This window comes from Scomber japonicus, chromosome 19 (genome assembly GCF_027409825.1).
Source record: "Scomber japonicus isolate fScoJap1 chromosome 19, fScoJap1.pri, whole genome shotgun sequence".
NCBI classification, from domain to species: domain Eukaryota; kingdom Metazoa; phylum Chordata; class Actinopteri; order Scombriformes; family Scombridae; genus Scomber; species Scomber japonicus.
In genome coordinates this window covers 25,808,814-25,951,140 of record NC_070596.1, presented here as the reverse complement: position 1 = coordinate 25,951,140, position 142,327 = coordinate 25,808,814, and the positions used below count along the sequence as shown (strand labels likewise).

At 40.2% G+C, this 142,327-nt stretch overlaps 6 protein-coding genes across 20 annotated transcripts; 4 read left to right on the top strand and 2 right to left on the bottom strand.

The window, feature by feature from the left end:
• The first annotated feature begins 2,076 nt into the window (after positions 1–2,076).
• On the top strand, positions 2,077–32,318 carry sec31a (SEC31 homolog A, COPII coat complex component). Of its 3 annotated transcripts, XM_053340030.1 has the most exons (32): positions 2,077–2,261; positions 4,027–4,106; positions 6,300–6,423; positions 6,770–6,965; positions 7,058–7,153; positions 7,904–8,044; positions 8,137–8,279; positions 9,537–9,636; positions 10,679–10,840; positions 11,544–11,561; positions 13,933–14,085; positions 14,167–14,397; positions 14,943–15,017; positions 15,577–15,621; positions 15,799–15,840; positions 16,484–16,525; positions 16,957–16,998; positions 18,127–18,492; positions 18,698–18,875; positions 18,978–19,156; positions 19,787–19,913; positions 20,028–20,173; positions 21,323–21,496; positions 22,401–22,661; positions 23,785–23,889; positions 24,842–24,950; positions 26,812–27,237; positions 28,970–29,025; positions 29,519–29,806; positions 30,413–30,532; positions 30,619–30,690; positions 31,244–32,318. In XM_053340030.1, exons 2-32 carry the CDS (start codon positions 4,028–4,030, stop codon positions 31,421–31,423), a joined length of 4,476 nt encoding a protein of 1,491 aa, XP_053196005.1. In that variant the 5' UTR covers positions 2,077–2,261; position 4,027; the 3' UTR covers positions 31,424–32,318. The 3 variants fall into 3 exon arrangements, with proteins under 3 accessions (XP_053196005.1, XP_053196008.1, XP_053196006.1); XM_053340033.1 differs by lacking the exon at positions 11,544–11,561 and having other exon boundaries at positions 26,812–27,192; XM_053340031.1 differs by lacking the exon at positions 11,544–11,561.
• A 4,024-nt stretch (positions 32,319–36,342) lies between these two features.
• Positions 36,343–46,421, bottom strand: enoph1 (enolase-phosphatase 1). Its single transcript, XM_053340067.1, has 6 exons — positions 46,127–46,421; positions 44,524–44,625; positions 41,299–41,501; positions 39,637–39,769; positions 38,908–39,031; positions 36,343–37,407 (listed from the first exon to the last, which is right to left on the bottom strand). The coding sequence occupies exons 1-6, from the start codon at positions 46,208–46,210 to the stop codon at positions 37,268–37,270; spliced, it is 786 nt and encodes a 261-aa protein (XP_053196042.1). The 5' UTR covers positions 46,211–46,421; the 3' UTR covers positions 36,343–37,267.
• Positions 46,422–47,419: 998 nt separating this feature from the next.
• LOC128380295 (heterogeneous nuclear ribonucleoprotein D0-like) lies at positions 47,420–54,881 on the top strand. 10 transcript variants are annotated; one of them, XR_008323483.1, is made up of 9 exons: positions 47,420–47,900; positions 49,089–49,257; positions 49,537–49,698; positions 50,401–50,532; positions 50,614–50,713; positions 52,874–53,020; positions 53,142–53,241; positions 53,594–53,695; positions 54,506–54,880. XR_008323483.1 is itself a non-coding variant. In XM_053340065.1 (8 exons), exons 1-7 carry the CDS (start codon positions 47,734–47,736, stop codon positions 53,213–53,215), a joined length of 945 nt encoding a protein of 314 aa, XP_053196040.1. In that variant the 5' UTR covers positions 47,420–47,733; the 3' UTR covers positions 53,216–53,237; positions 53,594–54,881. The 10 variants fall into 10 exon arrangements, 9 of the variants coding, with proteins under 9 accessions (XP_053196040.1, XP_053196037.1, XP_053196036.1 ...); XM_053340065.1 differs by having other exon boundaries at positions 53,148–53,237; positions 53,594–54,881; XM_053340062.1 differs by having other exon boundaries at positions 53,145–53,237; positions 53,594–54,881.
• An 83-nt stretch (positions 54,882–54,964) lies between these two features.
• Positions 54,965–60,331, bottom strand: si:ch73-234b20.5 (uncharacterized protein LOC449923 homolog). Of its 2 annotated transcripts, none has more exons than XM_053340070.1 (3): positions 59,829–59,963; positions 59,271–59,438; positions 54,965–55,883 (listed from the first exon to the last, which is right to left on the bottom strand). In XM_053340070.1, exons 1-3 carry the CDS (start codon positions 59,829–59,831, stop codon positions 55,746–55,748), a joined length of 309 nt encoding a protein of 102 aa, XP_053196045.1. In that variant the 5' UTR covers positions 59,832–59,963; the 3' UTR covers positions 54,965–55,745. The 2 variants fall into 2 exon arrangements, with proteins under 2 accessions (XP_053196045.1, XP_053196044.1); XM_053340069.1 differs by lacking the exon at positions 59,829–59,963 and adding an exon at positions 60,253–60,331 and having other exon boundaries at positions 55,529–55,883.
• Positions 60,332–81,172: 20,841 nt separating this feature from the next.
• On the top strand, positions 81,173–89,764 carry mat2al (methionine adenosyltransferase II, alpha-like). 3 transcript variants are annotated; one of them, XM_053340629.1, is made up of 9 exons: positions 81,173–81,329; positions 82,609–82,686; positions 83,481–83,603; positions 83,713–83,825; positions 84,292–84,435; positions 84,969–85,187; positions 85,858–86,040; positions 88,343–88,476; positions 89,385–89,764. In XM_053340629.1, the coding sequence occupies exons 1-9, from the start codon at positions 81,257–81,259 to the stop codon at positions 89,485–89,487; spliced, it is 1,170 nt and encodes a 389-aa protein (XP_053196604.1). In that variant the 5' UTR covers positions 81,173–81,256; the 3' UTR covers positions 89,488–89,764. The 3 variants fall into 3 exon arrangements, with proteins under 3 accessions (XP_053196604.1, XP_053196603.1, XP_053196605.1); XM_053340628.1 differs by having other exon boundaries at positions 81,177–81,329; positions 88,343–88,480; positions 89,389–89,760; XM_053340630.1 differs by lacking the exons at positions 81,173–81,329; positions 82,609–82,686 and adding an exon at positions 83,156–83,270 and having other exon boundaries at positions 88,343–88,480; positions 89,389–89,758.
• A 1,501-nt stretch (positions 89,765–91,265) lies between these two features.
• On the top strand, positions 91,266–130,839 carry LOC128380732 (aryl hydrocarbon receptor-like). Its single transcript, XM_053340612.1, is given in 12 exon segments — positions 91,266–91,623; positions 101,748–101,895; positions 101,898–101,928; positions 119,270–119,385; positions 120,227–120,316; positions 120,411–120,531; positions 121,074–121,213; positions 121,553–121,755; positions 121,863–121,972; positions 122,056–122,197; positions 122,944–124,432; positions 130,147–130,839. Coding segments are annotated over 12 exon segments (2,745 nt in total). The 5' UTR covers positions 91,266–91,564; the 3' UTR covers positions 130,243–130,839.
• The last annotated feature ends 11,488 nt before the right edge of the window (positions 130,840–142,327 follow it).

Here is a 142,327-nt window from a genome sequence, read left to right as displayed (position 1 = left end):
TTCCTTCCTTGACTTGAGGACAACAGGAGGGTTAAATGCTGATCCGCTGTAACTTTCACACGTAGCTTCATGTAGAGTTTAGTCAGATTGGTGTGAAAAACATCCAGCGAGCTTCACTTCTGCAGACGGAAACGAGAGAGGTCAGAGGAGGAGAGGCTAGTTTAAGCTGACAGAGAAGCTTCAGTAACTCAGATAAAGATTAAATGTCGACGTGAGCCTGAATCTCAAAGGAAGGCGTCAGAGAATCGAGGCGGTTTCGTGACACCAGAGAGAGACCCTCCATCAGTATTAGTTCCTCTTAGAGAGCTCGGTGAGTCTCATTTAATGTATTTCTGTCATTTAAAGGAGTGAAGAAGTGAATGTCTGTCCCAATGATTATACCAATCACTACCCATCTGACCCATTCATATGTCTGGGGAAGATTATACATGATATAAATGAGGGTTTTGACATTCATTATCTAACTAAAGAGCTTTACTTGAGTTTTTATATTCAGCTTATTTAATATCTTTATTTTTCTTACAGGGTCGTCTTACTGAAATGAACACAGAGCTCGAGTTGTTGATGTAAGTATAAGCACCGGACTGGTTTGTGTGTTAATTTAATGTATTTTTTATATATGAATAAAATTGTGAAAAAAAAACTTGTGTGTTGTGTGATGTTTATTGGTATTATCTGTGTATAAATGAGGTTTATCAGAGACTTTAAAGAAACTGTCCTGAGTGTCACTTTGTCCTACAGAGAATTAAAGATGCATTAACTTGATAAAACCACTCATGAAATATAATTGGGCATAAAGGAATCTCACATTTATAGTTAAAATATAATCTTTTAGAAGCACAGCCATTTAGATGATGAACAGAAAATTGATCAGCAACTATTTTAATGATCATTTTCCAGTCACTGTTACAATAGTCTTAGTACTAGTTAATTTATATCATGTCTTGCTTTACTGTAAATTTAATATTTGGGGTTTTGGACTATTGGTTGGACAAAATAAGACATTGAGGGTCTCCAGGATGTTGTGATGGCAGTTTCTGACCATTTTCTGCTGTTTCATCAACAAAATGACTTCATCGACAAAATAATCTTTACTTGCAGCCCTACTTCCTTTTCAGTTCATCAGTATAATCAGAATTTGCTGAAAGTAACCAAATACATTCAAATACAACATTGAGGTACTTGTGCTTCTGTATAACTAACATAAATACTGCATGTAGTAAAGCTCCCTGCAAGTCAGGACTGTAACTTAAAGCTACATGTAATATTAAACCAGTGACCCCTGACCTTTGTGACAAAGACAGCGTCTAGTTGAGTCTCCTTTAAAGAAAATACAGGGTTTGATTTAAGTAATATAAGTTCAAAGGGGAAACTTTAAGGACAGCCATTGTAAAAGTAAATATAATTGAATGCACATATTTGTTTTTTAGATTTTAGAGTTCAAATCATGAATATAAAAATAAATATATAATAATATATTGGCCATTTAAAAAAATGAAATTTGTGACCAAAAACAAACAACCCCATTTTAATAAAAACAAATTTAAATTACATTAAAATGTATATAAATATTTAAACAATGTTTACAAAGCACTTTACATACATTAAAATAATAGAAAAAAGTAGACAGTGAAGTAAAGATTACCACAATTAAATAAATAATAGAGCTGAATAACAAAAAAACAATAATATGAATAATAAAATAGTAAAATCATTTCTAAAAAGTCATACAAGTGACAAACATCTAAAAACAAGCAATAAAAAAGTGAAACTTCAATTCACATTTTAATGAAGTAGTAAAATAAATAAATGAACGAAAGAGTTAAATAAATAAATAAAATAGTAAAATAATAAAAAAAAAAACATATCTTTATATCAACACCATTACCAAAACGTTTATAATTATATATTTATAATAATAATAATAGAAAAAGACAACGTTAGCATAGTTAGCACGGTTAGCATGCTAAGCTAGCTCAGGACGTCCCCCGGAAGCTGTTGTGTTTCTTCTTCGTGGGCGGAGGCTGTGTGTGTGTTGCTGAGTGCCACGTTGATGGAGCTCAGTGGGGACGTGGAGATCCGACCGGAGTCTGCAGCCGGAGACCGGTCACCTCCTTTTCTGCTCCTTCAGACACTAATCCTGCAAAACACAGGGAGCTGAGGACTACTGCCACACATTACTATTTTATTATTTTATTGTTTTTATGTGTGTGTTCATGTGAGAATCAGCTGCAGCAGTAGTAGAAGAAGAAGAAAGGAAGGTAAGTGAACTGTCTTTCTACTCTGGTGTGTGTGTTTTTTTCATGCACAAGCTGCTAACAGGCTACAAAACGCAGCTGCAGCTTTTAGGACACAAAGTACAATATCTTTAAAAGCACATTAAATAAACTGACATTGAAATAACAGCGTTTTCTACCATTACCACACTTAAATTCACCTGCTGTTATTCTATTTTAATTCATCAATCAGCTGTTAGCTCACAATTAGCTTCTGCTTTACTTAAGATTGAAATAACCCCATGGCTGCAGTTCTACTAAAAGCACCCAGACTGGTTTCCTTCTTGTTCCTTGAGGGGCTTTTATAGCATTTGTGGATAATTTCTGCTTCATTGCATAGCTCAGGTGATCATTCCTGTCAGTCAGAGTAGGCCTTTGTCTGCAATAAGGGATTTATTTCTGTAGAAAAGCAATTAAAGATACAATCCCAGGAGGCAAGAATGGAGAAAACACAGTATTTGCATATAATAAAGGTATCGACTTGTTTATTAAGCTGTCATATACAGATAACACTATTAACATGTCTTGGCTAGTTAGTATTTAGCTTGTTTTTGGCTTTAAAGTGTATTAATAAAGTGATAGAGGCAGAACTCAGTCAATGCATTCATAAGGACAGATCTTAAATTAACAGTCAGGAGCTCAAATGAACATTAAAGCTGTTTTTCTTTGCTGTAATCATTCCTCCTGTTCATACTGACTATTAGAAGATCCTTTCATAATGTTCTTATAATATAAATGATGGAGGACATAATCCTCAGTCCTCCTTCTGTGCAACAAAAAAGTATTTAAAAGTTGATCTGAAGCTATTATGAAGCTTCAATGCATAGTGCAGGTGATCATTACTGTCAGTCAGAGTAGGCCTTTGTGTGCATAAGGCTGCTGTGATGTTATTTATTGCAATAGAAAGGTAATTAAAGATACAGTCCCAGGAGGCAAGAATGGAGAAAATGCTGTTTTTGCATATAATAAAGGTATTGACTTGTTTATTAAGCTGTCACATACAGATAACACTATGAAGATGTGCTTTGATGACTTTGATTTAGCTTGTTTTGGCTTTAAAGTGTATTATTAAGGTGATAGAGGCAGAACTCAGTCAATGCATTCATAAGGACAGGTCTTAAGTAATCAGTCAGGAGCTCAAATGAACATTAAAGCTGTTTTTCCTTGCTGTAATCATTCCTCCTGTTCATACTGACTATTTAAAGATCTCCTTCAAATGTGCTTTGATGCAGGACAAAATCCACAGTGTGTCATTTAAAAGTAGATGTGAAGCTCATATCCAGCTTCAGCAGTCTGATTTGTCATATGAAGTGGATATCTGACACATTTACAGTCTTTTTAGCATCAGATTCCCTCTTAGTGTTTCCTGTTGAGCTGTGGTGGAAGCATAGTAACAAAAACAGTGTAACATTGAAACATAGAAGATGAAGATTTGACTCATTTGGATGCTGAAGCTTCATATTAGCTTTAAATTAAACTTTTAAATACATTTTATTTGCACAGAAGGATGATCAGTCTTTCATTTTGGCTCCTGGCTGTTGTTTTTAAGACAAGACAGAATTATAAGCTCTTTCATATTCATACTGTAGGAGCTAAAATCAAACATTATAGAGTCTGTTATTTGTGGTGATTCCCTCAGAAGCTAAATGAAGAGAAAAGAAAACATTACATTACAGTAAGAAATGGCATGTTTCCTTCAAATGGTGCACTTAATTATTTATTTATTTCTTTTTTTCTTTCTTTTCTCCAGGATGAAACTTAAAGAGATCAAACGCTCGTCCATCCAGAGCTGGAGTCCTGCACAGCAACATCCCATCTACCTTGCAACAGGTAAGAGCATGCAGCATGCAGCGAGCTCCTGCACAGACCTGCTGCTGCTACTGCGGCTGCTGCTGCTTCATGTTTTCATAAGATGTTATATCATCATGTCAGCTGTCTTAAACTAATCAGAGTGACAGAGTGAGTGGCATGCATATAATTTGTTTGTCTTTTTGCTCCATTGGAGAACGGCAGCAGCAGGATAATGTGGCTGCACAGCATAGCAAAGATAATGGATTTAAATGAGCTGGTGTGTCTGTCTTGATGTTGTTCTGCAGGCATTGTCTCCTCAGCTTTCTTTTCTATCTGCTACTGGAAAGAAATAACACAGTCTCTGTATGGAAGTGGAGTTTTTATTTAAGTTTATTTGACACTATGAGAGCTTTAAACTACAAGAAATGTTGAGAGAAGACTGATCTCCATATTGGTCTTTGATGTGAAGATAGTAAAGATGCAGGAGGAGCAACATTTAGCATTATTGTGACACAACATGAAACAAACTAAGCTGAAAATAAGAATAAGCAGCAATAAACCTGCAGATTTTACAAGTTAACTGAATAATTTAAACTTTAGAAAACAACAAAAAATACATCTAGAGCAGAGGTGTCAAACTCATTTTCATTGAAGGGCCACATACAGCTAAATTTGATCTCATGTGGGCCGGACCAATAAAGAGATGGAAGGGAGGAAGGAAACAAGGATGGAAAGAAGGGAAAAGTGATAGGAAGGAAAGAAAGGAGGGAAAGGAAAGACAAAAGGAAGGAAAAGGGATTAGGAAGGAAGGGAAGAAAGGAAAAGAAGACAAGAAAGGAAGGAAGGAAGGAAGGAAAGGAGGAAAGGAAGGAAAGGAGGAAAGGAAGAAAGGAAAAGAAGATGAAGGAAAGGTGGAAGGAAGGAAGGAAGGACCGAGGGAGGGAAGGAAGGAAGGAAGGAAAAGGGATTAGGAAGCAAGGAAGAAAGGAAAAGAAGATGAAGGAAGGAAGGACAGAGGGAAGGAAACAAAGAAGGAAAGAAGACAAGGAAGGAAGGATGGAGGGAAGGAAACAAAGAAGGAAAGAATTAAGAAAGGGAGGAAGGAAAGAAGGTCAGATGACAGGAGGGTGGGAAGGAAAAGAAGACAGGAAGGAAAGTGGGCCGGATTGGACGCCTTGGCGGGCCGGATCTGGCCCACGGGCCGCATGTTTGACACCCCTGATCTAGAGTGATGCTTTGTTTGTCAGATTAACAGTTTAATACCCCAGAGATACTCAGTTTACTTTAACAGTGGAAAATCATTAATTAAAGCATCACTTTTAAAAGATGCTTTTCATAAATAAGCAAATTTGGGAAAAGAAGACAGGAAAAGCACAAGTGTTAAATGTATAAAACAAATGCAGTGAAAGAGAATAAAAGGAAAAGCATGATACAGGATTATTTAAAGGTGTTGGACTAAGACCTGAGGATTAATTAAAAAGTGATTTTAGAGTCTGGGGAGGTTTTACAGGTTAAAGGCAGCGATGGTGACGACTCAGGAGGAAAGCAGCATTATTTAAAACTCAGCAACCTTCAAATAATTAAATTTAGTTTTGTTTCTTTTGCTCTTAAAGTATTTGATGGATGAAAAGCTCTAAAAAAAAAAGTGAGTTATGAGTCAGGAGAGTTTTCACTGGTTGAGGGTAGCCATGGCGATGACTCAGGGGAAAAACAGCATCATTATGACTCAGGAACCTTCAAGTAATTCATGTTTCCTTCTTATCCTTTGCACTTAAAGCAGGGGTTCCTTCCTTCCTTCTTCCCTTCCTTCTTCCCTTCCTTCCTTCCTTCCTTCCTTCCTGCCTTCCTTCCTTCCTTCCTACCTTTTGTCTGTCCTTCTTTCCTTCCCTTCTTTTGCTTCCTTACTTTTTTTTGTCCTTCTTCCATCTTTCTGTCCTGTCTCCTTCCTTCTTCTCTTCTCTTCTCTTCTCTTCTCTTCTCTTCTCTTCTCTTCTTTCTTTCCTTCCTTCCTTCCTTCCTTCCCTCCTACCTTTTGTCTGTCCTTCTTTCCTTCCCTTCTTATTCCCTTCCTTCTTTTGCTTCCTTACTTTCTTCTGTCCTTCTTCCCATTCTTCCATCTTTCCTTCCTGTCTCTGAAGCTGAGCTTTAGTGGAGAGAAGCAGCATCATTTTAGATTCAGGAACCATCCAGTAATTGTCATATTTTTTTCATTTCCTCTTCGTCTTCCTCCAGGAACATCAGCCCAGCAGCTGGATGCCTCCTTCAGCACCAATGCCTCGCTGGAGTTCTTTGAGCTGGATCTGGCCGAGCCGTCACTGGACATGAAGTCATGTGGCAGCTTGTCCACACCGCACAGGTAGAAGAAGAAGAAGAAGAAGAAGCTCCTCGCTGCTCTCATGATGACTTTATTTAACTTTTTCATGCTTCATGCTTTTCCTTCTTTACCTTCCTTCCTTCCTTCCTTCCTTCCTTCCTCCCTTTCATCTTTCCTTCCTGTCTTCTTTTCCAACCTTTCCTTTCTTTTATTTCTTCCTTCCTCACTTTTATTCTTTCCTTCCCACCTTCCTTCCATTTGTCCTTCCTCCCTTTCTGCCTTCCTTCTTTTCCTTCCTCCCTTGCTTTTGTCCTTCCACCCTTGCTTTTGTCCTTCCTTCCTTCCTTCCTTCCTTCCTTTCATGACTTATTCTCCTTTCTCCTCACAGATACCACAAACTGATGTGGGATCCCTATGGCATGGATCAAAGCCACCCAGCCGGCATCCTCATCGCGGGAGGCGAGAACGGCAACGTCATCCTGTACGACCCCGCCAAAATAATGGCGGGAGAGACGGACGTGATCATCGCCGAGAGCGACCGGCACACGGGCCCAGTGAGAGCGCTCGACGTCAACCCGTTCCAGGTTCGCTCCGTCTGTACATTTCAACCTGTGTGTTTTAAAAGTGGGAGGAAATGCAGTGAGTCATCGTTGTGTCTCGTCTTCTTTCGCTGCAGGTGAACCTGGTCGCATCAGGCGGGAACGAGTCTGAGATCTATATCTGGGATATGAATAGCTTCGGCTCTCCGATGACGCCAGGACCTAAAACTCAGGTACATTTATTAAAAAACGCCTACAGCCTATATTTGATTCTACTCAGATGTTCAATTATATATAAAACTAGCTGAACTCTCACTGTTAGATGTGATATGATAAAGATGATTGTATCGTGACTATATAACCCTCCTGTTGTCCTTGAGTCAAGGAAGGATGGGAGGGAGGAAGAAGGGAGGAAGAAGGGAGGAAGAAGGGAGGAAGAAGGAAGGAAGGAAAGGAGGAAGAAGGAAGGGAGGAAGAAGGACTGAAAGGAGGGAAGGAGGAAGGATGGACAGAAGCAAGGAATAAAAGGGGGATGGAGGAAGGAAAGAAAGAGAGAAGGAGGGAGGGAGGAAGAAGGAAGGGAAGGAAAGGAGGGATGAAAGAAGGAAGGGAAGGAAAGGAGGGATGAAAGAAGTAAGGGAGGAAAAAGGAAGGAAGGGAGGAAGAAAGACAGAAAGGAGGGAGGGAGGAAGGAAGGAGAGTAGGGAGGAAGGAAGGGAGGAAAGGAAAGAAGGAAGGACAGAAGCAAGGAAGAAAGGGGGATGGAGGACGGAAAGAAGGAAGGGAGGAAAGAGAGAGGAAGGAAAGAAAGAGAGATGGAGGGAGGGAGAGAGGACAGACAGAAGGAAGGAAGGGAGGAAGGAAGGAACAGTCAAAACAGACGGGGTCAATTTGACCCGGGAGGACGACTGGAAGGTTAAAATCGAGTAATGTGCTCTGATCTCTTTGTTCTGGTTCAAACTATAATGTTTTGTGTCTCGAAGCCTCTGGAGGACATCAGCTGCGTAGCGTGGAACAGACAGGTCCAACACATCCTGGCGTCTGCTAGTCCGAGCGGCCGAGCCTCGGTGTGGGACCTCCGCAAGAACGACCTCATCATCAAAGTCAGCGACCATAGCAACAGAGTAAGTCATGCACCTCATCTTTCCTCACAGTATCTCCTCAGCTTAAACAGTTTACTTTAAATCTTTATGATGTTTATGTTTCTGGCTTTTAGATGCATTGCTCCGGACTGGCGTGGAACCCAGAAGTGGCGACGCAGCTGGTCTTATCCTCCGAGGACGATCGGATGCCGGTCATCCAGATGTGGGATTTACGTTTCGCTACCTCTCCTCTCAAGATTTTTGAGAATCACACACGGTAAACGCAAATCAGTTTTAACCATTTCTTTGCTATATTAAACGGATAAAGCTTTGTTTTATTTTTAACTGGACCTGAATGAACTGATACTACCAACACTGTTTTATCTGTGAGGCCAAAGCTGAACATATCTTAGACCTTAATACTTATATTTTAAACCATTAAAATAGCTTAATTGAGCCTCGCTGCTGCACTGGGTGACATGTTCCTTTATAACAATGAACAAGGACTCTCTAGTTTATTTTAATTCAATCCTAAAAAAACACAATCCTGCTGCTGTAAACACTCTAAAACACAAAATATGTATCCATCCGCCACTTAAAATAGTCCCAAACTAATGCATTATTTACTTCTGCATGAGTAACAAGTGCCCAGCTGATTCTGGAAACAATATAGCCTTTATTTAAAAATGAAACTTATATATTTGTGATATTTTTAATTAAGATTCAAGCCACATTTATTTATATATATTCCCATGTAGATGTGTAGTAGTTGTGTTTATATTGTTTTTATGGAGTTTGCTTGGAGGAAGCTTTACACATTGATCTGCATCTACAATAATTTACAGTGTTGGAGATCAGATTAGACCTTCCTTCCTTCCTTCCTTCCTTCCTCCCTTTCCTTCCTTCCTGCCTTCCTTCCTTCCTTCCTTCTCCTCCTTCTTTTCCTTTCTCTCGTCCTTCCTTCCTTCCTGCCTCCCTTCCTTCCTTCCTTCCTTCCTTCCTTCTTTCCTTCCTTCCTTCTCCTTCTTTTCCTTTCTCTCGTCCTTCCTTCCTTCCTTCCTTCCTTCCTTCCTTCCTTCTTTCCCTCCTTCCTTCTTCCCTTCCCTCCTTCCTTCCCTCCTTCCTTCCTTCCTTCCTTCCTTCCTTTGTTCTCCTCCTTCCTTCTCCTCCTTCTTTTGCTTTCTCTCTTCCTTCCTTCCTTCCTTCCTTCCTCCTTTCCCTCCTTCCTTCTTCCCTTCCTTCCTTCCTTCCTTCCTTCCTTCCTTCCTTCCTTCCTTCTCCTCCTTCCTTCTCCTCCTTCTTTTCCTTTCTCTCTTCCCTCCTTCCTTCCCTCCTTCCTTCCCTCCTTCCTTCCCTCCTTCCTTCCCTCCTTCCTTCCTTTCATCCTTAAGAGACAGATGAGTGTAATGTTGGTTTTGTTAGTTTCATATTTAAGGGATTTGATGACAGTAATAAACACATATAAAGAATCTCTTCCCTCTTTTTAAACCTGTTCATCTCTTTAAGACGTTACCGTACTCTTGTGTGTGTGCAGGGGCGTTCTGGCCATCGCCTGGAGTCTGGCTGATCCTGAGCTGCTTCTGAGCTGCGGGAAAGACAACAGGATCCTGTGCTGGAACCCCAACACAGCAGAGGTAAAAGATCCATCTCACCGTTCACATCAGCTGTTTGACCTTCTGCTGTCAGGAAGGAGCTACAGACCAATCACACACACACAGACTCATGAATAGTTTCCATCTTAAAGCTTCTTTATACTGAACTGAATCTAAAGCTTCATAGACAATCCTCTGCTATAAAAGTGCAATATTATTTATTTATTCTACTGTGCGATATACCGACCTTTAACCCTTTACATACTGTTCATATTCTGACTACATGTTTGATTAATCTTGTGGAAAAAAAGACATTCACAATCACAGTTTTATGGTCGAGGTGAACATTTTATAGAATATAAATGCTTGAATATGCGTGAATGAATATTACGCTTTTTTTCAAATGTATACATTTGAATATATAAATATGTGTATCAGCTGCTCAACAATAAAAAAAATATGCTTTTTATTTCCATTTTTGTTCACTGTCGGCCCACCGAGGGGTCTGGTCCACTTTCCTTCCTGTCTTCTTTTCTTTCCTTCCTTCCATCTGCCTTTCTACCCTTTCATCTTTCCTTCCTGTCTTCTCTTCCTTCCTTCCTTCCTTCCTTCCTTCCTTCATTCTTTTCTTCCTTCTTCCCTTCCTTTCTCCCTTCCTTCCTTCCTTCCTTTCCATCCTTCTGTCCTTCCTTCCTTCCTATCATCTTTCTTTCCTTGTCTTCTCTTCCTTCCTTCCTTCCTTCCTTCCTTCCATCTGCCTTTCTACCCTTTCAACTCTCCTTCCTTTCTTCTCTTCCTTCCTTCCTTCCTTCCTTCCTGCCTTCCTGCCTTCCTGCCGTTCTTCCTTCTCCCCTTTCTCCCTTCCCTCCTTCCTTCCCTCCTTCCTTCCTTCCGTCCTTCTCCTTCTTTTCCTTTCTCTCCTTCCTTCCCTCCTTCCTTCCTTCCTTCCTTCCTTCCTTCCTTCCTTCCTTCCCTCCTTCCCTCCTTCCCTCCTTCCTTCCTTCCATCCCTGACTCAGATTATCATCCATCACACTGATTTCAGTCGTCTGTCTGTAACTAACTCACCGTCTCTTCCTCCTCAGGTTCTGTACGAGCTTCCCACCAGCAGTCAGTGGTGCTTTGACATCCAGTGGTGTCCGAGGAACCCGGCGGTTCTGTCGGCCGCCAGCTTCGACGGACACATCGACATCTACTCCATCATGGGAGGAAGCAACCAGGCGCAGAGCCAGAGACACGCCGACCAGGTGAGAATAAAACCTCCCGGAGACTAAACATCATCCGTCCCTCCTTTCCTTCCTTCTTTCCTTCCATCTTTCCTTTGCGTCTTCGCTTCCTTCTCCTTCGTCCTTCTCCTTCCTTCTTCCCTTCTTTTCCTTTCTCTTGTCCTTCCTTCCTTCCTTCCTTCCTTCCTTCCTTCCTTCTTTCCCTCCTTCCTCCCTTCCTTCCTTCCTTCCTTCCTTCCTTCCTCCCTCCCTCCCTCCCTCCTTCCTTCCTTTTTTCCTTCCTTCCTTCATCCCTCCCTCCTTCCTTCCTTCCTCCCTTCCTTCCTTCTGCCCTTCCTTTCCCTCCTTCCTCCCTTCCTTCCTTCTGCCCTTCCTTTCCCTCCCTTCCTTCCTTCCTTCCTCTCTCCCTCCCTCCCTCCCTCCCTCCCTCCCTCCCTCCCTCCCTCCTTCCTTCCTTCCTTTTTTCCTTCCTTCCTTCATCCCTCCCTCCTTCCTTCCTTCCTTCCTTCCTCCCTTCCTCCCTTCCTTCCTTCTTTCCTTCCTTCCTTTCATCCTTATGAGTGCAAAGTTGGTTTTAAAATAAACCTCCTGAAGACTAAACATGTGTGTGAATAAAAGATAGAAGCTTAACCTCATTATAATAATGAAATATAAAATAAAATATTATAAAGTGTTTAAATTTAATTACTGTGTGGAAATAAACTGTGTGACGTTTGATTGACAGCCTGTTGGAGGACCTGCGGTAGGTGATTATTTTATAGTTAACCTGGAAAATCAGCAGATTATAACTCCAACTAATGATTATTTTAACTACTGATTTAATCTATTAATTGATTTTTGTATTAATTAATAAGTTTGATCTATAAAATGTCCAAAATTAACCTTTTTTTTAAATCACAATCAACACCAAGAACTAAACATATTCAGTTTATTTTAATAGAAGGCTAAATAAATAAACTAATTGATTATTTGGCCGTCTATTTATTAAATGAACTGAATATTAAAAATAAACTGTAAAGACTCAAACACATCACAGTGATCTTGGTATGTTAAAAGCAACTATTCGTCTTTTTTTATATTTTTCTTTTCTTGTTTCTTTTCTTTTTATCGACGCCTTCTCAGATCCTCCGAGATGATTTGATGCTTTGGGGCATTTTTTTTTTCTTTCTGCTGTTGAACTCAAACAACCTCCACACATACATTTCTTTTTCTTTTATTGTTGCATACATCTGATCTGAACTGAGTCGTCATCTCGTCTGACATGAATACTGACGATCATGAGAGAAGAGTGGTGAAATCTTTACTTGTCTTACATCTCGTCCACTGACGGCTGATCTGAAGATTCAAAATTATGACAGAAATTGAAGATAAAATTAACACACTCTGGTGATGATGATGATGATGATGATGATTATAATAACACTACTAATACTAATAATAATAATCATAATAATAGCTTTATATTATATAGTAATAAGTATAGTGATAATAGCTTTGTAGTATATAGTACCTTTTTAAAACACACAGTTTACAAAGTGCTTTGACAGACAAAGTAAAGATCATATATCAATTAAAGGAGTACATTTGTGGAATATACTTGAAAATAATTTAAAATACATATAACATACAACATAGATTTAAAAAAAATATATATATATTTAAAGATAAGATGATTAATTAATATAAAACTGAGGCATAAATATTAACATATATATGATTCTTGTAATGGATTTAATTATTTATGTATATGAACCTTGGTACTTTTGGGGATATATAACCATGCATATACATATATAAGGGATATATGTATATTTCATTGTATTATTATATGTGCATTATGTACATATATTATATTATTATCATTTACTGAACATTCAGACAGTGTTGTGACTGGTTTTGGGGGTTTTAGGGTGAATGAACATGAATAAGGAGGCTGAATTAGATGAAACAAAAGCCAGTTTATTAATTAACTAAAAATATAAAACACACAAAGAGAGAAAACAAAGAGGAGTGGAGGCTCAGAGAAAGAGGAGGAGGAGGAGGAGGAGGAGGAGGAGGAGGAGGAGGAAGCTGCCACTGATAAACTGTAGTCTGAGACAGAAGGTGATTTAAGATAAGATATTTCTTTATTAGTCCCACAATGGAGAAACGTACAGTGTTACAGCAGCATAGTGAGTAAATATAGAAAGATGCTCAGTAACAGTAACATAATGTCAGAACGATGATAACATAACAACAACATGTAAAAGCAATATTAAGATGAAGTTAAAAACATTTGTAATCAATTAAAATAAGAAATAAGGCTTTTTAACAGCTGTAGTGGTTGTAAAGAATCTAATTTAAAGGGCTTTTTCAGATTATTCAACTTATTCTGTGAGCGAATACCAATAACATTTGACTTCAGGGTTAAAAGAGATTACATATATAGGGAGGTAGTAACTGTAATAAAGCTTTTATACTGTAAATATGAATAAAAACCAGCTAATTTATAAAAGATTAAAGATAAAAAATAGTGATTCAACAATTTTCTGTGGAGAATAGAGAAGCAATTTTTTTATTCCCACAGAGAAAACTTAAGTATTGTTCTCAATTTACCAATAAGTGTGTTTTACTGTGATGTTTAAAATTGAGTAATAATTTAACCCTTTCATGCATGAATTAGGATTACCGCAGTCAGGATTTTTGTGTTTGTAAGTGTTTGCATCAGATAACATTACTTATTCACTGGAGGTCTTAATAACTTTATAACAAAAAGCCAGTTACAAGTTGCTAAAAAATAGTCCTGTGAGTAAAACATGATAAATGCTGGAATAAAGTTTGGGTAGGAGTACATGTAAGACACTTTAAAGAGGCCAAAAATAATTAAAACAACAGAATAAAGCCAATTATTTGAACAGTTTCATTCAATCATGATAACCGAGGCAGGATCTTTTTCCCCAAATGTTCTTATTTCTCTTTAAAAATAACTTTTCTTATTCATCCAATTACATTACATGACAATAACATCATGCATATATAAGAAAACAGCTGTTTGAATAGCTCCACTGTAGTGATGACTGTGCGTGAAAGGGTTAACGATCATTTAATACGATATCTGTGTGTTTATATTCCAGATCAGTAACTCTTTCGGGAACATGGATCCTTTCGGGACGGGACAAACGTTGCCTCCGCTGCAGCTTCCTCAGACTGCCGCCCCCCCGGCTACGATCAACCCTCTGAAGAAGCCTCCGAAGTGGATCCGCAGACCCGTCGGAGCCTCGTTCGCTGTGAGTTTCTTCACTTCTCAAACCGACCGACTCTATTCTCTCTCATCAGATCCACTCACACTCTTTTATTCCCTTCCTCAGTTCGGCGGGAAGCTCGTCTCTCTGGAGAACACAAAGCCGAACCCTCAGCAGCCGCAGCAGCCCACCTCACACGTCGTGCACGTCAGTCAGGTTGTCACGGAGACGGACTTCCTGAAGCGCTCCGATCAGCTGCAGGCGACGCTGAGCGCGGGAAGCTTCGTGGAGTTCTGCCAGGAGAAGGTCGACGCCGCCGGGAACGAGTTCGAAAAGACTGTTTGGTCTTTCCTCAAGGTACCAAATCTGTTTATTAGTTTATTTAAATTAATGTGAATATAACAGGACATGTCCTCGAGTCAAGGAAGGAAGGAAGGAAGGAAGGGAGGGAGGGAGGGAGGAAGGGAGGAAGAAAGAAGCAAAGGAGGGAAGGAGGGAAGGAGGGAAGGGAGGAAGGGAGGAAGAAAGAAGCAAAGGAGGGAAGGAAGGAAGGGAGGAAGAAAGGAGGGAAGGAAGGAAGGGAGGAAGAAAGAAGCAAAGGAGGGAAAGAAGGAAGGGAGGAAGAAAGAAGCAAAGGAGGGAAGGAAGGAAGGGAGGAAGAAAGAAGGAAAGAAGGAAGGGAGGAGGGAGGGAGGAAGGGGGATGGAAGGAAGGGAAGAAGGAAGGATGGAAGGGAGGGAGGGAGAAAGAGGAAGGGAAGGAAAGGAAGGAAGGAAGGAAGGAAGGAAGGAAGGAAGGAAGGAACAGTCAGAACAGACAGGGTCAGTTTGACCCGGGAGGACGACACGAAGGTTAAAATTAATAATGAAGTCGATGTTTAAATGACCTTTTTGTGTTTTCAGGCTAATTTTGAAAGTGACCTCCGCAGCAAGTTCCTGGAGCTTCTGGGATACAACAAAGAGGAGTTAGCATTGAAGGTGAGACACAGGCGGAATGTATTCAAGCCTACTGTGTGTATTAATATATATTTATATACTTTATTAAAGCTACCCTTACCTTTGTTACATTTTTACACATTTTTTTTGTTTAGGTTAAAATGCTATTAATAAGATAATGGCACTCTAAAATGTTGAAGAGATCCACCAGGCATAGAAACTTATCATTATTCCATTCTTATAATATTCTTTGAAAACTCCGGCCTGCCTGTTTTCCCCTTCAGTGTTACGTAATCGCGTGCATCCCCGACCGGAAGACAGTCTGTTGTGGATCCACGGCATTATAATACATCCATGATCCACAGAGATAGCCGTGAACAGACAGTAACGACTGACAGTGGCCGACAAAAGTGGGACACGGGGAAAAAAAAAAGTATATCAGAACATTTTATTGTAGTGCGGGGGGTGGACATAGGAGGGAGGAGGGATTGTTGCTGTTCAAGTTTATATAAAGTGCTGTGTGAAATGCAAGAAAGGTAAGAGTAGCTTTAAAGTGTCTGTCCTTATATCTCATGATAATTGTGTCCTTTTCTTTTATCAGATTTCAGCAGCACTTGAGGAAAAGCCTGCTGAGCCTCAGATGGAGGTTTGTTTCCACTATAATAACTTATATATATCCATAGGGGGAAATTATGATAGTCTTTGCTGAGATATTTAGTAAGTTAAAATGACACACACATTCAATAAATATGATATGGTACTATTTACTCAAAAATATATTGAGTGTCTTATCTCATGATTATTGTCTCCTTTTCATCAACAGATTCCAGCAGCAGTAGAGGAAACACCTGCTGAGCCTCCGATGGTGCGTTTAAACCCTTAAAGTGCATCTTAACCTTAGAGAGCAGTTAATCTCTGTGTAATTACAGTATACTTTCTATTATAACTACATATATAAATGTAAATGTAAATGTACTTTATTTATACAACCCTTTTACAACAGTCCTTTCGGTGTACCAAAGTGCTTTACAGCAGGTAATAAATAAAGAGAGGAATAAGTAAAAACAATTAGAAACAATAGAATAACAGTGAAAGCAATAAAATACAACAAAATCAAATAAGATAAGATAAGATAAAAGTGTCATACTACTGGGTATTAAAAGCCATCCTAAAAAAGTAGGTTTTTAGCCTGGACTTGAAGAGACCCAGGTCAGAAATAGTACGCATCTCGGTGGGGAGCTTATTCCAGATCCTGGGGGCAGCGACAGAAAAGGTTCGGTCACCCCAGTGTTTGTACTTTGACCTGGGCCGTTCCAGCAAGAGTTGATTTGTTGACCTCAGAGCTCTACCAGGATTACGAACAGTTAAAAGCTCAGATAAATACAATGGGGCGAGGCCGTTAAGAGTTTTAAAAATAAACATTAAAAGTTTAAAATCAGTTCTATAATTCATATTCGTAGTATGTATGTATTTGCTCAAAGTATATTCTGCATCCTTTTTGTTAACAGATTCCAGCAGCAGTAGAGGAAACGCCTGCTGAGCCTCCGATGGTGAGTTTTTCTCCGTCTAATTACAGTATCATTTCCATGACAACTACTATAATTAACATTATAACTATGTAAAGGGAGAAATGATGATACTGTGTGACCTGTAACTTTTGTTTTAGGTCTGGTTACTAAATTAATATTATGATATTTTATAGATAGGTCTTAAATTTTGGATATCGTAATATGGTGATATGGAATAAGTATCTTCTCCTGCTTTTAAAAGCTGCATTACAGTAAAAATGTCATTATCTGAGCTTAACAGACTGTTCTATTACCTGCCTTTATCCACTGAGTCATTATATTCACATTACTGATGGTTATTTATCAAAAAATATCAATATCGAGGTATTTGGTAAAACATATTGTGATATTTGATTCTGCCCGTATCACCCAGCCCTACTTGATTTAAATAATTGTCTCCTTTTTGTCAACAGATTTCAGCAGCTGTGGAGGAAACACCTGCTGAGCCTCCGATGGTGCGTTAAAATGCGTTTTACATTAACCTTCATGTCGTCCTCCCGGGTCAAATTGACCCTGTCTGTTTTGACTGTTTCTTCCTTTTCCTTTCTCCCTCCCTCCTTCCTTTCCTCCTTCCTTCCTTCCCTTTCTCCCTCCCTCCTCCTTTCTTTCTTTCCTTCCCTCTACCTTCTTCCTCCCTTCCTTCCCCCTTTCCTCCTTCCTTCTTCCTACCTTCCTTCCTTCCTTCCTTCCTTCCCTTTCTCCCTCCCTCCTCCTCTCTTTCTTTCCTTCCCTCTACCTTTTTCCTCCCTTCCCCCTTTCCTTCCTTCTCTCCTTCCTCCCTCCCTTTCCTCCTTCCTTCCCTCCTGCCTTCTTCCTCCCTTCCCCCTTTTCCTTCCTTCCTTCCTTCTCCCCTCCTTCCTCCCTCCCTTTCTTCCTTCCTTCCTCCTTCCTTCCTTTCCCTCCCTCCTTCTTTCCTTCCTTTGTCCCTTCCCTCCTTCCTCCCTTTCCTTGTAGTTATTTAATATATAATCCTGTTGTAATGACGTTATCATTCTTTACAAACACAAATCATTTTTAAAACACTTCAAATAGTCTTTTAAAAATGCACATGGTGACATTTTTTTCCCAAGCTGGGCCCCAATAGTGAATGCTTTGCTTTCATAATGACTTGAGAAGCTTCCAAATATCTGTTTAACACACTCGGCTGCTCAGCGTTTGTTTCTGCTCGCTGTGCCGTTCTCATCCTTTCACTGACGATGCAGAAACACTCTCAGCACTGTTTCACTTCTTTACTGAAATGTGACAAACTGAACCGTGAACTGTCTCCGGTCTCGCAATAAGGAAGTGTTGCAAGTGTTTGTAAAGATGAGGCTCGATCTCTGCTGCTGCTGCTAAAACTACTACTACTTAGAGGAAGTTGGAGATTAATTCATTCAGCTTCAGGTTTGATCTCTTTTTCTTGATGCTGCTCCCTCTTCTGGTCTTATTGTATCGTGCATGATCATATTTCTGTTTCTCAAACCATGAATCTAAACTTAATGCTGCACTTACTTGTATATCATCATATTCTGACTTTATCCTGAGTCCCAGTTCTCCATGTATAGTCCCAGACTTTGACTCCATATCCCTCTTTTGGCATCTAGGTGGAAGTTCCTGCTCCTGCCGTCGTTCCGCCTGTCATGGATCTCAGCTTCTTGCCACCCGCCGATAATCCCGAGGCGGCGTTCGACATGATCGCCGCCGCTAACCTCTTTCAGCCCGCCGCCACGCTCGATCTGGACTCTACTCCGGCCCCCGATACCGAAGAGCCGGCCACCGCAGATCCAGAGGAGGACGCTCTCACCGGAGAACTAGAGGCCAGCGTGGATCAGGTTCTATCAGAGGAGAAGGCTGAGGAGGAGGGAGAGGAGGAAGAGGAGATCCCATTGGAGGAGGATCAAAAGGAGGAGGAGGAGATCGCCTTGGAGGAGGAAGCTAAGGGAGAGGAAGAGGAGATTCCCTTAGAGGAGGTACATCGTCATCACTGCGTATGAATTGTTTTTAATGTAATCAGCAGGAAGAAGCATTAGATGTTAATATTTTGCTTATGCTGCTCATATATCAGCATAATATAGAGTGTAGTTCTTCTTCTATTGGCTTTTTTAAACTAACAACACATGAGGGAAGGAGAAGAGTAAACATGAGACATCACAGGAAGTTTCTTTGGTGTTTCAGACGGCAGCAGCACCAGTGGAGGAAGAGCTCAGTCCTGCAGAGACGGCGGCTCCAGTCGAGGAGCCTGCTGAGGTTCCAGCTGCAGCTCCAGTCGCGGCCGCCCCTGCCGTGGCCGCTCCAGCCGTAGCCGCTCCAGCCGTGGCCGATCCAGCAGGAGTCAGTCTGAGCATCAGTCAAGGTAATCTCACTCCTTCAAGACTTTATAACATCTACAGAGTATCACCTTCAGGCAGAGAGAGTTTGAAAAATATTCACCCTTTTCTGTTTGTTTGCTTGTTAGATGTGGACGGGCTGATCACGCAAGCTCTGCTGACCGGAGACTTCGAGGGAGCCGTGGAGCTCTGTCTCCATGACAACCGCATGGCAGACAGCATCATCCTGGCCATCGCCGGCGGGGCCGATCTCTTGGAGAAAACCCAGAAGAAGTATTTCACAAAGACACACAGCAAGATCACCAAGGTAACGACCAGGAGGACGATTTTTTTTTTTTCAATGCTACTTAACCCTCCTGTTGTCCACGTGTCAAGGAAGGAAGGGAGGAAGAAGGGAGGAAGGGAGGAAGGAAGGAAAGAAAGAAAGGAGGATGGAAGGGAGGAAGAAGGAAGGAAGGAAAGAAAGGAGGATGGAAGGGAGGAAGAAGGAAGAAAAGGAGGATGGAAAGGAGGAAGGAAGGAAAGAAAGGAAGGGAGGAAGAAGGAAGGAAGGAAGGAAAGAAAGATGGAAGGGAGGAAGAAGGAAGGAAAGGAGGGAGGGAGGAAGGGAGGACGAAGGAAGGAAGGAAGGGAGGACGAAGGAAGGAAGGAAGGAAGAAGGAAGGAAAGGAGAGAGGAAGGGAGGAAGAAGGAAGAAAAGGAGGGAGGGAGGAAGAAGGAAGGAAAGAAAGGAGGATGAAAGGGAGGAAGAAGGAAGGGAGGGAGGACAAACGAAGGAAGGAAGAAGGAAGGAAAGGAAGGAAGGGACAGTCAAAACAGACAGGGTTGACCCGGGAGGACGACAGGAAGGTTAATGTTTTCTGTGTATTATTATTATTATTATTATTATTATTATTATTATTACTAATCGATGACATCACTGTTTTTGTTGCTGCAGCTGATCAGCGCCGTGGTGATGAAAGACTGGCACGACATCCTGAAGACGTGCGAGCTGCAGAACTGGAAGGAAGCTCTGGCTGCCGTCATGACGTACGCTCAGCCGGAGGAGTTCTCATCCCTCTGTGGTCAGTTTAAGATCATTCATTCCTGTCCTCCACCTTAATCAGTGTGTTCTCTGCCTTCTTTTATTACATTTAAATAAGTCTGTGCTCTCTTATTGACTGTTTTCTGTCCGTTAGACCTCCTCGGGGGCCGTCTGGAGGCAGCAGAGGAGGCTCAGCTTCAAGCTCAGGCCTGTCTGTGTTACATCTGTGCCGGCAACGTGGAGAGACTCGTGTCCTGTTGGACCAGAGCTCAGGACGGACACTGTCCTCTGTCTCTGCAGGTGTGTAGGAAGCAGGGACTCAGCAGCTGCATTGAACGCTGCATGTAAAAGATGAAAAGATGTATAATACAAGAATAAAATGCAGAATTTTTGTGAGATTAGGGCAAGCAAACAATAACCAAAACAAGAGAAATGTGCAGAAGGAGCCAATAAAGTAAAGTTATACAGACAAATGCATACAAAAGCTACACAAAAATATGAAAAACTAAGTTGTTACAAGTGTAAGGAGAAAGGAAACAATTTACTGATGCATGGAATATATAAAAAAATGTAATGTTTAAGGTGGAACTCGATGTGAGAAATCTGTAGAAAATGATCACCTAACTGCAGTTTCCATCAGCATGGAGAGCTTAGAGCAGCTACAGAGACAGATATCTTCCTCAGGAGTTGATGTGAGACCAAAACAGAGCTAAAATTAGCATAAATATTGAACTTATATACATGTGTGGTGACCAGGCGGGGAGTTCCGGTCCTCTGAAATGAGGCCAACGCAGAAGTAACTTAGAGCTGCATTCTAGCAAAAGGCCACCAGGGGGCGACCGTCTCTATACAAGTCAATGGAGAATTCACCAACTTCTCACTTGATTTCTAACCTCAGTAAACGTTTTCAAAATGTGTTTATGGTCTCAATCGCTAGTTTAAAGCCTTCTTCAATGCAGTATGATGTTCATTTGGGACATTTTGGCCTCCCTGATTTTATATGTGACGATAAAGCAGGGTATGCATTAGGGCGTGGCTACGTCCTGATTGACAGGTTGATTGACCAATGTCCTCGAGATCCAGCCCTCGCAACCATAGCAACCTCCCCGCTCTGCCCATGACTCCGCCTCATGCCCATATAAGTAGAGTCCATGTTTTTATTTTTCCCAGCATGCACCTGAAATTTTCAAGATGACGCTGCCTAGATTCGAAACTATTGGCAGCAGTCCACAAACCAATGGGTGACATCACGGATGTTACGTCCATTTCTTTTATACAGTCTATGGTGGTGACTGTAAATGAATGCTGGATCAGTAAAAACAGTTAAAACAACCATAAAAACCTATAAAATGACTAATTTTGGGTTTCCCCCAAATGACCTAAAAAATGTTCCTGCAGCTTTAATGTTCATCTTTAATCATGTTAATATAAAATGTTTCCTCCTCTCAGGACCTGGTGGAGAAGGTGGTGGTGATGCGGCGTGCGGTCGAGCAGACTCAGCACTCGGGTCCCGCTGCTATCGGCATCCTGCTGGCTGAGAAGATGAGTCAGTACGCCGGCTTACTGGCCTCACAGGGCAGCTTGTCCACCGCCATCACATACCTGCCTGACAACACCAACCAGGTACATATACGTAACACAGTTCAAATGGAGGTTAGTTTGGAGACAGTGTGGAAAGGATTCTGTAATTTAGTTAAAAAGAGGAGTTAAGATATAGTAAATCATTCCTTATTAACACACATCATGGTGGAACAGTTAAAATATGGACACACCTTTACATTTATGATGACCCCTATAGTTTAATGCTGCATTTACTTGAAATGGGAATTCAGATGTTTGACTTCAGCAGAATATTTGTGTTTGAGGTTTTTTTCTATTTCTGTATTTAAAAAAAATCTTCCTACAAGTTCAAAAGAAATGACCAATGATTCAATTCACTTCAATTCAATTTTATTTTTATAGAGCAGGTCTAGACAGTACTCTTTAATTTGATTTAATTTAAAGAGATCCAACATTCCCACATGAGCAGCACTTAGTGACAGCAGCAAGGAAAAACTCTGCTTTATAACAATATAAGAGAAACCTGAAGCAGAGCTGAACGTAGAGTTAATGATGAAATTAAATACTAGAAAACTTCCTCCCTTCCTTCCTTCCTTCCTTCCTTCCTCCCTCCTTTCCTCCCTTCCTCCCTCCCTTCTTCCTTTCCTCCCTTCCTTCCTCCCTCCTTTTCTTCTTCCTCCCTTCCTTTCCTCACTTCCTTCCTCCCTCCTTTCCTTCTTTCCTTCCTCCCTCCTTTCCTCCCTCCTTTCCTTCTTTCCTTCCTTCCTTCCTTCCTTCCTTCCTTCCTCCCTCCCTCCCCCCTTCCTTCCTCCCTCCTTTCCTCCCTTCTTCCTTTTCTCCCTTCCTCCCTCCCTTCCTTCCTCCCTCCTTTCCCGAGTATAGTATCAGCCTCATGCTTCATTGTGCTTAGAAATGCAAACACACACACACACATTAATCAAAGTCTTCTCTCCTCTCTCCTCTCTAGATCGCCGTGCAGCAGCTCCGTGATCGTCTCAGCCGAGCTCTCGGTCAGCAGCAGGCGGCGGCCGTCGCTCCCGCAGCTCCGGTTCAAACCCCGAGACCTCAGCTGGCGGCTCCTCGAGCTCCTCAGCAGCACGGCTCGTCTCTGCCCCGACACCCCTTCACTCCGGTCCAACCCGCCATGATGCCTCAGCCCACCCCTGCAGCTCCTGCACCCATGCCTACACCCGCCTCCGCCCCTCCACAGCAGCAGTATTATCAACCAGTATGTTCCTCTGACTTCACTTTACAACGATTCAACTTTATTTTTTTTTTTACTTTAATCTTAATCTGTGTGAAAGCTGCTGTTTAGATTTAAAACATCAGGACTCACACAGATTAAGGGGATTATTAAAAAATGAGGGCAGACTGGTCTTCTTCCTGTTTTCTCCTCTTAACTCTCCTGTCGTCCTCCCGGGTCAAATTGACCCCGTCTGTTTTGACTGTTCCTTCCTTCCTTCCTTTCTTCCTTCCTTCCTTCCTTCCTTCCTTCCTCCCTCCCTCCCTCCCTCCCTGCCTCCCTCCCTCCTTTTCTCTCTCTCCTTCCTCCCTCCTTCTTTCCTTCCTTTCTTCCTTCTTTCCTCCCTCCCTCCTTCTCTCTTTCTTTCCTCCCCCTTCCTTCCTCCCTTCCTTCTTTCCTCTGTCCTTCTTTGCCTCCTTCCTTGTTTCCTTCTTTCCTTTCCTCCCTTCCTTCCTTCCTCCCTCTTTTCACCTCCTTCCTTCCTCCCTTCCTTCTTTCCCTCTTTCCTCCCTCCCTCCTACCTTTCTTCCTTCCTCATTTCCTCCATCCTTCCTTTCCTTCCTCCCTTCCTTCTTTCCCTCTTTCCTCCCTTCCTCTTTTCCTTTCTCCCTCCTCCTTCCTTCTTCCCTCCCTCCTTCCTTTCTTCCTTCCTTATTTCCTCCTCCCCTCCTTTCCTCCCTCCCTCCCTCCTTTCCTTCCTTCCTTCCTTCCTTCCTTCCTTCCTTCCTCTCTCCTTCTTCCCTTCATTCCTTAACTCGAGGATAACAGGAGGGTTAAAAAACATCTCCAGGTTTCATACTAACTAATCATCTGAAGTGTGCTCATTGCTGTTGTGTTGTAATCATGTCATTAATTTAATTATTTCCATTCTAGCCGGGGTTTAAATCACATTCCTGATTCCTTAAAAGCTAGAAAATAATGCAGATTATTTAACATACAATCGTTTTAATGTTCCTGTAATTTGAACCCTGGCTCTGTCTACTAGTCCAGTGCTTTTGTTGTGGTGTTTTTTTGGTGTGTGTCCCCTCTTCCTCCTCCTCCTCCTCCTCCTCCTTTCCATGGTGCAGCCATCATTGGTATGTGCTGTGTGTGTCTTTGTGTGCTTCAGGTGAGGGCTGCCTCCACTGTCACCTCCTGGAGTAACCAAACTCCCACAGCCCTCCCCAATGTTCCTCCTCCTCCTCTGCAAGTAGGAAACGCCCCAGAGCAGCAGGTACACTGACCCGCCCCACCGACCCCGACACACACCACCACGACTGATGTTTACTGATGCTTACTGATGTTTTTACACTAATTGTGGACTTCTTTTAATTATTCAATTTACAGAACTGTGTTTTTTTTATTGTTTTGACTAATGCCTGAAACCCCAGACTTCTTTTTTGGTTGCTGTGGTAACGCCCAGACTTCTTTTTTGGTTGCTGTGGTAACGCCCAGATTTTTTTTTTGGTTGCTGTGGTAACGCCCAGACTTCTGTTTTGGTTGCTGTGGTAACGCCCAGACTTCTGTTTTGGTTGCTGTGGTAACGCCCAGACTTCTGTTTTGGTTGCTGTGGTAACGCCCAGACTTCTTTTTTGGTTGCTGTGGTAACGCCCAGAATTCTTTTTTGGTTGCTGTGGCAACGCCCAGAATTCTGTTTTGGTTGCTGTGGTAACGCCTAGAATTCTGTTTTGGTTGCTGTGATAACCCCAGCTTCTGTTTTGGATGCTGTGGTACTGCCCAGACTTCTTTTTTTGGTTGTTGTGGTAACACCCCCCCCCCCCCCCTCCCTCACTACCATCACTACTACCTGACCTCCTGCTGCTCCTCTGACACTCTGAGACACGACTCGTTACTCCTCTCATTTGCTTCTTAACTCCATTTGGAAATCATTTTTAACACTCTTAACATCTGTGTGCCTCTGCTGCTCCTCACAATCAAACATAACATCACTTAAATACTGTAGTTGCATGCTGCCGTTTTATATTATTTAATTTAATTTTCACGCCCACAGAAGAGGTTAATTTAACTCAGGACTATTCTGCCCTCACTCAACACCTGACTTTATTCTTATAAAGAGGAAAACAACACAGCTCCATCCTCTTTTTATAGAACTCAGTGGTCACTTATTCTATCTTTTATCTTAAAATCCAGTTTCATATTTTTCTTTTTTCTTTCTGTGTCCGCAGGTCGAACCTCCAAACCCGATGTACGGGATGCCAGCACCCGGCACAGCTGCTGCTGCTCCACCTCCATCCTCCACCACTCCTGCCTACATGTACTCCCATCAGTACCAGCGTAAGTGTTTTACAAACTCCTTTACTACAACGATATTTGACTTTAGAGGAAAGAAAAAAGGAATCTTTCATCAAGCATCTCCGTCTCTTAAAGATGTTTTATAAACAACTGTGGCAAACATTTCATTTTAGAAATGTTTGGCTCCTATAAAAATATCTGCTCTATTCTCTAATATTAATATTATTCACTAACACTGTGGTATGAATATTATTTTTAGTGTGTTTTTTTCTTTGCCTGTTTTGAGTCTTGAGCTAAACTTAAAGCACGTTAGCATGCACTGTTTGATATCTAGTCTTTATATTTCTACAGTCTGTCCTGTTGCATGATACAGTTAAAGGATAAAGCTGCAGGTTTTCTAGATTTTTCTCATTGTTAACAAATCTCATGTGCAGAGTCAAACCAAATATGAACTGATCTACTTAAAAGTATTTGCATCTAAAGCCTCATATATATTATTCCTCTGTGCCACAGACCTCCATTATTGTTCAAAAGCTATTTATAAACATAGACTGTATAAAAGAAATGGACGTAACATCCATGACGGTTTGTGGACTGCTGCTCGTAAGCCAATAGTTTCTAATCTAGGCAGCGCCATCTTGAAAATTTCAGGTGCATGCTGGGAAAAATAAAAACACAGATTCTACTTATATGGGCATGAGGCGGGGGCCATGGGCGGAGCGGGGAGGTTGCTATGGTTGCGAGGGCTGGATCTCGAGGACATTGGTCAATCAACCTGTCAATCAGGACGTAGCCACGCCCTAATGCATACCCTGCTTTATCGTCACATATAAAATCAGAGAGGCCAAAATGTCCCAAATGAACATCATACTGCATTGAAGAAGGCTTTAAACTAGCGATTGAGACCATAAACACATTTTGAAAACGTTTACTGAGGTTAGAAATCAAGTGAGAAGTTGGTGAATTCTCCATTGACTTGTATAGAGACGGCCGCCCCCTGGTGGCCTTTTGCTAGAATGCAGTTCTAAGTTACTTCCTGGTTGGCCTCATTTCAGAGGACCAGAACTCCCCGCCTGTTTATAACCCATCAGTTCGTCCCACCGCTGCACTATGTGACACATTCCTGCAGCACCATGAACATTACAGTCACGTTAGCTTGTTTAGAAACGGCTCCAAAGACTAAAAGGTCAGTTTCTGGTCAGTCAGAGTTCTTATGACGCTTTTTCCAACAACATCAGACATAAAAATGTGTTTATAGTTGTTTCAATCGGCTTCTCTCAAAGGCAGAGTGAAAACTGACCGTCACAGAGAGGAGGGAGGCGTGAAATGGTTTAAATATGGAGATAATCGTGCATATTTTCAGACAGCATCTCCTGAAAAAAGGCAGTCACAGTGTTGCACTCGTTTGAGATAGAAAATAGTTGCATTCAGAGTGAAAAAGAAGAGCTGGAGAGAGAAAACAGTTAAGATAGAATAAACAGTGTGTGGTCAGTTGTGCAAAAATAAAGAATATAAGAGGTGAAAGCGCCCCTCTTTCTGATGGACATGTGACTGTTTCTGTATCAGCCATGGGGGGGGAGGGGGGGTAGTGGTGGAGCAGGTCTGTGAGGTAGGGGCCAGGTTGTTAAGTGATTTGTGGGTGAGCAGGAGGATTTTGAATTGTATACGGTGTGAGATGGGGAGCCAGTGCAGTTTTTAGAGGACAAGGGTGGTGTGTGTAAAATATATAAGATATATCAGGGTTCAGACTCACATATAAAACTCCTAAGTAGATCAGTTCTTTGTTAGTTTGACTCCAGTCATGAGATGAGTTAATAATAAGAAGAGAAACACAGAGAATCTCATCCTTTAACCTATAAGAGTTTATTTCTCTAACATCTGTTGTATCCCGTGTGACTCCCAGCTTACCCCCAGGTCAACCATTACCCCCCTGGAGCTGGGGGGACACCTATCTATCAGCCTCTTCAGTACTCCTCTGCTGCTGCGCCTCCTGCCGAACCCCCCGGCTTTCTCTCTCAGTACACGCAGCAGCCCGTCCCCTCTCAGCCTGCGCCTCCTTTCTACTCCGTACATCCTCCCATCAGCCAGTGTTTGTCCTCTTCTCCTCCTTCACATCCTCCTTTCTTTCCAAACGCCGCCTCCTCCTCCTCCTCTGCTGCTGCCTCTTCTTCTTCTGCCTCCTCCTATGCTGCTCCTCCTTCCTCCGGAGGGTCTTTCCAGCATGGCGGTCCAGGATCTCCTGTGTCCTACATGCCTCCTCCTCCTCCAGCGAGCGGAGTCTCAGGTACACAGCTCGACCCTGAGCTGGTCCCCGCCTCTCAGAGAACAGGTCTGCACGGCTCTGATCATCCTCTCTGACTCTGTCTGCTCATCTCTGGGCACCGTTTCCTCTGTTTCAGTCCAAAAACTTACTAATTATAGTTAGTCCAAAAGTTCATTAACTGTATTAATCCATCAGTTTATTAATTATATTTAGTTTAACAGTTTATTAATTAGATTTAGTTCAATAATTTATTAATTAGATTTCTTCCAAAAGTTCACTAATTATATCTAGTTCAAGAGTTTAATTATATTTATTCTAAAAGTGTATTACTTATAGCTAGTTCATGAGTTTATTAATTATATTTCTCTATAGAAGGCTTTATAATACTTTCATATGTGCAGAAGTATTCTAGTCCTCTATAAGTGGAGGACTAGAGTACTATATATGAATATTATAATGAGATGTCATTATTAATGAGATATCTGCTGCTTAAATATTTACAGTTTCTACTTCATAAACAATTTAACTTTAAAGAAGCCTCATTACATTTTAACAGTTGCATTTTAAACTTAATTATTTCATCATTTTAAAGTCAATACAAAATTTTGAATTATTCATTCAAATTAAATATTTTTCCATATATTTTAACTTTTAATTATATTAATGCATCATTAAATATAAACTTACTGAATTTACGTTGATAGTTATTTTAAAGTTATAGTTATTATTAATTCATATTAATTAGACAGCATAAAAGTCTGTTATCGGTCATTATATTCACTGCAGACATCAAACAGCAGTAAAGACAGACAGACTGTGCTTTATAGAATAAAACACCAACAAGTCTGATTTTAACTTTCTCTAAAATAAAAATGTTTATTTATTATTTTCTACCGTCTAAATCAGGGGCGTCCAAACTATTCCATAAAGGTTCGTGTAGCTGCAGGTTTTCATTCCAACCAAGCAGGAGCACACCAGACTGGATTCATTTAATCAGCTGATCTCAGTCTTCAAACAGCTGATTGATCAAATGGTTTGCTCTTGACTGGTTGGAACTAAAACCTGCAGCTACATGAAGCTTTATAGAATAGTTTGGACATGCCTGGTCTTAATCATCTTCAGGAGATAAAATCAGGTCAGTGCGGACAGAGAAAGTTAAAATTAGTGATGTTAGAACTTAATGTCTGTCTTTTTCAGCAAAACTCAACAGTGACAGTCATGAGTTCATCATCATCATCATCATCATCATCATCATCATCAGGCTCCCCCATCCAAACTTAACAGCTTTATAAATATAAACTAGATTTTAATTCATGGCGCTTCAGTAGAAACAGTTTGTTGTTAGATGGATGAAAGCAGTTAAGTTTGAATAATAAAAATAAAAGAGGTCACCTGGATGAAGACAACAGGGAGGATCATGATTATAAATTATCAGCTTTCTGGAATCAAACATCTAAAAATAAAGACGACTTGTTTCCTGTCGGCATTTTGCATGAACTGATTTACTGAAAACATGAATTTTACCATCAATGAAAATGACTTAAATCATTAAATAATTACAAACGTATCATTTTAATCTAAATACAATAGTTTTATTATTATTAAAGTTGCAACACAATCAATCAATCAATCACTCAATGCACCATCGTAGATTTAAAGTTGGAATCATCTGTCAAGCCTTTCAATCAAATCTATCAATACAAAAACTGATCAAACATATTTAAAAAGATTAAATAAATATGTGTAACAGAGAGAGAGAGAAAGAGAGAGAGAATGATTGAGATGTTTGTTCTTTCAGGGCCTCAGAACGGCTGGAACGATCCTCCAGCTCTGAGCAGATCATCTAAGAAGAAGGTAAACATAAAAACCCTTCCTCCCTCCTTCCTTCCTTCTTCCTTTCCTTCCTTCTTCTCTCCTTTCCTTCCTTCTTCCTTCCTTTCCTTCCTTCTCCCTTTCCTTCCTTCTCTACCTCCTTCCTCCCTCCTTTCCTTCATCCCTCCCTCCTTTCTTCCTACCTCCTTTCCTTCCTTCTTCCCTTCCTTCTTCCTTCCCTCCTTCCATTCCTTCCTTCCTCCCTCCTTCCTTCTTCCTTTCCTTTCCTTCCTTCTTCCTTCTTTCCTCCCTCCTTCCTTCTTCCTTTCCTTTCCTTCCTTCTTCCTTCCTTCCTCCCTGCTTCCTCCCTCCTTTTCCTTCCTTCTTCCTTCCTTCCTTCCTTCCTCCTTCCTTTCCTTCCTTCTACCTTCCCTCCTCCCTCCCTCCTTCCTCCTGACTCCTGTTCATCGCCGTCTGTATTCAGACACAAATAAACACACATTTTAAAATAAATCCAACATGTCTCGTTATCCAGCCGATGATCCCAGGGAACTACACCCCTCCTACCCCCATCACCGCTCCCATCATGGCTCCGCTGGGCGGCGACCCTCAGGCCCAGCCGGTGTCAGCCCCTCAGCAGATGGGTCAGGGGCCGAACGCGGGCCAGGGGCCGAACGCGGGCCAGGGGCCGAACGCGGGCCCGTTCTCAGGCATGCAGCAGCAGCAGCAGCAGCAGCAGTTCTCTCCTCCACCTATGAACCCCGCAATGCCCAAAACCAGCATGGAGGGAGCACCAGGAGCCCCGACAGGAGACATCATACAGGTAGAGCTGCAACATACACTCATCTTTATTTATTCTGGATTCATTAAAAAGTAGTAGTTTGGTCCTTTAAATGTGAGAAAATGGTGAAATCTCTATTCCTAAAGGCCAAAGTTCCCAAAATCAACTGTTTATTATCATAGGAAAGAAAAAAAAGAAAAAACAGAAAATAATCAAATGTGAGAAGCTGGAATCACAGACTGTGTGGATACATTTTCTTATAAGATGACTTAAAATGATTAAAAAATAGTAAATGAATAATCTTTATTTATTCTGGATTAATTAAAGAGTTGTTATTTGGTCCTTTTAAATATGAGACATTGAGACATTGTCTATATTCCTAAAGGTCAAAGGTGACGTCTTAAAAAAAAGTGAAATTATCCTTTAATTTTGAGATTTAATGTCCTCATTTATTCAGTTTTAAATCTACTGTATTAAACTGTGAACATGATTCTACCGATGACATCATCACCTTCTAGACATTTTAATTACATCATTCGACCGATGACATCATCACCTTCTAGACATTTTAATTACATCATTCGACCGATGACATCATCACCTTCTAGACATTTTAATGACGTCATTGGACCTTGTTTGACCTTCCAGCCCATGCAGTCGATCCCCGCTGAGAAGATCATGAAGAAGCCGATTCCTGACGAGCATCTGATCCTCAAGACCACGTTCGAGGGTTTGATCCAGAAGTGTTTGGCTGTAGCTACCGATCCCGTGAGTTAACGCTGAAGAACATCTTCATCATCATCATCATCTTCATCTTCATCAGTTTGTCTAACTCGCTCTTTTTATTCTAACAGCAAACTAAGAGGAAGCTCGATGATGCCAACAAACGTTTGGAGGCTCTTTACGACAAACTGAGAGAGCAGACGGTGAGTTTATAGACCCTCATCTGACCCCGTCTGTTTTCACTCTTCCTTCTTTCCTCCCTTCCTCCTTCCTTCCTCCTTCCTTCCTCCTTCCTTCCTTCTTTCCTTCCTTCTTCCTCCCTCCTTTCCTTCCTTCTTCCTTCCCTCCTTTCCTTCCCTCCTTCTTTCTTTCCTTCCTCCCTCCTTTCCTTCCTTCCTCCCTCCTTTCCTTCTTCCTTCCTTCCTCCCTCCTTCCTTTCCTTCCTTTCCTTCCTTCCTTCCTCCTTTCCTTTCTTATTCCTTCCCTCCTTCCTCCCTCCTTTCCTTCCTTCCTCACTCCCTCCTTTCCTTCCTTCCTCCCTCCCTCCTTCCTCATTTCCTTCTTCCTTCTTCCCTCCTTCCTTCCTTCCTCCCTCCTTTCCTTCTCCTCCCTCCCTCCTTCCTTCCTTCCCTCCTCCCTCCTTTCCTTCCTTCCTTCCTTCTTCCCTCATTTCCTTCCTTCTTCCTTCCTCCCTCCTTTCCTTCCTCCTTCCCTTCCTTCCTTGACTCGAGGGTTAATGTCATCTCTTCTCCGCAGCTCTCTCCCGCCATCGTCGGAGGACTTCACAACATCGCCCGGACTATCGAGTCTCGATCCTACGCCGAGGGTTTGAACATCCACACTCACATCGTCAGTAGCAGCAACTTCAGCGAGACGTCGGCCTTCATGCCCGTCCTCAAGGTCGTGCTGACACAAGCCAACAAACTCGGGGTCTGAGCTGAAGTTTAAAAAAAAACAAAAACACACAAAAATATCCCCCAACCACTCCTCTGAGTCTCGGACGAGCGGACAAGCGTCGACGGGTCCGATGGTTCGAGCTGGATATTTACAGCGGTTAAAATATTAACGATGAAGAATCCAGAGATGTATGAAATTACTGTTCAATTCTTCTTTGTGCCATTTTGTTTCTTTATTTTTTATTTTTTTAAAGGTGCAGTACGTAGAGTTTAGCAGCATCTAGCGGGACGGACCTGGCAGAGAGGATTCAGTCGGCTGCTGCTGCAATCTGCAACTTCACCACTAGATGGCGCTAAATATTACGGATTGCTCCTTTTTTTTAATTTTTATTTTTTTTAAATGTTTTCAACTCAAACACAAGCCATGCTATCAGTCGCACTCAGTGGTGAAAGTAAACTCTGAGATCCAGATGTTGTAAAAATACGGCTGCGACTAATTAACGTTGTTTTGTTTTTTCTTCGTTATGGATTTAATCTGTTAGTGACTTTATTTTCTCGTCTTTAAAATGTTAGAAAACTGTGATGAATGTTCCTAAAAGCCCCAAAAATTTAACCTCAAATGTTTTTGTTTATAGATGCAAGTAAAATTATTTTCATTGTCGATTAATCTGACGAATATTTACTTTTAGATTTTTGAGTGACGTTTTGAAATGTCTCGTTTTGTCCAAAATCCAAAATATTCAGTTGAAAATTGACAAATAATAAATAATCACATTTTCTGCTTTAAACATTGATTAAAGCAACGACTTGATTATCAAAATAGCCGCAAATTAATATTTAGTTGATGGATTAATTGACTAATTGTTGCAGCTCTAATTTAGTTTTGTTCACAACTCAACAATATGAATTAATTATACATTTAAGAAGCTGGAACCAGAAACATTTTAGCATTTTTTCTAAAGAAAAATTATTCAAAATAAAAAAAAATGATTAAAAGATGTCTCGTTTTGTTCTGCCAACAGTCCAAAACCCAAAATAATCAGTTTATTATCAGACTGTTTGCTTTAAAAGTGACTAAAGCAACGATTTTATTATCAAAATTAATCATTTATCGATCGATTAATTGACACATAACTTTAATTTTCTTTGTTTACGACCCAAAAAATATTCAGTTTGCTCTCAGAGGACAAAAATAAAATAGAAAATATTTACATTTCAGCATTTTTTCTTATGAAAATTCCTCAAAATGAAGAATTGAATATTTAAAATAGTTGCTGATGGATTTTGTATTGATTGATTTTTGCAGCTCGACTGCAGAAAGCAACAAATAAATAAAAGGGCTAAAGACTAATTAATTTTAAAAAACACATTAACCTACAAATAAGCTACTCTAAACATTAAATCTCCTCAAACTGATACATTTATTTCATGATTTTGAGGCATTATGAATTAAATTAAAACAAATAAAGTAGGAACATTAAAGGGAGACTCAGAGATTTTTAAGGGCATTTCTATCTACATTTGAGATATTAAAAATAATCAATTTAGAGAATCGAGCTAATCTAGATTAAATTAGATTATTAGCAGACTAGCATGCTTTAAGATAACAACTGCGTCGTCATGCAATCATTAAAATAAAAAAAAGAGCTTTATTCGTCTTTATAGTGTTTTTTTCAGTTTCTCGTGCACTACATGAAAGCTCAGATATCTTATAATGCTATAAAGACGACAATTTATTACTAAAAGTACAAAAAATCATGCTTTCTTTCTACAGTTAAATGCATTAATGAGCTTGCATGCAGCAAATAAAACTGTTTAAAAGTCCGAATAAGAAGCAGAAAAATGCTTAAAGGGCCAGGTTTTTTTTTTTTAGCACCTAATCTGACTTTTATTTTATTTAGATGTTTTTTGTTTTTTTTTACTGACTTACTTTCACCACTGGTGTCACTACAGATAAAATGCACATCGGACCAAGGCGTTATCAGTGTGTGGGATTCATCGTCAACGCAAAGCAAAAGCAATGCAATCCCATGTGTCGAGGATGTTTCACGTTTTATTTCTGTCTTTTTAATTCTGTTTTTTTTTTCAGTGTAATCTTGATACTCAGCAGAGAGTAAAATGGACTATTAAAAATAAAATAAAACCTGAGGCTGTGCTTTTATGGAAATGTATGCATGCTTTAAACAAACGCTAGCAGTCGTCTTTTTTTTTTTAAACGGAGGTGATAATTAATTATCTGCTAATTGATTGGATCAGACCTCAGAAGGAAACAGGAAGGAGACGCTCGTACTTGATTTTTTTTTTTTTCCATTCATTCCAACGACGGCGAGGACTTCAGTCTGAAGTAGTCGGCCTGCCTCAGTCTCAGTTTATGTTGTTAATAAAAGAAAAGAAAAAAAAGAAAAGAAAACAAGTCTTTGTTTTAGATTGACTACATGCAATATTTTCAATAAATAGTATTTATTTACAGTATGACGTGTTTGTGGGTTTGATTTAAAGGTTTTAAATGTATGAAATAAATAAATAAAAGGTTGGCAGTGATATTAACCCTTCTGTTGTCCTCAGGTCAAGGACAGAAGGAAGGAAGGAAGGAAAGAAGTAGGAAAAGAGGAAGGAATTGAGGAGAGAAGGAAGGAAGGAAGGAGTAAGGAGAGAGGGAAGGAAGGAAAGGAGTAAGGACGAAAAGAAGGAATTTAGGAGAGAAGGAAGGGATGAAGAAAAGAACGGAGTAAGGAGAGAGGGAAGGAAGGAAGGAAAGAAAGGAGTAAGGATGAAAAGAGGAAGGAATTTAGGAGAGAAGGAAGGAAAAGAGGAAGGAAGTAAGGAGAGAAGGAAGGAAAGGAGTTAGGAGGAAAAGAGGAAGGAAGTAAGGAAAGAAAGGAGTAAGGACGAAAAGGAAGGAATTTAGGAGAGAAGGAAGGAAGGAAGGAAAAGAGGAAGGAAGTAAGGAGAGAAGGAAGGGACGAAGAAAGGAACGGACTAAGGAGAGAGGGAAGGAAGGAAAGAAAGGAGTAAGGACGAAAAGAGGAAGGAATTTAGGAGAGAAGGAAGGAAGGAAGAAAAGAAAGAAACTAAGGAGGGAGGAAGGAAGGACGGAAGGAGGAGGGAGCCAAGAATGAGGGGAGGAGGGGAAGAAGGAAGGAAAAATTAAAGAAAGAGGAAGGAAGGAAAGAAGGAAGGAACAGTCAAAAGAGATGGGGACACCTGAATCTTCCCTTTAATTAGAAAATGAAGGTATATTAAGGTAGGTTTTGGTGCTTTTACCCCAAAAAAACCCTTAACTGTGCAATTAATCCATTAAATATATACATTTTTTATCCAAGGCAGGTATTACAGGATGGTTTAAACTGGTTTTTGATCAGTTTTAAGGAAAATAGCCTTAAGAGAGACCAAAGTTAATGAAAATCACATCTGGATTTTCTCTTTATTTGGAAAATTATTTAAAATTAATTAAAGCATAAAAGAAGGGCTTAGCTTTCATGTTGTTTTAGGTGACATTTTAAGGTATGATTTTAATGGCTTTAAACTCATGAAAACCACACCTGAATCTTCCCTTTAATTAGAAAATGAAGGTATATTAAGGTTTTCATGGTGTTCATCCCATTTTAAGCGGTCTTTACCCCTTTTTTTATCCATTAATTTTCCCCTTTAGAAACCAATTACATCATTATTAACGGATGAGTTGATGAAACCTTAAGGTAAAAAAAACAAACAAACAAACGAAGGCCTAACTGTTGTTTTCTTTTCCTGATATCTTCATATTTAAATAAATACAGGTTTTTGTGTAACTGTCAATATTAGAGTCCAAATAAAGGGTTTTATTGTGTGTTCAGAGAGTTTGGACCAGATTTACCTGTTTTTTGGGGGCTCGGGGGCAAAAACTGACTGTTGAGCTGTTGTTGCCTCCGAGTGCCAGTAAACACACACACACACACACACACACACACACACACACACACACACACACACACACACACACACACACACATCCCTGTTAGCTTTCAGCACATTAAAACTCTCTGTCTCCTCTCAGTCTGCTGGAGCCGAAACACTTACACACACTCTACTCTCATTAAATTATAATGCTGTAATGATTCCTCCTGTTCTTACTGACCATTAGAAGATCCTTCATAATGCACTTATATTTTAAAATGTACCGGTAAGTGACGGAGGACTAAACCTGAAGCTAATATGAAGCTTCAGTCGTCCAAATGAGTCAAATCTTCATCTTCTATGTTTCAGCGTTACAGTGTTTTTAGTAGCAAAGTCTTTTTGTTACTATACTTCCACCACAGCTCAACAGGAAACACTAAGAGGGAATCTGATGCTATAAAAGACTGTAAATGTGTCAGATATCACTTGATATGACTAACTCACACTGTTACCATAGTAACTATAATAACTATAGTAACTCACACTGCTGAAGCTCAATAGAAGCTGATCAGAGACTTTTAACCCTCCTGTCGTCCTCAGGTCAAGGAAGGACAGGAGAAAGGGATGAGGAAGGGAGAAAAGAAGGAAAGAAAGGAAGAAAGGAAAGGAGTAAGGGGAGGGAGGGAGGACAGGACGAAGGAAGAAAGGAAGGAAAGGAAAGGAAAGGAGTAAGGAGGAAAAGAGGAAGGAAGGAAGGAAGGGACGAATGAGGGAGGGAGGAAGGAAGGAAGGAAGGAAGGAAGGAAAGGAGTAAGAGGAGGGAGGGAGGACAGGATGAAAGAAGAAAAGAGGAAGGAAGGAAGGAAGAAAGGAAGGGACAAATGAGGGAGGGAGGAAGGAAGGAAAGGAAGGAAGGAAGGAAGGAAGGAAAGGAAGGAAGGAAGGAAGGAAAGGAGTAAGGAGGGAGGGAGGAAGCAAGGAAAGGAAGGAAGGAAAGGAGTAAGGAGGGAGGGAGGGAGGGAGGAAAGGAGGAGAAAAATGTGATATATCAACTTCAATCAGACTGGATTCATTCTTAAAGGAGGGAGGAGATTTTAATGGAACATGAACATTTTGCACATTTGAAGCTTTTAAGTGAGACAAAAAGGCATTTATTGGAAGATCATCATTTCCTGAATTAATACCAGTTATTTTACTCCACACATAAATCATCAATTTGGCAACTTTTTTTTTCCTTTTAACTTTTCATTGACCTACATTACAGATAAACGACGAGGATGGCACATTTAAATAGATATACCTGTGAGAGAGGAAGAGGAGGAGGAGGAGGAGGAAGAGATTAATTAAGACATAACGATGATGATGAAATGACAACTTCCTGCTCAGTGCTTCTATACTCGTTGCTCTATTCACTAAAAACATTATTATCATTATCATTATTATTATTACGCTGTTCGAACGGCTTTAACCAACAGAGTAAAACTTCTTACGTCTGCTATGAGCGTGACTGTGACATCTTTACAAAAAACAGGTGACATACACACACATATATATTTATAATAACTCGCACACATGTTCACACGACGACTGGAAAGTTTGACTTAACTTCAAAAAAAAAAAAAAAATTAAAAAAGAAAAAAATCGACGTGTTGTGTGCAGCAGTTCCCTTCAGGGCTCGAAGCTTCGTTTTTTAACAGCTGTGGATTTTTGAATGAGAGTGATGATCTGTTTGTACTTCCTGCTTCCGCTTCCACTTCCTGTTTGATGTGTGATCCTGAAAAGAAAAAATGCATTGACGGGGATTTCCTCCAGCCGTGTTTGCATCTCCTTTCTTGCACCTTTTTTTTTTTTTTAAACCGTCAATGTGGATAAAGCTAAAAAAAGGAGGAAGGAGGGAAGAGGAGGAAGGAGGAGGAGGAAGAGGTAAAAGAAGAGGCGGGATGGGTCATTATTTATGAAATTAAGTCAGAGAAGTTCTCGCTGTCGTTTCCTCCACCGGTGTGTGTTGGCGTTAAGCTCGTCCCGTCAGCTCCAGCTGGTTAAAGGACGTGATGAGGGTGTAGTGAGCTCGCTCCTCGTCCGTCAGCTCCATGTTTCCGGGCCTGACGACCAACGCCACGTTCACGCCGACGTCCTCGGCCGCTTTCGCCTCTGCAACGACAAAATCAAACAGTCAGCGGATCTCATCATCAAGATTAGGATTTAATACGAGCTGAAATATCTTTTATGGAGCTTTTCCACCAGACAGCTCTAGCTTGGGTTTTTTCCAAGCGAGCCGAGCCGATACTAAAATGTGACGTCAACAGACTGCCGGACGCTGTTACCCCTTTTCCACCGAGCTGGAGGTGGTGCTGGTTCAGAGTCAGAGCCTGACTAAGCACCGGTTCTTTGCTTTTCCACCACCAGTGCTCCTGCCCCGAGCCTCAGAACGGGAGCCAGAGCGAGCACCAACTCTTTGCTGGTCTAAAGCAAGAACCGATTACGTCAGTGGGCTGGGAGCAGGGCTAACGTTTATTAGCCGGCTAGCGGGGTTAACGTTCATTAGCCGGCTAGCGGGGCTAACGTTTATTAGCCGGCTAGCGGGGTTAACGTTCATTAGCCGGCTAGCGGGGCTAACGTTTATTAGCCGGCTAGCGGGGTTAACGTTCATTAGCCGGCTAGCGGGACTAACGTTTATTAGCCGGCTAGCGGGGTTAACGTTCATTAGCCGGCTAGTGGGACTAACGTTTATTAGCCGGCTAGCGGGGCTAACATTTATTAGCAGACCAGCGGGGCTAACGTTTATTAGCAGACTAGCGTGGCTAACTGTCATTTACAGAGGATTAAACATTTGTTGATTAAAAGTACTATTTTTATCAATTTTTGACTGAGCTGTGTATTGATAAATCCACAGCGCTGTCCGAGGTGCTGAAGTAGGAGATGGATTTGTAATTGCGTGGTTTTCTCTTTATCTGTTAGTTTCATTTTGGACCTGTTATAAACTATATACTATAAATACTCAATTTCATATCATATAGTAGCCTTATTACTCTATAGCAGGGGTATCAAACTCATTCTGCCCAATTTCACTGGTCCAGCCCAATCTAAAGTGAGCCAGACCAGTAAAACCATTGCATAGTAAGCTACAAATAGTATATATTATAACTTTACTGTAATAAACCATAGGGTTACCCTGCTAAGAGATGCTGATAAAATGTGTCCAAGCCCACCGAGGCAAATTTGTCCTTTAAATCTGAATCACTTTGCAAGTCGATTATCTCAAGTTGGATGATTACAAGTTGATCAGAAGCCTTTACTGTGAATGTTGAGTGAGAATAAACTGGCTGCAGGCTGGTAAACATTCAGGATGTAAACAATGAAAAACTGAAAATACTCTGTAAATGTTTTAAGAGGACGAAGCTCGAGGATGAAGCTCGAGGACACTCCACTAACCTCCTGTTGTTTGAGGTTTCAGGTAAACTTTATTTACACATAACTGCAGGTGTAACAGCTCCTTTATTTAATTAAGACGATAATCACTATAACTAAAACAGGATCACTATTAAATCATATTAAAGAATAAAAACCTGATTCCAGCAACATGTTGGATAAACTTTTTAAATACTAAACATATTCTGGCAGCTACAGGAAGTGTTTGTGAATATTACTCACCTCGAGTGACGTCTGTCAGGAATGTGATTTCCTCCGGTTGGCAGCCGATCCGCTCCGCAATTCTTTCGTAGCTTTTGCTGTCGACCTTTGCACCTATACTGGTGTCAAAGTGACCATCGAATAACTGAGAGGAGAAATAAAACACACATCTTATTAACCAGAAGAAGATATATCACATAAAAAGCTAGAAGAAGGAAGGAAGGAAAGGAGGAAGAAGGAATGAAGGGAGGGAAGAAGGAAGGAAGAAAAGGAGGAAGGAAGGAATGAAGGAAAGGAAGGTAGGAGGGAGGAAAGAAGGAAGGAAGGAAGGTAGGAGGGAGGGAAGGAGAAAGGAGAGGACAAAGGGAAGAAGGAAGGAAAGAAGGAAGGGAGGAAGGTAGGGGGGAGGAAAGAAGGAAGGAAGAAAGGAAAGAAGGAAGGAAGGGAGGAAGGTAGGAGGGAGGGAGGGAGGGAGGAAAGAAGGAAGGAAGGAAGGTAGGAGGGAGGGAGGGAGAAAGGAGAGGACAAAGGGAGGAAGGAAGGAAAGAAGGAAGGGAGAAAGGTAGGGGGGTGGAAAGAAGGAAGGAGGGAGGGAGGAAAGAAGGAAGGAGGGAGGGAGGAAGGAAGGAAGGAAGGAAGGAAAGAAGGAAGGAAGGAAAGAAAGAAATAAAGGGAGGAAGGAACAATCAAAACAGAGGGGGTCAGTTTGACCCGGGAGGATGACAGGAAGGTTAAATATTTAGTCCTTACATCTAAAACGTCTCCTTCCACAGAATATCCAAACAGAAGTTTCTGAGCCTCGACGCTGCCGGACGAGTAGATGAAGACTTTCAGGCCTTTTCCTCGCCATCGCTTGATAGACGGAACGACGTCCGGGTAAATCCTGTTTACAACCACATGAAATATTAAACATTAAATCCTAATAATTCAATTTCATTTTGTAAAGGCACAGTGATTCTTTTTATATTAATGTCCTCTAATTGTCACGATTTATGATGAATTTCAGCAGGATTTACAGATGTTTTCTAAATATTTTGTATTTTTTTTTAAATATTTTGTATCTCTTTCTGATACTTATAGATATATTTAGGGCTGTCAAACGATTAATTTTTTTAATCGAGATTAATCGCAGAATTTCCGTAGTTAATCGCGATTAATCACATTTTGAATTGCATGTTTAAAATCCTGTTATTTTACATTTGAAGGCAGTTTTAAGCCCATAATGTAAAGCATTTCTTACCAGAGTGTCTTAACTGGGAATCAATCACGGCTCTGCTGCGACTCCCACACTCCAAAATGGTACTTTGGTGGAGCTGAGGCTCGCTTGGCTGCACCTGGGTGTTTAGCGTGGAGGTGCTAACTCAGACTCGACGTACTCCGGTGGTAGTTAAACTCCGTTTGACACAGGTTGGATTTTACTTTTGACTTGTCAACTGAACCATCTGGAAGTGTTTTAAAGTTAAAGAAGCCGTTCAAAAGTCCAGTAGCTCTCTTACTTTCCATCAGCGCGGTAGGTTTACTGCAGGAGGCCACTTCAAAGCATAGCGCTACAGCTAGAGGAGCCGTCTACGGGTGAGTAGAAGGGGCAAAAAGGCTTGCAACATTAAAATGTGATTTAAAAAAATGTACGCGTTATGGATTGCATTAATCTAATCGCGATTAACACGTTAACGCTGACAGCCCTAATTATATTATATTTCATATTGTAGTAAAAACATGTAATATTTCAATTAATTCAGACTGGATTTTTTTAAAGGGGAAGTGAGGGGATTTTAACATTACCTGAACCTGATCCAGAGTGAATATGAGTCATTTTTTACACCCAAACCAGTTTTAATTACAGTATTTAAAGTATTTTTTTCCACTTTAAGAACGGCTTTCCCTTTTATTACAAATGTTTTGTTAATCTAATAAATGTAAACAACTAACACCAAGGTATTAGTCTATTAGGAAGCTCATCAAACAGGCTCTAATGTGTCTGTGCTGCTATTCATGTTGGGGGTTTTTTTGCCTATATTTATTCACATTTTGTCAAATTCACACTATTAAAAGTCTGCTGAGTCAACTATTAGCAGCTCCTGTTGTGTAATCTATCCATAAAATGTCCAGACAACGATCACTGGATGATTTCTGAGTGGATTTACGGAGGTTTATTAGCGACGGACGCAGAAGATAATGTGACATCCTCAGGAAGTGTAAGTCAAGACTCAAATGAGATTAATGATATTTCACTGTGCCTTGCCTTATACTGAAGCTCACAGCTGTAGAGAAACACATCTGAGCTGATTCATTCTTTATATTTTAAGATATTAAACAGCATTAACGTTCCCTTACAGCCTTCCTACTAACTCAGGTTTTAACAAAGCGTTAGTATAAAATGTAGTAATAAAAAAAATCGATCAGCGTACTTACTCGCCTTTGATTCTCCCCGCACTATAAGCTGCTCGCCACATGTGACCCTGCAGTTGTTTGAGTGCTGTGGACTTCCTGTCTGAAGCCATCTGCCACAGCACATTATCCATTACTTCCCTAATGGCCTTCTCCTCGTCTGTGTGAACCGTCTGGTCCACAGCGTGGACGGGGCACGCCCGGTGCTGCTTCATGTCCTCTTCCATCTGAAACAACAGGCAGGGAAGTTTAACAGAGGAGCTTTATCGGGTTAGGTTTTATATTGTTGGGGTTATAAACTCTTCAGAAGTCCCAGAAAACTTAAATTATTGTTCATTTTCAGGTTTGAGGAGCACAACATTGTTCCTGAGAGTATAAATCTGAATAAATATTTGTTTAAAATCGAGAAAATCTGTTTTATTAGATAGATAGATAGATAGATAGATAGATATATAGATAGATAGAGAGAGAGAGAGAGAGAGAGAGACAGAGATAGGTAGGTAGGTAGATAGATAGATAGATAGATAGATAGATAGATAGATAGATAGATAGATAGATAGATAGATAGATAGATAGAGAGAGAGAGAGAGAGATATGAATAAATAGTGGAAATAATAGTTAGTTTGAGTCCTGTGCTGATCTATTATTACATTTAATTTGAGCTAAGTTTAGACATTGTAGGAGGAGGACTCATCACTTCAACACACAAACAGTCATATAATAAACTTAATTATGTTTGTCTGGGAGATTGAATGGAGAGCAGCTGGAGTAGTAGTACAAGAAGCTTCATCAGTTCATGTAACGTCAGACTAGTCCGAGCTCGTCTGACTATAGATGAGTATCTGGATAAAACTGCAACCCCACATCAGGACACGTTGAAATATTTTTGGTTGTTTTGGCACAAAAATAAAACGTCTGCTTGTTTGAGGGAGTTAACATCTACACTGAGGACATTTTACTTTTATTTATTACTTCATTCATGCAGCTATTTGTGGTTTAATTGCTGCAAATGACGATTATTTTCATTATAGGCTGAGACTGAATAAATTAATTGTTTAGTTGAAATATTAAGAGTAAGCTTAAAACTTTCCTTTTTGATAAAGCTTATCGTTAGGGCTCCTAGAGCTCTTAGCTTATGCTGCTATAGGCTTAGACTGCCGGTGGACTCCCATGATGCACTGAGCTCCTCTCTCCTCCTCCCTCCCTTTATCTCTCTATCCATCCATCTATATCCATTAACATTCATGTTCTGTTAATGCATTCAATAACCTAAACTTCTTCCCCGGAGTTGTCTGTGCTTTCTCGTCTCACAGGTAATCTGGGCCTGTAGACGTCCGGATGACAGATTCCAGTCCCGGACCTTCTAGCTTCATTGTGCTTCTCTCCTCTATCCTTCCTTTCTCTCCTCTCTCTCCTCTCCTTCCTTTCTCTCCTCTCCTTCCTCTCTCTCTCCTCTCCTTCCTCTCTCTCCTCTCCTTCCTCTCTCTCCTCTCCTTCCTCTCTCTCTCTCCTCTCTCTCCTCTCCTTCCTCTCCTTCCTCTCTCTCCTCTCCTTCCTCTCTCTCTCTCCTCTCCTTCCTCTCCTTCCTCTCTCTCCTATCCTTCCTCTCTCTCCTCTCTCTCCTATCCTTCCTCTCCTTCCCCTCTCTCCTCTCTCTCCTTCCCTTCCTTCCTCTCCTTCCTCTCTCTCCTCTCTCTCTCCTATCCTTCCTCTCTCTCCTCTCCTTCCTCTCCTTCCTCTCTCGCCTCTCCTTCCCCTCTCTCCTATCCTTCCTTTCTCTCCTCTCAACCCCAACCGGTCGAGGCAGATGCTCTCCCACTCTGAGTCTGGTTCTGAGGTTACTTCCTGTTAAAAGGGAGTTTTTTCTCGCCACTGTTGCTCATGTGGGAATGTTGGGTCTCTTTAAAGTTAAAACCTGAAGAGTTCGGTTTAGAACCTGCTCTATGTGTAAAGTGCCTTGAGATAACTCTGTTGTGATTTGGCGCTATACAAATAAAAATTGATTGATTGATTGATTGATTGATTGAAATAGTGAAGGAAAGAAAATAGTAAAAAATGCTTCTTATTATTTATTAGAGCTCATATTGACGTCTTCAAGTGTCTTTTTTTCTGATCAAGAGTCCAAAAAATCCTAAATATATTCAGTTTACTGTCATATAAAAATACAGAAAAGCTTCAAATCCTCATATTTAAAAATGTTTTCCTTTGAAACGATTATTATATTATTGAAATAGTTGCTGATTAATTTTCTGCTGATCAACTAATCAATTAAATAAACAGTATGGAGGTTTTCCTTCTCTTTACCCTTACTGACCCCGTTATAGGAGACCAAAGGTAACTGGAATATAATCAATTTAAGTTAATTTAAGTTTCCTGTATCTAACATTTGATTGCAAATACTTAAATTAGAATAAATCAATCTCATGTTTAATGTAGCAGCAGATGGAGGGAGGCTGTGTTGAAATAAATAATCTTCTATTTGAAGGTAAAATGCTAAATAAACAAAAGCTTCTTAGAAAAATGAATACCACTATGACCACTACTAAATGAAACAAGGGGCAAAGTCTTCCCTCCTTCACTGCTAAGCTGTTGAGGTATTTGTTTCAGACTTAAGTGGACTGAGTGTACAGACACCCAACCCTTCTGAGTGCTGATAATGTAAAGTATAAACACTAAGTGACTATTAAGCTGAGTTACAACCTGCAAGAACTTTTAAAAATCAAGTAAAACTTCTCCTTAAATCCAACAGAAACAAAAAGGAAAAACAGGGTGAATAATAAAAACAAAATAAGGGTTAAAAACTTATATATTGATGCTTTTTCCAAGTGTGAATCTGTATTTTACGATAACTCTGATAGGACTTGAACGCCTCTCTCTTCTCCACCAGAAACACAGAAAAAAAAACCCCAACCCTTCTGAATGCTGATAATGTAAAGTATATATACATTAAGTGATCATTAAGCTGAGTTACAATCTGCAAGAACTTTTAAAAATCAAGTCAAACTTCTCCTTAAATCCAAGCAGGAAGTGAAAAAGCTCCAGCAAACACTCGTAGTAGAGAAGAACTTTATTAATAGACCAGAGCGTTTCAGATTGTGGGTCATCCTGCAGGCCCAAACGCACTGGTCTATTAATAATGCTTTTTTCCCCTTCTCCATGCACCTTGGAAATAGGTGAATGCCAGAAACCTCCGACCCACCCACACACCCACACACACACACACACACACACACACACACACAGACGTACCTGTTTCTTTAGAAGATGAACATCCTGTTTGCACTCGTCTTCTTCCCAGTGAGTCGACAGGTAATCTTCAAGATGTTCCCTGATGTACGGAAATAAGATATCCTGGAAATAAAAAAGGACAAAAAATACAAATAAACTGGGTCAATTTATTCACAATGTATCAATATGAGATATAAGTTGAATATTTAGTAATTTATTCATATTTGTTTCCATCTGCTGTGTAAGATTTTTGCCTTAATAGAACCAAAATGAACTGTGATGCATTCAGGTCATAAGGGAAGGATGGGAGATATGTCAACTAGGTTTAAGATCACATTATCTAATAATAATTAAAGTTGACAGTGTAGATTTTAGTTGGTTATGTAAGGCTCTAAAAATACTGTGTTTTCACTGTTCATTGTACAATTATGAGCATTGAAATTTGGGTTTAGATACATTGAACGATGGATTTTTGCTTACTTGAGTTTGTTTGTTTTTGTCGTTTACATGTTATAAAGTAAATTAAAAAACCTGATATTCAGGAGCTTCCAGAAAATATGTTCCCAAATCATATTTAAAACTTAGATACTGATGCTATTTCCAAATGGGAATCCATATTTTAGAATAACTCAGATATTAGCATCACATTTTTATTTAAGTACATTGAACGATGGACTATTGTGTGCTTGACTTATCCATTTTTTGTTAGTTTTTTGGCATTTATGTGTTATAAAATAGAAAGTCTGATATTGTTTTTAAAGTTTCCAGAAAGGTTAGACTTCCCTAATCATATTTAACCCTAAAACAGGCAACATTCACCAGGAGATACATACATATATACATTTTTTAAATACATTAATAGGGAGCAACGTTCCCTGGTGGAGATACAACTCATAAACAATCCAAAATATACAAAATATTTTTAAAATTATTTGTTGAACTGTTTTATTTAGGTGCAATTGAGATGCATAGTAACATCGAAGTGAATAAAAAGTAAATAAAAAGAATAATTAACATCTCATTTTCCACTCCTGCCTGTTTAAAGGGTTAAAAACTTGGATACTGATGCTATTTCCAAGAGGGAATCTGTATTTTATGATAACTCTGATATAAGCATTAAATTTGAGTTTAAGTACATTGAACAATGGATTATTGCGTGCTTGAGTTTACAATTTTTCAGGATATAAAATAGAAAAATCTAATATCTTTAAAACTTTCCAGAAAAGTCAAACTTCCCACATCACATTTAAAAACTTGGATATTGACACTATTTCCAAGAGGGAATCTGTATTTTACGATAACTCTGCTATCAACTGAACGCCTCTCTCTTCTCCACCAGATGTGTGGACTCTTAAATATTATAACATGCATATTACAACATAACGTGCTGGCTAAACAAAAAGGAAAAACAGAATGAATAATAAAAACAAAATAAGGGTTAAAAACTTATATATTGATGCTTTTTCCAAAGTGTGAATCTGTATTTTACGATAACTCTGATAGGACTTGAACGCCTCTCGCTTCTCTACCAGACTCTTAAATATTATAACAAATATATATTTTAACGAGCAGGTTAAACACAAATGAAAACAGGGTGATTAATAAAAAACAAAAAAAAACTCACCTTAACAAATGTGATAGGTGTGGTTGTGCCTTCAATGTCCAGCAAGAGTGCGCTGGTGCAGGCAGGGATTGAAACAGTGGCCATTTTTTTAGGGTTAGGGGCCTGCAGAAAGCTTCACTAAAGGTCCTCTCCGGTTGTCAGAGCGGGAGCCGACGAGTTAGTAGGGACCGGAACCTGGAAAAGGAGTTAGTCCACCGGGTTATGAGGCAGTCAGCAGCTCAGTTTCATGGCCTCCTCCTCGGCTGCAGACACATGTTCAGACTGTCAGAGAGGATCCAGCTCAGACTGCTGTCACTACAGCAGAATGGGGATGGGAGCCGCGCATGCGCAGGAGGGGCCGATTGTTTTGTTTTTTTGTTTTTTGAACGCTAGGTACGGTGAGTGCGCAGGGACAAACTACACACAGCCGCCAAAAAGCACACGCCCCAATTTTTATCTATTTACATACTGTTTGGAGAAGGGGGGAAGGAAGGAATGAATGACAGATGGGAGGAAGGAGGAATTGACAGGAAAAAAAGAAAGAAAAAAGAAAAAAGGACAGAATGAAGGAAGAAAGAGAGGAAGGAAAGAAAGTAAGAAGAAAGAAAGAAAGAAAGAAAGAAAGAAGGAATGAATGAATGAAAGTCAGATGGAAGGAAGGAGGAAAAGACAGGAAAGAAACAAACAAAGAAAAAACAAAGAACATATGGGAGGATGGAAGGAAGGAAGGAAAGATGGAAGGAAGAAAAAGAGAAAGAAAGAGAGAAAGAAAGGACAGATGGATGGAAGGAAGAGAAGTCAGGAAGAAAAGATGGAAGGAAGAAAGTATGGAAGTCTACTATTGTCTTTTGCACTCACACAATTTTATTTTATTTTATTTTATTGGTTTTATTGCGTGGCTATTATTTTTACTCACGTTTTATGTCTTTAATTTATATTTTATATGTAATTGTATGCCTCATGTGAGCTGTTATGTCTTTTATTTATGATGTCTTTTTTTATTCTTCTGTACAGCAATGTGGTTGTTTTAAAGTGCTTTAAAGCTGGATTGGATTTTGCACTTCATCTTTGTTCATTATTGTTTCTATTCATGCTCTTTCTATTTTTTTGCTATCCACTTGCTACTGCTGCTGCAATAATATACATCTCCCCACCGTTGGACTAATACAGGAATAGTTTATCTTATCTTAATATATATTAAGTCATATAATAATTCACACTCCTGTACAGTAGATGGCGGAATGTACCTTTAATGTTGGTATCGGTTTCCTCTAGTGCCACAAAAGAAGAAGAGGAGCCTGATGAAAACAAAAACGACGCTGACTAAAATCACCTTTCACAAACTGTAGCAACAGAAACTCATTTATTTTTTACAGAAGCACTTTTTATTATTTTGGCTGCATTCAGTGTGACGTCGCTCCTTTTTTATTCCCTAATAAGGGCAGCTACTAATCAGCATCTGGCGCTTTAATTAAATCTAACAAACATATGATATAAATCAGCTGTAGCTATTAGCTCACTGCTTCTGACGTCGCTTTGAGTTTCATAGCTTGTGTTTTTTTTTTAATTTAGGTGACAACTTTTTATTTTTTTAGTGACTCTAAAACAACAACAGCAACAACAACATCATGTCGGATGATTATGAATTCAGTGAAGACCCGACCCCGACTAGGATGGAGGAGGACGGAGAGGCCAACAGCGACGACCCGATGTCTGCAGCCGGGGACTGCGGCCCAACGGGGGGCGAGGCCGAGGGCTCGAGGATAGACGCCAGTAAGAATGAAGAAGATGAAGGGTACGAAAATATCCGTTACACCAGTGTTCCACAGAATTACGTCAACACATTAGAACGTTACACTAGCCATGCAGGTAGATGCTATTAATAGAGCACAGCTGTGTTATTATATGTTAACACCAAATGAGGATAGTTCAGTCTGCTGCTGGTGACAGGATAACAGTGGATAATAGTAACTAAGTATAATTTTGAGGTATTTGTACTGTAGAATAGACTAGAATAGAATATACACACTATACATTTGTGCACACATCCGTACAGTAAGTAAAATGCCTGAGTTACTCTGCAATGTGCTGTATGTTGCATGGATTACAAATAAATAAATAAATAAATAGCATATGCACAGTATGGTGTGTGTGTGTGTGTGTGTGGGAGGGGGGTGTAGTATTTCCATGTGATGCTACTTTCTACATTTCAGAGGGAAATATTGTACTTTCCCCTCCACTACATTTATATGACAGCTTTAGTTACTTTTCAGATGAAGATTTGACACAATGGATAATATAACAAGCTTTTATAATACAACACATTGTTAAAGATGAAACCAGTGGTTTCTAACCTTTGGAGGGGAACCACTGGACTAAACTAGCTAATTTATAAAGTATAGTGAACTAGCTAACTGTATATAAAGTAGTGTAAACTAGCTAACTGTAAATAAAGTCGTATAAACTAGCTAACTGTATATAAAGTAGTATAAACTAGCTAACTGTATATAACGTAGTGTAAACTAGCTAACTGTAAATAAAGTCGTATAAACTATCTAACTGTATATAAAGTAGTGTAAACTAGCTAACTGTATATAAAGTAGTATAAACTAGCTAACTGTATATAAAGTAGTATAAACTAGCTCCACCTCCAGCAGCTACAACAGTAACATGATGCTCTAACACTGATGCTTCACTATTAATAATCTAATGATGTCATATATAATAATATATCACTACTTTTACTGTAATACTGCATACTACATCACTCATAATACTGCAGTACTTTTACTGTAATACTGCATACTACATCACTCATAATACTGCAGTACTTTTACTGTAATACTGCATACTACATCACTCATAATACTGCAGTACTTTTACTGTAATACTGCATACTACATCACTCATAATACTCATAATGTGTATTTTTAAACATTTAATACTTGTGTTCCTGCCCTAAAACCTTTTATTTTGTCATCAGGAAAATGTTTGTTGGAGGTCTCAGTTGGGACACGACTAAGAAGGACCTGAAAGATTACTTCTCTAAGTTTGGGGAGGTTGTAGACTGCACTTTAAAACTGGACCCGATGACCGGCCGCTCCAGGGGCTTCGGCTTCGTGCTCTTCAAAGACGCCGAAAGTGTTGACAAGGTATTATCCTGCTCCGATAAGTAATGTTTTACACCACATGTCATTTGCAAATCAATACACATGTAATACCACATTTACAGCACTGATTTATAATGTTAAATGTATCTGTTACATAGGGAATTAATCTATTTTGGGTTTATTGCCAGCTCCAATGTGTGCCTCTCATATAATATTACATTTGAGTCACAGAGCTAAACATTTAATCTTCCCTGGTTGAAGGACATTTGACAACACTTCCTGCTCTTCTGATGGTATTTTCTGTTTCCTTTTTTGATGAAGGTTGCCACACAGAAGGAGCACAAACTCAACGGGAAGGTCATTGACCCCAAAAAAGCCAAGGCCATGAAGAGCAAGGAGCCTGTAAAGAAGATCTTTGTCGGCGGTCTCTCTCCAGACACTCCTGAAGAGAAAGTCAGAGAGTACTTTGGTGCCTTCGGAGAGGTACGCGCAACCTTTAACTACTGCAGATTATTATGTTGAATTTGTATTTAATGCTCTATATTACTTTGTTTCTAGTGCATCTACATGGCTGTCTAGAGCAGAGGTGTCAAACTCATTTTCATTCAAGGGCCACATACAGACCAATTTGATCTCATGTGGGCTGGATCATTAAAACGAAGAAAGGAAGGAAAGAAGAAGGGAAGGAAGGAAGGAAAGACAGGCAAAAGGAAGGAGGGAAGAAAGGAAGGAAAGACAGACAGTAAAGGACGGACAGACCGATGGAAGGAAGGAAAGAAAGAAAGAAGGAAGGAAAAAGGGAAGGACAGATGGAAGGAAGGAAAGAAAGAAAGAAAGAAGGAAGGAAGGAGAAAGGGAAGGACAGATGGAAGGAAGGAAGGAAAAAGGAAGGTAGGGAAGAAAAAAGGAAGGATAGAAGGAAGGAAGGTAGGGAAGAAAAAGGAAGGAAGGACAGATGGAAGGAAGGACAAAAGGAAGGAAGGAAGGTAGGGAAGAAAAAGGAAGGAAGGACAGATGGAATTAAGGAAAAGAACACAGGAAGGAAAGTGGGCCAGATTGGTCCCCTCAGTGGGCCGGTTCTAGCCCGTGGGCCGCATGTTTGACACCCCTGTTCTAGAGCTAATAAATCAGAATTCACCTGCTCTGTAGCTCCTTTATATTAACTTTAATTCATGGTTTGAACAGGTGGAGTCTATTGAGCTTCCCATGGAGAACAAAACAAACAAAAGAAGAGGTTTCTGCTTCATCACATTCAAAGAGGAAGACCCAGTCAAGACGATCATGGAGAAGAAGTACCACAACATCGGACTAAGCAAAGTACGAGCCCTTATTAACATCTTTCATAATGCATACATGAACAGAACAGGAAATACATCAACGTACCTTTTGTTCCCTCAGTGTGAAATAAAGGTGGCGATGTCTAAGGAGCAGTACCAGCAGCAGCAGTACTGGGGAGGCCGAGGCGGATACTCGTCCAGGTCTCGAGGTCGAGGCGGCGGTGAGTAGAGAAAACGTCTGTGGTTCCGCAGAAAGACTCGAATCACGCTACCTGTTCATCTATTGAGTCCTTACTGAATAATAATAATGTCCTAACCCTCCTGTTGTCCTCTAGTCAAGGAAGGAAGGGAGGGAGGAAAGGAGGGTGGAAGGAAGGGAGGAAGGAAGAAGGAAGGAAAGGAGGGAGGAAGGAAGAAGGAAAGGAAAGAGGGAAGGAAAGGAGGGAGGGAGGAAAGAAGGGAGGAAGGAAGGAAGGAAGGAAAGGAGAAAGAAGGAAGGAAGGAAAGAAGGAAGAAGGAAGGAAAGGAGGGAGGAAGAAAGAAGGGAAGGAAAGAGGCAAGGAAAGGAAAGAAGGAAGGAAGGAAGGAAGGAAGAGAGGAAGAAGGAAGGAAGGACGGTGGAAAGAAGGAAGGAAGGTAGGAGAGAAGGAGGGAGGGAGACAGAAAAAGAGGAAGAGAGGAAGGAAGGAAAGAAGGAAGGGAGGAAGGTAGTGGGGAGGAAAGAAAGAGAAAGGAAGGAAGGAAGGAGGGAGGGAGGAAGAAGGAAAGAAGGAAGGGAGGAAGGTAGTGGGGAGGAAAGAAAGAGAAAGGAAGGAGGGAAGGAAAGAAGGAGGGATGGCAGAAGGACAGACGTAAGGAAGGAAAGAAGGAACAGTCAAAACAGACGGGGTCAATTTAACCCGGGAGGACGACGGGAAGGTTAATAAAGTGAAGGACTCAGACATTAAACTTTGTGTTAATTAATAAATGAGTGTATTGTAATTAAACAAGTTGAAAATCCTGATTTCATAGCTTGAAGCTTCCTAATTCATCCTCTCCACACAGCTAGTTAATTAGTTTTGAACATTTACGACTAATTTGACTCTTGTCACTCTGTTACTGTTACTGTTCACTCTACATAGATAATGGGTCTCATTTTATTAGTTATTTTTAAGTTAATTACTCATCATTCATGGTGTCTTTGATCCAAGTCTGACTGATGATCTTTGTTACATGCCATTCTCCATCTCTGTCTCTATTCCCATAATTTCCACTCATGTTTTCCTCTTATTTCCTCTAATTTCCTCTTATGTAATAATAAATTACATCAAAAAACAGATATTAAGATTTGATACTGGCAGATATTTTTTTATGGAGTGAAACCAGTGATGGATGGATGGATGGATGGATGGATGGATGGATGGATGGATGGATGGATGGATGATGGATAGATGATGGATGGATGGATGGATGGATGATGGATAGATGATGGATGGATGCATGGATAGATGGATGGATGGATGGATGGATTGATATTGATGGATGATGGATGGATAGATGGATGGATGGTTGATGGATGATTGATGGATGGATGGATGGATGGATGGATGCATGATGGATGGATGGATGGTTGATGGATGATTGATGGATGGATGGATGGATGGATGGATGCATGATGGATGGATGGATGGATGATGGATAGATGGATGGATGGATGGATGGATGGATGATGGATAGATGGATGATGGATAGATGGATGGATGATGGATAGATGGATGGATAGATGGATGGATGGTTGATGGATGATTGATGGATGGATGGATGGATGGATGCATGATGGATGGATGGATGATGGATAGATGGATGGATGGATGGATGGATGGATGGATGATGGATAGATGGATGATGGATAGATGGATGGATGATGGATAGATGGCTGGATGGATGGATAGATAGATAGATAGATAGATAGATGGAAAGATGGATAGATAGATAGATAGATAGATAGATGGATGGAAAGATGGTTAGATAGATAGATAGATGGATGGATGGATAGATAGATAGATAGATAGATAGATGCTAGCCACTTGACATGAATAACAATATAAAATCAGTGAGGTAAGTAAAAAGAAACACAATTTAAATACAATTAAAGGCTAAATTATTTACTATAACTGAATAGTCACTTAAATGTACGAAATAATTAAAAACTGAATAGAGACTACAGATATATCCATAATAGTAGTATACACTGCTCAGTGGTATTAATATGTTATAGTATACTAGGTGGATATAGCTATTGTAGTGCAGAAGGTGCCTGATCATCCACGGACATTAGAGTTGAGGTCATTTGATTAAAAATGTGATGAAAAGTATTTAATTTAAATTGGATGTGATTGCAGGTCCCAATCAGAATTGGAACCAGGGTTACGGCAACTACTGGAATCAAGGCTATGGAAATTATGGCTACGGTAATCAAGGCTACGGAGGATATGGTGGCTATGATTACTCTGGGTACAACAACTATTACGGCTATGGTGACGACAGCAGTAAGTAATCTCATTAGTGAAACACCCTGATGTAGCGTAACATGCTTCAGCTTCATATCATCCCTTCTTTTTATTCTCTATTATTTGTTCTATTACTTTACTTTGTTATTTTGTACCACTGTTGTAGATCAATCTGCTGGATACGGCAAGTCGCCACGACGTGGTGGTCACACCAACAGTTACAAGCCGTATTAAATGGGGAAACCCTCATATTCAAGTAGGTATGTAAGAACAAAAATACACTACTTACTTAAAATTTAAAGTAGTTATATTTACTTTGCTGTTTGGTAACATTATGTATAATTTCCTCTTATAAATTTCTTTTTCTCAGCACCCTCAAGTGCTTTACAGTAGTGGTAACATAGAGGCTACAGTCTTGTGGCGATTATTTTAACAGCCGGCCTTCTGCTGCCTCTTTTGCACCTTCTTTTCTTTTTTTTTTTAAAACTGTAAAGTTAACAGGTAAAGTACTGCTACTACAGTAAATGGATGCCAAAGTTATGGATGTGCAAGGAAACAGAAAAGGAAGTATGTTGTCTCCTAACTCTGACATACCTTGTTTGTACCTGCCAGCGGAGCTTCCTTGCAGGCCATGAGCTGACTCCCAGATACTCTCAGGGCCCGCTCAATGCGGACCGGGTACGAGAAGCATACGCTCTCGAATGCTGCCATTTGGTATGGTCTTACAACATCCTGTATCAGCATTTCTAAACTAAACAATATGGGACACGTCCAGCTTTGTCATCTTTCTTTCCATTTTAATTTGTTTGCAACTGTATGTAATGTAAAACTTAAATTATACACATGTAATTGTCATTTTTTACAGGCCCTTACTCCCCCACAAGTAATGATTATAAATATGAAAGTAATAATAACTTATTTGCTTTTCAAAGGATACGTACAGCATTCTCTGGACTTTCCAGTTCCTTATTGTTAATATATGCATTCCTAATCTTATCTAAAATGCTTGTTTCTTTATTTAGCTCTTGTAGCCAGTAGTCCATGAGCTAAAACCTGGTTCGTATTTGGACGCTACTGTGTTGGGGGATAAAGTGCTTTACTTTTGTGTACATGTATTGTTCTGTTTTGTGTTACTGACAGCGATGGAAAAGACTCCTCTTTTGTTAATTTTCCTGTAACAAATTTTCCTCTTAACCTTTTTCGTAAAACAAGAAGAATCAAAGTGTCACCACACTGCCACAGAAATTTGCATGTAATGCTTTCTTTAATGTGTACTTTTCAAATCAATTGAAGGTTTCTTCTATTTAATATTTTTTTGGCTTTTGACATTTCACTTCAGGATTTCTAGCTTTAATGGACTTTTTAAAACTGTAAAAATGTTAAAATAATTTTGTTTTTTCTTATCATTTTTTACATTGGACATTATAAACACGGGGGATTCCTATTTTGTTTGTGTTTTTTTTTTCTTTTTTTAACAGATTTGTGTTCATCTATAGCTGATTTGTGTCTGTTTGTTTTTCGTAGGTGTCAGAGCGATGAAAGGCTGCTGTCAGCTGGTGGAGCATTGGCCACAGTGATGATGGTATCCAGCAAAGATCACTAGCTGATTGTAAGAACATAACTGAAGAGCACTACATTTCCTCTATACTTAACCGGAGTATTTGTTGGATCTTAAAATTTTGTTGGATTTTGACGTTTTTTGCATTCATTTTAGATCACAGCAAAGTTTTAGCTTTTTTTTGTTTGTTTGTTTGTTCGTTTGTTTTTTGCGTTTCTCATCCCTTCCTTGTTTTTTGTATTTAATGTTCTCAAATTGCTGTTTTTGTGAATTTGCTTCATTTATTACATAACTTGAAATGTTAGATTGTTTGGAACAGAGCACAAATATATATATGTGTGTATATATATATATATACAAATATATATTATATATTATATATATATACATATACATATATATATATATATATACAGTACAGTGGTAGCAAAGATACGCGATGTGTTGTTTCAATTTATCCTCTTAATCATTGTCATTTAATACATATGATATTACAGAGTTTGACAGTCATAAACAGAATATATATATACAGTGTATTGAACATGAAAGAAATGTGACAAAATAAAAATAATAAACACTCATGTGGATTTGTGATCCTTTGTGAAATGTGAATTTAGTGGTATTACATCACTTGTTAATGACTGCTGGAGTGTTTAGGAAGTATTTCAGTCAACTTTACGTTATTTTTAAGTTATTTTTTGGTTTCATCACAACATAAAAGGACATCACAGACTAATCTAAGAAGATTTCAGGAGCTACAACATCATGTACCTGCTGAATTTACATACATATTTTGATCTCAAAGGTTCAGTGTGTAGAATTTAATGGCATCTAGCAGGACAGACTTGGCAGAAATGGAATATAATATTTATAAGTATGTTGTAATTAGTGTATAATCACCTGAAAATAAGAATTGTTTTTTGATTACCTTAGAATAAGCTCTTTATAGTAGAGGGTCTATTGCATTTTTCTGTGAGTTTTGCAGCCACCGTTTCTCCTACTCACTTAGAAAGGAAGGTGAGATGTATTCAGTTGGCTGCAATCTGCAACTTCACCACTAGATGCCACTAAATCCTACATACTGGTCCTTTAAAATATATAAAAACATCTTTTCATGTGAGCTGAATTGATCACCCATGAGTGCAATTAAAGGCCACCATCTTCGTAGTTTTCAGTCCTGAGCAGATGAGGGAGTTCAGATAAGATCTATATAACTTTTGTAGCTGCGAGGATGATGAGGATGATGATGATCACCACGATCACACCAATTATTATCATTAATTTAACGTTTTTCCACCAGTATTTCCTGGCCACCCGTGTGGATGTTTTTTGGAAGGAGTCAGCCTGAAAAGAGAAATAACAGAAACATAATAAAAGGTCAGTGATGGAAGAAGTACTCAGATCTACCAAAAAATATAACAAGTACGAGTACAACAATGTGAAAAGTCTCTTTTACAAGTTAAAGACATTCATCTGAAGTGTTAACAGCAACATTTACTGAAAATAAACTTTTAAAGACTGTGTAAAGTGAATTCAGACATTTTCTTCTAAACACATTAAATAGGTCATAAATGTATTAAATTTAGATTTGAATTGTGGAGCTAGGCTTCACAAACTGTGTTTCAAGATTTCTGTGTTCAGGATTTAGTGATTAGCATAAACCCGCCCCTGCTGCTGTAGAGGTATAAATACATTCAGCACACACTACTACTACTACAGTCTACAGTTAGCCAGTTAGCTGAGTTAGCTGCCTAGCTAGCTGCCGAATTAGCCGCTGAGCTAGCAGCAGAAAGCTCTCAGACGTAGCATCCATGTTTCTGGTAGAGGTGGTGACTTTGATTGACAGGTGACACTTGGTAGGGGGCGGGGTTTCAGTGGACAGAGAAAGAGGCTGATTTTTACACAACTTTGAAGCCTAATTTCATATATTTGGCGATTTTTTTAATCATTCAAATTTGGCAGGGTGGTTAACAACACACTTTTCTGTGGTATGTCAAACTCAGAACACATTTATTCTTACTTTACACAGATTTTAAGTGTTGATTCTGAAGAAAAATGTTCATTGTGAAAGATATTTATGGCAATAGACCATTGTCCTGTTATAGTACTGTATAATGAATTGGGTAGTTTAATCAAATGGTTCTCAATCTGAGGGTCAGGTACCTCTTAAGGGTCAAGATGAAGATACATGTTCTAATCAAAACTGCGACCACTAACTGGACTTGAGACTAACTGAACATTACTTTTTATTACATTGTTATATCCTGTCTAGATCTGGTATCCTTTTGGCTGTGTATTGTATTGTGCTGTGTGTGTTGTCTCTTCTATTTGTATTTTATTTGCTGTCTCATCTATTTGTATTCTTTTTATTTATTTACTAGGGACTATGGATGCAAATTAGCAGCTTTGCTATAATCCAGCATGTTCATCAATGTGCATGTGTCCCTATCCAAAAAGTATTTATTATTATTATTATGTTAGGCGTTGTGAAATGATTCATAAAAAAATCAAGATCTGCTTCACACATTTATATTCACTTTTTAAACTGCCTCTTTTGTGATATATCGGATTCTTTGGCCCTCGAGTCAATTAAACAAAACCATCTGAGACCTTTTGAGGAGAAATTGCTCTTTGTTGAAGCTGCTTACAACTCACACATCTGAAGTTAATTTATTTAAGATTTATATGGCATGAACAGTACACATCAATCAACGTTATTGTTCACACCACAATGTAAATTAGTTAGCCAAGAGACTAGTGTACATCTGTAGGTCAAAAACTTAGCAAAGCACAATAACAAAAAGGGTTGTGCCGGTCCTTATATATGAGGGGAGAGCATCCAAACATACTCCTTCTAATAGGAACAACACAGTCCCCTCTAAATGTGGACCTTGTTGCTCTTTCATTGTCCTTTCTGGTCACAAACTGGCTCAATGATGTAGGGGCAAGATCATGTAGGATTATAAAAACAAGGCAGGTGTCATTGTTTAGTCTGAGATTGTCCCATGTGTGAGAAGATTATACTTGTTGTGAATAATGTAGCAGTGGTGATATCTGTGGGGCTTTTTGTCCATGATTTGAAGGGCTTGTTTATAGAAGGACTCGAGCTGGTGTAGACGGGTTAATCCTGCTTGTGATGCAGAATGACAGATGGGAGAAAATCATTACGTGCATATATAACAGAGTGGCCTCAGCTGGCAGATAGGGATGAATGAATCTGAAATTGGCCACACTTCATTTCTTTGTGGTTTTTGATTGTTCGATTTGAATCCAAAATGAATCTGATACCTCTGTAGAGAGAAACATGCAATTTATTGACATTAGGGTGTAAGAATGATTGACTCAACCAGGACTTCAGTTAGATTATGTGCAGCCTGTTGTTGATTTTTGGCATGAGTGTAGAGAACAGTATCATCTGCATTGGAGACTGACAGATGGACTTATGGATGGAAGGTCATTTGTATATCAGCTGAAAAGGAGTGGGCCTAGTATATAGCTGGTTTCCTGTTTCGATAGTTTGAATAAGAAGACCTTGTGTTTGACTGTATCGAAGACATTGCTGAGGTCTAAAGAGAAAACACCAACTACACCCCCTCTGTCCATTTTTGATTTTAAACACTCTAACTAGATTGCATCCATTGCATGATTCAACCTAAACCCAGCATTGGATGCTGATGGGCCTGTAATAGCCAGCATCAGTTGGGTCTCCAGATTTGCATATCGGAGTAACAGCAGCAAACCTCCAGGCATCAGGAACAATGCCCTGCTTGATGGATTGGTTTATCAGATGGGCAGCTGTGTGGGTGAGAGTGTTTTTGTGCTTTTTCAGAAATGTGGTTTCTAAGTCACAGACATCCTTTTTGAATTTTTAATGAGAGAGAAGACTGGTTTTGTGTCGTCAATGGGGGGAAACTCCTATACAGACTACGAAAAACCAATTAAAGTTGTCCGAAAATGTGTGTGACAAGGATCACAACAGAGTCACTGTCACAAGCCAAAAAGGTTAAAAACCACTGGTATATATCTATGTTTTTTTTCCAAGTCTATCTTAAAACAATACTGACACCACAGAAAGCCCTTCCTGAAGCAATGTCAATGTAAGTGATACAGGAACAAATCCATGCTCCTGGTTCTGTGTGGAAATATACTCCAAAGTTGAGCTGAAGGTAATATGAGGTCTGCAGTCAGTATCTTTCAAATTCACTGTATTTTTAGTGTGAAAATCTCTTTCAGGCTTCAGACAGTGTTTTTATGCTGAGTAGCAGTAGTAGGGTGATAACACCAAACAGGAATTCTGCTCAAAAAAGAGTTACGTTGGAAAATATCCTCTTGACTTCACCTAAAATTGTCTTCAGTTGAACTTTACAAATCAGTTATGGTCAAAACGAGGCCTGTGTACATTGCTTTCTGGGGTTTCTTTGTGGCTTGTATGGACAACAGGAGCTACGAAACTGTTTTAATGTAAATATAGGCATGCCAGTATGTTAAATCTTTATCTATGAAAGAAAATAAAGCATTTAGATGAATGTAGTAAAGTCAAAACTGTACATTTCCCTCTTAAATGTAGTAGAGAAGAAGTATGAAGTGGCATAAAAGGGAAAAACTAGTAGTGCAATATCTGTACAGTACTTATGTATGCAGTTAGTTACTTTGCTCCACTTTGTGTTTTGAAGGAGTCATATCTTAAAAACTGCTTTAACATAGTAGTAGAGTCTCACTTTGTGTACTTACAGATGCCTGCAGGTCATCAGTCTTGCCAATCAGATCGTCTAATCGGTCGCCCCTCTCCAGCACTTTATTGATGTTGTCTTTCAGGATGACTTTGACCTCGTTCACCTGACCCTGCACCTGGTCAAGCTTTGACCCGCTGGGGGCCGGTGCTTCAGTGTTTGTGTCAGCCTGTGAAAAAATGGGAGGAAATAACAAGTGGGTCATGTGTTCGTTACCATATAAACTACACAGTGAAAGTCTGTCATTCAACTGGAAAAACACTCTCATTTAAATGACCAAACCTGACTTCCTGTTACTGTGTTAACAGGAAAGAGCGCTATCAGGCTTGACATGGTTTACCAACCCTGTGTGATTGTCACATGAAAACCTCAAACTCAGTAGTTAAACTCAGAGTAAACGTGCTTTAGAGAGCGTGTAGTGGCCATATTTTCCTGCAATATAGAGTCCTTTTAGGCAATGTCAAAATGAGGAACACATCTACTTCGGTGCTAAGGAAAAGAACAATATTTAAGATGAAAACTGAGCTTAACTTCAGTATTTAAAAAGTTAAACACTTACCATCGCAGCAATGTTTCTTATTCACAACCAAAAAGAATATTCAGCGTCATACGAAAAATATAAAATCCCCACAAAGTGCTGTCAGCCAGTGTAATAAACAAATAAAGAGATCTGTGCTTCTTGTGACTGCATGAGTCATACAGTAAGAGCAGAACAAATGTCTGCTGAAGGTTGCACCTTTTCTGTTACTCATTAACTACCTGTTACCTCAATCAAAGTCTCATTGGCTTAAGACGTGTCGAACTCAGTTGCCACAAATAGCTGCTTTCATTTCCTGCTTTTCATGAGCTCTGCCACAACCGATGAATGCACAGAAGAGCAAAAATATCACTAATACGTGGTCATTTAACACATAAAAACATCACAGAGCAGTTTAAACATCAAAAACATGTCAGTTAGTGTTAGTTTAGTGTGATTTACATACCATCAGCTGTCAGGATGCAGGCCAAACGCTGTTCTGATGTGTCCGGGCAAAGGGCTGCTCGCTGCACAAAGAGATTTGCAAGGCAATAAAGGGGTGAAGTCACTCGGGTTGCTTCACTTCATTTCCTCGTCCTGTGTTGTCAGCTTGTTTCAGTAGTACAGAAACCAGAAACCGTTTATCACACATGCTTTATGCATTCAGTTTTTAGTTTTCAGTGTCAGGAATTTATACACAGTTCTTTAATTATTATTTTTTTAAACTTTTGATTAGATTACATTTAAAAAGTTTTATAAGAGCACCATATCTCATAAAGAAATGTCACACCACCTGCCAGCAGTCTGTTATCTACAGCAATCTGTTTATGAGACGGCATATTCAAGATTAAATGAAAATATGTGTACTTAACGTAGTAAAATCGCCCCTATGTGTTATATTATATACTATATTAAATAAATGATCTAGAGCTAGAGCTAGAGATGTATATTTAGTAATTAAGGTTTTGGTTTTGTAATGTAAGTTTGTATGTGTTTACCTTTTCATGTGTAGACTTATTTCACTTGATATGCTTTTCATATTAGGCTTGTATTGTTTTGTACTATCTAGTTTTTATTGATCATTTAGTTGTTAATTATTATTGCTGTTTTTGTGGAGGCTAAATCCAAAAGAATAACTAATTAGATGATTAAGATTATTTAACAGTTGTAGTTAAGTGCTAGTAAATGCTAATTTTAATGATATCCTCTATACTGTATTGTAGTTTAAATGATGAATGTATAATATTTTGTATTACTATTAATCGTCTCCAGAAGATTAATCCTGTTGAGTTTGATGATCCGCTGATGTTGAGCGCCACCGTGAGCTTGACTTTTATGGTTTTGAGTGAAATATCTCAACAACGATTTAATGAATTGGCTTTAAATCTGGTACAAACGTTCATGTTCTACAAAGGATGAATCCTAATGAATTTGGTGATTCTCTGATGTTTAGTACCACCATTAAGTTGAAATGTATGTTTTTGGGTTGAAATATCTCAACAGCTATCGGATGGATTATCATGAAATTTGGTTTAGATATTTAATGTTCCCCTCAGGAGGAACTGAAACAACTTTTATCATCCCTTAACTTTGAATCTAGCTCCTCATCAGGTTTCAGTCTATTACAGCTACTGTGCTAATTAGCATGCTAATGTGGTGGAAAAGGTAAACATTATATTATAAGCTAATCTGTTTATGACTAAAATATATCAACAACCATTAAATGGATTACCATGAAATTTGGTTCAGATATTTAATGTTCCCCTCAGGATGAACTGAAACAACTTTGGTCATATCTTAATTTTGAATCTAGCATAGTCATCAGGTTTCAGTCTGTCCAATACTTTCCTTTCAGCCACAGCTACAGCTACTGCCCTAATTAGCATGCTAATATGGTGAAAAAGGCTAAAATATATCAACAACCATTAAATGGATTGACATGAAATTTGATATAGGCTAACTATGAATGCTCTCTAGAAGATGACTCCAAATTTGTTTATCCTCTGATGTTGAGCACCCCCATGAGGTCATTTATGGTTTCAGTCTGTCCAACACTTTCCTTTCAGCCACAGCTCGAGCTAACTGTGCTAATTAGCATGCTAATGTGCGTGGGTGGAAAAAGGTAAACATTATATCTGCTCATTGTGGACCTGATAGCATGCTAACATGAGCTTTTATCTCAAAGTACAGCCAAATATTCTGAGTACTGCAGTCAGAAGTAGTTTGAATGTCTTCCAACTGCAGTGTTACACAAAACATTGCTGCATTCACACCACAGTTTAATATTATTCAATACCAAACCTTCCCCCGCAGTTTTTGTTCCGCAGTTTTAACCTTCTCCACAAATGAATTGCATCACAACAACCGAAGTGTGTAGTTCTGCAAAGGGAAGTAGAAAGCATGACGGTGAGTAAGAGGAATTAACTGTAGCCTGTGGTATGTCAAAGGTCAAAAAAATGTTCATTCGTATGTTGACCAAACATTAATCTCAAAGCCAAATATTAACATTACAGAGTTTTAACTGATGTTACAGGTGGAGTGGGTTGTTTCCTTTTTCACCTGTTTGGTGTTTTCGCTATTAGGTCCCCCCCTCCCCCCTCTGTATGATGATACGTGTGGCTTTCTGGCTTTTTAAAGGGGACGGGGATCCAGCTAACGGGGCCAGTGGGTCATTCTGTAGCTGTGTGATAGTTGTTGCCAAAATAATAATAATAGTTTTAAGGGAGAGGGAAATCTCTTTAATTGATTTTCATTGTGTTTTATTCAGATTTTAGATAACTAGCGTTCAATTCAAGTGGCTTTGCTTTTTCTTCTTTGTTTGAGAAAGTGTTTTTTTTCTTTTTACCTTATTGTGAACCTTATTGTGAGACAGGAAGACCATCTTTCTTCATGCTCACGTCTATAGTTTTATTTCTCGTTTTTCAGTCATTCTGATCTTTCTCACTATAACTGAAATCATGTTTAAATCCAGGTTAAAAACACTTCTCTTCTCCTGTGCTTATTATGATTGAGCTCTTTTAAAGCACTTTAAATTAGTGTGGGGGGTGGGGGGTTAATTGTATGTTTTAATGTTTAATGTTTATAAATAAAACTGCCTTGCCTTGCCTATACTCAAAGCTCATAACTTCCTTCTGTTATTTCTGGAGCATCAATTAAGACATCACCAGATCACATCTAACCAATAGCATGGTTACACACCTTCATTGCCTGCCTATCATATCTTCCTCTCTGGTTTAGTGCTTTCTTGATGCTGTTTTGCGCAACCCACCAGTCTTCAGATTCATCAGTGCATCCCTATAGCAACCTCATCAGTCTCAGCAGAAGTCAGATTGAAGTCGATTGTCGTCAACCCCACTCTGTCGAGGCAGATGGCCGTCCACCTACAGTCCGGTTCTCCCTGAGGTTTCTCCTCATTAAAGGGTCAGGGTTAAGGGTTTCTCCTGGCTGCTATCGCCAAGTGCTGCTCATGTGGGAATATTGGGTCTCTTTAAACCTCCTGTTGTCCTCAGGTCAAGGAAGGACAGGAGGAAGGACAGGAGGAAGGAAGGTAAGGAGTTAGGAGGGAGAGAGGGAGGGAGGGAGGGAGGAAGGAAGGAAAGGAGTAAGGATGAAAAGAGGAAGGGATTTAGGAGAGAAGGAAGGAAGGAAGGAAGGAAAGGAGTAAGGAGGGAGGGAGGAAAGGAGGAAGGATGAAAAGAGGAAGGAATTTAGGAGAGAAGGAAGAAAGGAAGGGAGGAAAGAAAGGAGTAAGGAGTGAGGGAAGGAGGAAGGAAGGAAGAAAGGAAAGGAGTATGGAGGGAGGGAGGGAGGAAAGGAGGAAGGATGGAAGGAGGTGGGAGCAAAGAAAGAAGGGTGGAGGGGAAGAAGGAAGGAAAGAAGGAACAGTCAAAAGAGAGATGGGGTCAATTTGACCCGGGAGGATGACACAAGGGTTAAATAATTAAATTAAAGAGTACTGTCTAGACCTGCTCTATGTGAAAAGTGCCTTGAGATGACTTTCGTTATGATTTGGCGCTATATAAATAGTCATCAGCCACCACCACCATGCAGCTGGACTCCATTGGGGTTTCTATCTTGCTGCTGCTCTGGGCTGACATCCTTCAATTCAAAATCTCCCTGCAGAGTCCAAGCACCAAAGACTCTGACAATACTAATCAATATCATCTGTATAATAGACAACTCTTTTTTTTCTCTGGTCTCTCCTGATTGAAAAATTGTGTTAATCCTACTCTGTTTATCTTGTTTTGTTTTTCCCTGAGTGACATCATTGTTATTCCCATCATCCTTTTTATTTTTATATCCAGGAAATAGTAATACCTGATCTCAGGATGTTGTTTGCTGATAAAGGATCTGTGCATGATTCATACAAGCTCAACCTTGTGATGGAGGGTGTTGATCTTTGGTGAATGAATGTCCCCAAATACTGAAGAGACAGGAGTGGCATTAGATTGATTGAAATTAAATAAACATATATAAAACAGCTATCTGTGCTATTACAAGAAATACAATAAGACGAGTGATGAAGACAAATGGACTTTGAACAGTATAGTAAGGTATTCAGTCACATTTTTACTGGGTGTTTAATGTTTGACTCTGAACAAAGGAGGTTAACAGATACATAAAGTGTGTCATATAAAGCTGGATGTCAGTATTCATGTAGGTAATAAACCCAGTGGTGGAAAGTATCCAAGTACATTTACTCAAGTACTGCACTTAAAGGATCATAGCGTAGGATTTAGTGACATCTACTGGTGAGGTTGCAGACTCCAACTAACTGAATACCCAAAAATAAAGGCCATCTCTAGAGCCCCTGTTTGGTTTGTCCTTTCTGGGCTACTGTTCGAAACATCATCTATCAATCATTCTAAGGTAACAAAAACATAATGATTCTTATATTCATGTGATTATAAACTAATAAAAAATACTTATGAATATTATATTACATCCGACAAAGAGATGTGGAGTGATGTGCAACAAAGATCTGCAGCCGCATGGACCCCGAGACATTGGGGTTTATAGCCCGTCAGTCAGCAGGGCAACGGTTACTTTTAAGGACATTTGGTAGAAAAGTAATGGGTCTACATAGTTGTTAATGTCTGACAGAAAACTGAGTGTAGTTTTCTATCAATCAATCAATCTTTATTTGTATAGCGCCAAATCACAACAGAGTTATTTCAAGGCACTTTACACATAGAGCAGGTTCTAAACCGAACTCTTCAGGTTTTAACTTTAAAGAGACCCAACATTCCCACATGAGCAACAGTGGAGAGAAAAAACTCCCTTTTAACAGGAAGTAACCTCAGAACCAGACTCAGAGTGGGAGAACATCTGCCTTGACCGGTTGGGGTAGAGAGGAGAAAGAGGAAGGATAGGAGAGGAGAGAGGAAGGAGAGGAGAGAGAGAGGAAGGAGAGGAGAGAGAGAGGAAGGAGAGGAGAGAGAGGAGAGAGAGGAAGGAGAGGAGAGAGAGAAAGGAAGGATAGAGGAGAGAGAGGAAGGAGAGGAGAGGAGAGAGGAAGGAGAGGAGAGAGAGAGGAAGGAGAGGAGAGAGAGAGGAAGGAGAGGAGAGAGAGAGGAAGGAGAGGAGAGTAAGGAGAGAGAGAGGAAGGAGAGGAGAGAGAGGAAGGAGAGGAGAGAGAGGAAGGATAGAGGAGAGAAGCACAATGAAAATCAACAATGAAACTAGAAGGTCCGGGACTGGAATCTGTCATCCGGACGTCTCCAGGCCCAGATTACCTGTGAGACCAGAAAGCACAGACAACTCCGAGGAAGAAGTTTAGCTTATTGAATGCATTAATAGTTTTCCGTGTCAAACTACAGAACCAGTCAAAAGGTTGGACATTGGAGTATTTCCAGACTCCTGGCAGGTACTTTACATATTAGCATAAAAATTGATTGGTTACTTACCAACTAAACCACATTTTTTATATATTTATAATTTATACCAAATTGCACCAGCCTCACTGTAAACTATATAATTATAGCTATATAATACCTGCAAATTACTCAGATAATTTCCAAGAAACTAGTATGAAATTAAGGGACCTGTAAAATAAAAAGCTACCAAAAAGGTATGCCAGCATATCTTTAGACTGAGAACACATCTTTATTCATTTTATTTCATACTTCAGAGATCCTGCGCTCGGTTTCTGTGTCATCTTGAGTCTTTCTGTCAATTTCACAAGAAACTTTAGTTATTCATGCTTATTCATGCAGATAGTCACTATGATTCAGCAGCTGCACACATTTTAATTTGGGTGTGTAATTTTAGGTTTTCTTGCTCGAAAAAACAGGTGGAGTGGACGAGGTTGAAAATATTAAGAAACTTCACTGTGAACTGGATTCATTGGGAGTATTTCCACAGTGGAGAATGTGATGTATAATTCAGTTAATATAAAAGGTAATGAAGTGAAGTTTTGGTGTTGTACTGGTCGTCTGGCTCTGAAGAGCAGGTTCATCAGACTGTGAGTGGACAGCAGTCACATGACTCAGGTGTCACATGATGCAGGTGTCACATGACGCAGGTGTCATCGATGGTGGAAATAAAAAAGCAAACTGTGGTTTACGGGTTTACAGCCGGGAGTGTCTGACTGCTGAGAGAGCAGCTGCAGAGATGTTTATTGTGTTTGTGAAGGTAGTTTATGGCTGGTTCAGTTGTCACATTTCATAAAGGATCACAAATCCAATGAGTGTTTATTATTTTTTTTCATTTGGGTATTTAAATTCATGCCAGTCATCTACGGTGTTGCTGATGGCTTTTTGCACCCAGAACTAGAAAATATGACTATTTGTACGGACTTGCTCATAGCCAATCAACACAAGCGCTCTTCGATTTTAATGCAACATGTGATTGGCCCACTGCCACAGCAGCTACGACCCGTCTGTGGTGGTGAAGTCATGGTGAATTTGAGTTAGCGTGCTTAGCAGTTAGCAGTTCAGCAGCCAAGATGCCACCTAAATGCTCTAAAGTGTGTCTACACTTCACGCCTGTTACACCAGTGAAAAGTGTGAAAGGTGCCTTGAGATGACTTTTGTTGTGATTTCGCATTATATAAATAAAGACTGATTGATTGAGTTCTCAGCCACCAAATTTTCTATCTTGCTGCTACTATCAGGACTGACATCTTTCAATTCAAATTCTCCCTGCAAAGTCCAAGTGCCAAAGACTTATAATACTAATCATTAGTATCATCTGAATAATAAACAACTCCATTTACTTTAATCTCTGGTCTCTCCTGGTTGAAATAAAAACCCAATTTTGTGTTAATCCTACTCCGTTCACGTTGGTTTTTCCCTGAGTGACATCATTGTTATTCCCCTCATCCTTTTTATTTGTATATCCAGGAAGGTAATACCTGATCTCAGGATATTGTTTGCTGATAAAGGATCTGTGCATGATTCATACAAGCTCAACCTTGGGATGGAGGGTGTTGATCTTTGGTGAATGCTCCCCAAATATTGAAGAGACAGGACTGGCATTAGATTGACAAGCTATCTCTGCTATTACATGAATTAAAATGACACAAGTAATTAAGACAAATGGACTTTAAACAGTACAGTAAGGTATTCAATAACATTTTTACTGGATGTTTAGTGCTTCCCTCTGAACAAAGGAAGCTCACAGATACTCACAGGACTACAGAGAAGTATGCATTTGGACATTGTATCAGACTCTGTATTTTATGTTGTGTTGTACATTTCCTGTTTTATTTTGAAAGCTCCTTGCCTGTTTTGTTTGCCTGATTCCTGCTAGCCTTTTCGTGTATGACCACCTGCCTCCTCTTTGGATTAAAGAGCTTGCCTTACTGGACTTTGTACCTCTGCCTTGCTTCCCCTTCTTGCAACTGGGTCCACACTCACCAGCCGTTACACATTGTGTTCCTCACGTATTCAGAAAGTGTAAATCACATCGCAGCTGTCTGTTTAAACCTGTGCTTTTAAGAAACGGCTTCATCTGTAAGTTCCTTTCTGTTTAGTTACTTTAACATCTTTATATGACCAGTGTTGGGTTTCAGTTCAATATTTTTGATAATTAGTTTATTGTAGACTGTCATTTCCATTTTGTATTATATAAATTCATGCTCTTTTAAGCATTTTTTACATTTGTTTTTCTATTATCTTTATTTCACTAATGTATAAGTGCTGATATTTAGTTATAAGGACTGCTTTTTCACCGTTTTATAAATGTAAAGATATTTTCCTTAATGAAATCCGGCCAAACACAACAACCTCCCTGTTCCTTGGAGGATGAAATGAAGAGAAATATTTGTGTTAAGCTAGCTGTATAGTTAAAGAAACACGCACACATGAAGGAATTGTTCATCAGTCCCTGACACTGAACACTCATTTGGAGGAGGAGGTGATGTGATGCAACTGGTGTGGTTTCACCCCTGTACTCTCTGGAAAAGCTCTCTGACCTGCGAGCAGCTCCTTTGCCTGGACATATAAGAACAGCGCTGGCCTGCATCCTGACAGCTGATGGTAAATCACACAAAACTAACACTCACTAACATGTTTGTATGTTAAACTGCTCTGTGATCATCTGCTTCTAACAGGTTCTCCCCACTCAACGACAGACCTGTTGAGACACAGACTCAGACACAGAAAATAGGCAGCTCGATAGTCAGAAATGTTAAATTAATGACACTGGTGACCATAGTTAAATGTATTCCTGGGGTCAGAGTGATATTGAGTCAAATTTGACACTGCTGGGTGAGGATAAGCATAGATATGGTACAATTATTATACATGTCGGTGGAAATGACAGCTATTTATATCAATCTGAAGTCACAAAAATGAATGTTGAGTCATACTCCCTGTTTGTACCTCCCGTTTTTTCACAGGCTGACACAAACGCTGAAGCGCCGGCCACCGGCTCGCCTGAGTTTGACCAGGAACACAGTCAGGTCAGCGAGGTTAAAGGCATTCTGGAGGACAACATCAATACATTGCTGGAGAGGGACAACCGATTAGATGACCTGCTGGCATCTGTAAGTACACAAAGTGAGACTCTACTCAGTTGTCGAAGGAGTTTTCTTATATTAATCCTTCAAAACACGAGGAAAGTATTAGAAAAGTGGTGGAAAGTAACCAACTCTATCTATCTATCTATCTATCTATCTATCTATCTATCTACAGACTTCTTACATTGTTGTATTCATACTTTTATATTTGTTGTTAAAAGATAAGTACTTCCTCTATCACTGTTGTTTTATGTTTCTGTTGTTTCTCTTTTCAGGGTGACTTCTTCCAAGACACCTCCACATCGAGGCCCAGGGAATGCTGCTCGGTGTTCATTAAAATAATGTTAATAATTGTTTTGATTTTGGTGATCACCATTGTCCTCGTCATTGTCAGACATTACATTGGTGGGTGACAAATAAGGGTTGGCAAAATGACCAATTAAAAAATATCTTTAGAAATTGTCTTAAAAGCAGCATCAGATTTGTTAAAATGTATGTTTTATATTTTTGTATTTTGAAATGACATTTGCACCACATTTTTACTTGTGTACTTATACTATAAAAGTAAATGTTTCCTGATTGTTTTTATGGTTACACCACTTAGAAATTTTCACCATAATCCTCTAATATATTCTCTCAAAATGGATTAAAAGCAGAAATTTGATGCTGGGTCCACAAAAAAAGAATGTGTGCAAGTTATTCATACTTTTATTTTCACATTTTAACCCTTTAAATTTAAACTAAACCACATGGACACAAAAACACATATTATTGACCCATATGCATATTTGAACTCCTTTATCTGCTCAGGACTGAAAACTACAAAGATAGTGGCCTTTAATTGCACTCGTGGGTGATCATTTCACCTCACGTGAAGAGATGTTTTTATATATTTTAAAGGACCTGTTGTAGGATTTAGTGACATCTAGTGGTGAGGTTGAGGATTGCAGGCAACTGAACACACCTCCCCTGCGAAACTCACAAAAATCAAGTAATTCTTATTTCCAGGTGATTATAAACTAATTGAAACATACGTAGGAATATTATATTCCACTTCTGCCGAGTCTGTCCTGTTGGATGCCATTAAATTCTACACACTGAACCTTTTAGATGGAAATATGTATGTAAATTCAGCAGGTACATGATGTTGTAGCTTCTGAAAGCTTATTAGATTAGTCTGTGATGTCATTTTATGTTGTGATGGAACAAGAAATAACTTGCAAAATAATGTAAATGTAAAGTTGACTTAAATACTTCCTAAACACTCCAGCAGTCCTTAACAAGTGATGTAATATCATTAAAGTCACATTTCATAAAGGATCTGGTTTTCTGTGCTGGTTTTCAGTGAACACTAATGTCTTGAGTCATACACTGCCTTGAGATTATTGAATCCATTATATCTGTCTGTCCGTGTCTTGTGATTTGTGAATGAAATAGCAATACTTAAACATGTGACTAATTGAACTGTATAGGCAACCTGGTGCCTGCTCAGGCTCAGCTGAACTAGTTATTTGGCTTTTGCTAAAAAAATAATTAAATCAAATAAATAATCAAAATAATTAAGGTGGATTTTAATGGCCAGCTTTTTCCTGGGGGTGCCAATCCAGCCTTGCACTTATTAGCACTTAACTTCAACTATAAAATATACACACATCAGTCTTAATAATCTAATTTAGTTCTTCTTTTGGATCCCTATTAGCCCAGTTATTTCCCCAGTAGTATTTACTGGTACATTAACTCAAATACTGTATTCCTATTGCCTACTACTTTATACTTAGTACTCCACCACATTTATCTAACAACTTACTAGTAGGTACAGGTATATAGTGAGTAGGGCTGTCAAACAATTAATTTTTTTAATCGAGATTAATCACAGAATTTCCATAGTTAATCACGATTAATCGCGTTTTGAATTGCATGTTTAAAATCCTGTTATTTTACATTTCAAGGCAGTTTTAAGCCCATAATGTAAAGCATTTCTTACCAGAGTGTCTTAACTGGGAATCAATCACGGCTCTGTTGCAACTCCCACACTCCAAAATGGTCCTTTGGTGGAGCTGAGGCTCACTTGGCTGCACCTGGGTGTTTAGCGTGGAGGTGCTAACTCAAACTCCACGTACTCTGGTGGTAGTTAAACTCCGTTTGACACAAGTTGCATTTTACTTTTGACTTTTTTAAAGGAAGTTTGAAGTTTTTTAAAGTTAAACAAGCCGTTCAAAAGTCCAGTAGCTCTCTTACTTTCCATCAGCGCGGTAGGTTTACTGCAGGAGGCCACTTCAAAGCATAGCGCTACAGCTAGAGGAGCCGTCTACGGGGGAGTAGAAGGGACAAAAAGGCTTGCAACATTAAAATGTGATTCAAAAAATTAACGCGTTATGGATTGCATTAATCTAATCGCGATTAACGTGTTAACGCTGACAGCCCTAATAGTGAGTTTACAAAATATTATGCATTCTTATCAATTAAACTACCAAACAGTATAAAAAGTATAATTAAATTTAGCACTTAACTACAACTGTAATATACATATGCACATATTAAAAAGCAAAACCCTAAAAACTAAACACACATCTATGTGTATAAATCTAGATAATTTATGTTTCTATTTAGTAAAGTATATAACACATACACAGGGTCTGTTTTACTGCATTGAGTACTTACATATTTTCACTTAATCTTGAATTTGCAATCTCATAAACAGATTACTGTAGATAACAGACTTCTGGCAGATGGTGTAACATTTCTATATGAGATATGATGCTCATATAAAACTTAATAAAAAAAAATGTAATTTAGTGTGTATTGAAATCATTGTAATGTGAGCTTGTGTCGTATATCTCTCGATCTGATAATGATGCAAGCAGGATTCTGGAGGAAGTGAGGTCACTGGGACTCCCGGAAGGTAAGCATCCGGAAGTTGTTTTCCTCACGCATTCAGAAGGTGAGCCGAGCAGAGCTTTCTGCATGAGCTGAAGTTTTCATCTGTAAGTTCCCTTCTGTTTACAGTTATATTAACATCTTTATATGATTACCAGTCATTTACATTCTTTATTATATACAAAAATGTTCTTTTATATAGATATATAAATATATATAAAAAATGAAGGATCTGTTTCTCACCCTGTATTCCCTGGAAAATCTCTTGGTGCCGCGAGCAGCTCCTTTGCCTGGACACGTCAGAACAGCCCTGGCCCGCATGCTGACAAGTTATGGTATGTAAATCACACAACACTAACTAACACGGCTCTGCACCATGGAAAGCCATGGTACAGTAACTATCAAGCCCCCTGTAGCCAGTGCAAGCTGATTTAGACATAGTGTATGTCCCAACATTATTCCCATGGTAGTTACCGAGCAACTGGGAAATGAGGGCAACTGGGTGACTGTTCGTGTATCTCTAATCAGAAGCCCGCATTTCACCAACCATCAAACAGTTCATGTTTTTTCAGCGACACACCCACTGAGACACAGACTCTTATAAATAAGGAGCTCCATAGTCAGAAATGTGCAGTTAGTGACACTGGCAACAATAGTTAAATGTATTTTGTGGACCGACAGAGTCAAATTTGACACTGCTGGCTGAAAAAATTGTCCCAGCAATGGCTGCCCCCCTAAACCTTGGAGGTGGTTGGCGAAAATGTGAACGCACAGATGGACGGAACAACATCCCACTCTCCAATTATAGCAGTAGGATGTGCATTGTCAGTATTGTTTTAACATACACTTATACGAGTGGTTTTCAACCTTTTGACTATGCCTAAGATTTATCTTGTGACCCTTTAGAGGGGTCTGACTCCTCATAAAGTATCTATCTATCTATCTATCTATCTATCTATCTATCTATCTATCTATCTATCTAACATCTAACATCTAACATCTAACACCTTGAGCCAAAATACAGTAATGTGTCATTGTTCAGTTTGTTATAGTCTTTTTTAGTTGAAATTATGAATGAGCACACTCTCGGATCAGTAAAATGATCTTACTGATCACCACATCAGTATAATATCTTTCACAGTGACCATTTCTGCAGAATTAGTACTTAAAGGTTAGATATATTAAGTACATTTTGCTGTTTTATACTTCAGATGAATGCCTTTAACTTGTAAAAGAGACTTTGCACTTCTTCCATCACTGATGTTTTATCATGTTTCTGTTATTTCTCTTTTCAGTCTGACTCCTTCCAAAATACATCCACAGGGGGGACCGGTGAATACGACTGCAATATCATTAAAGTACTGACAGTATTTGGTTTGATTGTGCTGATCATCACTCTCATTCTCATTGTGAGATATCTGTGTCCGCTCCCTATGTGAACTCCTTTGTCTGCTGAGCGTGTGTGTGGGATTTAGTGGCATCTGAAATACTAACAAGTGATGTAATACTATTAATACCATTAAATTCACATTTCACAAAGGATCACTAATCCAAATTTAGTGTTTATTATTTTTATTGCACATGGTCCGGCTGGGCATTTGGGTATTTAAGTCCATGCCAGTCATCTACGGTGTTGCTGATGGTCAGAGGCAAACAGTTTTTGACATTAATCGTGGGTGTTGGGCTATATTTGGTTTGTTTTATTGTTTAGCTTATGTGAAATCTTATGAAAGGTACAGACACTGCATTACAAGGATATCTTGGAAAGAAAGTAAATGCATTGTGATCATCTACTGGAAATACTGAATAGCCTTTCATTCATGTTTGCGAATACATGTCCAAACAATTACTGCTATTAGCAGCCAGTAGCAGCTTAAGTGTGGGGCTTAGTCACTACAGAGTATTGATCTGGGTATTCTCTCAATACACAATGGATGGAACAGATTTGATAATGAAGCACTGACACAGCACTCTGAAAACAGAGCGGAGTGGATAGACTAATGTACTGATTATCGACATGGTTGTGTGTGTTGTTGTTGACAGTGGAAAAGGCGAGGGGGGGTCCACACTAATCATTTTGTAAGTGACTGGGACTTGTCTTAATATTTAATAACTAAACCTGGGTATCGATCTTGATACCTTTAAGGTATTGGCCGAATTAAATCGATACCAAGTAGTATTGAATTGTCTCCCGTCGAAAGATATCTGCAATCGATCCTTTTTGCACCCACAGCTAGAAAATATGCCAATCAAGCGCTCTTCGATTAAACGTGACATGTGATTGGTCCACTGCCACAACAGCTACGACCCGTCTGTGGTGGTGAAGTCGTGGTGAATTTGAGTTAGTGTGATTAGCAGTTCAGCAGCCAAGATGCCACCTAAACACTCTAAAGTGAGTCCACACCAAGGTTATTATAGTTTTGAAATTTAGTTTAGTTTTTTTATTTTTTATTTAGTTTGCTTTTTTATTTCAGTTTAGTTTTAGTTAGTTCAACAAGTGATTTAGTAGTTGTAGTTTAGTTTTTATTTAGTTTTAGTTTTTCAGGTATTAAGAGAAAGCCTTGACTTGTAGAAGCTGAAAAGGATTTATCAAGTCCTTTTATTATTCTTATCTATCAGTAGGTCGTACTCCAAGTAGTCCCATATTGCATATTGGGCTGTGGCGTTTTTGTCCTGCAACTTTAGCCATTTCTAGCTAATCATAAAATGCCTGCTAAGCACCTTCTTCTTGCAGTATGCGGCAGATGATATCCGCTATGCTGCCCCCTTCTGGAGGGTTTAGGGGTAGCAGCAGCATAGCGGCTGCTGCAGGACAGGGAGAAAACGAAACGAAGCTGAATTTATCTGCAATTCAGTTTAGTTTTAGTTAGTTTTACATTGTTCATTGTAGTTTTTATTTAGTTTTAATTTCAGTTAACTAAATTATTTTTTATTGCAAGTTTTAGTTTTAGTCTTAGTTTTCGTTAACTATAATAACCCCGGTCTACACTACACGCCTTTTACACCGGATAAAAGACAGAGCACCAAATGTGCAATAGGTATCGAAATCAGGTACTGAATTGGTATCGGTATCGCTTTAAGGATACTTGGATTGGTACTGGTATCATACCGGTACCGTCATTTTTTAAATGGTACCCACCCCTATTAATAACGAAACCTAAATAACAAAATGTACATCTAGCCTATGTGTATAGCTCTAGATCATATCTGTCTTTTAAGTAAATTAGCCTACATAACACATAGACAGGCAGGGGCCACTTTGAGTATTTACATATTTTTATCTAATCTTAAATTTGCAGTCTCATAAACAGATTACCTCAGATAATAGACTGCTGGTAATATGATAAGATATGATTATGTATTGGGCCCGTAGGGAAATTTGTCTTTGACTCATTGCTGCACGCATCAATGCCTCCACACTTACAGTAGATAGACAACATTCAATCACAACAAAACATTACACATAATCATCCCATTGCAAAAACACAAAAACACATTGCACGTAACAGATATTGCACAAACCCCCTTTAGCTAAATCACCATGACACCATTGCGCAGTAATGAGTAATGTGGGTGTGAGGTATGGTCCTCTGATAAAAATAAAAAAAAAGTTTAATGTTCTATTAAAAAACTGAAAAAAAAAACCTGTTCATCAATTCCTGACACTGAACACTCATCTGCTCGAGTAAAGTGAAGCAACCGGAGTGACTTCACTGTGTGTTTTCTGGAAAACCTCTTGGTGGGAGCAGCAGCCCATTGCCTGCATCCTGACAGCTGATGGTAAGTCACACAAAACTAACAATAACTGACATGCTTTTATCAATTAAACTACAATGTCTTAAATGATTATATGTATTCGTGATGTTTTTTTAATCTAGGACACTTAAATTACTGGCATGACATGACATGATTACTGTAAACCACACCGTGTTGACGTGCTGACGTGCTGCGGTGAGCGTATTGTGTCATTAAAAAAACAGACGCTTCTTCTGTTCAAGCACTCCTTTAGATTATCTCCATCTTTTAGTGTCCTCTCGTTAAATTAACTGAGCCGATCAAGCAAGTGTAGCCCCCCTATCCCCCCCGGACCGGTACTTCCCGAGCAGCCGGGACCTAAGGGAGGCTGGGTGTCTGTTCCTGGGTGTCACTGCTCGATTTCCGACGCGCAGATCCGGTGATGGGTAGACAGGTGCCAAAAAGTGCGTGTGCCCGCAGCCTGAAAACCGCAGTTTACATGCATCTACAGCTGCTTTTATCTGGATCAAACAGCCACTACGAGCAAATACACTAACCGTATGTCCGAGCTAATAGCCAAGGTATGTATTTGTGAAACGATAATGTTTCTTTTAACAGCGGCCAAATATCGTCTATAGAGTAATCACGCGATGATAGGCAATAGGCTAATGTTATTGTTTATGTTTGTGTGTTTGTTATGTCTAATATCCTTGTTGAATAGACTGTAATTGACATGATTTATGGTTTATGATCTGGCTTATGTATGCAATATAGACATGCTCTCTTTTTACCATTACCATTGTGATTCTGCATTATTTTACCTTCTCTGTGCCCTAGATTATAATCAGTCCAATCATTTTTACCAGGGTAAAATAGTAATAAAAAAGCAGGAATAGACCTATAACACATACAATATAGTTGCCAAAAATACATCCCAGCTCTTAATTTGGGATTTAAAGGGTTGTTCTGCCTCAAAATGACTTCAAATCACTCATCAGTTATATGTTTTATGATTATACCTCATCCAGTACTCTTTACAAGGTAAACAGGATTGGTTTACATGGCAACAAACACATGACAGACTTGTTTTCTCCCCACCAATTCTTTCACAGGCTGACACAAACACTGAAGCGCTGGCCCCCCGCTCGTCTAAACTTGACCAGGTGAAAGGTCAGGTCAACGAGGTTGAAGTCATTCTGGAGGACAACATCAACAAATTGCTGGAGAGGGGCGACCGATTAGATGATCAGACTGGAAAGACTGATGAGATGCAGGCATCTGTAAGTACACAAAGTGAGACTCTACTCAGTTGTTAAAGCAACTGACTGTATTTTGAGTCCTTCAAAATACAATAAAACTATGAAAAAGTGAAGCAAAGTAACTCATTACATTCACTGAAGTACTCTACAGATATTGCACTACTAGTTTTTCCCTTTTATGCCACTTTATACTACTTCTCTACTATGTACATTTTTACTCTACTAAATGCTTTATTTACTTTCATAGATAAAGATTTAACATCAGAAACATGATTTTTTTTTCAAGTCTATCTTAAAACAATACTGCCATGCCCATATTTAGATTAAAACATTTTGGTTGTTCCTGATGTCCATACAGGCCACAAAGAAACCTGCTCAGAAAGTAACATCAATGTAAGCAATGGGAGAGAAAATCCAAAATATAGCCAATGTGAAGTTCAACTGAAGACAATTTTAGGCAAAGTCAAGATTATATTTTCCAACGTAAGTCTTTTTTTTTAACAGAATTCCTGTTTGATGTTATCATCCCTCCACTGCAACTCAGCATAAAAACACTGTCTATAGAAGCCTGAAAGATATTTTCAGACTAAAAATACAGTAAATTTGAAAGATACTGACTGCAGACGTCTCATATTACCTTCAGCTCAACTTTTGAACATATTTTTTACACAGAAAGGGACCATGAGTCATCACTCACATTGAGGAAGGGCTTTCTATGGACAGTAGAAGCTATTACAGGCTAGCAACCAATAAACCTTTCAATGTACATGCTCAGTATTGTTTAAGATAGACATAGAAAAAACACAGATATATACCAGTGGTTTTCAACCTTTTTGGCTTGTGGAAGTGACTATGTTGTGATCCTTGTCACTTATAAGACACTCTCAGACAACTTTAATTGGTTTTTCATAGTCTGTTCAGGAGTTTGCCCCCATTGATAACACAAAACCAGTCTTCTCTGTCCCAGAAATATCTGACAGAGCAGTAAAGAAAATTATCAGCTCATTGAAAATTCAAAAACAAAGAATGTCTATGACTTAGAAACCACATTTCTGAAAAAGCACAAAAACCCCCTCATCCATCCAGCTGCCCATCTGATAAACCCATCCATCAAGCAGGCCATTGTTCCTGATGCCTGGAGGTTTGCTGTCGTTACTCCTATATGCAAATCTGGAGACCAAACTGATGCTGGCTATTACAGACCCATGCCAGTAGCACTGGCCTACAATGTACTCATTAAGCTAATGCATTATTTTTCTTGTTTCTTGCTAAATTTAACCATTCAAAGCCTGTGTATTGGCCAAACACCCCCCCCCCCCCTCTATTTACATGAAATGGTTCAGTCCTGTCTTCAAACCAGGCGTGGCACTTGCTCTCAGTGAATTGCGGGTGATTGAGGAGAACAGCATGAGTTTAATATCTCAACAGCTCCAGAAAAATAATATAATCATGGTTCCAAAAAATAAAAAACAAAGGAATAAAAGTCTAATCTGTGAGTGGTGGAAATGAACCTGATATTTAACCCTCCTGTTGTCCTCAGGTCAAGGAAGGACAGGAGGAAGGGATGAGGAAGGAAGGAAGGAAGCAAAGGAGTAAGGAGGAAAAGAGGAAGGAAGGAAGGAAGGAAGGAAGGAAAGGAATAAGGAGGGAGGGGGGAGGTAGGAAAAGAGGAAGGAAGGAAGGAAGGAAGCAAGGAAGGATGGAAGGAAATGAGCAAAGAAAGAGGGAAGGAGGGGAAGAACGAAGAAAAAATTAAAGAAAGAGGAAGGAAGGAAGGAAGGAAGGAAGGAACAGTCAAAAGAGAGACGGGGTCAATTTGACCCGGGAGGATGACAGTGAGACAGACTAATGTTACTTTTGCTCCTCAAACATTAGTTGCTGCTAATATTATATAGAAAATTCGAAGTCTTTTACATTTCACTCCTATATTATCCAACATTTACTCAGTGTAGGTAAACTTTAAGCAGCTATTCATACTAACTCAGTTGTCCCTGCTCCTGGTGCCAGGACCAACAGATGCATCTCCAGGCTCAACAGACCCCCGATCCCCCCGTAATAAAGCAGCCCGACTGCAAACTGAAGAAAGAGGTGAGCAGCATTGTGTAGAAATACATCTTTTATTATAATTATGAAAAAAGAATGATTGAATCCTTTTCAATGATAGAAATTAGTTGTATGCTTAGTAGGTATGAAGTCTTTTTAGTTAAAAAAGAATCTACTGCAAATTTTAATATTTTGTTCGTTATATCAATTTATAGCATCAGTTTTGGATCAAAGTAATGAATTCTACTGTTTGCAGAATGTTGCATGGATGTCTGTAGGCATGGGATGATAACCGTGTTCAAGGTATACTGCGATTTGAAAAAGCCACGATAACCGAAACTGCCAAATTTTCTGTTCCTACGGTATGAGCCGTTTTTTGTCTGGTCAAAGACAGAAAGTGCAGGTCAGAAATCCCTCAGGTGGTGCAGCTGCAGCGTAGAGTATCACAACCCCTCACACTGTCATTACAGTGTATATTCAGGTTCAATTAACATGTCTGTCTTTATTTTTTTCCCTTTTAGGAACATTTTAGAGCTGTAATCGCAATACCACCATACCGTGATATTATTTCTTATGGTTATCATACCGCCAGAATCTCATACCGGCCCATGCCTAGATGTCTGTACAGTGTTATATTTATTTCCACAGCTCAATGGCAGTAAATATTGTACAGATACTATGCAAGACTTCACAGGTAGAGGTGTAGTTACAATAATTCTGCATGTTTGGCGTGTGTGGTGGCGGGGTCCAAAGGAGACTTCTTACATTGTCATACTCATACTTATGTTTTTTTTGATGAAAGATGAGTACTTCCTCCATAACTAATGTTTTATTATGTTTCTGTTATTTCTCTTTTCAGTCTGAGTCCTTCCTAAAAACATCCGCACGGTTGGGCTTGAAATACTGCTCGGTGATCATTAAATTAATTATAATAATTGGTTTGATTGGGGTGATCTTCATTCTCCTCATCATCAGCAGATATCTGAATCCAGTTCCTTTGTGAACTGCTTTATCTGCTCAGGACTGAAAACTACAAAGATGGTGGCCTTTAAATTGCACTCATGGGTAATCAATTCAGCTCACATGAAGAGATGTTTTTATATATTTTAAAGGACCAGTGTGTGGGATTTAGTGACATCTAGTGGTGAGGTTGCAGATTGCAGCCAACGGGAGGGGAGAACCTACAGTGGCTACAAAACTCTCTAGAGGTCTTTGGTTAGTCTGTTCTGGGCTACTGTAGGAACATGGGGGCCCGTTCCATATGTAGATATAAAGAGCTCAGTCTAATTAATTTAAATTATACATTAATTAAAACATACTTATGAATATTTTATTCAATTTCTGACACATTTGTTCTGCTAGATGCCATTAAACTCTACACACTGAACCTTTAAGATCAAAATATGCATGTAAATTCAGCAGGTACATGATGTCATAACCTCTGAAAGCTTATCAGGTTAGTCTGAAATGTCATTTTATGTTGTGATCAAACAAGAAATAACTTTATATACTATAAATTATGTAAATTTGAAAAGAAAAGTCCCACTCCGCTCAAAATATATTATTTTTTATTGTTGCTTAAAAGTTTGAGCTTCACTGTGTGGAGTTAATTTTCACGTTGATCTGCTGCTGTTACATTTATTTATTTATTTTATTTCTAATTTAACACTTTTAAATAGTATTCAAATACCTTTTTTATATTGCATTGTATTGTTTTTTCTTGATGTCTTTTATATTTGATATAAGGCACTGTGGATTGCATTGTTTTTGAAATGTGCTGTACAAATAAACTTGCCTTGCTGAAGGAGAAACGTTTCTAAGTTTGGACTTTAAAGTATAGCTGTAAGCAGATTTATGTCATCACAACTAGTCTGGAGCCAATCGTGGTCCAAACTTACACAAGTGTGATGAGGAAACTTGAAGCATGTAGTGCACAAACATTAAAAATAGATTTTGTAGTTTCTCTTAGTAGTACTGTTAAACATTTCTTCAAGTTTTTTTAAACTCGACTGAACACTTTCTGTCTAATTACCAATTACTGAAGTAACTACTGGAACAACTAAAATATTATGAAAAATGAAAAATGAAACTACTTTTGCTATGCTAAATTATGTATAATAACTCTACGTAGACAAACTCAAATATAAAAAGAATAGAAATAGGAATAGAATAACTTCATACAGGAGTATTGGTACTACTTCAAGTGATGTGTCTAGTGTTAGTGCTTCACTTTAATGTAATGAAAGGTGAGTTTGTGTCAGTGCTGTTAAGTTATATTACAGCTCCACCTTGAGGTTGTTTGGGCTTCTCAACTAAAAACACTTTCTGACGTTTTGCAGAGAGCCCACTGAAAAGTAAACACATGATACTTTATATTTCCTGCTGGTTGCATCAGTTTCAACTACACTATCTCCAGATCGGTCTGACCCCTCCACCTACTGCTTTGTGTTCAGGTTCAGAGTTTGAGTTAATTATTATCGCTTCACATAATCACTCTCGGCGAACCTCAGAAGCCACTCTCCGCGGCACTCTCCTACGTTCAGCATTTAACCCACTTCAATCTGGATAAATTCAGTTTTTCTGACGAGTTGAAGATGAATCCCAGCGGAGCCAGCAGCGGGAAGACTTTCCTCTTCACCTCTGAGTCAGTCAGAGAGGGACACTCTGGTACTGTGCTCGTGTTTAACTGTGTGTACCTGTGCTCGTGTTTAACTGTGTGGTGTAAAGGACTTGTCTGGGCATGTGCAGGCCTGCTGTCTATCTGATATTTAAGGGATAATGCACGAGGAGGTGTCCGTTAACAGGAATAAAAGCATGCGAGTCCATTATTTCCTGATAATGGATATCGAAGGGCATTATCACAGTTATACCATGGCCACTTACTAGAGGGAGGAAAAGGCAAATTATTTATATTTTTCATGCATTTTACAATATAAATCTAAAGTTTTACCACCTGCCATAACTTTGACTAATACCCGGAACAGCTATTAGCATATAAGGTTTTTAGATGTAATTGAAAGCTTCACTACTTGTCTCATCTCAGAGACAGAAAACTGACTTTAGCTCAATATAATCAGTAAATTCAGAGGGGCAGTGTACTTTTTTCCCATTTTGTGTTGCTATGGTAGCCATACTGAAAATACTACAATCAGTAGGCTATACGATATCTAGATGTTTTGTTTACTTTATTTCTAATGTGGAGTTGTCAGCATGTTTTTGTTACTTCTCCCGTTTCTTTCAGTTTCTCTTTCTTCAGCTGCATCATCCCAGTCATCAACCTACGACCCAACATGTTAAAAGAAATGGCCCTAATAATTGTTGTATAGTTAGATGTTGGCTTGTTAACATGTTAAAAGCTAATTGTAAGCGTTGACTGCGCACAAAATACAAGCGCTGTTGCTATGGTTACTCACTTTAGCCAGATCGGTGAACAGACTGTTTCCATTGGAATTAGGTAATTTCATATACTCAAATACTTTCTAGGTGTCCATTATCAGGAATTAATGGATCACAATCGAATATTAACCCTCACCATGGTATAACAGGAATGAATAGACGCCCTCTGTGGCCAATCAGAATCAAATATTCACCTGGGCTATGGTATAACACCTATTCATCAGTCTACATAAGTTCAGGGCCATAGCATTTTTATCTTGAAAAAATATCTGGAATATAATTGTATGATTTTTAAATCACTTTTCAAACAGGGAAAGTGACTTTTTAAAATCTTGTGTGCACAACTTATTATCCTGAGCTATATGCACAACCCCCCAAATTATCTGCATCAGTAATGAGAACATGACCTCAGTGCCCTCAATTGTACTAAATCCTAGTTTTCCTTGCATTGTTAATAATCTCCACACTCAAAAACATATTTAGTTATATAAAGAGTCCCTGTCTCTGTTTTCTAGTTGTTTTTAAATCATCCTTGACTTTGTGTTCACAGATAAAATGTGTGACCAGATCAGTGACGCTGTACTTGATGCATACCTGAGTGAAGACCCCGACTCTAAGGTGGCCTGTGGTAAGTGTTTTTGTTATATTGATATTACCATATAACTCAATTTTAAGTTAAGTCACACTCCTCTCTAAGTGTTTTTTCTTATTGTTGCTTAAAAGTTTGAGAGTTAATTTTCACAGAAGCTGTTCTTTAAATCAAATTTAAGGCTTTTGATTAATATCTTACAATGCCCTGTGATTTCTACTGCCCTGTTTTATCCATGTTATTCTATTTTGGCTTATTTTTATTTCCAATTTGATACCTTTTAATTGTTTTTAAATGTCTTTTTATTTTGCCCTGTGTTGCTCTTATATTCTGTCATCATTCTTTTTATGTTGTTGAAATGTGCTATACAAATAAACTTGCCTTTCCTTGACTTGAGTTAGTGATTTACAGCCCTACTTTCAGTACTTGTAGTCAGTGTAGTATCAAACATATTTTGACCATTAATAATTAAACAGACAAACATCTTAGACCTAATCAGTGTTTGCCCTTTAGACCAATGAACAATACTGCATTATCTCACTGGCTCTCTCGCAGCTCAGAAAAGGCATTCAACTCTCTCTGAAACATCATATTTAAAGCAGACGCCTCATACACATTTGCAGGTCTATCTTTATATTTTGTGGCTTTACAGGAATATCTTTGCATGATTTACAGTCAGCAAAAACTCCTTATTTATCTTATACTGGTCCTTTATGCAGCCCCTTAGTTCAGCCTTATTCAAATTATATGAATAACATGCAGAGTAACAGTAAACAGTGCTGGAGGTGCTGGAGTCATATTGTTGGCTAACATAACGTAATGTCTTGTAACAGAATGCGTGGCGAAGACGGGCATGATTTTATTGGTTGGAGAAGTGACATCTAAGGCCAAAGTGGATCTCATGTCAGTGGTCCGAAATACTGTTAAGAAGATTGGTTATGATGACTCCTCAAAAGGTACTGCATGGTCAGATTCATTATTCTGATATGATAACTGAAGCTTGTGCAGAATTAAGTGCATAAGTCAAAACGCTGATGCAGATTTTGTCTCAACTGTGATCCGCAGGTTTCGATTATAAGACCTGCAATGTGCTGATGGCATTGGACCAGCAGTGTGCGGAGATATCAAACTGTGCGTTTAAGGACAGAGATCAGGAAGACATCGGTGCAGGAGACCAGGTTCGGGACCATTTTTATCTCAGCTGCTGTCGTGTGTACATTGAAAAAACAATAGAGGCACCACAGGCAACCGCTGACTGATAAATTGAATCACAGTCAATTCAGTAGATGTTGAGACATTTACCTCAAAACCACATATGTCTACCTTGTATTGCCATGAGAGGAAAAGTCAGGGGATCACCAAAGTCAGCAGGATTCATCTTCTGGGAGCCATGGAAGTCTGTACAAAATGTCATGGCAATCCATCATTTAGTTGTTGAGACATTTAAGTCTGGACCGAAGTGGTGGAACAATAAACCAACCATTGCCATCCCTAGAGCCTTGCTGCTGGTTTGGCTAAAAATAATGGTACAAATGTCATTTACAAGATCTTTCAATGTCTTTTAAAGGTACAGTAGGTATGATAGGTAGGTTCCAGTACAAAAATGATTTTATAGTTATTTTATTTGACTGCTTGTGTCTTCAGGGTCTGATGTTTGGATATGCCACAGATGAGACTGAGGAGTGTATGCCTTTGACAATCCTTTTGGCTCATAAAATCAACCACAGGATGAAGGAGCTGTCATGCAACGGAGAGTGTCCTTGGATACTACCAGACGGCAAATCTCAGGTGAGCTACTTCAGAATAAAATTTAGAGGATTTTAAAAGTGTACTGTACCTTCACTGTGCTGTTAGCTTTGGTTTTGCTGGACCTTATGCTTCATTCTGCCCAACTCTGACTAGTTGTTCTCATTCGGCTGGCATCCTGGTGAAGTCAATCAACAGCCGATCCCCTGACGAAAGTGTCCCATGTACAAAACCGTATCCGATTTTATGTTGAAATTTATGCTTAATAAGGTTTGTAGTTTGATATGTTATACAAATTTGACTAATTTTAGCAATAGCAACAAGTTACGACACTGCTAATCAGGAAATATTCGTTTGAGAACATTGGGACTTTCTTATCATTCGTGCAAAGGTAAAGTGTAAAAAACTACTTCCTGGTCAAAGGCGATGTTTGGTTTTGGTACTTATCAGGTCCGGCTAATCCCAAATATCTAGGAGACATTAAAAATGTATATCAAACAAAAGTTCAAGTCTCAGGAGGTTAATATTGTGGAGTTAAGAGTTAACGTTTAACGTTTTTTCCTTATTTTCTGCAGGTCACGGTGGAGTATAAAGACAACATGGGAGCCATGGAGCCACTGCGTGTTCACACTGTTGTCATCTCGGTACATCATATTCCTGACATCAGCGTGGAGGAGATCAGGCACAATCTGATGGAGAAGGTGGTAAAAGTCGTCATTCCTGCCAAATACTTGGATGACAAAACCATCTACCATCTATTGCCAAGTGGGAAGTTTCTTCATGGAGGCCCACAGGTTAGAACCATAGACTGTATAAAAGAAATTGACTTAACATCCGTGACGTCACCCATTGGTTTGTGGACTGTTGCTCGGAAGCCAATAGTTTCAAATCTCGGCAGCGCCATCTTGGAAATTTCAGGTGCATGCTGGGAAAAATAAAAACACGGATTCTACTTATATGGGCATGAGGCGGGGCCATGGGCGGAGCGGCGAGGTTGCTATGGTTGCGAGGGCTGGATCTCGAGGACATTGGTCAATCAACCTGTCAATCAGGACGTAGCCACGCCCCCATTGCATACCCTGCTTTATCGTCAAATATAAAATCAGGGAGGCCAAAATGTCCCAAAATATCATACTGTATTGAAAAAGGCTTTAAACTAGCGATTGAGACCATAAACACATTTTGAAAACGTTTACTGAGGTTAGAAATCAAGTGAGAAGTTGGTGAATTCTCCATTGACTTGTTTAGAGATGGAAGTCCTTTTGACACCAAAACGGTCGCCCCCCCTGCTGGCCTTTTGCTAGAATGCAGTTCTTAGTTACTTACGCGTTGGCCTCATTTCAGAGGACCAGAACCCCCCCCCCCCCCCCCCCCCTTCTGGTTAGAACGGACACAAGATAAATGAAAGTGATTGTCTGTTGTGTGTGAACATGTACGAGCTGACTGATGTTTTTGTGTCACCAGGCTGATGCAGGACTCACGGGGCGTAAAATCATAGTGGACACATACGGAGGATGGGGCGGGCATGGAGGAGGGGCGTTCTCTGGGAAGGACTACTCCAAAGTGGACCGGTCCGGGGCTTACGCGGCTCGCTGGGTGGCCAAGTCTTTGGTGAAAGCCGGACTGTGCAAGAGAGCCCTTGTTCAGGTGAGGAATTTAAAGGTTTTATTATAAGGAATTTATTAGGTTTGGGATTTAAAAGCAGCATCTCTTCAAAGGGTAAGACTGGCAATTATCTATATTTTTTACTGTGCAAAGCCAAACTGCCAATAAATTAATCCTAATAAGTATTGTGTGTATCAAAACCTGATATATCTTCTCTCTGTGTGCTGTAGACCTCTGCTATTTGTCCAAAAACTATTGAAAACACACCAGTGAGCCACACCGCTGCACTGAGTGACATCATTATAAATAGTTTGGTCACATTAGTTAGTTTAGAAACGGCTCCAAAGACTAAAAACAGCGATCATGTTTTCAGTCTCTGGAGAGTAGTTCTGTGTAAGGCAGAAAACACTGAGCATGTCGGCATCACTTACTTGTTGTACTACTTATCACAACCTTCTGCCTTTATACTACAACGTTGCTCAATTAATCGAAATTTAATCATGATTACGATTTAGGGGCCAACCGATCGCAAAACTAATAAAATCGGGGGGAAATGATTTTTAATAATAATGAGATAGCGCTCAATAACAAAGGTTTTATTTTGAAAAGCTTAGACAGGAAGCCGCCGCAGCTCCGTTAGTTTGACAGAAGCTAAAACACGAAATGTTTTAACTGTAAATAAAAGTGCAGAGTTTCCAGCCTGCGTCAGACGATGCTGAGTTTACTGACTAATTATTAAAAACCAGGATGTGATGTGTGAACTATCGTCATGGTAACCCGCTCAGCACTAATATCTCTGCACATTTTCTGCTATGTGTTGCGTTAAGCGGCAGATAAAAGGCTGCTGCTGGGAGAGAAAATTAATTAAGCCGAATGGACAATAAATGTCCAATAAATGCAGCATGTTTCTAAAGTTTAAAAAAAAATAGTTTTAATAATCGTGATTTCAATTTTGACCCAAATAATCGTGATTATGAGTTTTTCCATAATCGAGCAGCCCTACTTTATACACACACAGCAAGCTTGTGAAGCTGTAAACAGACTGTCCTGTTGCTGTTTTCCCTCTTTGGAGCCGTTTCCAAACCAGCTACGGTAAACACAGTCTCCAGGGACAAAGGAACATGTCACCCACGGCAACAGTGTGACTCATTGATGCCTCTTTAATAATTTCAGATGAGATATAGCAGGCTTATCACACACAATACGTGTAAATAGATCAATTCATTGTTTTGGCTTGGCTTTGCACATGAGGTTTGTTGACAATGACGTCTTGATTCTACCGGGAACGGCTGCGATGTGGATTTGTTCCGTCCTCCGAACAGCATCATACCCCCATCGGGAGTGTTTCAGAAGCACTGCCACCACCACCCCCCCACACCTGGAGAGGAAGTCAGGGAACAGGGCAGTCATGGTAGCAATAGTGTCATATAAATGAACCTTTTGTTTCCATGGTGACAAATATCATCTGACCGGTTGACTTCTGGCCTGGTACTGCACAGGGTGTATTTTCAAAATTGACTGGATGATCTTTGCCGTTCCTGCCTGGCACAATCTGCTCTGTGCAGCTTGACACATCCTCCGTCAAAAAATAGACTAGGAATGTATGTTTAGTGTAGAGCAGAGAGGAGAGACGCTTCTGGGCGCCTCTTAAACTTCCTGTGTGGCATCTGGTGTGATCACAGACGTTGACTAGAGAGCTAGAGGCCAGTAGTATCAAGCTGTAAGAGTCAAGTGACATTTGTGCATAAACTAAAAATGTTAGACGCCAGAATCGTATATATAGAGAGAGGAAACTACGTCAATACCTTCCTTCCTTCCTTCCTTCCTTCCTTCCTTTTGTCTTTCCTTCCCTCCTACCTTTCATTCCTAATCTCTTTTCCTTCCTTCCTTCCTTCCTTTTGTCTTTCCTTCCCTCCTTTCTTTTTCCTATAACTTTTCCTTTCTTTCCTTCCTTCCTTCCTTCCTTCCTTGTCTTCTTTTCCTTCCTTCCTTTCCTTCCTAATCCCTTTTCCTTCCTTCCTTCCTTCCTTCCTTCCTTCCTTCCTTCCTTCCTTCCTTTTGTCTTTCCTTCCCTCCTACCTTTCCTTCCTAATCTCTTTTCCTTCCTTCCTTCCTTCTTTCCTTCCTTCCTTCCTTTCTTTCCTAATCCCTTTTCCTTCCTGCCCTCCTTCCTTCCTTCCTTCCTTCCTTCATTCCTTCATTCCTTCCTTCCTTCCTACCTTTCCTTCCTAATCCCCTTTCCTTCCTTCCTTCCTTCCTTCCTTTTGTCTTTCCTTCCCTCCTACCTTTCCTTCCATCCTACCTTTCCTTCCTAATCCCTTTTCTTTCCTTCCTTCCTCCTTAGATCTCCTATGCGATCAGTGTGAGCCATCCGCTGTCCATCTCAGTGTTTCACTACGGCACATCGGACAGAGACGAAGACGAGCTGCTGGAAATCGTACAGAAGAACTTTGACCTGAGGCCTGGAGTCATTGTGAAGTATGTGTCCTTTTTAATAGCCGTGTATAAGAAGATCATATTATACCAGAGATGTCAAACATGAGGCCCGTGGGCCAGAACCGGCCCGCCAAGGCGTCCAATCTGGCCCACTTTCCTTCCTGTCTTCTTTTCCTTCCTTCCCTCCTGTCATCTGTCCTTCTTTCCTTCCTCCCTTTCTTACTTCTTTCCTTCTTTGTTTCCTTCCTTCTTTGTTTCCTTCCTTCCTTCCTTCCCTCCTGTCATCTGTCCTTCTTTCCTTCCTCCCTTTCTTACTTCTTTCCTTCTTTGTTTCCTTCCCTCCTACCTTTCTTTCCTAATCCTTTTTCCTTCCTTTCTTCCTTCCTTCCTTCCTTCCTTCCTTCCTTTTGTCTTTCCTTCCCTCCTACCTTTTCTTCCTAATCCCTTTTCCTTCCTTCCTTCCTTCCTTCCTTCCTTCCTTTTGTCTTTCCTTCCCTCCTACCTTTTCTTCGTAATCCCGTTTCCTTCCTTCCTTCCTTCCTTCCTTCCTTCCTTCCTTCCCTTCCTATCCCTTTTCCCTGCTTTCCTTCCTTCCTTCCTTCCTTCCTTTCTTTTGTCTTTCCTTCCCTTCTACCTTTCCTTCCTAATCCCTTTTCCGTCCTTCCTTCCTTCCTTCCTTCCTTTCCTTCCTTCCTTCCTTCCTTCCTTCTTTTCCTTCCTTCCTTCCTTCCTTCCTTCTTTCCTTCCTTCCTTCCTTCCTTCCTTCCTTCCCTCCCTATCACTTTTCCCTTCTTTCCTTCCTTGTTTCCTTCCTCCCTTCCAAACCTTTTTATTGGTTCGGCCCACATGAGATCAAACTGTATGTGACTCTCCTGCATTATACTTTTTATTTCTGCCCTCATCAGTAAATGTAACTCTATAATCTTGACTGTGTGTGTTTCCTTTATCAGGGAGCTCGGTTTGAAGCGACCAATCTACCAAGAGACCGCCTGCTATGGTCACTTTGGCAGAGACAAGTTTCCCTGGGAGAAACCAAAGAGTTTGGTGTTCTGAGTGTTTTTTTTTTGACTCAAATCCATTCCTGTGAGGTTTTAATAATCACTCATAAAATGATCAACAATAATTTGAGTCACAGAATCGACATTTAAATATGTGTGTGGACCGCTTTCTGACAACATAAATGTCTTTTCTCACTTCTTCTCACTTCTCTCTAATTAGCTGCATAGGTCACAATGTCCTTATTTAATTTTTTATTGATGTCCTTTTTTTATAAGAGCAACTGTAATTATTGTTTAATAGTAATTACGCTGTTAATGTTACAAATATGGAAAAACTGTCACATGTCAAATTAAAAAAAAAATACTGCAATTATAAACCAGTGATGCTATTATTGACAGAAACACTGAACTCAAGTGCAAATTTGAGGTTTTGAAGCTACTGAAGATAAATCTGAGGGGGTCATAAGATGCAATATATGTATTTATTTTCTTTAATCTTTGCGTTTTTGTGAAACATGAGAGAGTTTTACCTCTTTGGGTCTCAAATAGTTGTAGAGAAACGTCGATGTGGTGCAGCTGCTGGCAACTCTGACATCTGAAACATGACAAAAGGTAAATATGGTAAGTAGACTGTACTTATATACTATATAGTGCTTTTCTAGTCTCATATTGATCACTGGCTCCTGAATTAAATCAAATGGAAATCGTATCATGGCAGACTTTGTGATATCCGTAAAAATCGAATCAGTATAATATTGTATCGTAAAGAAAGTTGTGTGATTTATATCCCAAGTTAATATGCAATAGTGAATATACAGTAGTACACTAGGTAAAGTGGATATTGCAAAGATAGTAAGGTGCAGGATTGTCTATGGATGTCCTAAAAAGTACAAATTAAATATCTGCAAATTACTCTAAATATCCTGGAAAGCTTTACAAAAAATACTGAAGTACAAGTACCTTAAAACTTACTTTGACCTTAAAAAAGACTTTTCCCACCACTGCTGTTACTAACAATACTACATATTTGTAAATAATAATACATAAGTAGACAGATTTGTAATTGTAATGGAGTATTTATGTTGTTTTGACTAAGAAAAAAAGTCTCTCCGTATTTTCCTACCACTGCTGTTATTAACAATACTAAATATTTGTACTTAAGTAGACAGATTTTTAATTGTAATGGAGTATTTATGTTATTTTTTCCTTTAAAAAAGACTTTTTCCACCTCTGCTGTTACTAATAATACTAAATATTTGTTCTTAAGTAGACAGATTTGTACTTGTAATGGAGTATTTATGTTAATTTGGACTTTAAAAAAAGAGTCTCAGTACTTTTTCCACCCCTGCTGTTACTAACATTGTAAGTAATAAGTCACAAGTAGACAGATGTTTACTTGTAATGGAGTATTTATGTTACTTTGACCCCCACTGGCTATAAACCCTGCAGTACCTCTCACTGCCACTAGATGGCGGTAGAGATTACACAATGTGTTTCAACAGGCAGAAAAACAATAGAAAGTAGTTAAAGGTAAGACATTTACAGCTTCACAGCAAATAAAACAACATAATTACACATTTCTAATTCCCAACAGCAGCAGGAGACAGTAGAAAACTCATAAATACATTTACAGCATGTGTGTTTTTCAGTAGAGGAAGATAAACAAAAGCTAAAGGTTGAGCCAATCAGAAGCTGCGACACACGCCCCGTCGTGATGTCACAGGCGCTCTGATTGGCTGAGAGGAGCAACACAGACGGAGGGCTGGCTCAGAGATGTGTGTGTGTGTGTGTGTGTGTGTGTGTGTGTGTGTGTGCTGCACATCACTTGGAAAAGTTTGCGACTTTTTTAGATGAGTCTCGCGCTCGTCAGACTCGTCCTGAAAATGCTGCTACGCTCCTCATATCTGGATTACTTGTGGCTTTAGTCGATGTGAGCTGGATGAGAGTAAAAAACCAGGAAGCTTCACTGTTTCCTGGCAGGAGAAGAAGAGCAAAAAGCCAGGGTGTGTCTGCAGATCCAGAAAGCAAACTTTTTTTAAATTATTATTCCTATTCTAGTTTGAACTTTTCTTCTTGTGGAGATCTTTGTCTTTTTTTTTAAAGTGAAAGTGAAGAGAAAGTAGTTTGCAAGCATGCTGGGGAATAATGGAGTATATGCAACCAAGAGGAGGAAGAAGCCTGAGCAGAAAAGGTAAGTTTAATTGCTTTTATAACTTCTTTTATTTGTATTTCTACTTGCAGGATACATCACCACAGGCTATGCAATACTCTGCAGGGTTGCTTTAAGAAGGCACACAGGCTTGAATGCTGCACACTGCCAATAGATCAATCACTTATAGACAACCTAATCAATATAGTGCTGTTATAATTATTACTATTATTATTATTATTATTGATGATGATGATGATTAGCACCTCTCTCTCTCCACCTCGTGTTTCCTTCCACAAAGACATGACTCAGTACCATAGTATGATTCGTATGATTTCCGGATAGAGGGGCAGGTACACAGCTCACCTCCAGCCACTTTCTGTCACGCACTTAGTGACGTCAGCAGCAGATAAGGTGAATCTGGGCAGGTGATGGTGGCTGCAGAGCTCATTGTGATGACTGTAGGGGGGCAAAGCAAGGGGGGGGCGGGGGGGGGGGGGGTGACTGAGTACATCTACTGGAGTAGTATTTCCATGTGATGCTACTTTCTACATTTCAGAGGGAAATATTGATGTCATATATATAATAATAATATATCACTACCTTTACTGTAATACTGCATACTACATCACTCATAATACTGCAGTACTTTTACTGTAATACTGCATACTACATCACTCATAATACTGCAGTACTTTTACTGTAATACTGCATACGACATCACTCATAATACTGCAGTACTTTTACTGCAATACTGCATACTACATCACTCATAATACTGCAGTACTTTTACTGCAATACTGCATACTACATCCCTCATAATACTGCAGTACTTTTACTGTAATACTGCATACTACATCACTCATAATACTGCAGTACTTTTACTGTAATACTGCATACTACATCACTCATAATACTGCAGTACTTTTACTGTAATACTGCAGTACTTTTACTGTAATACTGCATACTACATCACTCATAATACTGCAGTACTTTTACTGCAATACTGCATACTACATCCCTCATAATACTGCAGTACTTTTACTGTAATACTGCATACTACATCACTCATAATACTGCAGTACTTTTACTGTAATACTGCATACTACATCACTCATAATACTGCAGTACTTTTACTGTAATACTGCATACTACATCACTCATAATACTGCAGTACTTTTACTGTAATACTGCATACTGCATCATTCATAATACTGCAGTACTTTTACTGTAATACTGCATACAACATCACTCATAATACTGCAGTACTTTTACTGTAATACTGCATACTACATCACTCATAATACTGCAGTACTTTTACTGCAATACTGCATACTACATCACTCATCATACTGCAGTACTTTTACTGTAATACTGCATACTACATCACTCATAATACTGCAGTACTTTTACTGCAATACTGCATACTACATCACTCATAATACTGCAGTACTTTTACTGTAATACTGCATACTACATCACTCGTAATACTGCAGTACTTTTACTGTAATACTGCATACTACATCACTCGTAATACTGCAGTACTTTTACTGTAATACTGCATACTACATCACTCATAATACTGCATACTACATCACTCGTAATACTGCAGTACTTTTACTGTAATACTGCATACTACATCACTCATAATACTGCAGTACTTTAACTTGTAATGTAGTATTATTACTTTGCTGTATTGGTCCTTGTACTTCTGTAAAGGATGTGAAGACTTCCTCCACCACTGGGTCAAAGGCTGCAGTGACAGATTTCAAAACAACATGAAACATCCTGCATGATGAGCTGAATAACTGAGACTCTTCACCTACTTAAAAAAAACAAAGTGTAAAGTCAATGTGCAATCACTAAAGCATTGTACTTGTTTGTTTAGTTTCTAGGTACTTCTTCTTCTTCTGGGTACATTTCCATTTCATGTTCATTTCTACTTCTACTTCTCATTTCAGAGGGTTATACTGTCCACTACATTTATCTGACAGTTGGAGTTAAGAGTATTATTATTTATTTATTTGTTAATTGGTGATTTTCTTGATTCATTGATTTGTGGTTTGGTCTATATAGAACATTGTGAAACATGTTAATCCCCGTTTCCCAAAGTCTACCAACCGTCTACAGTCCAACGAAACCAGAAAATATTCACATTGGAGAAGCTGGAATCTCCATATTTGGCATTTTATCTTGTTGAAATAGCGTTAGAGCAGGGGTGTCAAACATGCGGCCCGTGGGCCAGAACTGGCCCGCCGAGGGGTCCATTTCGGCCCACTTTCCTTCCTGTGTTTTTTTCCTTCCTTCCTTCCTTCCTTCCTTCCTTCATTCCTTCCTCCTTTCCGTCTTTCCTTCCTGTCTTCTTTTCCAACCTTTCCTTACTTTTCTTTCTTCCTTCCTCACTTTTATTCTTTCCTTCCTACAACCTGTCTTTCCCTCCTTCTCCTTCTCTTTCCTTCCCACCTCCCTTCCATTTGTCCTTCCTCCCTTCCTTCCTTCCTTCCTTCCTTCCTTCCTTCTTAATGATCTTTTTAATGATCCGGCCCACATGAGATCAAATGGGTCTGTTTGTGGCCCTTGAATGAAAATGAGTTTGACACCTCTGCTCTGGAGTATTTTTCTCTCAGTTGACTAAATCAATTAATGTTCTTGTCTCAGCATTAATCTAAGTATGTAAAATAGTCAAGTCATATTATATCATGTATGTAATTGTACTGTAAGATGGCTTGCTACTCATCTGGAAAAGTACAAGTAGCTTTATTTTTATGCTTCTACGCCTAAGATGAGTTTGTTTGTACGGCATTAGATAAAATTGAAATTAGGGTTGCAGAGATCAATCATCTGAAACATTTTGCATTTTAAACAAATGTCTGCATATTATAAAGTATGACTGCAGATGCACAGCGTATTCATCTGCACTGTTAGCAGGTTTTGCAAACAGCGTCAGTATTCTCGCTGTCATGTTTATTAGTTTTATGAGGACACACAGTCGCAGTGCTGGGAAAGGCTTGTAATTGAAGTTATCAATCCATTTATGATCTCTGCTGTTGTTGCAACAACCAGACTCAACAGATAGTTCAAGATAAGTCTCTGAAAACAAGGAACGGCCATAACGAGCCTTTTTATACCTCCTATACTACCCTCCTGTTGTCCTCAGGTCAAGGAAGGACTGAGGAAGGAAGGAAGGAAGGGAGGGAGGAAATAAGGAAGGAAGGAATGAGGAAGTAAAGGAGTAAGGAGGGAGGGAGGAAAAGAGGAAGGAAGGTAGGAAGGAAGGAAAGGTGGAAGGAAGGAAGGAGGGAGGGAGGGAAAGGGGAAGGAAGGAGGGAAGGAAGGAAGTAAGGAGAGAAGGATGGAGGGAGGAAAAGAGGATGGAAGTAAGGAGAGAAGGAAGGAAGGAAAAGAAGGACAGAAGGAAGGAAGGAAAGAAGGAAGGAAGGAAAGAAGGACAGAAGGAAGGAATGAAAAGAATGATAGATGGAAGGAAGGATGGAAAGAAGGACAGAAAGAAGGAAGGAAGGAAAAGAAGGACAGAAGGAAGGAAAGAAAAGAAGGATAGATGGATGGAAGGAAGGAAAGAAGGACAGAAAGAAGGAAGGGAGGGAGGAAGGACAGATGGAAGAAAGGAAAAGAAGGATAGATGGAAGGAAAGAAAGAAGGAAAGAAGTATGGAAGGAGGAGGGAACAAAGAAAGAGGGAAGGAGGGGAAGAACAAAAGGAAAAATTAAAGAAAGAGGAAGGAAGGAAGAAAAGTCAAAAGTGATGGGGTCAATTTGACCCAGGAGGACGAAAGGACAGAGAGTTAAAAATTAAAGTTATAATCAAACTTACTTCCTGTTTTATATTTTTAACAGTGTAAAAAAGAGGAGTGTGCCAAATTATCACCAGACACATTTATCACCGACGCTGCGGGTAACTGGCAGTTTCGGCTTTGGTGCCAAGTGAAACTTTTTATACCACAACAAGAACAGCGACCATTAGCTGAATGTTTGACTTGGCTCCAGGGTCATAACAAACAAGTTCCCAGTCAGCTTCTTTATTAGTTTTATGACTGAAATCTGTACACGTGTACGCAGCGGCTTGTCGAAAGTCAAACAATCCAGGTTCAAAATACACACACACAAAAAAAAGCTATGTAAATATTTGATCTGAATGCATTCAACATGTTTTCAGATATTAAAGGATGACTTCGCAGATTTTCAACCCCAATATAAAAGCCAAATCCAAATTAGAAATATAGTGTGAATATTAACAGCAGTTGTTCATTTTCTGTGTCTCTGGGGTGAAGCTGCAACATCTGCTGTTCTTCTGGAGCCAGCGCCGTCATATTACATGTACGGTGACGCATTCAGGGGAAAAGAAGAACTACAGGAAATTTCAGCTTTGATTTTTTTAGTTTCAAGCTGATTTTTTTCTGTCGTGGTGCGTTCAAGGACGGTCGGTGGTTAGAGTCTCAAAACAGTCCGTCTACCATGTTAAGCTAGCGACGGGGGAAAAGCAGACACTAAAGTATCTTGCTGCTAAATACTTTTAAAAATATCAGCATATTTGGAAGAAAGCTAGTTTTATGATATGAAGTTAAATATAATGCAGTGGGGAGTTTGGAGGAGGAAGCGACCACCGCAGTGACGTTTCAGCCAAACTTTAACTGCTGAGTTTCTACGTGATTTTGCAGACAATGAACTGAAGAATTTGTAGCGTCATGTGGAGAGAAAAGCTGAATTTCAGACAAATGAACAACTAGCTTAACAGTATAATGTCGGAGCAGAGATGTAGCGTTACTATGACAACTTACCAGGCCGATTGTAGCGCTGTGGAATCAAACAGAGTGGAGGAGATAGCGACCATGCGAAGCCGAAAGAGAGACAGGACAGGACTGTTTACTGACAGAATATTATATCAGACTTTAACTTTAAATACAAAACTACAGCGACTGTGTTTTACTGTTAACTTAAGCAGCTGCATTGAGCTTGAGAACGATCCTGTCTCAGTTCCTCGAGGTCTAAAATAGGCAAAAGAAACAATTTGTTAGTTTGCAGTTTTTCACCATGTCATCATGATCGTTTCCCAAACCAATTTTTTGACTGCGTACCAGCAGCTCTGACAGTGTTTAACGCTTAGTAGGTTTACACTGATACACGGTTTATTTTATAGTGTAATGTAATATTATTTAGACAGGGAGGGATAGTGCACAATAAAACATTAACCTTGTATAAAGCAAAGAGAGATGCATTGTACCAGATCCCTGGGCAGGTAATATATAAAAAGACCATGTCATTAGATTTTACATTATCATCCCCATATCTCCTAATAATGATTCATAAATTTGTGCAAAGTTGCAGAAATAAAATGATCAGGACAGTCATTCCCACATCCTAAAACAGTTCAGAAATATGTGCAAATTATACATTTAGTGTAATTAAATTAAATAGGTACAATGCTGCACATCCCAAATCCTGACCCCCCCCCCCCCCACACACACACACACACACACTAAATCACAAGTTTGCAGTGATAGTATCCAACGTTTTCTGTAGCATGAAAAGGTTTGTAAATGTAATGATCCGTGCACACTAGTACGATATATCCAGACTGGATGAGAGGTTTTATACATGACAATAAGCCTGATTAAAGAGATATAACACTTTGTCTCTACTCACTCTGCTACATCTTGCGTTCTGTAAACTCAGCAGCTGATTAGATGGGACTGAACGCAATGCATTCTGGTAGTTGTAGGATTCCTCCTTTAAGAGCGATACACGGACTCTACAACCTTTTTCTCAGGTTTCTCTCACTTACTCATAGAGCAACAATTTCAAAAAAATAATTGCACATTTCTTCCACCTTCCACCTTCCACTAAGTTGACCTAGTTTGAAGAAATCAACATATTCTCAGTGGTGAAGTTTCACTTTAAAGATGCATAAAACTCTACAGTGTACCTTTTAATATCTGTACTGTATAATACTGTTACTTTCTCATTGAAGTGAATGGGAAACTGTGTCCAAACTTTACTTACTTACTGTTCATAATTCTGCACAATGAAGCTCAAATTTCCAAGTAAAGTCACAAAAACTTGACATTTTTTGAGTGGAGGTGGACTTTTAAAAAAAACTTCCCTCTGTAGGTTAACTTTACTGTGATTTGTCAGTTTCAGTCTCAGCGTGTGTATAAAACAGGAGCAGTGTGAGTCATATGCTTTGATGGTAAACTCCTACCTGCTGCTCATTCACTGAGAGCATCAGTTAACAGAGAGAGATTTACATGTGAATACTGCTTTATGCTGTTAATGGAGGCAAATGTAAATGTCAGGTCTCTATATGTCAGGTGTCTATATATGACTAACCCTAACCTCTCCTCGTAAAGGAAATGTAAAGTCATTTTAACATCTTGCTGATAATCCTTTAACCCTCCTGTTGTCCTCGAGTCAAGGAAGGAAGGAGGGAGGAAGGAAGGAGGGAGTGAGGAAAGAAAGGAAGGAAGGAAGAAAGGAAGAAAAGGAGGAAAGGAAAGAAGGAAGGGAGGAAGGAAAGGAAGGAAGGAAGGACGGAGGAAAGAAGGAAGGAAGGAAGATAGGAGAGAGGGAGGAAAGAAAGAAAGGAAGGAAAGAAGGAACAGTCAAAACAGAAGGGTCAATTTGACCCTGGAGGACGAGAGGAAGGTTAACAGGTGTATTCAGAGCTACTTCCATACATACATTTTATATACTTTAATTGACTTTGAGGGTTTTTGTGCTGGTCTATACTGCACTATAGTTATAATAATAATACTGTAATACTATATATTATATGATTAATACACCACTTTTAGATGTAAACTGATCAATACTTTAGCTTTAGCTGCACATTATTTGTCACAATTAGAAACTACTGTTATTTTTTTATCAATGGAAAGACCTAAAACTAATCAATAGACATAAATTGTATTATTTTGATAATCAATAAGTGGTTTTATGTCCTTATTTGGCAGCGAAAGTGCGAAATTCATTGATTCCAGTTCATTAATTATAAAGATTTGCTATGTTTCTTGATGTATGTGATTTTAAATTGTATATATTTGGGTTGTTATCGGCATTTTTCACTATTTTCTGACATTTTATAGACTTATAAACACACATACACTCACCTGATGAACAGTACAAGTGCTCGAGTTAGACAAATGCAAATTACCTGAATATTAATATTATCCTTATTACTTTTATCTTTATTATTAATTTATTATTGCATTACTTTAACCTTTATTTATGCCCCCCTTTTATTCTGAAATTGCATTGTGTTTTATATGCAATGACAATAAATAAATATCTATATCTATCTAAACAATGAATCAATTAATCAAAAAAAATTGAAATATTGATCATTCACCAGCAGCTGACAGATAACACATTTCTCAGTTACTTCATCCTCCTCCTCCTACTCCTCTTCCTCTTTCTTCCTCCTTAACTCTTGATATTATACTTCTCTGTCCTCTATGACTGTCTCTCTCTCTCTTTCACTGTCTTGCCGTTTCATCTTTCTCACCCCGCTCTTCATTCCTGTCTGCTTTTGTTCCCTCCATCGCGTTTCTTAGATCTCTGTGTTTAGCGAAGGAGGTATGGGGCAGACAGGGCAGCTGCGTGTCGAGGCATGTCGGAGAGGAATCACGCTGCGGTAATTCGTAGTAATGGCACAGGCCAAGTGGAAGAGCGGCAGATACATCATGATGTAATTCTGTGTTTTGGAAGTATAATCTGGTGGTTTTGTCTCTTAGGAGGAGCAGCGTCCATCAGATGGTCACTCCACCACTTTGGCTGCATTGATATTATATCCCAAAGTGCTCTAAATCCTTTCTATTTCATTTCTTTTTGTCTCCAAGTGACGTAAATCAAGACAGAAGTGTGAACAAACTAAATCTGATTATTTTCCTATCAGATCTGGGCCACTTGCATATGTGGTTCTAGATCTGATTCATCTCTCGATAAGCCGATACCGATGTAAAAAAAAACGCAACAGATCGAAATTCATGTGTTTTTTTTTTTTTTTAATGTCTCATTTCTCTTCACATATCACCGGCCATCATCATTCAGTGTTTGTGTCGTCTGGCAACCGCCACAACAAATAATCCTGGATCCGGAGCACAGCCATGACTGCTATGTTTATAGTCTGCTATTGTTTTTATTCTTGTACGCATGCAGCCCACATTTCAATTAAACCTGTGCGTGATGTGTCATTTAAGGACATAAGCGATGTTCAACACTGGATACTGAATACTTTATGACTAATATGTCACTAACAATATGAATATGAACTATCAACACAAGAGCAGTTTGAGTAATAAAGGCTTGTAGTCTTTGGTCCGCTGCCATGAAATGTTTTCCAGACCAGAGCTGTTCACTACTATTTTCTAATCTGTCAATCATTTTCTCGGTATATTATCATAAAATTATGAAAACTATAGTTTCTCAAAGCCCAAAGTTATATCCTCCAGTGTCTTGTATTGTCTAAAACTCAAATATACTCAATTCACTGTCATAGAGGACTAAAAGAAATCATAAATTATTCACATTTGAGAAGCTGGAAGCTGCAAACTAGGACTTTTTTTTCTTAAATAGCTACTCAAAATGGTTTATACTGACTATCAAAATAGTTGCCAATTAGTTTCTTGCTAATCTGCAGCTCTAGTTCAAACATTCATGGCTCATGTTCCCCTTCAGGATGAATCGGTGTCTCGTTGGTGAGCCTCTGACTCTTCATCAGGTCAAAATGTTACTTTAGTTTATGAGCAATTATCTTCAAAACTGATGCTAAAAAGGCTAAAACTGAAATGTGGTGAACATGGTAAACATTAACTTACACCTGCTTAGCATTAGCATGTTAGCATTTAGGCCTGCAGCTAATAATTATTTTCATCATAGATTAATCTGCCCAATATTGTTTCAATTAGTCATTATGCTTTCAAATGTTTAGTTTTGTCTGAACAACAGTCCAAAACCGAAAAAGATATTCAGTTTATTGCCACAGACGATAAAGAAAACCATAAAGTAATGACATTTTAGAAGCTAAAACCAGCTAATATTCAGTGTTTTTGCTGGTTAGCATTAGCATATTAGCATTCAGGCCTGTAACTAATAATTATTTTCATTGTAGATCAATCCGCCCAATATTGTCACTATGCTTTGAAATGTTTTGTTTTGTCCAGACAATGAAGAAGATGAAGAAAACCATAAAGTAATGACATTTTAGAAGCTAAAACCAGCTCATATTTTATGTTTTTGCTTAGAAAATGACATAAATGATTATTTGAATATCAAAATAGTTAAGTTCCTGTTGATTGACTAACAGACTACCGGGCTAGCATTGCAGCTCTGTTAGCATTGTCACTGTTAGCATGTTAGTATGTTGACGTTAACATTTAGCTCAAAAAGCAGTTATCATGGATGTTGACTCTTAGTTTTGTTACTTGTGAATTTGGAGTGACTTGATATAAGCAGAACATGGATCTTTTTAGCTACATTTTCTATTTCACACTTAAGTTTCTTCAGAGCTGTGTCAGTTCTAGGTCACTGTAATGTTTTTGTTATTAGCTTTAGCTCATGAGGGTCTCATTGAAACAGACCAAGTCAAACTAATCTGCTTGTTCATGAATCACAACCTGATTTCCACTGAACTTTGTGGACGTCATTTAAATAAAGACTTCTCAGTAAATCTAATGTTTCCTGGTATTTGCTCTGAACATATGTCTGAGACTAACAGATTCAAATATGCTGACCAGTGTTGGATCAAATAACATCTCTCTCTCTCTCTCTCTCTGTCTCTCTCTATCTCTCTCTCTTTCTGTGTTTTTCACTCTTGTAATAATAAAAGTATGAACTTCACTCTCAGCCTCTGCTCCTGGCTCCTAAAAACAGGAAGTTTGAGCTTCTTTTGATGTGGTTCAGAGTTTATTTGGGCAGCGGCCCACATTGTCTCTTAGAAATTCAAAACTGGAATTTTTAACTGACGTATTGTTGACACAGCATGACACACAAAGGTCTCCGGGTTTCAGATCTACATCGTACCACAAACTCCTACTTTAAATCTGAGATGGAAATTCTTCTGTGCTGCAGATTCTCAAGCTGAGAAAACATGTTTTAGCAAGAAGCATCTCTCTGAACATATCCTCTTGTGTCTTGTGTGTCTTTTCCTTTTAGTGTAAAACCTCCTCCTGTCAAGACCAATCCGTCCAAACGTCACCGGGACCGTCTGAATGTAGAGCTGGACCGTCTGACCAGCATGCTGCCCTTCTCCGACGAGGTCAGAGGTCGCCTGGACAAACTGTCGGTGCTCCGGCTTCAGTGTGGGGATACCTGAAGGTTAAGAGTTACTTCCATGGTCAGTGACTTCAGATAATTGTGGTTTCAAATCTATAAAGCTGCAACGATCGGTCGATAAGTCAATGAAGTTCATCGACTGAAAATTAACTACAATTCTGATCATTTTAGTCATTTTCAAGTACAAATGCCAAATATTTGCTGGTTGCCGCTTCATGCAACATGAGGATTTTACAGTTTTCTTCATCTTCTGTGATGATAAACTGAATGTTTTGGGGGTTTTGAGTTCTCGGACGGACAAACCAAGATGTTTGGGTCTGTCAGAAATTATGAAAACAATCGTTAGTTGCAGCTCTGGTTTGTTTGCTCTGGTCTGTATCAGTGGATGAGATGGTAGACGTTCATTCTTCTCATTGGTCAGATGAGTGTAAACACAGGAAGAAGGTCCTCTGGCCAGATTGAACGTTCTTGGTTGTGCTAGTCCACGTCGGACCTCTGCAGCTATTGTACTGTTTCACAAATGATTGTTACTTTCCGACTGCAGAAATGAGCGAGTCCTGCAGTCCTCTTGAAGGCCCATTCATGGGTAGAAAGTATGGGTTTGGTGAGTTTGAGCTGAGTTGGATCACGTTCCCACTACAAACAAACCTAGTTAGTAGGTGCGTAGTTTCGGACCAGACTGAGATCACCTCCTCAAAAGGCTCTAGTTTGTTTGCTCTGGTCTGTAACCACAGGAAGAAGCTCCTCTGGCCAGATTGAACGTTCTTAGTTGTGCTAGTCCATGTCGGACCTGTGCAGCTATTGTACCATTGCACACATGATTGTTACTTTCCGATTGCAGAAATGAGCGAGTCCTGCAGTCCTCTTGAAGTTGAAGGCCCATTCATGGGTAGAAAGTATGGGTTTGGTGAGTTTGAGCTAAACAGCTGAAGTAGTTTGGTCCGATCAAGGGACTCTGCACAGATTTTTAGGTCTGCACCACATTACAAATACTGTGTGTTCAGAAACAAATCGCTCCAAGGAAGAAAAACGAAGAGTCTGATTCAACCGGACTAAAAAGAACAGCTCTGAAAATGCCCTAAGAGTAAAAATGAAAGGATAGATTCACAATATAAGACAGAGATGAACATTGAAACCTGTTTTTCTTGCTGTAATCATTCCTCCTGTTATTACTGACCATTAGAAAATCCCTTCATAATGCACTTACAATGGAAGAGATGGAAGACTAAATCCACAGTCCTCCTTCTGTGCAAGTTGATATGAAGCTAATATGAAGCTTCAGCGTCCAAATGAGTCAAATCTTCATCTTCTATGTTTCAACGTTACAGTGTTTTTAGTAGCAAAGTCTTTTTGTTACTATACTTCCTCCACAGCTCAACAGGAAACACTAAGAGGGAATCTGATGCTATAAAAGACTGTAAATGTGTCAGATATCACTTGATATGACTAACTCACACTGCTGAAGCTCAATAGAAGCTGATCAGAGACTTTTAAATGCATTTAGTTCATCTAGAGATACAAACACATAGAGATTAAATGATTTATCAGGACATTAATAAGCAACATTTTACAGATACATTAATAGTTTTTAGTCCTTTTCTTGTCTCCAGGTTCAGTTTGAAGCTTTTCTTGTTCTTTTTGTTACTATACTATACTATACTAAAGTTTTTTTGTTACTATACTTCCACCACAGCTCACCAGGGAAACACTAAGAGGGAATTGGACTGTAAATGTGTCAGATATCCACTTCATATGACTAACTCACACTGCTGAAGTTCAACATAAACTTCACATCTACTTTTAAATATACTCAAAATGAGCATGGATGGGTTTTATCCCTCATCACTTATATTGTTAGAGAATCTGGAGGAAATATTTTAATGATGAGGAGGAATGATTAAAGCAAGAAAAACTTGTTTCTATGGTAATATGGACACCTGACTACTTTTAAGTTTTAACCCAGACTTGGGAAAAAAAACACAACCTAACATATTAGTTACACAGAAAAATGTCAAACGAAACTTGATTATGTGTGTGTGAAATATTGAAAGTGAGAGACAGTGTGAGGCTCTGTGTGTGTGTGTGTGTGTCAGGTGTGTAAATGTGCTGCTCCAGACATTTTTGTGGCTGAGCTCAGAGTGTTTAAGGGTGTCAGAGAGGCAACTTGACACAGTGAATAATGAATAGTTGGCTGCTGGGAGGGAAACAGGAGAGTGTGCCGCGGGGCAGATGGGAAGTCTAGGCAGAGGAACATGAGACTGTAGCAGCAGCAGGAGCAACAACCTTTAACAGTGAGGTCCTTATTCTGCTGCTGATCAACTACAACTCTATACCACACACACACACACACACACACACACACACACACACACACACACACACACTCACACACACTGTCAAAGGTGGAAGCTGATTGAAGGCACTGTCATATTATAGCTAAGTGAATGAATGTGTGTTTCAGCCGCTTTTGGATTATAAGTAACTGTTTTTACTGATTTTAACACTAGCAAGCTCTCTCTCTCTCTCTCTCTCTCTCTCTCTCTCTCTCTCTCTCTCTCTCTCTCTCTCTCTCTCTCTCTCTCTCTCTCTCTCTCTCTCTCTCTCTCTCTCTCTCTCTCTCTCTCTCTCTCTCTCTCTCTCTCCCTCTCCCTCTCTCTGTCTCTCTCCCTCTCTCTCTCTGACTCCCTCTCTGGCTCACCCTCTCTCTCTCTCTCTGTCTCTCTCTCTCTCTCTCTCTGTCTCTCTCTGGCTCACCCTCTCTCTCTCTCTCTCTGTCTCTCTCTCTCTCTCTCTCTCTGTCTCCCCTTCTCTCTCTCTCTCTCTCTCTGACTCTCTCTCTCTCTCTCTCTGTCTCTGTCTCTCTCTCTGTCTCCCCTTCTCCCTCTCTCTCTCTCTCTTTTTTGTGCCTCTCTGGTTCTGCTATCAGCTTGCCGATCGCCGATGGAGCGGAGGGGTGGGGTGGCGGTGGGGGGTAGGGGCCAGTGAGGGTGGGTTGCAGTAGGAGGAGGGCCTGGGGCTCTGAAACACTGTGGCACGACATGAGGGCTCCTGACAAGGATGTACAGATGTTTGTGAACGGTGACGTTTGATTTGAACACGCTGTATAGCTTAGCATTAGCCTACTGCTAACTTACCACCATTGCTAGCATAGAAACAGAGATACACTGAAGCTACGATGCAAAAACCTCCTTAAAAATGAAGATTATGCACTAAAACATATCCATCTTAACATAAAGGTTACAATAAGTTAGAATGAGATGAATTTTTAAACATTTCGTAGTGAAAATGAGAGTAAACATTGTTGGATTGGCTCCATTTTTTCGAGGCCTATCAGATGAAGACGGTATCTTCTTGCCCACGAAACACGTTATCTCAACCTCAACTTTGATGTTTGGCTCAACCCGACATCACACACAAGCTGTCGTCAAACACCACCGTCGTCTTGGATAATGTCAGTTAACGTGCGTCACACATGAGCGAGAGAGAGAGAGAGAGAGAGAGAGAGAGAGAAAAGCAATAGATGGACGTCAGAGGCGACGCTCCTTTGTGAATTAACACCTGCTGTTTTTGACAATGAGGAGCTGTTTTCTGCTTTTATATATGTTTATATTGATAAAGCAAATAAATACAGTATTGGTATTGTATGCTATCTGTGCTGTGAGACCAAAGTACAGCGAACATTGGAGGATAGAAGCAATTTTTATGGCTAATATTGTTGGAGGAATTGGTTTGGAGGAGTTTAGAATGAGGATTTCTGTTTGTATTTTGTGAGTCATTAAATAAATATTAACATAGCACAGAAAGTAGGGAAATTTATGTTTGGTAGATTATTTCTTTGTTGTAACAATGCTTCTTAGCAATAAATCTTATACTGTTGGAAAGGCTGTTTATTTAGCTTTTTAAATGGAGACACATTTGTAAGGGATGAGCAGTAGAGCTGAGTATGTGGGTTGCGCCCGCGAAAAATTAGCCAAACTTCTCTCTCACAGTTTATTCTGCTAATGACTCTTGTTTGGTGGAATAGACTTCTGAAGCCCGAAGAAACCAGGAAACCAGACATATTAGCAATTTAACAATTTATTCATTTAATGTGCATTTCAAGTAATAAACGAGAAAAATAAGTGAAATCCTGCTGCTATAGTTTGTTTACATTAAAGCTGCAGTTGGTAACTTTGAGGAGAGAGAGGACTTAGCATCAAATTCGAAGAAGTACAGCTTTCAGATCCCTCCCCCTCCCTCTCCGCTGCACTCCTACCCTGCCTCCAAAGTCCCTCCCCCAGAGGAGGCTGACATGCGCGACCACGTGCACGCGATCGGTAATACATGAGCTACACTCCACACAGCTAGATATAAAACGCTTTACAGTGACTTTCACATGGCTATACCTTACCTAGAAACTCGGAGATATGAGCTTGACGGAGCTGAGGAGGAAGGGGGAGTGGCCTGTGAGGAGGAAGGGGGAAGGGCCTGTGAGGAGGAAGGGGGAGGGGCCTGTGTGCGTGAGCAGTGATTGACAGCTGTCAGACACTCCATCAGACACAATCCTGGCTCTGATTGGGTCTTGTTGTCTGGCCGCGGTGGATTCTGGCAATTTGCAGTAGGAGCAGTAGGCGGGGCTAAATGAGCCTGGTTATTTTTTTTTTTACAGATTACTAGTTTCATGTAATGCTGTCTTTACATAGTGACAGTACTTTTATAAGACTTACCAACTGCAGCTTTAAAGAGACAGGAGCTTTAAACGGCTTGTTTCAGACAGAGGCTGAACTGAGGAGGCATGCAGGCTCTAAATAATGACATTTCAGTTGAGCCCCAGACTTAAAAAGTAAACCCTGTGTAATGTGCAGAATTTGTCGTTTCTAACTGATCTTTTTACCTGGAAAACATGCAGAAGAAGTGGAAGGACTTCTTAAATCCCTGAGTGGGGACTGCTGTATCCCCCCTTCAGCCTGCGTACAGCCCCCAAAATCTCCTGCAATAAGCGAGTAAATAACAGCAATCTCTTCTGTGCCTGAGAGGCGAAACCGAGGGCTGAAGAAGTCTAATATTCCTCAGTGCTGCTTGTAAACCTTAAAATGTACCCTATGAAATGTTTTATTGTAAATAGGATTGTTTTTAAAGTGAGGCGGACCTGATGCATCTTAGTGACAGATTTACTGGAGCTCCTGTAGGATTGTCTTTATTATTACCATTTCTGAGACAGAGTGGTGGAGATAGTATGAGATTTGCAGGGAGGTGGACTTAGAGCCAAAAACAGGTTTCAGGTTTCAACAGTGCTTTGTTATCACATTTGGGAACTACATGATACATCCTGTTCAAATAGCTTGTTATTGGCTTGATTAAGCTCCAGTTTCTATTATGTCTTATCTACTTGCTGGAAGGAACAGAGCTTTTTTTTTTTTTTTTTTTTTTGTTCCTTTAGGGCTTTAAAATATATAAAGTGGTGATACTAAATCATCTTGACCCAGATTTGCTCACGCAGTACAGAATCTAATATCGGTGAGCCTGTTAGTTTTTACTTCAGTGGCCCATGAAGAGTTTTATAGTATAGTATCTGACCTCTTTTAACCCTTGTCTCGTCCTCCCGGGTCAAATTGACCCCGTCCGTTTTGACTGTTCCTTCTTTCCTCACTTCCTTCCTTCTTTCCTTCCTCCTTCCCTCCTTCTCTCTTTCCTTCCTTCCTCCCTCCTTTCTTTCATTCTTTTCTCCCTCCTTTCCTTCCTCCCTCCTTTCCTTCCTTCCTTCCCTCCTTCTCTCTTTCCTCCCTCCCTCCTTTCCCCTTTCCTTCCCTCCTTTCCTTCCCTCCTATCCTTCCTTCTCTCTTTCTTTCCTCCCTCCTTTCTTCTTTCCTCCCTCCTTCCTCCCTCCTTTCTTTCCCTCCTTCCCTCCTTCCTTCCTCCTTTCCTTCCTCCCTCCTTTCCTTGACTCCAGGACAATAGGAGGGTTAACCTTTGTGTTGTCCTCCTGGGTCAAATTGACCCCGTCTGTTTTGACTGTTCCTTCTTTCCTTCCTTCCTCCCTTCCTTCTGTCCTTCCTTCCTTGCTCCCTCCTTCCTTCCTTCCTCCCTCCCTCCTTCCTTCCTCCCTTCCTTCTGTCCTTCCTTCCTTGCTCCCTCCTTCCTTCCTTCCTCCCTCCCTCCTTCCTTCCTCCCTTCCTTTTTTCCACCATCCCTCCTTCCTTCCTTCCTTCTGTCCTTCCTTCCTCCCTCCTTCCTTCCTTCCTCCCTTCATTTTTTCACCCTCTCCTTCTCTCTATCCTCCCTCCCTTCCTCTTTTCCTTTCCTTCCTTCCTTTCTCCCTTCCTCCGTCCTTTCCTTCCTTCTTCTTTCCTTCCCTGTTGATATTTAAGTCCAAATGTTTAAAAGTACTTGTGTTTCACCTTCCGACCTGAAATGTGGGCTTTTGTTTTGGGCATGCATCTCTAGCTGGTTTGTTTATAACACACACAGCTGATCGTAAACAGGTACGAGGGCCATGCATGGAAGTCCTGACTAATATTAACATTCATATCATGTCTAAATAAAGACAGTTTATTTGTCTAATGGTAGGAATTGTGATGATTTATCAGGGAATAACTTAAGGAAATGAAAATAAAATACATGTCTTTGCATAGTACAGTAGTTGACCTATCTGTAAGTCCCGCCTTCAAACACGATGAGCCAATCACAGTGCGTATAGCCATTCCCATACACTCGGACATTCTCTAAACTTCTCTAAACTCTCTTAACTTATCTTTAATAGCCGAGATAAAAAAGGTTGGCAAACGTTATGCTGAATGATTCAATGTAAGTACTGTAGCATCAAACTAATGGAGAGACTTTCTCAACAATAAAATGATTAATATATCCCTCCAGTGAGTAGTTTAGACCCTTTTAGTGACTTCTAGGTGATATCTGATCTTTCTGTCTCCAAAAATCATCAATAGCCTCCTGCGAAATGTCTCCTACTGTGACACCTGCCATAGCGCCTGTCACTGAATGTTGATTGTTTGTCCGAGTGAGTGGAGGGGGGCGGGGCTTAGCCATATAGGTCAATTAGGGACAAAAGCTGATTCCCCATTTGGTAAAACAGTTGATTTTCAGATCAGTGGTTAAGGTTAGAGTTAGGAGAAGTCTGCAGGGAATTAATGTAAGACTATGTAATGTCCCCAAAAGTGACCTAAGACAACAAGTGTTTGTCATAAGGCTAGTTTTGGGGACAAATTTGAGACTTAAGACCAGTTAATTCAGGACAAAAGCCATGACTTCAGTTAATTAAATGCTGATTTTTGGGTCAGATGTTATTGTTAAGGTCCAAGAAATGAATGGAAGTCTATGTAATGTCCCCAAAAGTGACCTAACATAACATGTGTTTATTATAAGGCTACTTTTGGGGACACATTTCAGATTTAAGACCACTTAATTGGGGATAGTTGGCTAAGTCCCGCCCTCAAACGCGATGAGCCAATCACAGTGCGTATAGCCATTCCCATACACTTGGACATTCTCTGCCTGCACATCCATTGAAATGCAGAAAGTCAGTTTTCGTTTGGTTTTATGAGGTTTTTCTGAGATTTTAAGTTTAAAAATAGTCAAACGGTGTTCATGGGGTACATGCAACTCTGACACAAGGTATCCTGAGAGGCTGGGCGACGGGCTTGTAACTGAAGATGAGTAGTTTAGACCCTTTTGGTGACTTCTCGCTTCTAGATGATATCTGATCTTTCTGTCTCCAAAAATCATCAATGGCCTCCTGCAAAATGTCTCCTACTGTGACACCTGCCATATAATAGCGCCTGTCACTGAATGTTGATTGTTTGTCCGAGTGAGTGGAAGGGGGCGGGGCTTAGCCATATAGGTCAATTGATCATAATTAGTATACTTAATTTTCTATTATCTAGAAAAGAAGATTACAGTGGACATAGAGATACTATTACTAACTTCAGCATCTAATATTGATTTAGTGAAAGCATGATTCTTCTTTATTTGACAGTTTGGAGGATTTAATTTACAGATCTTGTCCATTATTACTGTATTAACTCAGATTTATTAAGACCTCTCGCTGGCCTCCTGTATTTCTCCTAATTCTCCGTCTAATCTTCGGCAGCCGTTTCCTCTGATTGTGGAGGATGTTTGTTCAGGGAGGAATAATGGGACAAACAAAGGCTCAGAAACAACACTTTCACACAGTCCTCACGCAATCTTTGATGCCCTCTTTAATTCATTGTTGGGAGCTTTTTTTTTTTAAATAGGTTGTTACATGGAGAGAGAACAAAAACAGGGAAGTGCTGTGGTCCGATCCGACTCGTTGTCGTAGTTACAGTGTGTAAGATGAAAACACAGCTCTTGTTTGACTCTGAAACACTCGTCTGTTTACTGTCATCCATCATTAGGTTTTCCTCCAGCTATGTTTTTTTAACCACAGCTGAACATGAAAGTGAAAGTGTCTATTCATGTTCAGACTATAATTGTATTACAATTTTTTTCATTTATCTCATCATAAATTTAAGCTTCTTTGAGAGGAGGTGTCGCTTTAAGACAGCAAAACAAATACTCATCATCTCTCTTTCTCTTTCTTTCTTTCTTTCTTTCTTTCTCTTTCTTTCTTTCTCTTTCTTTCTCTTTCTTTCTTTACAGAAAGAAGGGAGGAAGGAAGGAAGGAGGGAGGGTGGAAAAAAGGAAGGGAGGAAGGAAGGAGGGAGGGTGGAAAAAAGGAAGGGAGGAAGGAAGGAAGGAAGGAAGAAGGAAGGAAGGAAAAGAGGAAGGGATGAAGGAAGGAAAGAAGGAAGGAAAGAAGGAAGGGAGGAAGGAGGGAGGGGAGGAAGGACAGAAGGAAGGGAGGAAGGAAGGAGAGAGGGAGAGAGAAAGGAAAAGAGGAAGGGATGAAGGAAGGAAAGAAGGAAGTGAGGACTGGAGGAAGGGAGGAGAGAGCGAGAGAGAAAGGAAAAGAGGAAGGGATGAAGGAAGGAAAGAAGGAAGGGAGGAAGGAAAGAAGGAGGGAGGGGAGGAAGGAAAGAAGGAACCCTTCATAATGTTAACACTAAGATCTATACAGCCTTGCTAGATGTGTTCATTTGCTGCATAAAGTGAGTTATTATAATAGAGAGTGAGTATAAATATAGATATGAAGAAGTAAAGCTCTGATGTCAAAATAAAAGATTAAGCTGTAAGTTGGAGGAGATGAATTTAAACTAACACTCATTTAAAGCGTTGCCGTGTCTCTGTGTCATTAAACTCTTGAGTCTTGTTGCTTAAATCAACAAAGTGAAAGAAGCTGGTCAGAGCTGCAGGTGAGGTTTGACAACATTCACACCTGCACCAAAGTTTATTTTGGCTGCTTGACAAAAAAAATGTTCTTATCAAAACTAAATCTGCGGTATTGGTCAGCTCAGTTTATATAAAGGTTGATGTCAAAATAAAAGTCCTTTATCATTATCTGATCGCTGTTATAGTTTGAAATGCTGCCTATATGAACACATGAAGTTCAATTTTCCCAGGTTTGGTAGCAAAAATTCAAACATGTATTTTAAAGTTTAAAGGGTTTAAAATTAATGTTCTCTTGTCTCGGTATCTCTCATGAAATCTTAATCTCTCTTTTTAACTTCCTTTTAACAATCTTAATCTCTCTCTTTCCTTTGATCCATGTAACCCATCACACTGGAGAGCTCCTAGAATAATCCCCTCTGAGGGTTTTTTCCACTTCTCAGACATATTTTATGTTTATATGTGTATAATCTGAATCATTTGTATATGTGTGTAAATTTAAGGGGATAAAAAAAAGATAAATGAATGTATGAACTATAATTAAATACAGAGAAGAGAGAATATAACAACTTCTGAAGCTCCTTTAATTAATATATTGTGTGCATCGTTTAGTGCTGTAGATTGTTTTGTCTGGCTGTGTGTGTGTGTGTGTGTGTGTGTGTGTGTGTGTGTGTGTGTGTGTGTCTGCATTGGTCAGCTCAGTCTATATAAAGTCTGATGTCAAAATAAAAGTTCAATAAAATGTAAATGCCGCCTGTGAACACTTGAAAATGTGTTAACAGGTATTTAAACTTTAGTTAGAAGTTTAAAGTTAACATTTAAAAAAATATATAAATAATTAAAATTAGAATATAAAGAATATAATGTGCAAAGAGTCTGGCATTAATTCTAGATTTAAGATGACAGAATTTTTTTTTAAAGCTCGGGTGAAGTTTCTAAAGCTCCTCTAATTAATATATTGTGTGCTGTAGGTTGTTTTTGTCTGGCTGTGTGTGTGTGTGTGTGTGTGTGTGTGTGTGTGTGTGTGTGTGTGTGTTGACGTCAGCCCTGCAGAAACACACACTCAGGGCCTCAGTAAAATAGAAGAACTCACATCTAGAGCAGAGGTTCGTCTTTTATTCGACCTCTCTGAACGAGTCCCAGGTGATGCTGCTGCTGCTGCTGCTGCTGCAGGGTTGGAGGTTACCATGGTGAGCCCTCTCTCGCCGTAGCAACAGGTCGAGGAAGTATAACACCACAGGGAGGGAGGGAGGGAGTGGAGGGCAGCGAGCGGGCTGTTCATGTCTGCTTCCTGTGTTTGTCGATAACGAGGGGTGAAGGAGGTCGCGGCGAGGTCAGCTCTGTCATTAACTCGGCCTCCAGCTGCATTTTCCTGCCTGATAAATCTGTGTCTGCTCCGCTGAGTCATAAACAGGCCAGAGATGCTGAGCGCTGGATACTGTATGCTCGAGTCTGCAAACACACACACACACACACACACACACACACACACACACACACACACACACTTGCTGCTTCATTTTGACATGTGTGTATGTTAAAATGAGTATTTCAAGAGACTTAAAAATGGTGGAAGATACCTTTTAAAGAAGCAGAAAAACAGCATGTTTCGGGTTTGGTGTTGATTGTGTTGGGTGGGAATCTGTTTTAATGAGAAAGATCTGCTCAGAGAATATTTTGGGAGTGCTCGCTGTGTGTGTGTGTGTGTGTGTGTGTGTGTGTGTGTTTTGGTGCAGTGTGTGTATATTTGCACACCCCTCGAGGCCTCTCACACAGACCACACACCTCGAAGCGAACAACAGATGGCTGAGCCGAGGCTGCAGCCGCGTCCCTGCTGACAGAAGACAGTAACACACTGAACAACCTCCTCCTCCTCCTCCTCCTCCTCCTCCTCCTCCTCCTCCACCAGACAGACTTAAAAGACCAATTTAGCCTCAAGCAGTAAAAACATTCTTGTAATGGGAGTGAGACCATCCCAGTTTTCCCACCGTAGTTTCCTCATTTTTGGGGAGTTTTCTGGGAATTAGATGGATGACGCCTCCACTTCCCGCTATGTGAAGGGAAGCTAAAATATCGCAGTTTATGGGAACTGTCATCTTGCTTGTGTGACATGATTTGCAAACAGAGTGATGGGACCGGGACCAGCCCCCCCCCCCCCCCCCCCCCCCCAGACCCCCCTAAATTTGACTAACAACCTCCCTTCCCCTGAAAACCAAGGAAACCTAAAGCTGGAGTATGATCAGAAATAAAAATGATCTAAAATGAGAGAAATCATCTCAAAACTTAATATGGACTTTTATTTTGTTGAATTTGGGCTATTTCCCATCTGCTAACATGAAAAGGGGGATTAATGACCTCTACTGCAGCCAGTCAGCAGGGTGCGATCCAGATGTTTTGGCCTCACTTTTGGGACGCTGTCATGTCATCCCATCTTTTAAATATAATCTATGTTACAGCAGCCTCACAGAGTCTCTCTCTCTCTCTCTCTCTGTGTATCTCTCTCTCTTTCTCTCTCTCTCTGACTCTGTGTATCTCTCTCTCTCTCTGACTCTCAGTGTCTATCTCTCTCTCTCTCTCTATCTGACTCTCAGTGTCTCTCTCTTTCTCTCTCTCTGACTCTGTCTCTCTCTTTCTCTCTCTCTGACTCAGTGTCTCTCTCTCTCTTTCTCTCTCTCTCTCTCTCTTTCTCTCTCTCACACAGAATTTGAATGTTTTAATCTCTCAGTTAAGTCTTCACCCCCTCCTTCTCCCGACTCTTTTTTGGCGAGGTGTGCTGACTCTGCGTGTGAACCCTTCTTCCTCGAAAAAAAAAAAGTCCACAGAGCAGAGAGAGGAGAGAGAGGAGAGAAAGGAGAGAGGAAGAGGAAGGGAGGCAGGAAAGGATGGAAGTAGAGGCCAGATTACAAAGTTCAGGTTCTGTAGTTTTAAACTGTTGGAAGACAAGTTAAACTGTCCCATTTGGTTTTTAGCCCTTCACATCAGTTCACACATTGCTGGGTTTGTCAGTGTCGCGTTGAGCTTAATGCTTGGCGACACGGTGATGTATTACACCGATTGAAGCAGGTCCCTTGAGTTGGTCACAGCTCAGCCTGTAACAACAAACCGGGGATTGTTTCACAGTCGTGTCTGAGTTGGAGAGTTGGAGAAAGCAGCTCTAGACCCGAGATGTCAAGGCAAATTCCTGGGTTTGCAGGGGGGAGACGAGAGGCAGACCCAGTGGGTTTGTTTGAAAAAAAAACAAACCCACTTGGGGGGTGGGGGGGAGTGGGGGGTAGGAGGAGGGAAGTGTGTTAGCGTGCCATAGAGTCATTACTGTAAGGAAAGGAAAGGAGGTATTGCTGACTAAATGCCAGTGATCACAGATTAGATTACACAAAATACATCTTAGAAATACTTTTTTTTCTCTCCTTTCTTTTCTTTTTTTTAACACAGAGAAAGAAATGCTGCTCTGTCCTGTTGGGAGTAAAATAAAACTGCAGGAGCAACTTTAGAAACATTAAATTCTCTCTTTTTCAGTTCTGACTCATTTGGATCGGACTGCTTCATAACATCTGCAGAGCTGCAATGATTCACTGAGTAGTTGGTTGATGATCAATTACTTTTTTTAGTCACTTTTTAAAGCAAAAATGCCCCAAAATATGGAGTATTTTATAGTTTTCTTTGTCTTTAGTGATGCTTTTGGGCTGTTTGCCAGAAGGAACAAGACAATTGAAGATATTTAACTATATTAACGAGTTGTTTTAGTCGAAAATGCCTCTTGCTAAAAAGAAGAAGAGACACCTGCACACTGTGTTCACCTGCAGGTATCCGCTACTTTAACCCTCCTGTTGTCCTCAGGTCAAGGAAGGACAGGAGGAAGGAAAGGAGTAAGGAGGGAGGAAAGGAGGATGGAAGGAAGGAGGGAGGAAAGGAGGATGGAAGGAAGGAGGGAAGGAAGGAAGGAAAGAGGGAAGGAAAGGAGGAAGGAAGGAGGGAAGGAAGGAAGGAAAGAGGGAAGGAAAGGAGGAAGGAAGGAAATGAGTAAGGAGGGAGGGAGGAAGGAAGGAAGTAGGGAAAGGAGTAAAGAGGGAGGAAGGAAGGAAGGAAGGAAAGGAGGAAAAGAGGGAGGGAGGGAGGAAGGAAGGAAGGAAAGGAGTAAGGAGGGAGGGAGGAAGGAAAGGAGTAAGGAGGGAGGGAGGAAGGGAGTATGGAAGGAGGAGGGAGCAAAGAAAGAGGGGAGGAGGGGAAGAACGAAGGAAAAATTAAAGAAAGAGGAAGGAAAGAAGGAACAGTCAAAAGAGAGACGGGGTCAATTTGACCCGGGAGGACGACAGGAGGGTTAAGGTCTATAGTACGTGGCTGCTTCATGAACACACCTCGCACAAAGAATCAGGAGTGTTTTTAATCAAAAGTCAAACATGCCAAAAAAAAGAATATTGCAGCTTCTCAAATGTGAGGATTTGAAGCTCTTCTGCGTCAAACACCACAACATAATTACTTACTTAATCCTCTTCTCTCCCTGTGGAACATCAGCCTGCGAACATCTGCTTCCATCTTCCATGTTGTTCCTCGATCCAACTCAGATTAGCTGTTTTTCTCCGCCAGGTTGTTTTTGGCCTCCTTCGTTTCCTCCGTCCAGGTGGAGTCCATCTCAGGGCTACTTTAGGAATGCGGTCCCGGTCTATTCTGAGGATTTGTCCGAGCCGTTAAATGTTTAATTTTCCAGCATCACATTACGACAGTTTGTTGAGATGTTTTCTGGCCAAAAGATGCAGCGACGTATCTTCCGGAGACATCCACGGTGGAGGAATGTATTGATCTTCTTTTGAAGTCAGCTGCAGCTTTCTGAGCTGTGCAGCAGAACTGTTTCCACGTTGCTGTTACACAGTCAGGTCTTTGTTTTTAGGGTTTACTGCGTTGTCAAACATGAGACTGAACTCACGGTTGATGAGACAAAACATTTGGAAATGTCACCAGCAGCTTTTTAAAAATCCAAAAAGCTGCATTTATCACTATTTTCTGGTATTTTACAGACAAACTTCTAAGGAAGGGCAGAAGGAGGGAAGGAATGGAGGGAGGAAAGAAGGGAGGAAGGAAAGAAGGAAGGAAGGAAGGGATGAAGGAAAGAAGGAGGGAGGGAGGAAGGACGGACAGAAGGAAGGGAGGAAAGAGAGAAGGAGGGAGGGAGGAAGGAAGGAATGGAGGAAAGAAGGAAGGAAAGAAGGAGGTAGGGACGAAGGAAGGAAGAAAGGGGGTGGAGGAAGGAAGGAAGGAAGGGAGGAAGGGAGGGAGGGAGGAAGGAAGGAAGGGAGGAAGGAAGGACGGAAGGGAGGAAAGAGGAAGGAAAGAAAGAGAGAAGAAGGAAGGAAGGAAGGAAGGCAGGCAGGGAGGGAGGGAGGGAGGGAGGGATGAAGGAAGGAATGAAGGAAAGAAGGAGGGAGGGAGGAAGGAAGGACAGAAGGAAGGAAGAAAGGGGGGTGGAGGAAGGAAATCTCTTAAGGAATAACGTAAATAAGTGTGTCTGCAGCCTGAAACATTCACAACAGTTTATTATTTGATGATTTTCTACCACAGATACTGTAAATGCTCTCATGTGTTATTGTGCTACTTCCTGTTGATGCTCATGAAGAAGAAACGTCCGCCTGCATTCAGCTCGTCGGACGTCGTCGCTTATACTCGATCTGTTCCACAAATAAACCAGAGAGACATTAGCAGGATGCAGCAAAGCAAAGCCACATGCAGCCAGTACACAACAGTTATACTCGTGTTTACTGCTGGATGTTTGCTGCCTCTCAGAGTCGGTCGCACCACGTAGACATGTTGAGTCTTCTCGATGTCATTTTAACGACATTCGGTGACTTTGAAGAGTTGGACGAATTCTGGTTGAAAGAAAAGGGAAAACTAAATGACGTCTTTATGTGGCTGTTGAGAGGACGACTATTCACTATTCACTCCTGTTGTCCTCAAGTCAAGAAAGGAAGGGAGGAAGAAGGGAGGAAGGAAAGGAGGAAGGAAGGAGGAAGGAAAGAAGAGGGAAGGTAGGAAGGAAAGGAAAAGAGGAAGGGAGGAAGGAAAGAGGAAAGAACGAAAGCGAGAAGGAGAGAGGGTGGAAAAAAGGAAGGAAGGAGGGAGGAAGGAAGGACAGAAGGAAGGAGGGAGGGTGGAAAAAAGGAAGGAAGGAAGGAAGGAGGAATGAAGGACAGAAGGAAGGGAGTAGGGAAGGAGAGAGGGAGGGAGAAAGGGAAAGAGGAAGGGATTAAGGAAGGAAGTAAGGAAGGAGGGAGGAAGGAAGGAAGGAAGAAAGGGGGGTGGAGGAAGGAAAGAAGGAAGGAAGGAATAATTACATCTTGTCAAAAGGTCTTTGGCGGTTCGGGGAGGTTTTTGTCACCGAGGGAGACATCAATCAATCCTGAGCAGCAGCAGCAGGAAGACAAACCCCCCCCCTCCCCCTCCTCCCCCCTTCCATGGTGGTGAATGATAACGTCCACTGAGACTGATAAGGCTGATTAGTTTGATGAAGTGATGAAACTGTGAAGTCTGGGTGGTGATGGGACGATGGGGCGACACACAGAATGACAGCATGAAAGCACAGAAGGCAAAAAGAGAGAGAGAGAGAGAAAAAAAGAAAAAGACAGCTGTGAAATGATAGGCTGACAGCGGAGGTGTGTCCTTGTGCTATTGGATGGATGTGACTGGCTCCTTTATTATGAATGAGCATGCTTAACACTCCTGTTGTCCTCGAGTCAAGAAAGGAAAGGAGGGAGGAAGAAGGAAAGGAGGAAGGAAGGCAGGAAGGAAGGAAGGAAGGAAAGGAGGGAGGAAGAAGGAAGGAAAGGAGGGAGGAAGAAGGAAGGAAAGGAGGGAGGGAAGAAGGAATGGAGGAAGGAAAGGAGGGAGGGAAGAAGGAAGGGAGGAAAGGAGGGAGGAAGAAGGAAGGAAGGAAGGAAGGAAAGAGAGGAAGGAAAGAAAGAGAGAAGGAGGAAGGACAGAAAGAATGAAGGAAGGAAGGGAGAAAGAAGGAAGGGAGAAAGGAAGGAAGGGAGGAAGAAGGAAAGAAGGAAGGGAGGAAAGAAAGGAAGGAAGGGAGGAAAGAAAGGAAGGAAGGAAGGAAGGAAGGAAAGAAGGAAGGAAGAAAGGAAGGAACAGATGGGGTCATTTTAACCAGGGAGGACGACATGAAGGTTAAGAGACGAGGCTCAAAATAGCTTCAGTTCTTCCCACTTAGATGTTTCTAGTAGTTAGCTTAGGATATGAAAGACGGCATTTTTACACCATGAAGTTATGTGCACGGTTAGTTAACGTCCCTCCAGTAGAGTCAGAGGGAGCATACAGTGTTGATTATGTTTTTATGATATTAATAAACAGCATTTTCTGGTACCCATGCAGTGTTTGAGAGACAGGAAGTGCTATTTCTCTACTTGAGTTCTTGTCATATGGTAGTTTTTCATATGAGTGTTAGGTAATATACTCCAGTAAATGGTAAAATAGGAAATGAGCTCATAATCTGGTATGTGTAGTAATGACATAAAAGCTCTAATGGTCACATGACTTGATGTACTGATGTACTATGAAGGGAGAACTTAAGCAAAAACTCGGCTAATCAAGACCAGGCTTATTATAGTAAACTAAAACTAAAACTAAAACTGAAACTAGCAGTAATAAAAAAAGAAGTAGTTTACTGAAATAAAAAATAAAATAAACAAAACTAAGTCAAACTAAACTGAATTGCAGATAAAAATCAGCTTTTTTTGGTCATTTTGTTTCTTCCTTTTTACTGTTTCCTGTTCAGTTTGACTTCTTCTAATACCTGGAAAACTAAAAGTAAGACTAAAAAGAAATAAAAACGGAACTAAAACTACTTAATCGGAAATAAAAAAAACAGAAATAAAAAAACAAACTGAAAAACTAAATGAAAAACTAATAAAAACTATAATAACCCCGATACTTTTCGACCAGTTTGGGACATTTTGTCTTCATCCTCTTCATTTTTCTTGGTTTACATATTTTTACCAGACTTCAGTTCAGTATATTTCACTTTTCTGTCCTTTTGAACTTCACATTTTCTCCCTGGAGGCAGCTTCAGATGTTAAAGCTCAATCTCTGCTCGGACTATGACACAGAAAACACAATGAAAAACATCAAAGTATTATTTTGGCTGAATAGTTTGTTGTTGTGTGTTGCAGCGGCGCTCCAGAAGAACGTGAGGTCGGCTCCTCTCGTCCCTCCGAACGGCAGCAGAAACGGACAATCTGTGTCTCTGGATGGAGTCAGCTTCTCAGAGGGAGATCTGCTTCTTCAGGTACGGAAACACCAAAATTATCCATCTATAAAATATCTATATGAGGAAACCTTCTACAGTGCTGCATGCTGCATATGATAATTATATATTTAGAAAGTAGAACTGAAGTGATTCATTATAAGATGATTAGTTAAAACCGTTGACTGTATAAAATAAATGGACGTAACATCCGTGACGTCACCCATTGGTTTGTGGACTGCTGCTGGGAAGCCAATAGTTTCTAATCTAGGCAGCGCCATCTTGAAAATTTCAGGTGCATGCTGGGAAAAATAAAAACACGGATTCTACTTATATAGGCATGAGGCGGGGCCATGGGCGGAGCGGGGAGGTTGCTATGGTTGCGAACGCTGGATCTCGAGGACATTGGTCAATCAGGACGTAGCCACGCCCTAATGCATACCCTGCTTTATCGTCTAATATAAAATCAGGGAGGCCAAAATGTCCCAAATGAACATCATACTGCATTGAAGAAGGCTTTAAACTAGCGATTGAGACCATAAACACATTTTGAAAACGTTTACTGAGGTTAGAAATCAAGTGAGAAGTTGGTGAATTCTCCATTGACTTGTATAGAGACGGTCGCCCCCTGGTGGCCTTTTGATAGAATGCAGTTCTAAGTTACTTCCACGTTGGCCTCATTTCAGAGGACCAGAACTCCCCGCCTGGTTAAAACATTTCAATTCAATTTCCATTTTGTGAATTTCAAATAAAAGATGTATTTCCTCATTGAAGTTTTCTTAAAAATATAGTTAAAATCTTGTCTCTCTCATCTCGTCTCGTGACCTGAGTGTATCGTCACACCGTATTATCCTCACATGCTTTGTCGTCGTTATCCCTCTAGGCGCTGCATGGTTTCGTATTGGTCGTGACGACTGATGGCACCATCTTCTACACGTCCTCCACGATCCAGGACTTCCTGGGCTTCCAACAGGTATCACTGTAAATATCTCTCTCTGTGTGTACTGTTCTGAGAGTTAAAATGTTAAAATGTGAACTCATCCCTTCTTCTGTTTCTCCATCATCAGTCGGACGTGGTTCATCAGAGTGTGTACAATCTCATTCACATGGACGACAGAGAGATGTTCAAATGTCAGCTCCACTTTGCCTTCAACCCCAGTGAGACCGACTCCAACATGAGAACTCAAGGTATCAATCTCTTAACAATATCTGCTGTTAAAAGTTTTTTCTAGTCAGTCTTAAATCAACAATCAGGAGCCCAAATGAACAATAAAACCAGTTTTTCTGGCTGTAATGATTCCTCCTGTTCATACTGACCATTAGAAGATCCCTTCTGCATTTATAATGGAAGTGATGGAGAACTAAATCCACAGTCCTCCTTCTGAAGCTAATATGAAGCTTCAGCGTCCAAATGAGTCAAATCTTCATCTTCTATGTTTCAATGTTACAGTGTTTTTAGTAGCAAAGTCTTTTTGTTACTATGCTTCCACCACAGCTCAACAGGAAACACTAAGAGGGAATCTGATGCTATAAAGACTGTAAATGTGTCAGATATCACTTGATATGACTAACACACACTGCTGAAGCTCAATAGAAGCTGATCAGAGACTTTTAAATGACACACTGTGGATTTAGTCCTGCAGCACTTCCATTGAAAGCACATTTGAAGGAGATGCTAATGAACCCAAAAGGCAGATATCTCCATAAAGAAACATGTTGTTTTTCTGCAGATACCCAGTCTGGCATTAGAGCCCTGAGCAGCTCTGAGAGTTTCTTGCCTCAGTACATCCCTCCAGAAAACTCCTCCTTCCTGGAAAGAAGTTTCTGCTGCCGCCTTCGCTGCCTGCTGGACAACACCTCTGGATTCATGGTACCAAAATCAAACCGTTTGTTCAACAAGAGTAAGAGTGAGAGTGTGCGGCATCAGGTTTATTGCAAAATAAGTTTGGATTTAAAAGGATTTGGCCTTGATGCTGTGCTGCATAATAATTAAGATATAGAAGGTTCCCTTCTTATTTCCTTCCTTCCTTCCTTCTTTCCCTCCATCTTTATTATGATCCAGCCCACATGAGATCAAATTGGTCTGTATGTGGCCCTTGAATGAAAATGAGTTTGACACCTCTGGTCTAGACCTTCTCTATGTGTAAAGTGCCTTGAGATAACTTGATTGATTGATGCCTACCTGTTTAAATGTCTCCTTCCCCTTCAGGCTCTAAACTTCAACGGGCGTCTGAAGTACCTCCACCTGCCGGAAAATACAGGAGCCGGTGGGACGTTGGTTCCTCCACAGCTCGCTCTCTTCGCCATCGCTACTCCTGTGCAACCTCCTTCGGTCATGGAGATCCGAACCAAGACCCTCATCTTCCAGACTAAACACAGGATGGACTTTGCTCCCATGGGCATCGACACCAGGTAGGTCTTTACATTTCTTTCTAGACTGATGATGAGAAAAATGAGGTTGGTTGGCAAAATGACTCGGCTGTAACTTTATGTAATTTGTGATTTTTTTTAATTTTCAGAGGGAAGCTGGTTTTGGGTTATTCAGAGATCGAGCTGGTCACAACAGGATCTGGCTATCAGTTCCTCCACGCTGCGGACATGATGTACTGCGCTGACAATCACCTCCGAAGTGAGTTATTCTACAAGACAAGTACAAGTCTTTTTGTTGGTTGGTGAAAACTAAAATTGTGTTGGTTGTGGTTTTGTCCTCAGTGATGAAGACCGGAGACAGCGGCTTCACATTTTTCAGGCTGTTGACCAAAACGGGACACTGGTTGTGGGTTCAGGCTTCTGCCAGGGTCGTCTTCAAAGGAGGGAGACCGGACTTCATCATCGCTCGCCAGAAAGCCCTAACGTAAGCATCGGCTTTGTATCTTAAAGTCTCTCAAAATCTTCTTCTTCTTCCACTGCAGCTTCTTCTTCTTCTTCTTCTTCCACTGCAACTTCTCCTTCTCCTTCTTCCACTGCAGCTTCTCCTTCTTCTTCTTTTTCCACTGCAGCTTCTTCTTCTGCTTCTTCCACTGCAGCTTCTCCTTCTTCCACTGCAGCTTCTCCTTCTTCCACTGCAGCCTCTCCTTCTTCTTCTTCCACTGCAGCTTCTCCTTCTTCTTCTTCTTCCACTGCAGCTTCTTCTTCTTCTTCAGTTGGATGTTGCTCTCTTCTCTATGTAAAATGATTTATCTGACTTTATTTTCACATTCACCGGCTGACGAAAACAGGAAGTTTCTCTGAGCTTCACCTTAAATCTCAATTTAACACGTGAACCAACAAGCTGGATTTTGGAGCCAACTGTGATCCAGTAGTAGTTCAACTTACTGGACCATTGAGAATAATCAGGAGTAACGACTAAAATTGTAGCAACTACTAAAATTGATGAAGTTAGTGTAAAACTCTTACAGTCAGATTATTGGATGTGACTTTTAGGCATTTAAATAAGTCCAATAAATCCTTTTTTAATCTTTTTTACTGGTTTCTGTCATGTTGATTTTATTTCTGTATCTTTAAATTTAATGTAAAGCACTTAAATAGGCTACAACTACTTTTTATTTTTACTATGTTTCGTTAATTCTAATGTCTAATTATCTTTACTTTCTCCCACAGAAATGAAGAAGGAGAGGAACATCTGCGCCAGAGAAGACAGCAGCTCCCCTTCAACCTCACCACCGGCGAAGGAGTCCTCTATGACTTTTCTCTGGATGCCTTCTCCATCCCCGGCCCCGGTTCTCCAGACACCACCGAGTCCTCAACAGAGAAACCTTTGGACCCCACCTCTATCCTGGGATCCCTACGACAGCAGGACCAATCTCTTTACACCAAGCCGCAGACGTCCAGCCCCCCGCTGCCTATCTTCACCCAAACAGAGGATGCTGATTTTGACGAGCAGTCCTTGGAGCAAGCATTCCTGGACAGTCATGCTCTGCTCAGTGTGCCGAGTCAGCTCCAAGCTTCACAGAACAGGTCCAACATGGGAGACCAAGCCATGATTGACTCGCTGGAGCAGATCTTGGGAGATATTGGAGACGTTGGAGTGTTAGATGATCTTGAAGTGGAGGAGGCAGAGCTGAGGGACTGGGAGAACACGCTCTTCAGGATGAATAAAGACAGAGGAGAGGAATCGAGGGAATTAAATCAAATCCTGGCCAATGACGTGTTTTCGTATGTTGAGGAGGCTCTGAGGAGAGAGACAGGGACAGGTGGGATTCATGATACTGACACTCAGATTCAAAAGCAGCATCCTGCGTCTTCTGTACTTTCAAATCATGAGCATCAGTGGCAGAAAATGACAGACAGGAAATCCAACCAGAGTGGATTTGCACAGCAGACTCATTCAGCTGGACTGAAAGGAGTTTCTGAAGTCACATCTCGAGGGGCGGCGACCACACAGTGTCGTAACGCTCAGCAGGGACTCACCTCTCCAGTGTGGCCTCCAAACAGCAGCAACACTCAGCACTGTGGCGCCCAAATAACTTCCACACAGTCGTGCCGCTCTGCTCATTCACAGCCGGAAGTGACAGATCAACCTTGGCCGCCATTCACACAAAACTCACGCTTCCAAAGTGTTCAATATACACAGAACGGCTCAGGTTCACAGCAGACTCACGTAGCGCCACAGTCTTCTGGTGTGGCCATGTGGCAACAGCAACAGCAGCTGCCACAAAGCTTTCACCATCACACACTCACACATTCCTCACACACACCAGGCGGCGTGAGCTCAGCGGCTCAGACCTTCCAGCAAATGCAGCGATTATCCGGCAGCTGCATGTATAAAAAAAGAGACGTTCACATACCGGACTCTGCTACTGTTCCTCCCCGATTAAACGGTCCTCTCCTGGGATCTGCAACCTCCGGAGGTTCTGCACATGTTGCAGGGACAAACATGAGCTCTCCCTTCATCGGAGGCATCTGGCCCGCCGCTCCTAATCCAGGCGTGATACAGTCGTCCGGCCCTGACGCTCACATGGCCGCCTGTGCAGATGTGGGCAACATCAGTTTGGGACATCTGAGCGGAGACAACTCGAACTATCCAAACCCGAACCCTGAAAATGGATCATTACAGTCGTCATTCTTCTGCTGGAGCGGTGAAGCTCAGGTAAGACAAGACTGCAGCAAGGAAAGGTTGATCCTTGCATATTATTCAGGGTTAAATTTGACCTGTTTTTACATCTGAGATCATTTAGCCTGAAATTTGATGAACTTAAAATATAAAGAAGGAAATATATTCGACACATATTCATCCGAAAAATATGAATTCTTCACATTTAACCCTCCTGTTGTCCTCGAGTCGAAGAAGGAAGGAGGAAGGGAGGAAAGGAGGAAGGAAGGAATGAAGGAGGGAGGAAGGAAGGTGGGAGGAAGGACAGACGGAAGGAAGGGAGAGAGGATAGAAGGGAGGGAGGAAAGGAAAGGAAAGGAGGAAGGATGGAGGAAAAAAGGAAGGAGGGAGGGAGGGAGAAAGGAAAAGAGGAAAGAAGGACAGAGGAAAAGAGGAAGGAAGGAAAAGAAGGACAGAAGGAAGGAAAAGAGGAAGGAAGGAAAGAAGGAAGAAAGGAAGGAAAGAGGGAAGGAAAGAAGGAGGGAAGATGGGGGATTGAGGAAGGAAGGAAGGAAGGAAGGAAGGAAAAGAGGAAGGGAGGAAAGAAAGAACAGTCAAAACAGACAGGGTCAATTTGACCCGGGAAGACGACACAAACAGTTTCTATTATCTTATGAAACATTGGACCATTATATAGTGTTTTTTTTAAAGCTTAATTAAGGATAAATCTCACATTAAACTGACATGGTGATGTATTCATTAATGATTTGTGGTTCAGAAGTTTGTTATTGAGACTAATTGTGAGGAAATTCAGAATATAAACAATGTGAGAGAGTTAAATCTGAAGTCATTTGGAGGTAAAAAAAGAAACTGAATGTCTGTCCAACAGTTGAGGACTTCCTAAATCTTTGTTCATATGGTTCTGATTGGTAGAAAAACTATTATATATGACAAAGACCCAACAAACCCTTACATGACCCCTTTATTACTGTACCCTGAACGTCTCACTCATCATGTGTTGTGTACAGTACTCAGAGTCCGCAGATTGACCTTCTCGGGCAGCTCTGGACATGGTGACAAAAAAATGATGACAGGAAATATTTCCAGGAATAGGAAGTGCTGGGACAATGGTACCACTGAAAGATTTATATAATGGCAGTTTAGGGATATTATTTTTTTTAGGTCCCAGTTCATAATGCGTGACACAGTAGAGAAAACTATAAATCAGAATCTACATTTTACATTATAGCTGCTGAATTTATCCCATGTTTATCCAGATTTTCAACATTAAAATTGATCCACACTAGTTTTACCAACTATTTTATTTAATCAGGGTATCTGCATATTTCTTAAGAACAAATTTAATGACTTTAAGGACCCTTTTTAAAACCTCTTTAAGGAAAAAATAATACCATTGCTGAGACAGTTTATAATAATAATAATGATAATAATAATAATAATGAAGTAAAAGCAGGATTTTACTGTTGTAGTGGGATGAAATGGAGCTAGTCATTTATATGAGGCAACTAATGAGAAGACTGCAACTAATGATTAGTTTGATTATAGTTTAATTATTGAGCAGTGGCGTGCACAGACTTTTTGAAGGGCAGGGGAGAAAAGAAAAATAAGGGCACATACAGCATGTTCTCGCCACTGAAGAGGGCACCTTAGCATGCTTTTTGACTCCCGGGAGGGCACCTTAGCACACATTTTGACTCCCAGGAGGGCACCTTAGCACGCATTTTGACTCCCAGGAGGGCACCTTAGCACGCATTTTGACTCCCAGGAGGGCACCTTAGCACACATTTTGGCTCCCAAGAGGGCACCTTAGCACACATTTTGACTCCGAGGAGGGCACCTTAGCACACATTTTGACTCCCAAGAGGTCACCTTAGCATGCATTTTGGCTCCCAGAAGGGCACCTTAGCACACATTTTGGCTCCCAAGAGGGCACCTTGGCACACATTTAGGCTCCCAGGGGGGCACCTTAGCACACATGTTGACTCTCAGGAGGGCACCTTGGCACACATTTTGACTCCCAGAAGGGCACCTTAGCATGCATTTTGGCTCCCAAGAGGGCACCTTAGCACACATTTTGACTCCGAGGAGGGCACCTTAGCACACATTTTGACTCCCAAGAGGGCACCTTAGCACACATTTTGACTCCCAAGAGGGCACCTTAGCACACATTTTGGTTCCCAAGAGGGCACCTTAGCACACATTTTGGCTCCCAAGAGGGCACCTTGGCACACATTTAGGCTCCCAGGGGGGCACCTTAGCACACATGTTGACTCTCAGGAGGGCACCTTGGCACACATTTTGACTCCCAGAAGGGCACCTTAGCATGCATTTTGGCTCCCAAGAGGGCACCTTAGCATGCATTTTGGCTCCCAGAAGGGCACCTTAGCATGCATTTTGGCTCCCAAGAGGGCACCTTAGCACACATTTTGACTCCCAAGAGGGCACCTTCGCACACATTTTGGCTCCCAAGAGGGCACCTTAGCATGCATTTTGGCTCCCAGAAGGGCACCTTAGCACACATTTTGGCTCCCAAGAGGGCACCTTGGCACACATTTAGGCTCCCAGGGGGGCACCTTAGCACACATGTTGACTCTCAGGAGGGCACCTTGGCACACATTTTGACTCCCAGAAGGGCACCTTAGCATGCATTTTGGCTCCCAAGAGGGCACCTTAGCATGCATTTTGGCTCCCAGAAGGGCACCTTAGCATGCATTTTGGCTCCCAAGAGGGCACCTTAGCACACATTTTGACTCCCAAGAGGGCACCTTAGCACACATTTTGGCTCCCAAGAGGGCACCTTAGCATGCATTTTGGCTCCCAGAAGGGCACCTTAGCACACATTTTGGCTCCCAAGAGGGCACCTTGGCACACATTTAGGCTCCCAGGGGGGCACCTTAGCACACATGTTGACTCTCAGGAGGGCACCTTGGCACACATTTTGACTCCCAGAAGGGCACCTTAGCACACATTTTGGCTCCCAAGAGGACACCTTAGCACACATTTTGACTCTCAGGAGGGCACCTTAGCACATATATTGACTCCCAGGAGGGCACCTTAGCACACATTTTGACTCCCAGGAGGGCACCTTAGCACACATTATAAATAAACTAAATTTAAAACAGTCTTACAAAACAACACAGTAGCATATAAGCCGATCCTGAATGCTACAAAAAAGTCAAAAACAAAAAGGAAAGCATTTTCAGACCATGAAAACAAACAACCCTAACCCAACAAACAAAACAAAAAAATCATAAATCACTAACAAATCATGTAGTACATTGTTTGCTCAGCATAATTTGCAGACCTCTAATGACAACCTTCCACCATTCAATCATCTGTAATCTCAGCGGCTAAGTGACAGCACATTTAACAGGGTTTTATATCATGTGGTGAGTTTAGTGCTTTTTTCCCCCTCATTTCATTTTGATGTTTATTTTTGGTTGATTTGGTTGAACTTTCTATTCTTTGGTTTTTAAAAATGTTCAGTCCAAAGTAAGTCTTTAAGACGAGAGTGTGTATTCAAGTTTTTAGAAGTACTACTGCATGTATGTTAAAAAAAAAGAAAAGGAGTATAAAGCCTCTTTGTTTCCAGAGAGAGCTGCTGTGTGAAATCTGATAAATTACCTTATGTGATGCCACTTGAGTCGATGCTGGTTCGGTCTGAAGACTTCAAGTTTTAAAATGAAAAAAAAAAAAAAACAGTGTGTGTGTGGAGATGGAAAGACATGAGGTTAGCGCACACACGAATCTCATGTCACGAATCTCTGACTGAACTGAGTTGAATTGTGGGTAATGTAGGCGACAGGTTTTGTCAATGAAGAAGCCTGAAATACTGAGTTTGATCTTTTCTGTAACCTGTCCAACATGTTATGAGAGAAGAAAGGAAGGAAGGAAGGAAGGAAGGGAGGGAGGAAGGAAGGGAGGGAGGGAGGAGCAGGGGAGAAAGGAAAAGAGGAAGGAAGGAAAGAAGGACAGAGGAAAGAAGAAAGGGAGGAAGGAGGGAAGGAAAGAAGGAGGGAGGAAGGAAGAAAGGAAAGAAGGAAGGAAGATAGGGGGATTGTGGAAGGAAGTCAATGCTGGTTCGGTCTGAAGACTTCAAGTTTTAAAATGAAAAAAAAGGGTTAGGGTTACTGTTGGTGGTTGGAGATGAATTGTGGGTAATGTAGGCGCCAGGTTTTGCAAACGAAGAAGCCTGAAATACTGAGTTTGATCTTTTCTGTAACCTATCCAAGATATTATAAGAGTAAAAAATGCTAAATCAAGTCCTCATTTGAGGCATCCACAAATCAGATTTTTAAAATTATACATATCAAGTTTGAAATTGTCATACATCCAACAAGTCTGCTTCCAGTTTGCGGATTACAGTTTTATCTATAAATCCATCACATTACCAAATATTGAGTAGAAACTCAGCCAGAACGCAGACCAGATTTTTCCAGCTGAGATTTTCCTGAGTCATAAATTGGCTAAACTTCCCACAATCTGAGCCTGACTGACCAAAGACTTCTTTTTTATAATAATAATAATAATACTAATACTAAAGTTTATTTATATAACCCGTATCAAAACCAGCAATTACAAAATACTTTACAAGGCAGACAAGGACACACTTTCCCACATATTAGACATTAAAAGCAAATATTGGTAAAACAACAAATAAAGATTATAAGAAAGCCTTTTGATAAAAGTGAGTTCCCAGAAGCGACTTAACGGATAAAATGCTGAATATGCATCAATCAATCTTTATTTGTATAGCGCCAAATCACAACAGAGTTATCTTAAGACACTTTACACATAGAGCAGGTTCTAAACCGAACTCTTCAGGTTTTAACTTTAAAGAGACCCAACAATCCCACATGAGCAACAGTGGCAAGAAAAAACTCCCTTTTAACAGGAAGTAACCTCAGAACCAGACTCAGAGTGGGAGAACATCTGCCTCCACCGGTTGGAGTGAGGAGAGAGAGGAAGGATAGAGGAGAGAGAAAGGAAGGATAGAGGAGAGAGAGGAAGGAGAGGAGAGAGAGAGAGGAAGGATAGAGGAGAGAGAGGAGAGAGAGGGAAGGAGAGGAGAGAGAGGAAGGAGAAGAAGGAGAGGAGAGAGGGGAAGGAGACGAGAGAGAGGAAGGAGAGGAGAGAGAGAGAGAGGAAGGAGAGAGAGAGAAAGGAAGGAGAGGAGAGAGAGAGAAAGGAAGGAGAGGAGAAAGAGGAAGGAGAGAGAGGAGAGAGGGGAAGGAGAGGAAGGAGAAGAAGGAGAGGAGAGAGAGAGAGAGGAAGGAGAGGAGAGAGAGAGAGGAAGGAGAGGAGGAGAGAGAGAGGAAGGAGAGGAGAGAGGAAGGAGAGGAGAGAGAGGAGAGAGAGGAAGGAGAGGAAGGATAGAGGAGAGAAGCACAATGAAAATCAACAATGAAGCTAGAAGGTCCGGGACTGGAATCTGTCATCCGGACGTCTCCAGGCCCAGATTACCTGTGAGACCAGAAAGCACAGACAACTCCGGGGAAGTAGTTTAGCTTATTGAATGCATTAACAGAACATGAATGTTAATGGATATAGATGGATGGATAGAGAGAGAGAGAGAGAGGGAGGAGGAGAGAGGAGCTCAGTGCATCATGGGAGTCCCCCGGCAGTCTAAGCCTGTAGCAGTATAAGCTAAGAGCTCTAGAAGCCCTAACTATAAGCTTTACCAAAAAGGAAAGTTTTAAGCCTGTGCATGTGTGAGGTAATGACAGCTTTTCTCTTCTTTTCTTCCACAGATCCCCAAAGTTGGAATGAATGGCGTCGTCGACCTGTTCGGCTTCCCCGCCCTTCCTGCCGGGAGCATCAACCTTTCCCAAAACGCTGGCCCCTAGCTGCACTAACACATTATTCTTCTCGATATGCCTCCACACACACACACACACACACACGAGTATATCCAACAATTGAGGATACTCCATTATATGTGTTTTTACTCATGTAGCGTCTGCTGTGGCTCAACAAGATTTATTAACCTTCATCATTTCAAACAAAAACAGACTCTTTGCTGCTTTACAGTCTTTTGCTGATCAGCTGTTTTTGACTCTTCACATATTTATCAAACAATCCTTTTCCCCCCAATAATTAGCTTTTAACACATTTATAAATATATATATATATATAAGCTGTAAGTAACCAAACAATGTTGAAGTATCACAACGGAGGCTGGAACCAACAGGATTTAATTACACGTGGACTTTTCAGTAGAGAAACCGTGACTTCAGTTTTTCTTTGTATCATATAAACTGTGAGGAATATATTAAATATTCAACTTCTCTTCCTATAGAGACGGAGCTTCTCACATCAGTGTAACTCTTCACAATGTGAATCTGTGATGTCCGCTTCTTTATTATCCATTTATATCCAGTTTATAAGCAGTTTATATATCATTGTGTTCTTTTGAGAGGCATATATACCCCTTTTCCAGTGAGCTGGAGCCAGTGCTGGTTTGGAGCTAGTGCTAGGGCCAGTGCTCAGTTGGTGCTAATCCAAGCACCTCTTACGAACCTGTTGCCTTCCACCGGCAAGGAGCCACGCGATTACGTCACTGTATAACGTAGCCAGTGCGTGCCTTTGAAGCACTTCCATGATTCACCAGTGAGAGGCAGCAACATGGCGCAAGGCATCTAGCCTGCTGGAAACGAAGAAGAAGAAAAAGAAGAAGACAGCTCTGGCAAAAAAATGATAAAAATATTACTTTTAATCAACAAATCTTTAACCCTCTGTAAATGCCACGCTAGTCAGCTAATGAACGTTAACCCCGCTAGTCTGCTAATAAACGTTAGCCCCGCTAGCCGGCTAATAAACATTAGCCCCGCCCTAGCCCACTGATGTAATCGGTTCTTGCTTTAGACCAGCAAAGAGTTGGTGCTCGCTCTGGCTCCTGTTCTGAGGCTCGGGGCTGGAGCTTTGGCGGTGGAAAAGCAAAGAAGCGGTGCTTAGTCAGGCTCTGGCTCCGAACCAGCACTGGCTCCAGCTCGGTGGAAAAGGGGTAGAGGATACATCCAGAGCTGCAACTAACAATTAGTTTCATTATCGATGGATCGATTCTTTGTTTGTTCTATAAAATGACTGAAAATGTTGATCACAGCGATCAATTACCTAAAGATATTTTGGTTTACTATCATAGAAGACGAAATAAACCAGAAAATATTCACATTTCAGAAGCTAGAATCAGAGAAGATTGAGTCGAAAATCAATTATCAAAATAGTTGCATATTTATTTTCTGTTAATCGATTAATCGGTTAATTGTTCTTCATCTTAGAGAAAAAAGACTTGAAATAAAGCTGTTGACTTCATATTGTTTGGCTTTAAAAGCAAAGCAACTGTTTGCTCTCATTAGTGTTTAATTAAAGTAAATGAGGCTTCTTCCTGTTCTTGTTGTTCTTCTTTTTGTTTTTGTTCTTGTTCTAGTTGTTGCTGTTCTTCTTGTAGTTCTTGTTGTTGTTGTTATTCTTCCTCTTGTAGTTCTTCTTATTCCTTTTGTAGTTCTTCTTGTTCTTCCTCTTGTAGTTCTTCCTCTTGTAGTTCTTGTTGTTCTTCTTCTTGTTCCTCTTGTAGTTCTTGTTCTTCTTCTTGTTCCTCTTGTAGTTCTTGTTGTTCTTCTTGTTCCTCTTGTAGTTCTTCTTCTTGATGTTCCTTTTGTAGTTCTTCTTCTTCTTCTTGTTCCTCTTGTAGTTCTTCTTCTTCTTCCTCTTGTAGTTCTTGTTGTTCTTCTTCTTGTTCCTCTTGTAGTTCTTGTTGTTCTTCTTCTTGTTCCTCTTGTAGTTCTTCTTGATGTTCCTTTTGTAGTTCTTCTTCTTCTTCCTCTTGTAGTTCTTCTTCTTCTTGTTCCTTTTGTAGTTCTTCTTCTTCTTGTTCCTCTTGTAGTTCTTGTTGTTCCTTTTGTAGTTCTTGTTGTTCCTTTTGTAGTTCTTCTTGTTGTTCTTCCTCTTGTAGTTCTTCTTGTTCTTCTTCTTGTTCCTTTTGTAGTTCTTATTGTTGTTGTTCTTCTTCTTGTTCCTCTCGTAGTTCTTCTTGTTCTTCTTGTTGTTCTTCTAGTTGTTGTGTCTGTTCTTGTAGTTCTTGTTGTTCTTCTTCTGCCTCTCCTTCTCCTCCTTCTCCTTCTTGAACCCAACCAAAAGGGAGTTTCGTTGTCTTGAGCTTTAATCTAGTTGGTTTTTTGTTTGGATAAATTGAGCTGTGAACCTAAAAGAAAGTGAAATGTAGGAACTAAACTTTTGTGACTGAGCCGAACGTTCCACATCTGACCGTCTCAGAGTTACCATTACATGTAGACTTGCCGATTATCTGGCAAAAGATTTTCAAAGAACTACAGTTTAGTTTTGTATTGATTAAACATGTTAGACATGTAACGCACACAATACAGTATTAAAGTACTGTAAAAAAAAACTTTGAGCAAGGGTTAAAAACACTACTAAGATAAAACTTCTGTAGATACTTTTAGATAAAGTTTAGAGATCAACTTTACTGCTTACAGGAAATTACACAAACATTTGGGCTAAGAAATAATATGTCACCTCTTTAATAACCAGTATATAAACACATAAATGTTTATAATTTACATTACAGCTTCTTATAAACCTTTTTGTTGTTAATATGCTGTTTATAAAAGCTAAATTACAGTATATTTCAGCTTAACAGTGAGTTAGTGGCCTGATAAACCTTTTACGTGTTGTGTTTGAGGGTAATGGGACTTTTGTCAACCAGTATAATTTCCATCATTTCAGAGGTTTTTACGATGTTTTCAGTTCTACACGTTGATCCGGGAGACAGACAGACGGACAGACGGCAGCTCTAAAGCTCACTGTGACTGTGAATAGCTTTAAATTAGGAAGCGTGATTCAGAACTGTGTAAAACCAAACTGCACACTATTTAAAACCATCATGTATCCATTTCAGCTGTATCTATCAAAGAAGAACATGTCAAATCTGTTCATGCATTTTTATTTTTTATTATTTTTGCCTGTAGCACTTATATTATATTACCTGTATTATTCTGCTTCTGTAATTATTGGTAAACGTTAAACACACTCTGTAGCTGCTTCTTTGTATTCCTTGTGTACAAGATAAAAAAAACTATCGGGGGGACAAGTCTTAATTTATTTTTTCAATTAACCCTCCTGTTGTCCTCAGGTCAAGGAAGGAAGAAAGGAAGGGAGGAAGGAAGGAAGGGAGGGAGGAAAGGAGTAAGGAGGAAAAGAGGAAGGAAGTAAGGAAAGGAGGAAGGGAGGAAGGAAGGAAGGAAAGGAGTAAGTAGGGAGGGAGGAGAGGAAGAAGGAAGGAAGGAAAGAAGGAACAGTCAAAAGAGAGATGGGGTCAATTTGACCCGGGAGGACGACAGGAGGGTTAAAAGGAATTGTAACCCCCCACCCCCCCCACCCACCCACTTCCTCCCTCTCTTTTCCATTTAGCCTCATGTTTAGTTTCACCCCCCCCCCCCCCTGCCCCCCCCTTCATACGCCACACATGGAGCGTTATCGCCTCTGTTCATGTGAGGACACTGAGCTGATTGTATTCAAACAGCGTCACCAGCTGATATTATAACACCAGGATGCAGAGCGGGTATCAGGTTGAACCCTTTTGTGATCATGTGGAGGAGCCGGCTCCAGCGCCAACTTGTATTGTTATCTGTGGCGTATCTGTGGGCATGATGGCACATTTAATGTTTTTGTTCCAGCCTTCCTGCTCCCACATCATCCCTCCGCTGAGATATGTGTTCCCAGAAGACGTTATGTAACAGCCAGCAGAGTCTCGCTGCTCTGTCTGCTGCCTTTTACACTACAACCCCCCCCCCCCCCCCCTTCTGAAGCCTCACCAGTCTCCTTTAGGCAGGATTGTGTCTCAGGCCTTTCATTGGTTAGATATAAACATCATATTGTAAGACGCTATAATAAACATAATTATAACTTTATTTATATAGCCCATAGCTTACACAGTGCTTAAAAGATAAGAAGTAAAAGGTCTTAAATCAACAGTCAGGAGCTGAAATGAACATTAAACTGTTTTTTCTTGCTGTAATCATTCCTCCTGTTCATACTGACCATTAGAAGATCCTTCATAATGCACTTACAATGTTAGCGATGGAGGACAAAACCCACAGTCCTCCTTCTGAAGCTAATATGAAGCTTCAGCGTCCAAATGAGTCAAATCAACTCTTTAGTTTAATTTTAGGTCAAGGACCACGACTTTGACTTTCCTACTTTGAATTAAGACACTTAACAAGATGTTTAAGCCAATTAAAATCACTGATGGCAGCAATTATTGACCAGTTATGAATAGTTATAAACCAGCGTTTGCATTAAAACATCAGTCAGGTGTCCACATGATGATTAAAGCATGTTTATCTTGTTCATACTGACCATTAGAAGATCCTTTCGTAATGTTCTTATAATGTATGTGATGGAGGACTGAAATCCACAGTCCTCCTACACAGGAAATACGTTACAGTACAGCAGCTAAAGATGCTCCAACGTCTGTTTTACTGAGACTTTAAAGGACAATTCTGTCTTAAATCAACAGTCAGGAGCTCAAATGATCATTGAAACCAGTTTTTTTGCTGTAATCAATCCTTGAAATGTATTTAAAAGTTTAATCTGAAGCTGATATGAAGCTTCAGCCGTCCAAATGAGTCAAATCTTCATCTTCTATGTTTCAACGTTACAGTGTTTTTAGTAGCAAAGTCTTTTTGTTACTATACTTCCAAATTGACCCCGTCTGTTTTGACTGTTCCTTCTTTCCTCCCTTCCTCCCTTCCTCCTTCCTTCTGTCCTTCTTTCCTTCCTTCCTTCCTTCCTGTCCTTCCTTCTGTCCTTCTTTCCTTCCTTCCCTCCCTCCTTCCTTCCTTCTTCCCTCCCTCCCTCCTTCCTTCCTTCTTCCCTCCCTCCCTCCTTCCTTCCTTCTTCCTCCCTTCCTCCTTCCCTCCCTCCTTTCCTTCCTTCCTTCCTTCCCTCCCTCCTTCCTTCCTTCTTCCTCCCTTCCTACCTCCCTTCTTTCCTTCCTTCTTCCTCCCCTCCTTCCTTGACTCGAGGACAACAGGAGGGTTAAAAAAGACTGTAAATGTGTCAGATATCACTTGATATGACTAACTCACACTGCTGAAGTTGAATAAAAGCTTCACATCGATTTTTAAATAAACTTAAAATGAGGACTATAGATTTTGGCCTCCATCACTTTACATTGAAAGCACATTTGAAGGAGATCTTTTGATAGTCAGTATGAACAAGAGGAATGATTACAGCAAGGAAAAACCTGACTGCTGTTTTAAGTCTGTATAAAGTTGTAAACCTATCCTTCAACAACTACTGATTTCCTTTTAAAGTGGAAGCGAATTGACAATAGAGGCGATGTCTTTCTTCCGTTGTGGTCTTGTTAGCTGCAGCCATTGAATGCACCTTCTTTCTTTTTATAAACAAAGAGGTTGATGCATCCTACACTCACTCAGCTCAACTCCTCAGATATCATTTTGTGCTTATGGAGGGGTTTTCCCTGTTAAGAAAAAAAAAGTGAGCAATCACTGAATACAATACTAAACCATTATTTTGCTTTTGGAAAATAAGCAGAAGACCTGAAGGCCGTCTCAGTCCAGGCCTGAAATCCAAGCTGTCCCTGAAGAAAAGGCTGACTGGTTTGTCTGATTGAGGGATTAAAGGCGAGGAAAAATAAAGTAACCCAATATCACAATCAACTGGACCCAATGCGACGTTCTCACGCGAGGAATCCGATGCTCCATTAAGAGCAAAAAAAGAAAGAGAGGAAGACAGGCCTGTGAGAAAAGGAGAGATGGGGAAGAGAGAGAGAGAGGGGGGGGGGGGGGGGAGAGAGAGAGAGAGAGAGAGACAGGCCTGTGAGAAAAGGTGAGATGGAGGGAGGGGGGGGAGACAGAGAGAGCGAGAGAGAGAGCGCGAGAGAGAGAGAGAGAGAGAGGAAGACAGGCCTGTGAGAAAAGGAGAGATGGAGGGAGGGGGGGGGAGAGAGAGAGACAGAGAGACACTGAGAGTCAGATAGAGAGAGAGAAAGAGAGAGACACACAGAGTCAGAGAGAGAGAGAGAGAAAGAGAGAGAGAGACACTGAGAGTCAGAGAGAGAGAGAGAAGGAAAGAGAGACAGAGAGAGAGAGAGAGAGACAGGGAGAGGAAGTGGCTCTAAAAACAAATGACTGCTGTGGGAGTTGGTTCATAAAAGCTATTAAAGCGGAGCAGTTCAGCTGCAGCGAACAAAAGGTGGACCAGCCGGGAAACAAACGGAGGTGATATTGATGAACTTTCTGTGAACTTCCCGTCGTTTTGACTGGAATTAGACGAGATATGAAATGTTTTGCAGGCTGTTCTGAGTCAGTGAGCAACAACACTGCATGTTAGAGTTCAGTCCTACTACAGTATATAGAGAGTAGAGGGCTCACTTATTGATGCATTGCTTAGTTTTAAAAGAAAGTTATCAGGTTATTATTGAATCTGGTGTATTTATAGTAGAGTCTGAATAATATATCACTCAGCTGATATTTGCCTATCACAGATATCGGTATCAGTGTTTATCCTGATATGTGCCAGTATATTTAGGCCGATTTGATGTATAATTGATCCTTTGTCTTTAAATTCAAGGTTAATATATATATGGGTCAGTGACTAATAAGAGTTGGCAAGATGAGCAATTTAAAAATATCTTTAAAACTGTCTTAAAAGCAACATCAGGTTTGTTAAAATTTACATTTTGTATTTTTTGTTGGTTTTATGTCATTTGAAATGAAATTTGCACCATTTTTAACCAAAAATTGTGCAAAATTTGAAAATGTCAAATGGTGTAACCACAAAAGAATGATAAGTATTAAATATTTTATCCACCTACAGTGTTATAAGAAATATTTTTGGAGTATTTCTACATTTATATTTTAAAGCATTTTGTTAATATTGTGCAGGACAATTCTTAAAAACACCAATTTCTTTCTAAATAAGTTGAGACAAATTATATAAAATTAGTTACACAACATAGTGTTGCATTGCTTAAAGTGGATTACATTTATTCCACATTTTAGTTCACATTTCTTTCCCTGTGTATAAATCAGATTTTTATGAAAAGATACTGGTTACACTACTTGACACTGGGTTGCATCATGTCATTGACCCACATATTAAATTCAGATTGAAGTTGACTGTTTTTACACAAAGTACAATATCACAACCTCCATAACATGTCTCTGGTCACCACATTTTAGGGATCATTTATAAGATTATCAGCAGGCCCTAATTAATACATTTATATAAAGTTTAACCCTCGTGTCGTCCTCCCGGGTCAAATTGACCCCATCTCTTTTGACTGTTCCTTCCTTCCTTCCTTCCTTCCTTCCTTCCTCCCTCCCTCCCTCCCTCCTTCCTCCTTTCCTTCCTTCCTTCCTCCCTCCCTCCCTCCTTACTCCTTTCCTTCCTTCCCTCCTTCATTCCTCTTTTCCTCCTTACTCCTTTCCTTCCACCATTCCTTCTCTCCTAAATTCCTTCCTCTTTTCGTCTTTACTCCTTTCCTTCCTTCCTTCTTTCCTGCTTTCCTTCCTCTTTTCCTCTCTCGCTCCCTCCCTCCCTCCTTACTCCTTTCCTTCCTTCCTTCCTTCCTCATTGTTAAAAAGCAGTAGTAACCAAGTATGTGCATCCACTATCAGATGAGTTGAGTTCATGGTCATGTGACTTCAGGCCAAGCATTATCCCAGACAGGCAGGGAGGCAAAAAAGGAGTATCTAATAAACTACGTGGGTGACACCATAAACTAGAAAAGTGCAATTAAAGGGGTGATACTTGAGTTAGTGCAGAAGTGTCCATGATGTAACGTCGTCAGGGAGGCATCTGATTGGTGGGAAAGTTATCCTGCAGCTTGACAACGAGCCCAAACATCCACCCAGACTCATAAAGAGCTATCTTTCATCAACAAGAAGAACAAGAAGGAGTCCTGCAGCAGATGGTTTTTTGGCCCCCACAGAGTCCTGATCTCAACATCCTGGAGTCAGTCTGGGATTAACATGAAGAGACAGAAGCAGCCGAGATGCCCGAAATCCACAAAAGAAGAAGAAGGAGAAGAAGAAGAAGAAGAAGAAGGAGAAGAACTGTGGTGACCTTTCCAAGATGGAGGAACAACATCAACCGACCTGCTGAGTACCTGAAACACTGTGCAGGTGTACCGAGGAGACCTGCTGCTGTTTTAACCCTCCTGTTGTCCTCGAGTCAAGGAAGGGAGGGAGGAAGAAGGAAGGAGGGAAGGAGGAAGGAAGGAAGGGAGGAGAGAGGAAGGGAGGAAGGAAGGACAGAGGAAAGAAGGAAGGGAGGAAGGTAGGGGAGGGGAAAGAGAGAGAGAAGGAGGGAGGAAGGAAGGAAGGACAAAAGGAAGGATGAAAGGGGAATGGAGGGAGGATTTTTCCTTCGTTCTTCCCCTCCTCCCCTCTTTCTTCCATACTTCCTTCCTCTCTCCCTCCTTACTCCTTTCCTTCCTTCCTCCCTCCCTCCTTCCTCCCTCTTCACTCCTTTCCCTCCTTCCTTCCTTCCTTCCTCCTTATTCCCTTCCTTCTTTCCTCCCTCCCTCCTTACTCCTTTCCTTCTTTCCTCCCTCCCTCCTTACTCCTTTCCTTCCCTCCTTACTCCTTTCCTTCCTTCCCTCCCTCCCTCCCTCCTTCCTTCCATCCTCCTTTCCTCCCTCCTCACTCCTTTCCTTCCTCCCTTCTATCCTTCCTTCCTCCCTCCCTCTTTTCCTCCTTTCCTTCCTTCCTTCCTCCCTCTTTACTCCTTTCCCTCCTTCCTTCCTTCCCTCCTTCCTCCCTTCCTACTTTCCTCCCTCCCTCCTTATTCCTTTCCTTCCCTCCTTACTCCTTTCCTTCCTTCCTCCTTTCCTTCTCTCCTGTCCTTCCTTCCATCCTCCTTTCTTCCCTCCTTACTCCTTTCCTTCCTCCCTTCCTCCTGTCCTTCCTTGACCTGAGGACAACAGGAGGGTTAATTCTTGCTTATATCTGTTATGCGTTCGTCTGTTTTTGCTCATATTTGTCCTGATGTCTGCTCTTGTGAAGCTGTTCTGTAACTGTTCCTTTTATCACTTTATTAAATCATACTTTGCTCTGCTTTTATTGTGTTCTGCTTAAGTCACTCTGTATTTTATATTTATTGTAACTGAAGTGTTTCTTGATTTTAGGCTGCCACTTCACACCTGGCCTGGGATGACGGATGAAAACTAGAGTTGGGGCTGATTCTGGCAAAATGCAATAAAATAAAACACACTGTTACTTTAAGTTAAAAAGAGCAGAGTAGATTATAAAGGGTTTAGTTTAGGTAAATAATCGATGAGTAAAATAATCAAATAATACTAAAACTGGGTCAAAAACTGTTAACTCCGTGTTGTGTTTGCACTATATTGATCTAGGTGGAGTAACATTTTAACCAAATAATGTGTGTAGAAGTTTTTGGCAGTTCCCCCTCTCTAAACCTCTCGCATGGCTTCATTTAAAAACTGTCCGAGGCCCAAAAAAAGCAAAATTATCCAATATTTCACCAAAAAAAAAAACACAGAAAAATTTGAGAAAAATCCATGAAATAAATTCAAATTTGTGCAACAGAACTTTTCCTCTTTTCTCCCCCTTTGATCATCTCACGGGATTGTATTGATTTATTCATCTCGACCAGCTGCAACTCCACAAAATACAACTGAAGAAAGTATGAATGCATCAATATTAACTGATATAATCAAATTATGTTGAATATCCATCACAGGGGACATTTTTCCTGCAGAACAAAATGCATTTTTACATTAATCTGTACCTAAAAATGGCTGATAACACTTCTATATGTTTACAAAGGTAAGATTAGCTGCTAAGATGTAGGATTTTGCACCTGTATTGGAGTATTTTAACATTGTTTGGTTGATACTTTTACTTAAATAAAGGTCCTGAGTATGGCATGCAGTATCTGTGGTCTGGTACTGCAATAGAAAACTGTTTCACCCATTTACACCTGAACACCAGGGTGTCACTTTGGCTCCATCATGTGGCAGAAAATAGTACTACAAGTCTGTCACTGAAGACCATAAAAAAATAGTGTTTACTCACAGCTCAATGTGCAAAATAAAAACAAAGATAGACACTGATAAAAGCATAAAACATACAAACTTTACATATGCTGATTGTTGGACAAGTAATAAAGAAATAATAAAGAGACAGCAGGACGTTTTCCTCGACTACGACGACGTTGTTCAAGCAAGAATTAATTTAACTTATACTTTTACTTTGCATTGCCATTGTGCTTTATGTCTTATAGGTGAGTTTTTAATATAAACCCATAGTGGGATTCTGCCTCACCCTGCACGTGTTTTATTTTACAATTCTTGTCTGACTTTTATTTTACAAATGTGCAAATAAACCAATCATTATAGACCAATGTTACTGTAATATACACAGAACTCAAAATATCTTGTATAGCCTATTGGATGTGTTCTTGAGATTTTCCCCCTTTATTTAATTATTATAGTTTATTATTGTTATTGATATTTCCTTTGTGTCTTAGTAGCATTGCCACCTCTGTTAAAATCAAGCCCATCACACAGATTCAGTCATATTACAGCACGTATGTGTGTGAAAATGTTTAGGCTACTGAAAAGTAGTGTGCTTGAGAAAGATACGGGTCAATGAGACTGGTGACTATAAATACTACTGGTGGTAAACCTATCTCAGTACACACTGTCTGGTAAATAAAAATAACAGACATAGCCACTGTGGAGTCACTGGTTTGCTGATTACTGATTTCAAGCTTCAAGTTTGACATTTTGACACTCAGAAGCCAGAAATGATGATAAGTGACCATATACACTCAACAGCCACTTCATTAGTACACCAGTGCAACCTAATTCAGTGTATGTACACTCCATTACAAGGTGTAGTAAGCGATAATAATCCAATACATTTTTTGTCAAAATCACCGAATCTCTCCTCACTACCCGCTAGCTGTCCCTTCAAAGTGCGCGCTGCGCGTTCACGGTCGGGGGAGGTTAAGTAGTGAACGCAGTCGGAGTGAGAAACGTCTGGTATAAACATAGTGAAGACGGAGAGGTGACCAAGAGACACCCAGAGAGGACAAAGTCAGAAGAACATTTAATATAAAAGTAGGACTTTGACCAGACAAGGAGCCGCGGACACATCGGTGTAGTTTTATAACCAGGAGGAACCGACGGAGACCCTACGGAGGGATGGACGGTGACCCGGCAGAGGAACGGAGAGAGATCCGGTGGACGCTGATCTGCCGGACAGGTGAGTAACATCAGCGCTGCTTCATATAAACTGTAACGTTACGTGCTGACATTCAGCTCACTGTCTAGTTAGTCAGGATGTTGCTGTTGTGATGTCATCTGTAAAGTAGCAGAGTTGTTACTACAGCTGTTTGACGCTCTGCACGTTAGCTTCGCAGCTAACGTTAGCAGCGTGCTAACCTAGCCTACAACGTAGCTGCGGTGTATCTGGTGTTTGTTCACTACTTTCAAAGTGTTTACAGTCATGAAGACATATAAACACAGGTTTGCTATCACAATAATCTCACATGAGATTGAGACACGGTCTGGTGTTAGCCAGGCTAGCCACTAGTACTATCAGAGAAATAAATGCTGCTATCAAACTAAAGCTAATTTACCGTCCCGCAGCAGACGCTTCAGACTCCGCCATGTTGGTCAGCTTGCGCAGTGGTTACGTCCGTTGCCATGACAATGCGCGTCCATGAACTTCGGGGGTGGAGCCCTAGAAGGAGCACGAAGGGGGGGGGGTTGGTTTTTACTCAAATATCAACAACTTTTCTCCTCGTTTTCCCCCACTTCGCTTACTATACCTTTAACTTTCATGAACTGAAATAGCGACGCCGCGGCCATTTTTACGTTAGTCCATTTTCCATTTTTTTTCTATTATTATTTTCCAA

What these genes read in the sequence shown, in the direction of transcription:
- LOC128380295 (XM_053340060.1), top strand. Translation starts at nt 47,734, where the DNA reads ATGTCGGATGATTATGAATTCAGTGAAGACCCGACCCCGACTAGGATG. An exon ending in ACAACATCGGACTAAGCAAA is followed by an intron (nt 50,533 to 50,613) that starts GTACGAGCCCTT and finishes TTGTTCCCTCAG; the next exon opens with TGTGAAATAAAGGTGGCGAT. An exon ending in CGGCTATGGTGACGACAGCA is followed by an intron (nt 53,021 to 53,141) that starts GTAAGTAATCTC and finishes TTTGTACCACTG; the next exon opens with TTGTAGATCAATCTGCTGGA.
- mat2al (XM_053340629.1), top strand. Translation starts at nt 81,257, where the DNA reads ATGAATCCCAGCGGAGCCAGCAGCGGGAAGACTTTCCTCTTCACCTCT. An exon ending in CGACTCTAAGGTGGCCTGTG is followed by an intron (nt 82,687 to 83,480) that starts GTAAGTGTTTTT and finishes GTCTTGTAACAG; the next exon opens with AATGCGTGGCGAAGACGGGC. An exon ending in GCAAGAGAGCCCTTGTTCAG is followed by an intron (nt 86,041 to 88,342) that starts GTGAGGAATTTA and finishes CTTCCTCCTTAG; the next exon opens with ATCTCCTATGCGATCAGTGT.
- enoph1 (XM_053340067.1), bottom strand. Translation starts at nt 46,210, where the DNA reads ATGGCCACTGTTTCAATCCCTGCCTGCACCAGCGCACTCTTGCTGGAC. An exon ending in CACCTATCACATTTGTTAAG is followed by an intron (nt 44,626 to 46,126) that starts GTGAGTTTTTTT and finishes TTTTATTTCCAG; the next exon opens with GATATCTTATTTCCGTACAT. An exon ending in TTCATCTTCTAAAGAAACAG is followed by an intron (nt 41,502 to 44,523) that starts GTACGTCTGTGT and finishes CTGTTGTTTCAG; the next exon opens with ATGGAAGAGGACATGAAGCA.
- si:ch73-234b20.5 (XM_053340069.1), bottom strand. An exon ending in CTGATGACCTGCAGGCATCT is followed by an intron (nt 55,884 to 59,270) that starts GTAAGTACACAA and finishes TTCTCTTTTCAG; the next exon opens with GCTGACTCCTTCCAAAAAAC.
- sec31a (XM_053340030.1), top strand. Translation starts at nt 4,028, where the DNA reads ATGAAACTTAAAGAGATCAAACGCTCGTCCATCCAGAGCTGGAGTCCT. An exon ending in TGCCTGACAACACCAACCAG is followed by an intron (nt 21,497 to 22,400) that starts GTACATATACGT and finishes TCTCCTCTCTAG; the next exon opens with ATCGCCGTGCAGCAGCTCCG. An exon ending in CGACAGGAGACATCATACAG is followed by an intron (nt 29,807 to 30,412) that starts GTAGAGCTGCAA and finishes TTGACCTTCCAG; the next exon opens with CCCATGCAGTCGATCCCCGC.